The sequence below is a fragment of the Danio rerio genome, chromosome 1 (genome assembly GCF_049306965.1).
Source record: "Danio rerio strain Tuebingen ecotype United States chromosome 1, GRCz12tu, whole genome shotgun sequence".
Lineage (NCBI taxonomy): Eukaryota > Metazoa > Chordata > Actinopteri > Cypriniformes > Danionidae > Danio > Danio rerio.
The window spans coordinates 2566452-2710630 of record NC_133176.1 but is presented as its reverse complement, the minus strand read 5'-3'; the positions used below and the strand labels follow the sequence as shown (position 1 = coordinate 2710630).

At 35.9% G+C, this 144179-nt stretch overlaps 6 protein-coding genes across 24 annotated transcripts in view; 1 reads left to right on the top strand and 5 right to left on the bottom strand.

Moving 5' to 3' along the window:
* Positions 1–31834, bottom strand: part of ptgfrnb (prostaglandin F2 receptor inhibitor b) — a 61584-nt gene extending 29750 nt beyond the window's left edge. For both annotated transcript variants that reach the window (XR_012405340.1, XM_005168313.6), the window contains exons 1-4: positions 31613–31834; positions 23487–23852; positions 15262–15669; positions 10821–11189 (exon numbers count right to left, since the gene is read on the bottom strand). Coding sequence is in view for 1 of the 2 variants with exons in the window: in XM_005168313.6 (XP_005168370.1) it covers positions 10821–11189; positions 15262–15669; positions 23487–23852; positions 31613–31655 (1186 nt within the window). In the remaining variant the exon portion in view is untranslated. The remainder of the gene's footprint in view (positions 1–10820; positions 11190–15261; positions 15670–23486; positions 23853–31612) is intronic.
* A 13186-nt stretch (positions 31835–45020) lies between these two features.
* si:ch211-132g1.3 lies at positions 45021–115008 on the top strand. Of its 14 annotated transcripts, none has more exons than XM_073949298.1 (18): positions 45021–45141; positions 47696–47751; positions 76918–77009; positions 88714–89007; positions 90298–90570; positions 94667–94768; positions 96004–96036; positions 98105–98146; positions 98359–98391; positions 99176–99208; positions 102320–102355; positions 102567–102599; positions 102751–102786; positions 102974–103006; positions 106128–106163; positions 106376–106408; positions 114586–114612; positions 114959–115008. In XM_073949298.1, exons 3-18 carry the CDS (start codon positions 76943–76945, stop codon positions 115003–115005), a joined length of 1158 nt encoding a protein of 385 aa, XP_073805399.1. In that variant the 5' UTR covers positions 45021–45141; positions 47696–47751; positions 76918–76942; the 3' UTR covers positions 115006–115008. The 14 variants fall into 14 exon arrangements, 13 of the variants coding, with proteins under 13 accessions (XP_073805399.1, XP_073805397.1, XP_073805398.1 ...); XM_073949296.1 differs by having other exon boundaries at positions 76860–77009; XM_073949297.1 differs by lacking the exon at positions 76918–77009.
* Positions 45135–59041, bottom strand: cd2 (CD2 molecule). The gene is made up of 5 exons (XM_005168309.5): positions 57076–59041; positions 51083–51382; positions 50737–50982; positions 49789–49935; positions 45135–48424 (listed from the first exon to the last, which is right to left on the bottom strand). Exons 1-5 carry the CDS (start codon positions 57131–57133, stop codon positions 48129–48131), a joined length of 1047 nt encoding a protein of 348 aa, XP_005168366.1. The 5' UTR covers positions 57134–59041; the 3' UTR covers positions 45135–48128.
* si:ch211-132g1.4 lies at positions 61428–70933 on the bottom strand. 3 transcript variants are annotated; one of them, XM_005168310.6, is made up of 7 exons: positions 68603–70933; positions 66244–66543; positions 65905–66147; positions 65746–65763; positions 64371–64580; positions 63653–63792; positions 61428–61865 (listed from the first exon to the last, which is right to left on the bottom strand). In XM_005168310.6, the coding sequence occupies exons 1-6, from the start codon at positions 68658–68660 to the stop codon at positions 63653–63655; spliced, it is 969 nt and encodes a 322-aa protein (XP_005168367.1). In that variant the 5' UTR covers positions 68661–70933; the 3' UTR covers positions 61428–61865. The 3 variants fall into 3 exon arrangements, with proteins under 3 accessions (XP_005168367.1, XP_073805408.1, XP_073805407.1); XM_073949307.1 differs by lacking the exon at positions 65746–65763 and having other exon boundaries at positions 68603–68881; positions 69146–69189; XM_073949306.1 differs by lacking the exon at positions 65746–65763.
* LOC141384207 (T-cell surface antigen CD2-like) lies at positions 71610–76461 on the bottom strand. Of its 2 annotated transcripts, none has more exons than XM_073949309.1 (6): positions 76304–76437; positions 75056–75355; positions 74734–74924; positions 73573–73624; positions 73284–73428; positions 71610–72526 (listed from the first exon to the last, which is right to left on the bottom strand). In XM_073949309.1, the coding sequence occupies exons 1-6, from the start codon at positions 76359–76361 to the stop codon at positions 72520–72522; spliced, it is 753 nt and encodes a 250-aa protein (XP_073805410.1). In that variant the 5' UTR covers positions 76362–76437; the 3' UTR covers positions 71610–72519. The 2 variants fall into 2 exon arrangements, with proteins under 2 accessions (XP_073805410.1, XP_073805409.1); XM_073949308.1 differs by having other exon boundaries at positions 71617–72526; positions 73288–73428; positions 76304–76461.
* Positions 115009–123116: 8108 nt separating the features above from the next.
* Positions 123117–135319, bottom strand: atp1a1a.5 (ATPase Na+/K+ transporting subunit alpha 1a, tandem duplicate 5). 2 transcript variants are annotated; one of them, NM_178099.2, is given in 22 exon segments: positions 123117–123825; positions 125723–125814; positions 125909–126010; positions 126152–126282; positions 126389–126534; positions 126610–126733; positions 126821–126975; positions 127051–127219; positions 127311–127461; positions 127539–127675; positions 127757–127932; positions 128021–128213; positions 128324–128458; positions 129897–130205; positions 130287–130555; positions 132340–132457; positions 132544–132678; positions 132767–132880; positions 133098–133298; positions 134486–134545; positions 134867–134980; positions 135114–135193. In NM_178099.2, coding segments are annotated over 22 exon segments (3072 nt in total). In that variant the 5' UTR covers positions 135126–135193; the 3' UTR covers positions 123117–123796.
* Between the last annotated feature and the right edge of the window lie 8860 nt (positions 135320–144179).

The window sequence follows — 144179 nt, the reverse complement described above, 5'->3', positions numbered from 1 at the left end:
CAAACCATCATTACACAATAACTGTCTAAATAATAAATAATAATTGTCTAAATACCCTAACTTTAACCTACAGTAATTAACCTAGTTAAGCCTTTAAATGTCACTTTAAGCGTCTTGAAGAATATCTAGTCATATATTATTTACTGTCATCATGGCAAACATAAAATAAATCAATTAGAAATGTGTTATTAAAACTATTATGATTAGAAATGTGTTGAAAAAATAATTTAGATTTTTAAAATATTTTATTTTTATATAACCCAGATTAATAAAGGGACTAAGCTGAAAAGAAAATTAATGAATTTTTATTTCTTAAACCTGTTGTTTTTTATGTTTCTTTTATTCTTGTTTGTGTAATGTGAATTACCATTGTGTATGAAATGTGCTATAAATAAACTTGTCTTGTCTTTTTCTGAAAACAATCAAATAATTACGCAGGAATTACTATGTAAAAAATTTGCAAAAATCTATATACTTTTTTGTAAAACCAAAACAGACTAAAACTTTTAAAAGCTTTTTTTTTTGCCTAATTAACTAAATAAATATATATATTTGCAAAATGAAAACTTTAAAAATGACTAAAAATAAAAAAATAAGTATAAAATAACAGTATACAGTGGGGAAAATAAGCATTGATCACGTCACCATTTTTCTCAGAAAACATATTTTTAAACGTGCTGTTAACTTGAATTTTTTTCCAGATGTTGGTACCAACCAAAGAAACCCATATATGCAAAGAAGTCTAAACTAATTAGTTTACAAATGAAGTTATTTGTAATAAAATGAATAATGCAGGGAAAAAGTGTTAAACACATAAAGAAAGGGAGGTGTAGTTCGACAGGGAAAGCCCAGACAGCAGCTGAAATTTCTCAGTAGTTCTTCAGCAAAGATCAAAAACACAGCCAAGGAGACTCTCAGATGCTTTCAGAGAAAGGAAATCAAGATGTAGAATGGCCCAGCCAATCACCTGACTTGAATCCAATAGAAAATACAAAATGAAGCTCAAATTTGATAGACCAGACCCACAGAACTATCAAGATTTTGACACTGTTGATGTCTGTGAGAAGCTCACACCTGAGCAATGCATGTGACTTCATTCCCCATATGAGAGGCGCCTTTAAGCTACCAGCACAAAAAAACCTTTAATATAAAGTATTTAACACACTTCAGTAGTTCAGAGATTTCTCCTCGTGTCATTTCATTGTTATTATTACACACAATTTGTTCAGATTTTCTTGTTTTGTTTTATTTTTATGCTTGTGTTGTTTGGGTTTTTAGCAAAATCTGCTTCAATTCCATGTCAACAGCGAAATATTATTCCCAGGAAAAAACAAGACGTGTTCAACATTTATTACCCCCGCTGTACATAAACTAAAATCATGTAAATAAAACAGAAAAATAACACTAGTTCAAACAGATTTTAGATATCTTCAATGCTTTAGCAGCAGCAGCTCTATCTGCCACTGTCAGCTAATTACTTTCTAAAAGTTTTCAGAAGTACTTTATTATTCTGAGCACAGTTTGCTGATGTGACGGACTGACGGTTCAGCAAGCAGGAGAGAGCTCTAGTTAAACACAGATAAATAAAGACAAGGCCAGAGAAGCTCCACAATGTGTTTCTTTAACCGGACAAACAGAGCAGAGGAGATGAATGTCTCTGTAGAGCCGGTCACTATGGAGGAAAACGGAGTGTCCTGGGAATGAAACCAAGCCCTCAGGAGTGGCTGTCAATCTGCTTTAACAAGAGCCTCTTCAGCACAGACATTCACTCAACACTAGCAGACTTTAGCTCACGTTCTCTGGCCTGTAAACATCTAGCGCTACAGGTACGTTTGGTGTGCAAAGTCGGCTCATTCTGACTACGTACCTCTATATACATTTCTGAAGAGCGCTAAATACATCCCAGGAGCTATATTTTTTGCAGTTTTTGTTTTCGCGAATGCATCAGAGGCTGCTGTGTGCGCTTTTTCAGATCTCAAATTTCTCTCGCGAGTGCCGTTCGTGCTTGCTGTTCTCGTGTAAATGCACCAGAGGCCGCTGTTGACTGACTGACTGACTCAACATGTGCTCATTCTGAAAAAGTAGCCCTATGTTCACTCCTGGAGATCGCAAATCGTGCAGCCAGAAGTATGTACATCTTTAAAACGAACGTGCTTACTAGCTGACCGCTCACTAGCTGAGCATTCGTGCTTAATAGCTGACTGCTTACCTCTGTGTGGACAGCTTTTCCACTGTTACCAGTTTGGCCAGTGGCTTGGCATGTAGATCAGTGGACTTGAGATGAAGAGAGGACTTGACAAAGATGAGGGGGTTTGAGACAGTTCCAGAAAGCAGGTAAGACAAAAACAGTAGCCAAAAAATTAAATAAGCAAGTAAATAACAAGGTGAGAATGTGGTAAAATCTGAAAACGTGGTAAAATCAGGCGAGGGCTTTTCTTTTTCTGGCTTGCTTTTGTAAATTGTTCGTAGGGTTTAGGGAAGTGGGTGGCCGGGTCGATCTGTAAAATTGGTTGGGTTTAGGGAAAGAGGAGGGTGGGTCAGTCGATTGGCCGGTCGCACAGTCAATCATTCAGTCAGTCAGACAGACGGTCATTCGACAGCGGCCTCTGGTGGGTTTACGCGAGAAGCGGGCACAAACAGCACCCACGAGAGAAATTTGAGATGCGGAAAAGCGTCACGATAACCAGCGATCTTACTCCATTGATCGCTGGTCCTCACTCACAACAACCATGGACTACACTTCCGCCTTTGATGGACTACATATTCCTACATGAACTCCGCCCGGACACACATGCTAACTCATCTAGACTGATACATTCGCAACATCTGAGGATTGTTCAGAGACTGATTGCACTACTATTTAAGCCACGCAATCACCCTTTCACACTGCCGAGTCTTGTTTATCTGTAGATGACATTACAACGCGTTTTTCTTGTCTTGTTTTCCCGTGTTTTGACCTAGCCTTATTTATCCAGTTCTCCCTGTCTGCCGCCTGCCTTCTGATCTCTTGACTAGGATTCTGGATTTGCCTTTTATACATCTGTTTGCACCTGTGTTGACTATTGCTAGCCTGACTTCGATTAAACCTGCATTTGGATCCAAACCTCAGTTGCATGTGTCACTCCCCGCGGTAACACGCATACAGCAGCCACTCGAGGATTCCCGAAAACAAAAACTGCAAAAATATTTACCTCCCAGGATGTATTTCGCGGCCTCCAGAAACGTCCACGGGACTATGTTTTCAGGATGAGCCTGGGTTGCAAATTTAACTTTAGTGACAAGACAGCAAATGGCCCGATTGGACCAGTAACAATCCGGTCTACTGTTCTGAGCATCTCACATGCTGGCCCTGAGTCCTTATTGTTGATGCCTGGGCTCATTCTGAAGACGTAGCCCTATATACATTTCTGGATATTGTAAATTATGTAGCCAAAGCTATGTATGGCTGCATTTTGTCTTTAAAATGAATGCTATGGGGCGGTGTGACGCTGTTCCTTTTCACGCTAAACAGCTGACCGCTTATCTCTGCATGGATGGTTTTTCTGCTGTTATCAGTTTGTCCAGTGGCTCACCACGTATGTCTGCGGACTTGAGATGAAGAGAGGAGTAACAAGTAAATAATAGGGTGAAAATGTGGTAAAATCTGAAAACAGGGTAAAAATCAGGCTGCCGAGGGGGCTTTTCTTTTTCTGGATTGCTTTTGAAAACACTATAGGTTTTGTATAAATGGAAGGGGGAGATGGAGCGGGTCAGTCGGTTGGTCAGTCAGTCGACAGAGGCCTCTAGTGGATTTACACAAGAACAGCAGGAGCTAATGGCACTCGCAAGAGAAATTTGAGATCTGAAAAAGTGCATACAGCGGTGTCTGCTGGACTTGGGAAAACAAAAACTGCAACAAAAAAAACATAACTCCTGGGGCGTATTTGGGGCTCTCCAGAAATGTATACAGGGGTACGTAATCAGAATGAGCCTGAGTTGTAAAAGTCATTTCTATTTTATTTTCATTTCTAATTTTACGTCAAACAACCCCACCTATTTGCACAGAGTTTATATACTTAATGAACAAACTGCACAGAATTAACATGGCTCTTGGCTGCTGCGCTCACCAGGTCTTAAAATCATTAACGCTAATGAGTTGGAGCGGCACAAATCATCCATCAGTGCATGACAAGAAAAAATGAGAAGAGAAACCCGGACGGAGACTTCAGCTGTTTCCACAACAATTCACTACGAGTTCCTTTAGAAGAGCCCTGAACATATGGCATGGGTTTGAGGCGGTACAGTGTGTCAGCGTGGTGTTCGTGCACATCACTGCTTTAATCCAGCACACACACACACACACACACACACACACACACTGCATTAACTTCAACACTATACAGCATTTACTGCACTGATCACAAAACCACCATAACACACGCTTCAACTACAACATCACTGCACTTTGATCCTAAAACACAAACACCTGTATTTAATCTGCCTGTCTATCTATCTATCTATCTATCTGTCTGTCTGTCTGTCTGTCTGTCTGTCTGTCTGTCTGTCCGTCCGTCCGTCCGTCCGTCCATCCATCTACCCATTCTTCTATCTATCTATCTATCTATCTATCTATCTATCTATCTATCTATCTATCTATCTATCTATCTATCTATCTATCTATCTATCTATCTATCTATCTATCTATCTATCTATCTATCTATCTATCTATCTATCTATCTATCTATCTATCTATCTATCCATTTGTCCTTCTATCTATCTATCTATCTATCTATCTATCTATCTATCTATCTATCTATCTATCTATCTATCTATCTATCTATCTATCTATCTATCTATCTATCTATCTATCTATCTATCTATCTATCTATCTGTCTGTCTGTCTGTCTGTCTGTCTGTCTGTCTGTCTGTCTGTCTATCTATCTATCTATCTATCTGTCTGTCTGTCTGTCTGTCTATCTATCTGTCTGTCTATCTGTCTGTCATGTGACACAGAAGACTGGAGTAACGATGCTGAATTTGAAGCTTTATAATACAGAAATAATTAACATTAAACAGATATGTCAGAGTATTAGTGTTTCATCTTGAACAGTACTGTGTATATGAAGCAGCCTTTGAGTGAAAAGATCAGGATTGAGCTAACTTGTCAAAAGTGAAGGAAGTGAGAAAACAAAGCAGAGAAACACAATACTTCTGAGCGTCCCACACAAAAACACACGCTCAGGTTCAGACACCAGCAGCTCCACAGATCAGAAACAACAGACAAAACAGAAAAAAAGTGTTTTCTGCAGAAATGAGAGTGAGAGTCTGGAAATATAATGCGTCTTATAGGAGTGACGTGAGCAGGGAGGTGTTCATACACTGGAAAACCAGTAATAACAGTTCATTAACTGAGATTAACAAGTGGGTGTGGGTCAGCACAGATGAAATGTCTTTACATTTACAGTAAAACCAATGAATTTAGGCTCTACAAGTCATTATTTTTGTGTCAGGAGCAGTGTTGAGTCAGTTACTTCAAAGTAGAAATTAATAGTTACTATTTAAATATTGTATTTTAATTACTTTTCTAATTAATATGTCTGCAAAATAATTCAATTACTAAGAGATGACTACAAATACTACTTAAAATTCCTATACATTTCAACATATTTACAATAAAAATGTAAATATTTTACTTGTTAAAGGCTTTTAGGTTTATTTTTGTTTAAAGATTAACTATAATCAACAATTTGTTTTACAAATATAGACATGTATTACATAACCACTCATTGAGTCGTGAAAAATTGTATAATAATAGTAAATTCTAATGAATATATATAAATTATAACTAGTTCATTCTTTCATTTTCTTGTCGGCTTAGTCCCTTTATTAATCCGGGGTCGCCACAGCAGAATGAACTGCCAACTTATCCAGCAAGTTTTTACGCAGCGGATGCCCTTCCAGTCGCAACCCATCTCTGGGAAACATGCACACACACATTCACACACTACGGACAATTTAGCCTACCCGATTCACCTGTACCGCATGTCTTTGGACTGTGGGGGAAAGTGGAGCACCCAGGGGAAACCCACGCGAAGGCAGGGAGAACATGCCAACTCCACACAGAAACGCCAACTGAGCCGAGGTTTGAACCAGCGACCCAGCGACCTTCTTGCTGTGAGGCGAAAGCGTAACCTACTGCGCCACTGCCTCGCCTAGTTATAGTTTTATATTTATCTTATATAAGTAATATTAACTATAGGTATTACATAATACAATTTATTAATTGTAAAGTAATCAATTATAATCATTAGTTAATGTATTTACCTACAAGCATGAACAATATTGTACATCATTTTTTAATCACAGTTCAACGTTTACTATTGCATTATTAAAATCAAAGTTAAGCTTATTAACATTAATTATTGCACTGTGATAATTAAAAATAAACAACTGAATTAATGTCATTAACTAACATTAGCAAGTATGTGCAAATACAGTAATAACTGCATTGTCAGTAAATAAGATAACAAACTTTTTACAAACATTACAAACTAAAATGTCACTGAAAACTTTTAAGTGTTTTTTTTTTTTTGTCAATTTCAGAGCTTGACAGTTCTCAAAAACGTCCTGTGTGTTTCCATGAAATGAGTGTGTGTGCAGCAGCAGAGTTTTCCTTTTATGGTGAACTACTTCATCTCTTTGACTGTAGTTGAGAATAAACAGGTTGAAGCTCTTCTCTGTTAATCAATCTGACAACGAGATCCAAACGATTAGCGCTGACTTTAACATGAGCAACTGGCTTTAAGCCTGTAAATCAGACAGCAGTGCTTCATCAGGACGACCACCCACAATCCTCTGCTGCATTAGTGACTCAAACACACACAAACATCAACATACTGTACACACACATGTGCATAAACACACATGCATGCACACACGCATACCCATGAACAAACACAGATGCACAAATATGTATGCACACACACACACACACACACACACACACACACACACACACACACACACACACACACACACACACACACACACACACACACACACACACAGAAATGTACACAATCACCCACACACAAACATATGAGTACAAGAACATGCATGTACACACACATTTACAAATTGCTAAAACACACACACGCATGCACACATACTAACATGCACACGCACATACATGCAAGCACACACATGCACACACACATACATGCACTCATACTAACATGCTAGTATGTGTGCATGTATGTGTGTGTGCTTGCATGTTTGTATGTTAGTATGTGTGCATGTATGTGTGTGTGCTTGCATGTTTGTGCATGTGTGTGCAAGCACACACACATACATGCACACATACTAACATACAAACATGCAAGCACACACACATACATGCACACATACTAACATACACGTGCGTACACATGCACAAACATGCAAATACACACATGCACACACTCACACACACAAACACACACGTACAAACATGCCTTTAAACACATTCAGGAACATGTAAACACACACAATCATGCAAATACATACATATGCACACACATTCAAACACACACATACACACACTAATATACACATACATAAAGAAATACTAACATGCACATGCACATGCACACACATGCACTTACACACATATGCACACACCCTCAAAAAAACACACAGACATACAGTCACGAACATGTACACACATGCACAATCATGCACATACACACATATGCACACACCCTCAAAAAAAAAACACACACGCACATTCAAACACACACATACACACACTAACATACACATAAATGCACACGTACTAACATGCACAAGCATGCACTTACACACATTTGCACTCACTTACTCGCACACACACCATAAACACATGCACACTTTCACAAACGTGTACACACATGCACATACATATATGCACACACCCTCAAAAAAATACACATGCACATTTAAACACACATACAGACACTAAGATACACACACATGCACACAGTCACTGACACACACACATACACACTGTAAACACATGCACACAAACATAAACACATGGACAATCATGCACACACACACACAAACACACACACACACACATTCAAACACACACATACACACACTTACATACAGACACACAAAAACATGTACAACTGCCTATTTTTGCTGTAAATCTGGTAATGTTTTTAGATTTTACTGATACATATCTATACGAATAGTTCTGTTTAGCATGTTCATACACATAACATATGTATTTATAAATAATAATATTAGACTGAATGCAAAAATACTGCCATACGATCAAAAAAGCTGAGAATATTATCTATTTTATCTACATAATCCAGCAAATCCTCTTCTAATAATCATCTCTAGGCTTTCAAAGACGTCTTTCAATGCACTCATAAACAAGGCATATCATACTTTTAATGTCATTTAAATACCAAATAATCAAACTAATATTTTATGGATGACGGCAGAAGCTCTGGGTGAAGCAGAAAACACTGTAAAGCACTTCACATGGCATTTTCTTAAAATGTCACAAAATATGAGACACTGCTGGCTGTTGTTTATATCATGATATTATAAATTACACTCCAGAAAGAAGAAGATGTATTAGACTGGTACAGCGTAGGAGAAATTACTTCAAAGAAGGGGTATCACTTTACTTTAAGGTTGTAGTAGATAATATTAATGTATTTATTAACATAACGAACAAACCATTTATTACAGTGTTTATTTATATTTGTTAATGTTAGTTAATGAAAATAAAGTTCATTGTTAGTTGATGTTCATCTCACAGTGCATTAACTAATGTTAACTATCAATTTGGATGTAAACAATACATTGGTAAATATTAAACTAGGCAGCACGGTGGCTCAGTGGTTAGCTCGATCGCCTCACAGCAAGAAGATTGCTGTTTCGAGTCTTGGCTAGGTCAGTAGGCATTTCTCTGTGGAGTTTGCATGTTCTCCCCATGTTGGCATGGGTTTTCTCCGGGTGCTCCGGTTTCCCCCACAGTTCAAACACATGAGCTAGGGGAATTGTTGAACTAAATTGGCTGTAGTGTATGAGTGTGTGTCTGAATGAGTGTGTATGGGTGACTCCCAGTGGTTGGTTGCGGCTGGAAGGGCATCTGCTGCATAAAACATATGCTGGAATAGTTGGCGGTTCATTCCACTGTGGTGACACCTGATAAATGAGGGACTGAGCCGGATGAATGAATGAATGAATTAATGAATGAACGTTGAACTATCATTAATAAATGCTGTACACGCATTCTTCATTATTATTTCATGTTAGTAAATACATCAACTAATGCAACCCTATTAAAAGCTGTGACCCAATAAAAATAGTAAATAAATAAATAATTAAGTAAAAAAATGGTAATAAATCAGTAGTAAATGTAGGCTCAGTGGTTGCCTCAAAGCAATAAGGTTGCTAGTTCTAATCCCGGCTGGGTCAGTTGTCATTTCTTTGTGGAGTTTGCATGTTCTCCCCATGTTCGCATTGGTTTCTTCCGGATGCTCTGGTTTCTCCCACAGTCCAAACACATGCGCTCTAGGTGAAGTGGATGAACTAAATTGGCTGTAGTGTGTGAGTGAATGTCTGTGTATGGGTGTTTCCCAATGCTGGGTTCAGCTGGCATCCGCTGTGTAAAACATATGCTGGAATAGTTGGCGGTTCATTCCACTGTGGTGACCCCTGATAAATAAGGGACTAAGCCAAAGGAAAATGAATGAATAAACATTGAGCTGTGATTAATAAATGCTGTACAATCATTAATATTTCATGTTAGTAAATACATTAACTAATGCAACCTTATTGTAAAGTGTGACTCAATAAAAATAGTGAATTAATAAATAATTAAGTTAAAAAATGTTAATAAATCAGTAGTAAATGTAGGCAACACAGTGGCTCAGTGGTTAGCACTGTTGCCTCACAGCAATAAGGTTGCTAGTTTTAATCCCGGCTGGGTCAGTTGGCATTTCTGTGTGGAGTTTGCATGTTCTCCCTATGTTGGCATGGGTTTCTTCCGGATGCTCTGGTTTCTCCCACAGTCCAAACACATGCGCTATAGGTGAAGTGGATAAACTAAATTGGCTGTAAAGTGTGACTCAATAAAAATAGTGAATTAATAAATAATTAAGTAAATGTGTATAATAAATTAGTAGCAAATCGTTAAGTTAACTTTTAATTACCATGTCTGGAAATACATTCAGTCACTCAAGATATATAAGACTTTTATTCAAGATGTTTGTATTTGAAACAATACTACCTGTATATAAAATCCCTGCTAAAATGCTTGTAATATTATCAATAATAAAAGCTTTAGTTAACAAACTGAATTACTCATCAAAAAAACAAACATCAAATGCACCGAAACAAGAAACATTTAAAAGCAACAACACCATATTTCATGTATACCAAACTCTGCATTGCCACTCAGTAATTTCTGACTTAATTTATTGCTTCTTGAAGGGATAGTTCACCCAAAAATTAAAACTTTCTGTTAATTTACTCCACTGGACATCCAAGATGTAGGAGACTTGTTTTTTTTCTTCAGTAGAACATTAAAGAAGATTCTGAGCTCAATATGTGGTTCTTGGAGATTCCTTTAATGGCAGTGAATGGTGACAGGTTTTTAGTTAATTAACAGGACATTCACTTTTGTGGGTGAACTATCCCTTTAAGCATGTGCAACCGCCTGCATGTACTTTATCCCCTACTTATTCAATTATTCCCTACTTACACAACAGCAATCTCTTACTTGCCATTTTCAGTTGATTCAGTAAATCAATAAATCACTCATTGTAACTCATCAGACTGATATATAAAGTACTTACTGTGCTTAATAACATGGACTCGAACAGGGTCAGAAATCTTCTCTGCAGCCTTATACCATCGCCCAGTGTCACGCTGAATCCACACATTCACTTTGCATGTATACAATCCTCCATCAGACGTCTCCACATCCTGAATCTTCAACTGATAATCCCATTTTCCTAAACGCTTTACATCCACTGCTCTGCTGCTGCTGTCAGTCTGAACGCCGTCTCGACTCAGATGTCCCAGAACATGCGTGTCGTTCTGCAGCCACGTCACGTCCAGATCCACCGCAGACGCACCGGACACCATCACCGAACACAAGAGCACCAGCGAATCTCCAGTGGATAATGTGGAGTCGTTCTGAACATGAACCGCGAGTGAGTTCACTGGGGAATTTATAGGAAAGAGAAGCAGAACAGGTTTTAGAGATATTTAAAATGAATAACATGATGATAATAATAACAATTTTATGCAATATATATTTTTATTTTATTTTGCATGCCAAATTCTTTATGCTACAACTTAATATTATTTTATTATTATTATTATTATTATTGGTATTATTATTATTATGCAATATATTTTATATTAAATTTGTTAGGCTAAATATTTATGTCTTAACCTAATAATAAAAACAATAATAATAATAATAATAATAACATTTAAAACAATAATAGTTTGTTAATTTGTAATGTTTAGTCCTGTTTTTGTACATTACTGCTCAACTTTAATATAGTGCTTTTAATGATGAGATTTCAAACTTATTTTATTTAAGTTTTTGGAATTTGCAACTTTAAATGTCTAAAACATTTTAATCAAAATAAAAACGCAAATGAACATATTATTTAAAAAATACTTAAAAATATAAAATATTTATCTAATATTAATGACTATATAAACATTAAAATAAAAATAAATTGATAACAACATTGCTAAAATGATCACTAACAATTAAATGCAAATGGAATAAAATATGAAGAGAAGATTCTAAAATTAGAATAATATAATATAATTATAAAAATAAAAACTGCATAAAAAAAATAAAATAAAAATAAAAACTGCATAAAAACTTGCTGGATAAGTTATCTGTTCATTCCGCTGTGGCGACCCCGGATTAATAAAGGGACTAAGCCGACAAGAAATATATATATATATATATATATATATATATATATATATATATATATATATATATATATATATATATATATATATATATATATATTTATATATATAAAGCCAAATAGTGCCATAACTAAAAAACTAAATAAAAATCACATTATTATCATTGTTATTCTTATTATTATTTATATCGTTATTATTATTATTGTTTGTTAATAAAGTTAACAACAGTAAAAATTAAATATAATAAATAAATAATTAATCCTTACCAAAAACATCAACATTGTTAGTATGCCAAATCATTTTGACATAATGTTTTATTGTAATCTAAAACTATATATAAAAATACAATTATTAATTATAATGCATTTACATGATCTTATGTAGGAAAGAGGAACGGGAACATTATCCTAAATATAAATAAATACAGTTAAATGTTGATTTGGAATAAAAAATGTATAAAACATAAATAAATTACATTTTTAAATTTTAAATATGCCTTTGCAAATAAATGAAATAAAATAAGTTTTAAATATTACAATTAATACCACAAACAAATGTATATAAATAAATTAAAGGTAAAAAGTAATATTTCAAAACAAAAACATTAACTAAAAATGACAAAAGCACATTTCTAAAATATTATTATTATCATCATTAAAATTATTGTTCTTAATAAGGGTAATAACAGTAAATAAATAAGTTAATTGCATTTAAAAATAGCAATATTGTATATGTCAAATGTTATTTACACCAGTTCTCATTGACAACAAATATTATTAAAAATGTATTTTTTTTTCATAGCAAAATTAAATAAAAATAAAATAAAAAAGAGCATCATATCTAATAACTATGTTGCACAAGTTCTAACATGACGATTTTGATTTAGGTGATCAACAGACTAACTAAACTGAAATGAAGTAACCTCTGAATGACTTTTGCTCATGAATACCGTGATATTCAGCACATTTACAAGCATTTAATACTTTATAATCTCTGTGCATCTTTAAGCTACAGTGTCAGACAGCACAAAGACTCAGAGAGTTTGTGTAATAATGTGTGTTAGCTGGTGCTCTAGAGCTCCAGACGGCCTGATTTTAATTAAAAGCCTGCAGTAACATTGACAGTATATATGGTAACCAGGCAGGAATTTCAGCAGCAATGAAAAGTCAAACAGCCTGGTTTGTGAGAAAGGTCTGAAGACATTAAACAGGATGAAACCAGACAAAAGCTCATCTCTGCTCCTCTCAAGGGGGACTCTGAAACACTTACACAAGCATAATCACAACTACTTCAATCTCGTTCTTCCTCAAATGAGAGTTATCGCACTCTTTTGTTGGACGATCATCTAAGCAAATTATATAACGGTAACTGTATTAAATCAGATTATTTCACAGCATACGCATTAATCAAGATCTTTCCCACAATTTAACACAATTAAACATATGAAAAGTATTACGTTGAGCCAAAAAACACTTCCTCCTGCTTTAATTATGATTTTTTTTCCACTAAAATGTGTGATAATGTGGTGAGCTTTTGCTAAATGTTGATCAATCCGTCTTCACCTGTTTCCAAAACATTCATCAACTAAACACTGAGGCTGTGTCTGAAATCGCCTACTACTCAGTAGGTGCTGCATTTGAATTTAAATGTACTACTCCAGGGGTTCCCAAACTTTTCAGGCCGTGACCCCCAAAATGACAATGCCAGTGACTCGCGACCCCCAATATCCTCTGAGGTGGTCATAAATACAGAAACCTTGCATGCAATGGCGCACACACACCAATGGACCCAAGTCTATTCTTCTTTTAATTTTTTTAATGTATGAGAGCTGTAAATGGGCCACAAAGTTTAACCGGGTGTTATGAAATCTGCTGCATCTGACACTATTGCTGTGTCTTTAATATAATTTTAATAATAATAATAATTTTAATAATAATTTTTATATAATTTTAATAATTTTAATATAAATTTAATACCCCAGGGGTTCCAATCCAATAGAAGTAGTAACTATAAGCTACTATAGTAACTATATATGGTATAAACGACCATTTTTTTCTCCTCAGTAGGTTATGGATAAAACATGGTAATACTTATGGTTTAATAGATTTTTGGAAATCAACAGGCGACCCCCCTTCATTGTCCCGCGACCCCTCGGGGGGTCCCGAACCCCACTTTGAGAACCATTGTACTACTCGACCACTAGAAAAAGTGCGTTCTATATAGACCTTTTTCATGACTGCTGCATGGAGGGCGCCATAGCGACCAGCGTCTTCCGGTAGAATGCTAAAAACTTCCGTTCACAGCGTGTACAACTGGTAATTTGCGCTCCGAAAATGGGTTTCAATAACATTTTTAATGGATAACAGAGTGTTTTTGTGACACACAACTTAGAAATGTGTGTGTTAAAGCTGTTATAATCTGTCACATGTGGTTCAAGCGCGTCAGAAATACGAGAAAAACGTTCTCCTAGTTTACGTGTCTGCCGTCAGAAATACAGTGTGTGTGAGTTCCCGGCCTGTCAGCTGTTAGCTCAGCAGCTCTTTACCACACACACACGCACGCACACACACACAGAGAGAGAGAGAGAGAGAGAGCAAACCAGAGTACTGGCATGAAACTTAACAGGTATGAAAGTCGTGCAATTTCCAAAATGAGCAATAAAAGTCTGTTATTGATCCTCTGCTGGCTGATTTGCTGTTCATTCTAATCGTGAGCCGTTTGTGTTTTATTTCGTGTGTTGTTTTCACCACGGTTTGTGTTTTTCTGTCATTTCGAAATGACATTGGCCTATATTTTCACTTTGTCACAGTTATTAAATCAGTGTGTCAGTGGCACAGTACAGGCTACGTGTGTGTGTCAAACATTTTGGTGAACTACATTAGTTTGGGCTGGTTATACAATTGAAATAAAGAGAAAATGTTGACTTTAGCGATGACGAGGCTTCATTTAAACTGCAGAAGATGCCGTCTGACAACGAGGGGAAAACGCCTCACAGCAGCTGTTTTCCATCCTATTAGATCGCATTTCTCTAAATGATCAGTCCAGGAGATGCTGCTGATGGACAACAGGATTAGTTCATAGAGGATAAAAGCAGGTAAAATAGACTAAAACTATCGTTTCAAAGCTGTCCAAATGTGACTGTTTACACGCATCAGCTGCCGACCGGAAGTTCTTCGCATTCTCCTTGCGCATACACGCAAAGCATCATGGGTAATTTTGCGTTCCAAGAAAATAGAAAATAGAAAAAGGTCTATAGTATGAATGTGAGCAGTACGAATGAAACTCGGAAATCCCACATCTTGCTCTCTATGTACTGTAGGCTTAGTAACTGACCAGCAGGTGTGACCGTAACGTCCCCCATCTCCATGCTCTTCTCCTGAATGCGGCTCCAGATCCCCTGCTCTCTGGTCCACAGGCTGGCGGTGCACATATACAGGCCCTGATCAGCCGGCGTCACTCCAGAGAGAACCAGACTGTGCGAGACTCCGTTTCCCATCTCTAATCGCATCCCACCATCTGTGTAGCGCTGAGAGGATACGGTGTCCACAGTCACGCTCATATCCGGGCCGAACGTCAGCAGGTCCTCCAGGAGAGAAGAGCGGTTCTTCACTGACCAGGTTATGGAAAGAAAAATGCCCGGGATGAAGCTCCGCGAGACGCTGCACTGGAGCCTGATGGATCCGCCTTCGGGAACTACAGGCGTCGGAGGATCTGGAGCCACAATCAGAGTGTTGGGAACAACTAGAGAGGAAGAAGAGATATAGATCAGTCAGGGACACTACAGCTGGAGGCAGAAATATTATTATTCACTCTTAAAGAGCCCATATTATGGGTTTTTGAAAATTCCCCTCCATGTAGTGTGTAACACAGCTCTAATTGAAGTGAAGTATCCAGCTAAGGCTTAAATCTGTAAGAGTACAGTGTTTAAAACAGTTGATTCATCTATAAAAGAGTCGACTCATAGTGCTTCAAACGAGTCGCTTTGGTACCGAGTCATTAGGTGTTTCGCCATGACGTACGAACGAAACCAAGTTATTCACGTGCACGCGCAAACCCGGGAGATTTCAAACCTGAGGCCCCGCCCTCTGACGCAGTAACGCAGACACACACACACACACACCCACAAACACGAGGACACACACACATGCCGGTCGATTGAAGTCACTGCAGATGGATATATTGAGTCTCTACCCAAAGATGAAACCTCAGCATTATAGCCAAGCAGTTGGAAACTACTGGAAACTTCTGCAAACTACATGCTACAAAGAATACTTTTGTTTGTTAAAGGAAGGATCAGTAAAGAGTAACTTACTGATGGACGTCAGGATGGGTATCTTCCTCCTTTTCTCAAGTGTAAGTACGTGTGATTAAAGTTGTTGCCTCGTTGACTCTAGCTTGCAAATGTATTTAGTTGTGATTTGTTACTTGTAACCGCGTGTACTGTATCAGGTTAACTGGCTTTATTCTAATATCGCGTGCAAAGTCACGCGACGCGTGCTGCTTTGTTTATGGAGCTCCGTGGACGAGGGTAGTGTGTGTGTGTGCGTGCGCTGTCGTCCGGAGGTATGTGTGTGTGTTTGTGTGTGTGTGCGCGCGCGTTGTCACTCGGAGGTCTGTGTGTGTTTTTGTGTTTGTGTGCGCGGACGATGGCAATGTGTGTGTGTGTGTGGTTGTGTCTGTGAAAAGAGCAGAGTGAGACAAGCTTGGATATCTCCTCAACAGTTTTTGCTCAATGAAATAGTTAATCGTCTGAATTTTCAAGTCCATAGTCTGTATTTACATTCACCCACTGGCAGCTAAAATCCACGCCTACACTATCGAGCGTGTATGAACTGTGATTACTTTTATATTGCTGATTAGCTGTTGTGCATTTCACTCTCTGACTGAAGGCAGTCGACCAAATGCAACAGGCTGTCATTGGTCCAATCAGCGCAGATTAGCTTCGCGCTAAGGAGGGGTTTGGGAACAAATGAATCACTTGACGATTCATACGGGAGTCGCTGGGATAATTAAGTAAAAATAAATGCAGATTATGAGACCATGAAAGTGTTTTCTGACCTTGCATGCATATTAGACTGATGTTGGAGACCCTTACAACCAAGATATGACCCTATTTCATGTATAAAATGGGCTCTTTAACTAATCGCTTTTTACAGTGTACTTGCACCATTTTTGCTCATATTTATTTAAACAAAAATACAGCAAAAACAGTAGTGTTGTGAAATATGAATACACTTTTTTAATAGATGCAAATGTGAATCGCCAGCATCATTACGTCTTCAGTGTCACATCTTCAGAAATTCTTCTAATGCAATAATTTGCTGCTTAGTTATAAATTATTGATGGTAATAATATTTAATTACTTATTAGCATCATCATCATCATCATCATCAATGTTGCTGTTTTGTAATTTTGTTTTTCAGGATTTTTTGATAAATAAAAAGTGAGAGAGCCCTGAGCTGATGCGATCCTCGAGCCCGGGGCTTCCACCCGTTTGCAGGGCGAGAGGGTAGTTTGAGCTCAGGTAGGTCTCAAGAACTCCCCTGCTTGTTACTAGTGCATGCAAATTATGAATAACTATGTAGAAAAATATTGCTGATTAATCGCTCGTCTGTAGTGTTGATTTGGTTTGGTCAATTTACTCATGTTACATGTTTTTGGCCTGTGAGAGGAAACCGGAGAGCCAAGGGAAAACCAACAAAAACACAGGGAGAGTATGTAAACTCCACACAAAAATGTCAACTTGGCCAGGTAGGATCTGAACCAGTGACATGCTTGCTTTGAGGCAACAGTGTTAACCACTGGGCCTCCGTGCCACCCTGCCAAGTAAAGGAGGAAGGAGTAGGGGTGGAGGTGGGGGGTTGATTCTTCAAGACGAAGATGGCCAAGGTAAGATACTCTAGTTATTTATAGTGATTTAGGAATCATCTGATTGGTGGATGATGTTTTAGCTAATGCGGGACCAGCTGCAATCAATCATAAGCACGTGATCCTCTCGAAATTAGTTTATAAATAAACTTCACATAAATAAATGTTCAGCACATTACTCTCTTCAACTCACACAGGCTTCATGTTTTGACTTACAGTGTACAGAAATACAGTAAAAACAATATTTGTACAATTTAAAATTAAAGTTATATATATATATATATATATATATATATATATATATATATATATATATATATATATATATATATATATATATATATATATATATATTATCCTTGCCATTTAATGCAGACTTTTCAGTTTTCAGAGTATTATCAAAGTTGAAAACTGTTGTGCTGCTTTATATCTTTTATACCTATATCTAACACAATATCACGATTTACTGTTGATTCAAAGTATTTATTTTTAAATATTTTATTATCATTTTGATACTTTATTGTCCATAATTGAATTCAACCTCACTAAATAAAATAAACAGCTTCACGTTTTAACAGGTTCACACCCATTTTTTTTATCTTACAATTTAATATTTTTAATACACAAGTTTGTTTCTTCTTCTATTTAAAACACAACTCAAATTATACTGAAAAAAATTGATTCATTGTATTTACTGAATTTATTTGTATGTGAGTGGTTGCAAACACTTTATACAGGCTGAATTTAAACAAATAAATTACGTTGAACTGTACTACATTTTTTGTTTGTTTAAAGTCAGCCCATATAAAGTGTTTGCAACCACTTAACTTAAAATAAATTAGGTTAATCTAATGATGATTTTTTCAGTGTTTATTCATGATTTGTTTCTCTTGTTAATTAACATTTCTTTACAATGAATTTGAAAACATTAAAACATAAGATTTTTTCAAAAAATATTTACAAATCTTATTTTTAAAATAAACAAATCTGAACTCAGACTCCAATTATTGTCACCAAAAACCAATTATTGTGACTGCTGTAAACAAAATGGACATATACAAAATAAATACAGTGTTTGCTTTAACACACCTTACTGTCAATGAATACAGTAATCATACAGCAGGAAATACCACTGAACAATCATCACACAACCTTTAAACTCTAACTCTAATAGACATACATTAAAAATTAAACAAAACACAGAGCATTTGTGTAAAGATACAATAGTGAGTCTGACACAATAAAAGCCGACGTTATGTCTGAGGGTTCAAACCACACGCACATTATTCACCAGTGACAGAACCGGACCAACAAGTTCAACCATCAGATTAGAAATCATGTGGAAACAAATGTTCTGGATGAAAACTCTATGTGCAACTGTTATTAAAACTTAACTTTCTATATCACAATAAACTATGATGAACTGCACGCCCAAATCTCACATAGACAAGAAGACAATGACATGAAAACCTTTCACAATAATCAATATATGAACTTATGGCACAACACATGGACATGACCTCAATCATTTTTGGTGATGCAATATATATATCGCCCCATACATAAACACCAATCCCTAGCAACATTTACAGTAAGCTGATTGTGCAACATCTTTATTGTAGGTGTCAGTATGGTTAAAAACACTACGGTTTTTACTATTAATTACTATAGTAAATTTTCATGTGGGTGTCTGACATCTAAAAAATATATCTGGTAGCAGATATCGCAGCCTCATTTATTGATTTAGGATATGCTTTTTCATATGCTGATTCCAATGCCTCATTATTACATTGTTCAAATGGCTTTAATTAAATTAAATATGCTTAAGAATAGGGCGAAGCAGTGGCGCAGTAGGTAGTGCTGTTGCCTCACAGCAAGAAGGTCGCTGGGTTGCTCGTTCGAGCCTCGGCTCAGTTGGCGTTTCTGTGTGGAGTTTGCATGTTCTCCCTGCATTCATGTGGGTTTCCTCTGGGTGCTACGGTTTCCCCCACAGTCCAAAGACATGCGGTACAGGTGAATTGGGTAGGGTAAATTGTCCATAGTGTATGAGTGTGTGTGTGTGAGGGCATCTTCTGCGTAAAAATGTGCTGGATAAGTTGGCGGTTCATTCCGCTGTGGCGACCCCTGATTAATAAAGGGACTAAGCCGACAAGAAAATGAATTATTTAATGAATGCTTAAGAATAACATACAACCCAAGCTCATTCTGGAAATCGCCCTGCGGACGATTCTGGAGACCGTGATTTACGTGACCGGAGGTACGTAAAGGCCGCATTTGTTTTTTTTCGAGCGAACGCCGCGGGGCGGTGTGGCGCCGCTTCGCCCCTCCTCTTCGCGCTCACCGGCCGACGGCTCGCCTCCGAGTGGAGGGCGGAGCGGAGGCCCCGGAGGAGGAGGAGGAGCCGGAGCCAGCCGCGGTGGACGACGACCGGGATCGAGTCCGGGGAACAGCAGGTTCCGGAAATCAGGTAAGACGAAAAACGGAATCCGGAAAATAAGGGCGAGAATGTGGCGGGACCCGAAAACGCGGTCGAAATCGAAGACGAGGGCTTTTGCTTTTTTTTTTTTTTTGATCCGGCGGCTTTTCGCGCGAGAACGGCGCGAGCGTGAACGCTGCGCGCTCCCGAGAGGCGCCCACTCGAGACGGCACACAAAAAGCGGGCACAGCGGCCTCTCGCGGATCCGCAAAAACAAAAAAATGCTCGAATACGTACCTCCCAGGACGTAAATCGCGGTCCGCAGAAACGTCCGCAGGGCTACGTTTCCACAATGAGCCCGGGTTGATAAAATAAGATGTGTTCTTTGGAAGAGTGTACTTGCATCGTGATGATATTGTGATTCTGGCATTATATAATGAGATAAATATATAATAATATCGTTCATCGCGATATATTTTGGTACAATATATCATACAACAAAAAATAGATATCATGACAGGCCTAATGACAAAAAAAAAGGATAAAAAAAATTATATCATGTGAACTGTCTCTTTAAATGCTGAGGTTATGAATGAATGTGTGATATGAGCTGGACTAACGCTCTGCTGGTGCTGATGGAGTCTGCCAGATCCCTTCAGTCAGTTTAACAGCACAAACCGACGGACAGGAGGAAGCGCAGCACCTGACAGTCGGTAGTTAGCATGAGTGCTAGCGTTCATCATCTTGTGTGCAGCCCGGGAACGCTGCTAATCTACAGTTTATCCTGCTGAGAGCGGAAATGCGAAGACAAACCCTGCAGACCTCAGAAATGCCTTAACAGTCAGTGAATGCAAGAAGTTGACATCATTATTAGGCTTCAAGCTGATCAGCAAACAGTCTTCAATTATGTTCAATGCCGACTACTCTCATTGTAGACTTAATACAGCTGTAGGTTTTATGTATTGTGCTATTATCACAGCTTTTGCAATGGAAAAAATGAGTCTTCGATTTTTGATTTACTTGCAACAGTGTTCAATTCATGTTGCCTTTCATGCATCTAAAATGTATTTAGCAAATAAATAAATAAGCATTAGCTAATAAGCATAAGCATTATCTTAGTTTGAGTGTTTTCCCCTGTGTAAATTTGAGATCTTTAATTAGTTTAGATCAGGGGTCTGTTCTTCGTACCTCACTTAAATGATCTGAGATGATTTGGCAGATCCTGGATCTTTAAAAATACAGACTTAAAAGAATCCTACTTTAAATAAAACATTTTAAACATCCTCCTGATTATTTAACACGTCGACATGTAGTTTTAATGTTGCCTTTCGTGCATCTAAAAATAAATAAGCATTAGCTGTGCAGCAAGAATTTAAAAGTAATATTAATATCAGCTCCAACCTTTTGAACATGCATGGGAGCATTATGAAAAATATGGAAATATGCGTGCACTCAGAGACACCGATAAGATAACTGTGCTTTATTATTCTCAGCAAAAACTTCTATTTAAATTGAGTTTCATTGATGCATGGAGAAACAATTGGGATGTTTTACATGTCCTGTGGGTTCTTACACAAATCTGCAGTGATTACACTAATTCCAGCATGTTCAGTCGGTGCTCACGAACTAATGATAATGATAACATCATTAACCCAGTGGATTTTGCATAATGAAGGCTGCTGGCATTCAGAGTGTCTTACTAGTCCACAGACAAAAAAAAAAAAAAAACACTGCAAAAGAGCTCATGAACACATCAACATTATTATAATCAACTAATGCTTTGCATGCACACCTTTTTTATTATGCTTTTTACCAATATTTTACTATAGGGTTCAATTAGTCAACTTCGTTGGCTTTAAGTAAATGCTCTGATGGTTGTTGTGTGATTCTAAACTGAGCCTTATGATATTCTGGTTAGGTTTGTTTTAGTTTAGATTGATTTTTGTTAGATTAGTTTGAGTGTTTTCCCCTGTATAAATTTGAGGTTTTTAGTTTAATTAGTTTAGATCAGGGGTCTGTTCTTCGTACCTCGCTTAAATGATGTAAGATGATTTGGCAGATCCTGGATCTTTTAATCTTGATAACTGATCTCTCGCTAATTTCGTTCTTCAAACAAGTTCGCAAATCAGCTTAAAATGTCTGGATGAACTCAGGACAGATCTATCAATCCTCGAAATCACGATCAGAAATGCAACGATTGGCTGAAGGCACAGCAGCGTAATGATGACATCATCTGATTAATATTCAATTCTCTATGCGAGCAAAATTACATTAAATTAGAAGTAAACAGTTTGTTAAATATGACACGCAATAACCTTCCACATGTGTTGTGAGCTGCAGGCTTTACACTTTCATGTGTCAAGAGTATTCATCATGTATTTCAATGCAAATCAATGTATTTAGTTCTACATTTAGAAAAGATTTTCTTTATTATAGTAGCTGCTTTTTTTATTGGTGTAAAGAATAACTAGGTGTTTACAAAAGCATTTTGATATTGGTAAAGGCGTCTCCAACTTTCGTAAAGCATCAAATCACTGTCATATTAGCTCTCAATACATGTTTATGACTGCATATGTATTATTTCTTTACAAAAAAAAGACACATATTGTGCATGTCTATTATCATACACAAATTGTACTAAAGCGATCTAAAAAGTTCATGAAATACATATTTATTTTTTATTTTTTATTTTTTTACCTTATAAGAAGCTGAGCCCCCCTAAAATGTAAATACTAAAATCGTCCCTGTTTTGGCTTAATCTAAGAACTTGAGATATTTTGACTAAAAACGAGACAAAGCAAAGTAAAAAAAGCATTTTTTGCATTGTGAATATTTAATTTCTGTACCTGAATACTGTTTAACTACCAGCAAAACAAATAGAGCTATTCAAACCATCTTGTGAAACTGTAATTATACTGCATTACTTATTGAAGAAAAAAATATTGCAATATCCAATATCGTGCAGCCCTAGACAAAACAAAACATCGCAATGTCAGATTTTTCGAGAGGGTGCTTGCTGCAGAGCCATTTGAGCAGAGCTGAGCTCCAGCGAGGGGGAGCATGAGCTCTCGCTCTGCCTCCTGTCAGCTGTTTTAATGCGTACACCAACCCCACCCCTAACCCTACCCCCAGTGACATCACTCGTAGAAGAAGTCCAAAAAAGGTGGAGCTCAAGCTCAAGCTCCCCCTCGCTGGAGCTCAGCTCGCCCAAATGGCTCTGCAGCGAGCACCACTTGGATTTTTCCAGTATCATACAGCCTTATCTTCAACTAACCTTGCAGCTGAACAGATGCTTCATAGTTTCCGCTTATCACCGAGTCTGTGCTTGGAGTACTGCATCGATAGGTGGCGCTGTCGCTAATTTGAGCCTCTTGAATCCTCAGTTCCACTACATTGTCCGCAAGTCGTGCTATGCTAATGTCGCCGGTCTTTATGCGGTCCTGTAGAGAGCGGTCTGAGAATGCAGGATCGAATGTGGAGATCACGTTGATGGTTTTTGTTTCTCGTGTTACAGTCCATTCAAAGTCCTGCTCTCTGGGGCCCTCATAGTCGGACACATCACAGCGGATGGACAGTGGCTGGCCCTCCACCCGGAGCAAAGGGCCCCCAGACACCGAAACTGACCGGCAGCTGCATAAACCTGGAAAACACCAACAACACAACAGGGAGTTATTGATCAGCCCTTATATCAAATACACTTTCAATTATGTCAACATGAAACTGTGTTAGCAAACCATTTAATGAGCATAATTCCAAATGATACAGTGCAATCGATACAAGGTGAGGCTTTTATTGTGATTTATTATTATGAAAACCTGCAATTTTCATAATTTAAATCATTTAAAAACTGTATAAACAATTAAAAAACAATAGTAATGACTCTTTTATAAACACAACCAATTAATTTGCAAGGTCTTTTAACAGTTCAGCATATAATATGGAAATGTTGTTATGATTTATTATGATTTTATGCACTATGACAATGTAAATATGGTAACTAGCCATTTTTTTTTCAGATTTAATTCATTAAAAATGGTATAAATAAATATACAGAATATAATTACTGCTGGGCAAAACTTGCAATGCATCCAAAATAAAAGTTTGTGTTGACATAATATAAGTGTGTGTATTTTTATTATGTATGTATAAATACACACATGCATGCATATGTTTGAAAAATTGTTTATTTATATTTAGATATAAAATATATTTGCATGATACAAAATATATGTACATTAAAATATCTATGTAACAAAATAGTTTTGTTTAGTTTTGTATCTATGTATGTGCATGTATCACATATATATATAATAAATATACATACGCAATGCACACAACAAAACATATTTTTATTTTGGATGTGATTAAATATGATTTACATGATTAACCAGAATTAAATCTACAACACTAAATATAATATAATATAATATAATATAATATAATATAATATAATATAATATAATATAATATAATATAATATAATATAATATAATATAATATAATATAATATAACAAACATTAGTAATTATTCTTTAACTAATACAACCAATTAATTTGGAAAGTATTTTAACAGAACACCATATAGAAATGTTTTGTAATAAAAATAATTGATCTTACTGTTTTTACTGTATTTTGCTTTGTTTCCTAGTTTATTTCAAACACATTAAAAAGGTCCTAGTTATACCAAACATTTTGACTTGAGAAACATAAGTAAATGCCATGGACTTTTATAGTAAAAATCTAAAAAATAAAATTTACTTTTGAATTATTATGATTTTATCCACCATGACAAAGTGAATATGTTAACTTGCAATTTTCATTTGATTTAACTAATTACAAATGGTAATATAATATAATATAATATAATATAATATAATATAATATAATATAATATAATATAATATAATATAATATAATATAATATAATATAATATAATATAATTAGTGATGATCTTTTTATGAATACAACTCATTAATTTGGAAAGTCTTTTAAAAGATCAGCATTAGCTATGAATATGTTTTTTTAATAAAAAGTAATGTTTTTACTGTATTTTTTCTTATTTCTTTCAAACACATTAAAAAGGGACTTAAAGGGATTTTTACAGTAAAAATCAACAAAAGGTGGAACTGTAAGTAAAATAAAAACCTGGAAAACCCAAACAAACAAAAACAACAGTTATTGATTGGACCTTATACCACATACATGTTCAATTATGTCAACATGAAATTGTGTTGACAAAACATTTAATGAGCATATTTCCAAACAATACAGTGCAATCGATCCAAAGTGAGGCTTTTATTTTGATTTATTATTATTCTATTCACAATGACAGGGTAACTTGCCATTCTTATATGATATGATAACTCATTACAAAAGGTATAATATAATATAATATAATATAATATAATATAATATAATATAATATAATATAATATAATATAATATAATATAATATAATTTAATATAATATAATATAATATAATATAATATAATATAATATAATATTGTTTAATATTATTTGACATAATAAACATAATATAATATAATATAATATAATATAATATAATATAATATAATATAATATAATATAATATAATATAATATAATATAATATAATATAATATAATATAATTAGTTAAACCAATATTTTCACTTAAGAAACAAACTAATAGAGGTAGAAAATTTATTTGTGAATTATTAATGATTTTTTCTACACTGTAAGTGTAAAAGTCTCTAATATATGTATCTGATATAGATCATAGGTCTCAAACTTAATTCCTGGAGGGCCGCAGCTCTGCATACTTTTTCTCCAACCCTAATCAAACACAGCTGATGGATCTAATCAAGGTGTTCAAGGCTCGAGACGATTAAGCAGGTGTGAGTTGCAGCTAAACTATGCAAAGCTGCAGCCCTCCAGGAATTGAGTTTGAGACCATCGGTATAGATCAGTGTTTCTCAACCACATTCCTGGAGGACCACCAACCAACACTTCATGTTTTGGATATCTTCTTTTGTCTGTCACACCCATCACAGGTCTTTCAGTTTTGAATCAGGTGTGTTTGGTTAAGAAGACATGGTAAATGCGCAGAGCTGGTGGTTCTCCAAGAATGTGGTTGAGAAACACAGGTATAGATGATAAAACAATATTAAAATATTTGTAATTGTCAAATTAAACCACGTAATGACAGAACAGATTTTCTCTGATCAGCATACAGCATATTTTGCCCTTATTATAGTTTTTACAGTATTTTTGCTCTCTGTTTTGTTTTCTAGTTTCTTAAAAAAAACATTACATTTGGAATGAATTAATAAACATAAATGATAATTTATAAACCAATTAGTTTCGCAATAGGAATTAATACAAGGTGGGATTTTTTTTGTGAATCATGGTGTTATTTACACTGCAAATAGTGGTAATATGAAACCTTATTTTTACCTGACAGAAATTACATTTGATAACTATTTAGTTGATTTGGTGATAATAAACAATTCGTTTAGACTTGATTTAAATCATTAAATTTAGATGTTTACAATTTAAGTTTCTAGTTTAAGCTAGTGTTAGTTAAAGTTATTTATTTATTCATTTTCCTTCGGCTTAGTCTCAATTTCAGAGGTTACCACAGTGGAATGAACCACCAACTTTTCCAGCATATATTTTACACAGCGGATGACCTCTAAGCTGCAACCCAGTACTGGGAGACACCCATACACACTCATTCACTATGGCCAATTTAGTTTATTCAGTTCATCTATAGCACATGTGTTTGGACTGTGGTGGAAAACCGGAGCACCCAGGGGAAACCCACGCCAACACGGAGAGAACATGCAAACTCCACACAGAAACGCCCTGACAGGACTTGAACCAGCGACCTTCTTGCTGTGAGGTGACAATGCTAACAACTGAGCCACCATGCCACCTTTGCTTTAAGCTAACTTGTGCAGTTAACGCTGAATTGTTTGCATGAATAAAAGTGAGAGCGCAGCACTAATTATCTAGCATTCAATCTAACGTCACATCACACCACATCTGAGTGTTTAACCTGATTTCTGAGTTTCATAAGCACATGTCTATGGTTTGGCATATGGCACTTTACAATGGGATTACGAGGATTATCTTCAAAGCACGTGGCACTTTCATAAAAGACCACAAATGCAAATGAAGCACCATGCTAATGATAACTCTGTCACTCTCACCCCACTAGACTTGCAAATGACACTAAATGAAAAAAGACTATCCTAAAATATTCCATTCTAACAGAAAGCTCCTGAAAGCCTGACACGCTTTCAGCTGAAGGAACTACTGAGAAACTTCAAAACTGGGGAAGACACAGGAGAAATGCGCTGTTATTTCCACCATATACTCTTTGTCTTTCTCTCTGCGTTTTATAAAGCAAATCAAAGTCCATGGGAAAACCACAAATTCTTAATTTCCTGCTTTGAAGTCGGTGTTTTGGAGAGAAGTCTACATGATAAACTAATAGGAAGAAAAGGGGGAGGAGATGAAATACATTCCCTGTCTGCAGTAAAATATGGTTATAATCTTTGTTTACAGTGCACAGGTTCACATCAAAACACATGCATATGCAAATGCATGCTTGCACAAATCCAAATCCAAACCTCGTATTGTACAAAACACATCATCTTTAACATCTCTAGTTTAAACATGTATATTTATGTATTTTCATTAACATTTAATATTTAAATAAAACAGAACATCTGGCCACTTTTTTAGGTACACCTGTCCAACTGCTTATTAACGCAAATTTCTAATCAGCCCATCACATGGCAGCAACTCAATGCATTTAGGCATGTAGACATGGTCAAGACGATCTGCTGCAGTTCAAAGCGAGCATCAGAATGGGGAAGAAAGGGGATTTAAGTGACTTTGAATGTGACATGGTTGTTGTTGCCAGACGTGCTGGTCTGAGTATTTCAGAAACTGCTGATCTACTGGGATTTTCACGCACAACCCTCTCTAGGGTTTACAGAGAATGGTCTGAAACAGGGAAAATATTCAGTGAGCGGCAGTTCTGTGGCGCAAATTCCTTGTTGATGCCAGAGGTCAGAGGACATGGCCAGACTGGTTCCAGCTGATAGAAAGGCAACAGTAACTCAAATAAGCACTCGGTACAACCGAGCTCTGCAGAAGAGCATCTCTGAGCGAACAACACGTCCAACCTTGAGGCGGATGGGCTACAGCAGCAGAAGACCACAGCACATTTCTGCTGCCACATTCGGATGGTCGGGTCACATTTTTTGTTTGTCAACAACATGAAAGCATGGATCCACCCTGCCTTGTATCAGTGGTTCAGGCTGGTGGTGGTGTAATGGTGTGGGGGAGATTTTCTTGGCACACTTTGGGTCCATTAGTACCAATTGAGCATCATGTCAACACCACAGCCTACCTGAGTAGGTTCCCTTTATGACCACAGTGTACCCTTTTTCTGATGGCTACTTCCAGCAGGATAACACACAATGTCAAAGCGTGAATCATCTTAGACTGGTTTCTTGAACATGACAATGAGTTCACTGTACTCAAATGGCCTCCACAGTCACCAGTTCTCAATCCAATAGAGCACCTTTGTGCAGCCAACAAATATGCAGCAACTAAGTGATGCTCTCATGTCAATATGGAGCAAAATCTCTGAGGAATATTTCCAGTATCTTGTTGAATCTATACCACGAAGGATTAAAGCAGTTTTGAAGGCAAAAGGGGGTCCTGGTACTAGTAAGGTGTACCTAATAAAGTGGCCGGTGAGTGTATATTATCATATTTTTCTAGGTCTCATTTAATTTGCAAAGCAGATGTAAATGTTTTTTTTTTTTGTTTTTGTTTTACTGTCAATCTAAAAATAACTGTCCTTCAATAGCTCTTTGCAGTATTTTAGGTTCAGTACACTCAGTTTTGTCTGTGGAGCTTGGGTGATTCATTATTTAAGTTCTCAGTGTTTCTTTACAGGTTCCTCAGATCAGTGTTTTGGTTTCAGGCTTGTTTAAAACTCCAGTACATTGATGACCTTGTACAGATTTAGTGATTAAAGGGATCTTTAAGAGTCTAACAATGGTTTCCCTTTTACATGAGACCTTTTTAATTCAACTCAGACCTTGTTTTAGAAGTCTAAGGTTACATGCCATTCATGTCAAAGGCTACATGATACCTTTTTGTCATGTTAATTGTCATTGTCAATCTAAAAAGACTACCAGTCCGACCACTGTAAGAAATCATTGCACTTCTGATGCATCTGTATGCAAATGATTATGATTAATGCATTTATATAGTGTATAAATATAATGTATGCTGCCCTATTTCTGTACTTTATAAAACACTTAAATTCACTTTTACCTAATTTTTAAAAAGAAAAGCAAGCCGAAATAGTTGTATAATGATTCCGATATAATCCTCAAATACCTTATTTCATATGTTATTATGACTATAGGCAAACACAAAGTCTGTGCCCACAGATATCCGGAGATTTCCACAGATTTTTGAGCTCATCATTCAATATATTTTCTTGTTTAAATGTGTATAAATTTATATTTATTGATTATTTTCAGTTTATTATTATACAATATGCAAATGGTTAAATACATCACATACAACACCATTTTAAAGCAATATTTTCTGTCTTTTATTGTATGTATTACTTGATAGATGTAACTTTGTTTACCGAACAAGTGGATCTACATGGATTTTGATTGCAAACCTTCAATAAAACTTATTATTATTATTTTATTTTTTATGTATTCTTTAATTTTTATATATATTTATTGTTATTTTATCAAATATCCACAGATTTTTTTACAAAATCTACACAGAAACATCAGAAGAGTCTGCAGAATCTGTCTGGCTTTAGCTCTGACTAAGCTTCTATTAATTTTTGACCATGCAAATTAGAAGGGGCAGACCAATTACATAAAGATTTACAGCGGCATGGTTCACCTTTAACATGACTAAACTTCAATATGCATGCAAGTATGTACAGTACTTGCTTTAAGCTATTTACATTAAGCTTTGACCATTTAAATCTAATTACAGTACAAAACCAATGCAGAACAATCCTATTATATTACAAAAGTTTAATTAGAACGCATTTAATAAACATAATTTATAGAATGTGTTTATTTTTCTTCTGGAGAAAGTCTTATATTTATTTATAAATATACTTATTGTGAGATATTTACAGTATGACATCAAGGCAGCCTCTTATGTAAATCTATAGTCTGCTATATGCATTTAATACTTGCTTTGAAGTTTTTTTACTTCACATTATTAGACCAAACTCTAATAATAGCAAGATGTCAAGGCAGAACAACTCTTTAATGATCGAGAGGTTTAATTAGACACAACCTGACCCATAAAATCACATTAAATACTGCAACCTAATGTAATTAAGCTTATACAGTTGATTTAAATCGTCTTTTGACACAAACGAAAGCAGCTAATTGAGATTTCACCGAATGAAACACGTTGTTTTAATAATAGTTCATCTTAATGTTTTTTTTTTTTGAACAGGTTTATTTAAAGTTATCAGGATAAATGCACAACAATGTGCTTTAAGAGGTGTAATCAGAGGCACGTTTTACAAAGAATGTGCCATGGGTTATACAGTAGTCTAAATGTACTGTAGTACAATAGCAAATCATAAACAATAGATTTACCAAAAAAATAAATACAAAAAAAGTAAACAAAATAATAATAAACCATAATAATCCTTAAAAATGAATAAGTAAATATATAGTTGAAGCCAAAATTACTACCCCTCCAGTTATTTTTCCCCCTTTATTTCCCAAATGATGTTCAACAGAGCAAGGAATTTTTTACAGTATTCCCTATAATATTTTTTCCTCTAGAGAAAGTCTTATTTGTTTTATTTTAGTTTGAATAAAAGCAGTTTTACTAAAAAAAAAAAAAAAAAAAAAAAAAAAAAAAAAAACATTTTAAGGTCATTATTATTATCTTTAAATATAGTCAAATGTTATGTACTGACATCATGGCATGGCAAAAATAAAAGAAATCAGTTATTAAGACTATTATGTCAATATAAATATTAATATAAATAAATATGGGGGCTAATAGCCTAATTCGGGAGAGCTATAGATAGATAGATAGATAGATAGATAGATAGATAGATAGATAGATAGATAGATAGATAGATAGATAGATAGATAGATAGATAGATAGATAGATAGATAGATAGATAGATAGATAGGTAAAAAGAGACATGACACCATCTTTAAGTACTAACATTACTGACTAGTCAAATGAAACACGTTTTAGGTCACCTGACAAAACACCTGAACATTTCCTGACTGACAGAAATGCTGTTGTCCGTCAATAAAACAAAACGTCGGTTGTTTGACGGTTGACGTTCAGTTGTTCCGGCGGGAAACTCACTCACCGACAGCGGCGTACAGCAGGATCAGGACTCGTGTCATTCCCATGTCGCGCCGTATTCCCGGTAACGAGCCGCGGACAGACCGACCGGTTCGGGATACACCTGTGAGCCCCTCGCGGATGTGATGAGGTCAGGATTTGCCTGGTTCGCGCGCGAACGTGTGATGACTGGCCGCCTCGTCCGTCCCGTGATTGATGCGCGCTCGCGGAGGTTTAACAACCGAATGACGGAAGTGGAGCGGGATTCCCTACGAGAGACTGGAGGAGCGTCACTCACTCACTCACACACTCTCTCTCATGCTCACACACACACTCTCTCTCATACTCACACACACACTCTCTCTCATACTCACACACTCACTCTCTCTCGCTCTCTCTCTCTAGATAGATAGATAGATAGATAGATAGATAGATAGATAGATAGATAGATAGATAGATAGATAGATAGATAGATAGATAGATAGATAGATAGATAGATAGACGGACGGACGGACGGACGGACGGACGGACGGACGGACGGATGGATGGACGGACAGACAGATAGATAGACAGAGAGACAGTTAGATAGATAGATAGATAGATAGATAGATAGATAGATAGATAGATAGATAGATAGATAGATAGATAGATAGATAGATAGATGTTATAATATGTTTTAAAGTTAAAAAGAACTCTTAATAAATAGTGTTATCATCCTGACATCACAGCAATTAATGCTCTTATGCCATCTAGTGTTGAGAAACACCATTAAAAAGGCTTGAATACATTGTGTGTTAATAAAAATATAACAATTTATTACAATTAAACATTTAATATCCATTGATCTATTTTGTTCCACATAAGGTTCCTTCAATTTTTTTAAACAATCTTCACACATGCAAATTATTCTTTTATGAAACTGAACTTTCCTTTACCAAAACTGAAAAGATCTGTTCAATACCCGAAATGGTTTTTCTGTGGTGTTGCTGCAAACATTCATTCATTCATTTTCTTTCCGGCTTAGTCCCTTTATTAATCCAGCATCGCCACAGCGGAATGAACCGCCAACTTATCCAGCATGCGTTTTACGCAGCGGATGCCCTTCCAGCTGGGAAACAGCCACAAACACTCATTCACAATCATACACTACAGACTATTTAGCCTAGCCAATTCAGCTGCACTGCATGTCTTTGGACTGTGGGGGAAACCGAAGCACCCAGAGGAAACCTACTCGAATGCAGGGAGAACATGCAAACTCCACACAGAAATGACAACTGACCCTGCCGAGGCTCGAACCAGCAACCTTCTTGCTTTGAGGCGACAGCACTACCTACTGCGCCACTGCGTCACCATTGCTGCAAACAATCAACAATCAATCAATCAAAAAAAAACATCCTTGCGACCTTTTTTTAAAGAGTGTAGTCATTTAGCTAACACTTCTCACCTGAATTGACTTTCAGTACCCCTTAGGTAACCCTAAACCAGAGGAACTTATGGTGACACTGATTTTACTCGTTTCTTCTTATTGACTTTTCACCAGAAGCATTCTGGCTTTCATTTCTCAGCTCTAAACACATCAGCTAATAGAAAGTTCAGTGTATAAGTCTTGATTATTGCACCGCTGCCTTGATTCTACAGTAGTTCTGTTTTTGTGCATGATCATCGGCTACTTTTAGGTCACTACGGTTTAAATTTAAAGCAGAGAAATGAGAATACAATGCTAAATCTACAGTACTTCTGCTTATGAAGTCAGTGTCAATGAACTGCTGCATTTGGTCAAGCAGTGCAGTAGTGTTTAAAGTAAGGGAAGAGAGAAGTATTTTATTTAAAGATCCTAAAAAGTTCTTTAATGGCGAGGCAGCGGCGCAGTAGGTAGTGCTGTCGCCTCACAGCATGAAGGTCGCTGGTTCGAACTTCGGCTCAGTTGGCGTTTCTGTGTGGAGTTTGCATGCTCTCCCTGCCTTTGCGTGGGTTTCCTCCGGGTGGTCTGGTTTCCCCCACAGTCCAAAGACATGCAGTACAGGTGATTTGGGTTGGCTAAATTGTCCGTAGTGTATGAGTGTGTGTGTGTGTGTGGATGTTTCCCAGAGATGGGTTGCAGCTGGAAGGGCATCCGCTGCGTAAAAACTTGCTGGATAAGTTGGCGGTTCATTCCGCTGTGGTGACCCCGGATTAATAAAGGAACTAAGCCGACAAGAAAATGAATGAATGAAAAAATTCTTTAATTAAAGACCCTTAAACAGGATTCTTGTTTAATAACTAATAGTTGCTACATGCATAGTGAAGAATAATGCAACATTTGTTCCTTAAAGGGGCAGTTCACCCAAAAATGAATATTTATTTATGCTACTGCAATATGCTGTGAGTATTATATATTGCAGGTCATTGGTCACTTGGTTTTGAGACAAAAAAATAAGGCTTTATGCGTATGTATATGCAAGAAAGAAACAATTTAATTGTGCTTATATTCAGTGTCAATAAACTCCTGCATTTTGGTCAAGCAGTACAGTAGCAAGGGAAAGGAAAAGTATTTTGTTTTTCAAAGTTTAACAATTAAAGTCATTTTAACCCTACATTGTCAAAAAATACTTAAACAGGATTCTTGTAATTATAAATAATAGTCGCCATATACACACTGAAGAGTAATGCAACACATATTTATTCCTTAAAGGGACAGTTCACTTAAAATGAATATTTAGTTGTTTTACTAAAACATTTTAGCTGAATTTGTGGTTATTATGATGCAAGTCATTGGTCACTTGGTTTAGAGATAATAACATAAGGCTGTATGCATATGTGTATGCAAGAAACTGAACATTATTTACAATATTATTGCCTTTAATCCACAGCCTGCACTGTAAAAGAAATGCAGGGTTACACACAATTGTCCCAACACAAACTGATAAAGTTAACTATTAATGATTAGTGGACTGAGCATAAAACAAGTAAGTTGTTCTTGTCAAAGCGTAAAATACTTACGTTTCCTCGTGAGATCAGGCTGGTTGTTCCAAAAAAATCTCAAGAATTGTGTTACTTCAGCTCGTTTCCCAACCCAAGGCTGGGAAACACCCATACTCTCTTGCATTCACATTCAAACACTACTACCCACTGCGCCACCGGGATGCCCTATATATATATATATATATATATATATATATATATATATATATATATATATATATATATATATATATATATATATATATATATATATATATATATATATATATATATATATATAAATACAACAGTTCTGTCTGGTTCTTGAATCTGATTGGCTAATAGCCGTTATATATTAAGTAATATCACCACCCGTAAAACCTCTTTACCCTTTGTGTATTACTCCGCCCACATACAACCAGCAAAAAGCAGACACTACAGATCTAAAGTTTAAAAGATGCACGCTCAGTTGTTTAACTGTCAGCACTCTAAAAAGGAATGTGTTGAAAACAACAAAACATGTGTTATTTTCAACACATGTCCTGAGTGTGCTCATGGACAACACAAGTTGAGTTAAGTTTAACACACAAAATGTGTCATAAAATGTAACTCATTAATGTGCAGCATAAGTTGACACACAGATGTGTTATTTTTGTATGTGTTTAACACAACTGTGTGTTACTATTCATTTTTTGTCATTTTAAATGTAAAAAATATTATAAATGTAAAATCAATATACAAAATCTCACAGGAAACATTAAACACTGTTCACATACTGTTTAATTTTCCCAAATGCATTCAAATGTTTTACAGCAATTCATTGTACATAATATAAAAACTCACTTTATAAAAGTATTCATTAAATTGAACTCGTATCTGTTACGCATGCCAATAAAATGTCAAATATGTATGAAACATATCCATTTTCAAAATTATTCTCTAGTGAAATAAATAAATAACCATAGCACACTGTTTATACATTCACCCACATGTAAGGTGCTTGTCTTAAATCATTGTCAAATCTAGTCAAAACACTTCAAACATTTAGGTAACCCTTTATAGTAATGACACAATATAAATAATTTATTAAGCATTAGCAAGTACAGTAGTTAATTCACTATTTGTTAAGCATTAAATCTACATCATAAGACATTAGTAAGTGGTTTCTAAATACTGCTACAAAGGCTGTTTTCTTGACTTATAAGCACATTTATAATGTGCCTAACAATTGTACTTTTATAATTCATTTTTCTTCTACACCGCGTTCTTGCAACTGTCTTCATAGACAGAAAGGAAATATGGAGAAACCATTCACAGATGGCAATGTTGGAGATCTGATAGCCTTAGTCAAACTGGAACGGTCTCAACAACGATCTTTTGATTGAATATTGAAATTTGACAGATTTTCAAGTTCATTGACACTGATGTAAATGCAGGAGTAAAGGAGCTTGGCAAATTTCAAATATATTATATTGCAAGCTATACCCCGGACTCATTAGAAAGAAGTGTGCACTCATTACAGGTAAAACATTACTATATTTCTCCCTTTATATTACTATAGATAAACGTAAACATTTAAATAAATAAAATGTTTTGGCATTTCTTAGTGTCCTTTAACAGATTCAACTCAGACTGGCAACACAACTAGTTTGCTGATGCTGCTTGAAGAAAAGCCTCTTCAATCCTGATAGAACATGAAGACTGTCAAAAAGTTGCTGTCAGTGTCCTTGTAGAGAAACATGGATTGTGAGTATGTGCATAGCTATATATCTATATATATATGGCTATATATCGTACTGGTGAGGGCACTAAGGAACTCGGCCTACGGCCTTATGCCAACGCACGCTTCCCACCAGTGCCGATATATACAGCCATATCGCACTGCTACTCGTGTGATATTGCTCATATATATATATCTATATATATATATATATACACATTTTTTTTTTTTTTTGAGTGTGGATAAAACGTTCTTGGGCTGCAGATTAAAGCTAATTATGTTATAAACAATGGTCAGTTATCACAGTTTATTTATTTTTTGCAGAGACTGATTGTTTTTTACTTCATAAGACCTCATTGCACTATCATTTTCTGTATGTGTTTATTTTTAATATCGAGAATGCATGACCACCGACTTGCATTATATCAAGAAAAACCTTGTTCAATGTTCTACTGGAGCAAAATAAGTCACCTACATCTTCAATGACCTATGAAGTACATTACATTTACAGTTAATGTAAATGTTTTGTGTCAATAATACTTTCAACCTTGACACATTTGACCAGCTATTTATATTTCTTCTGTGGTTGCCCCCATTAACTTTATATCTTGCTTCTGATGTACATAGAAAAGTGATGTACCATCATTTTAGCCACTTCCTGTGTTGGACAAACCCAAAAGAGGAAACAGCTACACAGAAAGTAATGTAAGTGATCGGAAACTTTTGGTCAAACTCTCAGTGTGAATCAAAACTCTCACACAAATAAACTATTTACTTTTAATTGTATTAATCAAGCTACTATTTTATACTATACTATATTTGTTTATGGAAGAAATAAATGTCACAGGTGCCGTGATCTCATTAGAGGCGCTCTAATCTCTAATGCTTAGAAGTGATAATAATTTCCATGATGACATATTCTGACCAAAATCAAGATTAGCAGACACGTCTCAGTTTAGTATAACTGTGGAAAATGATCTACTGGTGATGATTTACTGGAAAATATGTGCAACACCACACATTCTGCCTTTAGCATGAAGACTATAAAGCAGGGCTGAGTACATGTTTATTAATTAACAATACATTTTTTATTATTATCTAACATTTTTATTCTTCAAACACACTTAGCCACACTTATTTAGGTCTGTCATGATAAGGTATTTTTGTTGTGTGATATATTGACGCAGAAATTGTTGCATTAACAATATTATCGTCATTTTAAGATCATTTTGATTATATAATGATTATATAACAGCATAATAGAATTAAACACTTTAAAAAAATTAGCATTCATAAGGTTATTTAGATTCTATAATTTGATTTTAAAAAGGTAAATGCCCTATTATATACACTATTAAATGTGCTCTTAGGTAAATGTCCAATTATAAACTTCGACACCAAAGACGAAGAATTTTAATGTCATTGTAAAATGTCTTTAATGTTATTTTTCAATTTGTAAATATATAATACAAGCGCAAAAATTCTTTAGGTCATCTCCAAGTGTTGCTTGATAAGTCAATATATTGATTATTGTGAATAATGTTCACAAATGGCTGTTTGTATATACTTATTCTTTAAGATATCACTGCTGCTTTTGATACCATTAATTATTCAATATTACTGGATCGACTGGCCTCAATTGGAATCGCTGATAAAGCCCTCTGCTGGTTTACATCTTACTTTTTTTTGATATGAGAACATTTTATTTTACTTACACATGCTTATTCCTTTTTTATTTTTTATTAGAATATACAAAATGCACACAATTTGCGATGATACAAATACAAAGAAAATGAAACAGTAACACAAATACCAAAAACAACAACAATACAGTCAAATACTGACTGGTGCGTGTGTGTGTGTGTGTGTGTGTGTGTGTGTGTGTGTGTGGGTGTATGTGTGTGGGTGTATGTGTATGTGCATGTAAAGGTAACTTGGTAAACAGGTCAGAGTACTTACAAAAGGAAAAATAACAGTCACTAAATGAAGCAAGTAACATTCATTTATTCATTCATTTTCTTGTCGGCTTAGTCCCTTTATTAATCCGGGGTCGCCACAGTGGAATGAACCACCAACTTATCCAGCAAGCTTTTACACAGCGGATGCCCTTCCAGCCGCAACCCATCTCTGGGAAACATCACACACTCATACACTACGGACAATTTAGCCTACCCAATTCACCTGTACCGCATGTCTTTGGACTGTAGGGGAAACCAGAGCACCCGGAGGAAACCCACACGAAGGCAGGGAGAACATGCAAACTCCACACAGAAACGCTAACTGAGCCGATGTTCGAACCAGCGACCTTCTTGCTGCAGCACTACCTACTGCGCCACTGCCTCGCCCGCAAGTAATAAATAAATATATATATATATATATATATATATATATATATATATATATATATATATATATATATATATATATATATATATAGATATAGATATATGAGCAATATCACACGAGTAGCAGTGCGATATGGCTGTATATCAGCACTAGTGGGAGGCGTGCATTGCCTTAGCGTCCCACCTTTCTGTTCAGGATTCAAACCTTTCTGTTCAGGATTGCTTTAAATGACTTTCTGGATTAATTTTATGTTTACTCTTCTTTCTTGTTTGTCTGCGACATACTGTAAGATGTCTTTGAGTGCCCTGAAAGGCAAAATGCAGCCTGCAGGTTAATGATCATATAAGTCACCTTTCATATGAGTCACCTTTCAATGTACAGCTCTTGTGGTCCAGCGGTTAGCCATTAGGTTATGATGCTGCTGACCTGGGTGTGATCCTCCTCTGTGTAATTGATTTTTTTTTAACTTTTATTGTTAAGACATATAATACTGTTAGGGTTGTTGAACATTTGAAATTCTAAAGCAGCTGTTTTCTCAAAAAAAGACGTGATAGTGTAATTAGAAACTGATTTGGAAATGACCTTATTTTAATAGTCAGTCATGAACTGAGGTGGGCCGGTCTGAGGCTTGAAACTCCAGGGATGGAAAGGAGTCCCACTCCGGCCCTGTAGAAGATATTTAGAAAAATGTTGGAAACCTGTAACCATTGACATCCATAGTATTTGCTTTTCCTACTGAGGAAGTCAATGGTTACAGGTTTTCAGCTCCCGTCAAAATATCTTCTTTAAGACAATCTACAACACAGTTTGGGATAGTTTTTTCTTCTGATGAACAAAAAAAAATCATATTTAGAAGAATGTAGAAAACTTGAAGCAACTGACTAGGACATAAATGTTTTAGGAGGAACAGAAGGAAGAAATAGAAGATTTTACAGCTGAGCAAAGGCCTACAGTATATTGCTCATTTTTAAACAGGTAATAAAGTAATACCTTTTTTCACCACATTCTAATGCAGAGCAGTGGTCCTTAACTGGTTTGGTAATGTGACCTACATTTTACCAAAGCCATTAATCCTGTCAAACCTTTATGTTTCTTTCTTCTGTTACAATTTTGTAAACCAGTAAACTTTCTAACTTTATATCTTTGTTTGTTTTTAACCGGAGAAAGAAATTTATAAAGGTTTGGAAAACTTGAGGGAGAGTAAATAATGCTGCCAACACAATCCCTTATCTTATTCCTTTGTGTTTTACTCATTGATAGGTTTTTAAAGTATTTTACATTAATAGACTGAAATTAAAAACTGTTACAGAAGAATACTGGTCAATATCAAGGTTTGTTTTCATGCACAATGTATTATATGTGTCTATAAACCATGTTTTGTCAGTTTAACTAAACATTTAAATGTTAAAACATCTAAAGTCACTTTTTAATAGTCGGATCAGGTAGAAAATAGGTAACAAATGCACTTTTTACAATTGTAAAATGCACATACGTCAGACATTGATTTTCCTTCTGCTTAGTCTGTAATTATCAGAAGCTGCCACAGCGGAATGAACCGCCAACTATAACAGCATTTTTTTTTTTTTATGCAGCGGGTGCCCTTTTATGCTGCAACTCAGTAACACCTGTACACACTTATTCACACACACACACTCATACACTACGGCCAATTTAGTTAATCAACTCCCCCTATAGCACATATGTTTGGACTGTGGGGGAAACCGGAGCATCCGGAGCAAACCCACTGCAACACGGGGAGAACATGCAAACTCCACACAGAAATGCTAACTGGCCCAGCTGGGCCTCAAACCAGAGACCTTCTCGCAGTGATATTATTAATAATGTTTTAAATGCATTTTGTTGCATGACTGAAACAAACTTTTTTCTAACGTGTAAATGTAAACTCATCTGCATTTTATTCACATGTGAATCTTGACATCACACACTAAACAGTGTTTTTGATACTTAGCCCTACATTTAAAGCATAAAGCAAATTACCCCAGATGCATGCAACATTTATGCACACATGATTAATTTTATTAAGTGCTAAAAGATGCAATTGCTTTCATAAGTACATAATTAAACTATTATTCTAGCCTTAATAGTGCTTGCCAATTTAGAGTAAGGTATGAAGCAATGCTTATTGCTTGAACGGGATTAAATTAATGTATATCTAAAAGTATTTAGAGCATTCATTCATTCATTTTCCTTTAGATTAGTCCATTTATTCATCAGGGGTCTCCACAATGCAAATCCAGCAAATGTTTTACACAGCGGATGCCCTTCCAGCTGCAATCCAGTACTGGGAAACACCCATACACACTCATTCACACACACTCTCATAAACTACGGCCAAATTAGCTTATTTAATTTCCCTATAGCGCTTGTGTATGGACTTGTGGGGGAAACCGGAGCACTTGGAGAACATGCAAACATAGAAATGACAACTGAACTAGCTGTGACTTCAACCAGCGACCTTCTTCCTGTGAGGCCACGGTGCTAACCACTGGGCCACCGTGTAACCCCCTTAACTTATTTTTTTTAAGTGCTTTTAAATAATTAATGTGAATGATAACAGCTTAAACTTGGCTTATTCTGAAGTATTTTTGGTAACACTTTATTCTGATGGTCCATTTGAGTATTAGTAGACTGTCTGCTATAAGTCGGTCCTGCTCCTTCAACAGACATTTAACTGACTATAAGACACATTGCATGTACATGTTAACTTACGGTAACATTAACCCTAACCCCAACCTAACAGTTTACTTATAGTGTAATGGGAACTAGATGCAATGCGACTTAAATTTAATAAATGGACCATTAAAATAAAGTATGAGCTTAATGAGCAATATCGCACGAGTAGCAGTGCGATATTGCTGTATATCGGCACTGGTGGGAGGCGTGCGTTAGCACGAGGCCGCAGGCTGAGTTCCTCAGTGCCCCCACCAGTGCTAATATACAGCCATATCGCACTGCTATGAGTGTGATATTGCGTTTATACAACAGTTTGACGGCATAATTATGTATATAAAAACAAAATCAAACATGGAGAGTCTCAAAAACCCTTTTGTATGAGGAACTATTTTCTTCCGCATTGGATTCAAATCATAAGCTGACAGTTAAACAGCTGAGCAAGCATCTTTTAAACTTTAGATCTGTAGTGTCTGCTTTTTGCTGCATGGTTGTATGTGGGCGGAGTGATACACAAAGAGTAAAGAGGCTGTACGGATGCTGATATTACTTAAATATATCACGGCTATCAGCCAATCAGATTCGAGATCCAGAAAGAACTGTTGAATAATTTTTTTTAAATAACAGTTTTTAGCATAACAAAACAATTAAAGCTGTAGGTTTAGTTGTGCTGAGCACAAGGACAATGACAGGGTTTGAACATTTGTAAAGTGTTTCAAATAAAGAACAAAAATCTGAGAGCCAAATGAATGACATGTTCCTTTAAAGAACAACTCACAGAAATAAACCATCAGTCCATTTACAAAAATTTGGGATGAAATACTTTTTATTCACTGTATTTACGTTTTTATTACAGGGACAGATTTCTGGTAAATTGTCCCATGCACAGTTATTTGGAGAGGGGTCTGGCTGCAGACTCGGTGCAGATGCAATCTGCATGCAATGCTTTTAAATGGGCCCACCTAACCCCACCCCTAACCCTACCTGTCACAGTGACATCACTAGCTCCATTGAGTGCTTTGTGTCTGACACTGCATCTCTGAGATATGCAGTCTCAGATTGCATCATAAAGGCTGCATCCAGATACTATTGGCTATTTGCAGCATTTTCAATATGACTGAAGTGTGAATTATTTAATCGTGATAATATGATATGAATAGATGCCACATCTTGTGCATGTTAACTTTTGAATGGGGGATATGCACACACACTTTTAATTTCAGCCCCAGGGCTTCCAGTTAATTGTCATCCCATACAAAATCACCACGTTTAACATCTGATTTCTGAAAAAACCAGCAATTTTCACTACCTGGCTGAAATATGATGTAAAGTAGGTATCAGATCAAACAAGAAGCACAGCATTTAAACATGGAAATTAATTCTACCCCAGTATTTGAAAGGAGTTTCTGGCCTGTGGCTACTGATGGCGCATGCATTTAAATGGTCTTTCATTTCTTTTTACGCATTAACAAACAAATGAATGCTCAAGTCTGGTTAACTGGATGTATTGTAATGAGATCACAACATAAATGCTTTAAAATGAAACTTTTAAAATTGAAAATAATCGCATAAAGCTTTCACAGGAAGTTCATCATTGGCTGAAAAACACTAGCTGTGCATATAGCCCGTTGAATATACACAAAGGGCATGGAATTAGCATGGACGGAGGACACATGTCCCCACCAAAATGATCCACCAATTACTGAAACGTCCCTACCAATAATTAAATCGACTTCAAAATAAAGTAATACTCCTTCAACTCTTAATCAACACATGCACTAAGTCAAGTTTGCTACTAGTTCACCGTAATACTATTAACTGCTGTGCATTTAATCAAAATTTAGTTTTGATTTTGGCCTCCATGACTATGAAAACAGGATAATACAGTTAAATTCCATCACACACGTCTCTCTAAATTTCTGTACGTTCATACCTCTTCAAAGCCAGACTGCAGTGAAATCATGTGAAGTGACTTTTACAGCATGGGACGTGACTGTTATTTGAATTATTATTATTTTTTTTTAAATTATGAAGTACTTTATTTATGTTTTTAAAGCGTGAAACAGAATTTATGCTGTTCAATGCATGTCAAGAGTAAATCTACGCCCTTGGAATACACTGGAATCATGACAGAGTATGCTGTGATGTCCACTTCATGGCACTTACACTTGAATTAAACACACCTCTCAAGCATAAAAACATATGAAATATGCAGACAATGATTGAGATCAGCTGATTTAGAGAGAACTGTGTTTTGTCTTCAACTCCTACTTTTTTTCATAATGCTTTCTTCTGCAGGTTTATCTTAAGAGGCCACATCTCCCACGCACAGGAAAACAGACAATACAAAAAAGCTGACACGTAGGTGATGCAGTTAACCACATCCCTGAGGCCTGATATGTAGTCTTAAGGTGTGAAAAGTCACCACAGATCACAAAAACTACAGAGAAGCACGCTTTTGCATTTGCACTCCTGCACTCTGATTAACACCATTAAAACCCATTTCTATTGTCTCCGTACGAGAACTAAACCTTCAGAAATAATGCAAAAATAATGATCTGAACACAGTTTAAATGATAAGAATAGCCAGATATGCAACATTAAATATATATTTGTCTTTATTTCTGCCTTTGGTGATCTCTCAAACATAGAGATAAAATGAATATACACACTTAAGGAAACAGGCTCAAATACAAAGTACACATTAGTTTGTTATTTAAAGATGCACTTTAAAATTGCTCCCCTAAAGAAAATACAACCTCACTTATATTTACAGCAATTTGCATAAGACACACGAGAGAAAAGCTGGTTATTTGGTGCACATTTAAAAGGACTTATTTTAAAAACCATTGAAATTATATATATATTACTCTAAAACAGATGCCCAAATTATAATGCCTTGTGGGTGTGTATTCAGCATTGAACTCCCTTCTATTATAAATGGGATTGTTTTTGTTTTTAAAAATAATAAGTGCATAATAATAATAATAATAATAATAATAATAATTATATATATATATATATATATATATATATATATATATATATATATATATATATATATATATATATATATATATATATATATATATATATATATATATATATATATATATATATATATACTGCATTAATTCATATAAAACAATGTTTTATATTTTTATACTATTAAATTAATTAGGAAATTACCCATGGTCACTTTAATATAATACAGTTTGTCATATTTAACTTTCACCCACCACCCTCAATCAAGTTTGGTTCTTGCCCTTTATAAAAAAAAATAAAAAATAGTTTGAAAACCCTTTGTCCATAGCTCAGAAATAGTACATGCTTCAGTATCAGATGAAAGACAGCAGTATTTGTGCCATAAAGGCAAAGAAAACAATCCTCAAGTGGATAAAACTGTGATAAAATATCACAGTTGCATCAAAACATTATTTTTAGGGATTCACAGAATATTTGGCGAAACTATAATATATAATTCTATAGCCTAGTTATTGGCCGAATAAGAAAAACAGTTGAAACAACACAAAAAAAAATCTGCACAATTTTTGAAAATTGAATTACATTTTAAAAGTTTTGCAAAAAAGTATTTTTTTTAGTTTTAAATAAAGCAATAAATAATTAGCATAGCTACAGGTTGTTGCGTTTGGCCCTCTAGTGGTTGAAATCTACAAGTAACTCGCGGAGGAACATTGTTTTGTCGCCATGACATGAGCTGTGGTTCGGCCCCGCTGTTTGCCGCGGATGAATCTGATGCGGTCGTGATCTCCTCAGTGTTTAAATGTCACTAAAACAACTTTTAAAGTATCCCAATATCAAAAGATGGATATACGAAAAATACATCCAATAAACAGGTAAGCAGCTGATACTATGTTGTTGTTTAAAATGGATTTTTGACGTTAATAATTTACGTTACAAAAGTTAGGAAAGCTGACACTGGACTGGTTAACTGTTAACGTTAATTGCATAATATAGGCCTAACTTGACTAAGATATAAATAGACTAGTAAACTTTACCTGTGTCGCAATTCAGAGGCTATTTAATCTTAGTGAGAGGCTGACTGATATTTAAAGTGACAGGGTATTGTCTGAAATCCAATCAAAGTTTACAACCTGCCTTTAATATGGTCACCTTGCCCCATTTATGTATGAACATGTTAAAAAGTTTTTAATTTAGCAGAAAACTGGATTATTTTGGCAAACTAAATTCAATAGGTGGTAAAATATACAGTGTTAATTAAGATATTGGTGGCCATGATTTTGCCAAGTACAATGTTATCCTGGATTAACATCTGACATTATGTTGATCCTGGAACATAATTTTTCTTGGAAAATGCATTCCAGACCTATTCCCTACCCTTGAACTCAACCATAAATAAAAGGGGGAGTAAAAGGTGGAGAACAATCAAGTGCATAACCCTAACCATAGGTCTAAACTTAACATAAACGGTAAACATATCCATTAACCCTACTGAAGAAACAGCTTAAACCAGCCGGCTGGTCTTAGCTGGTCGACCAGGCTGGATTTAGAGGGGTTTTTGCCACTTCCAGGCTGGTTTCCAGCCATTTCCAGCCTGGTCTTAGCTGGTCAGGCTGGGAGATGACCAGCTAAAACCAGCTTAAAACAAGCTAGTTTTAGCTGGATTTAGCTGGTCATTTTCAAGCCTGACCAGCTAAGAACAGGCTGGAAATTGCTAGAAACCAGCCTGGAAATGACCAAAACCTCTCTAAAACCAGCCTGGTCGACAAGCTAAAACCAGCCAACCAGCTTAGGCTGGATATTTCAGCAGAGAATTCTGATTGGAATGTTGTTCCAGGATCATCATAGATGTTACACTAGCAAAAAGTCCTATTTGGTGAAATCACACTAACCAAACTAACTAATTAATAAGACTAATATTTCACTTATTTAACAGAAAATTTTAAGACAATAATATTTGTTCTTTACAGCTCATAACCTAGCAAAATATGTGAATCTCATTTGGTTCAGTGCCATTGTTTACATATTGTGCCTACAATATAGCTGACTGATATAATATAGCTTGGCATAGTCCAGGACTTGAAGAATCCTTGTGTTATATCCTCTAATTTTGAGACATTATTTTGACAAAACTTTCCTAGGTACATCCTACGGACATCCTTCAAAGGATGCATGCAGCCTCTGAACTGGGACTGAGTGATTGTTTTCATAGCGAGTTTCCAGAAAATGTGATGCTATTAGAAACAATAGTTAGCAATAGTTGTGATGCTATTAGAAACAATAGAAACAATAGTTATGACTATAGTTATGATAATGAATGCTGTCACTTTTGCTTGCAAACTGTTTTCCATTCATCGTGTTTTAAAGGTAATTGTTTTTACAAATATGTTAAATACATTAGATATGATGTTTCTTTTAGATTAAGGTGGCAAAAAAAAAAAAAAGCATTGCATAGCATTGTGTTGCAGGCGTGCCAAACTCCTGGAGGGCCACATCCCTGCACAGTTTAGTTCCGACCCTGCTTCAACACACTCACTTGTAGGTTTCAAACAAACCTGTTGGTCTCAGTTAGTTTGATCAGGTGTGTTCAATTAGGGTTTGAACTAAACCGTGCAGAGCTGCGGCCCTCCAGGAACTGAGTTTAACACCTGTGATTTAGAGTAAAGTCACGGTCACACTGGACTTTGCACCCTATAGACTTCCATTTATATGCACGTGAATGCGTCAGACCGGAAACACAAGCTCATGCTACAAGTTTGCTGCATTGCAAAGTTCAAGCTTGGTTAACCCTGCAAAGTCGCATCATGTGACTGCGTGAGACCAATCAAAGACCAAAACATCACCTCTCTGGACAGAAATTTAAAATATGGACCAATCGCTCACTTTTTTTTGGTCTAATCGTTTTGTTTATTCCCGCCCCTTTTCACAGCTCTATATGACAGAATCACGCATGTTCAAACTCTAGTGTGACCACGGCATAAAGCAAAAACACAGTTTGGGAAATGGTTTTATGTGTACTTTATGGAAATTGTTTTGATTTTAGTGAATAAAAGAGTTTGGTCTTTGCTAAATTTGCATTGTAAATTATGACAAATATAGCGCACAAGTTGCAGGTGCTCATAATTATGGAGTTTTTAAGTAGGGCCACAATACTTGGAAAAAATGTGATATGCAATATTAAATACTGCAGTAACAAAATTCAAGAAATGTTTTTTTATTTGCTATTTTTTTAAGTAATTTATTTATGTAATGATCATACTAAAATAAACTGATATTTTTCTGATATTATCAAATCAAACTCAAGCAAGGTGCAAACATTTAGTCTTTAAAACACTGAATTATTAAAACTTTGGCAGATATTCAGATTCTTATTTGCTGTTGTAAATTTCCTCTCTCATTTCGACTATTTTTTATTTATTTAATTTTCAGCTCTAGGTTCATCGATGAGCCACTTCAGCCAATAGCAGAACGGCACTACTGTGGAGGTAAGTCTAACGATAATAAGGCCCTATCTGATTGGTCAAATGTAAATAAAACAGTCTATGCATGCAGCATGGAATAAATGTAATTTATAGCACCTCTCTGCGATGCAGATATTGCAAATACTATTATAGCGATTAAAAAAATTTGATAAATTGTGCAGTCATAGCTTTCAATATAAATCGCCATCTACTTTTCTATGTGAACAGTTTTGGCATTGTAAGTTCTTAAACTTTGTTGGGTAAAATAAAAAAAAAAAGATTTTTATTGTAAGCTAACTATGTATTAAACGGAGCTCTTACCATATAGTAACGCTGTTAGTTTACAAAAGTAATTGCAGGAAATTCTCATATTGCTATTGTTCAGTAAACACGCAGGCATCTCATTCCATTGGACGGTAGGGCTCCTGGTGTTTCTTCCGGTGTTGTTTATTCCTCGGGCGAGGTAAGGGCGGTGGGTCTTCCTCATCCTCGTCCTGAGGCGGTGGTGGAGGTCGAGCGCGGATCTGAGCTTTGGGTTGAGGTTGTGTCTGTGGCGTTGATTGTGGAGACGGGTTACAGTGCATGGACTCTTCTTGTGGGATAGGGGGCGCCGGTTGACCTCTTGCAGTTTGTTTGGATCTGTTTGTACCATTGCTATATGGAGGTTGAAGCTCTGTCAATCTGAACTCTTCCACATCTAAAAGGTAGCAAAGACAAGATGTTTCAGATGTTACAAGTAATACAAGTACTCTAGGGCTGGTCGATATGACAGAAATCTTGTATCACGATATAAGTAATCTAATATGAAAATGATATATATCACTATATAGGTAATTTCTTATGATAGCGATAAATATCACAATATAAGTAATCTCATATGATAACGATATATATCACAATACAAGAAATCTCTTATGATAACCATATATATCATAAGTAATCTTATATGATAACAATATATATCACAGTGAAAGTAATCTCAAACGAAATAAGTAATCTAATATGATAATAATATATATCACGTTATAAGTACCATCGTATGACAACAGTATGTCACAATTTAAGTAATCTCATGATAACGATATGTATCACGATACAAGTAATCTCATATGGGAATGATATTAATGTCATGATGTCAAGTAATCTTATATAATTACGATATATATCACAATTAAAGTAGTCCATTATATGATAACAATATATTTAACGATATAAGTGATCTCATATAATAAATATATCACTATAAGTAATCTCAATATAGTAAAGTATAAATATATAATAATATATATAAAATACATATAATATAAAATGTAAAATGCTTTTTAAAAACTATTGATTACAGGTGCAACATAAAAATGCTAATTTTGCTAAATAAAAATGTTAATATGCAAACATTGCACTTTCAAGATTGCAACTTTCTCACAATGCCGTTATTCATGCTTCTGTTGTCAGATTTGATTATTTTTAATAGTCGCGGCTGTTAGTTCTTAGAAATTCCGTTTTTAATGCTGACAGTTCTGCTTAATGTCTCAGAAAGCCACATAAAGACATTTGCATACAGGATACTGGTTAGATCTGTCTTCAAGATCTGGTGCCGTCTAAACAAAGAGATTTGGCAAATGCATTCTTATAGAAAACCTAAACAAATTCATCACATGCAAATGTTAATCATTACATATTTTAGAGTTTAGGTTTATTTTCAGAACCTGACTCCGTCAACATATTGTATCTAATACATATCAAACTGCAGTAAAGACTTTGTGTTCCTGTATTAAAAATAGATCATTAAAACTATTACCCAGTTTTTGAGAGAGAAAACAAACTTTTATAGGTACATTTAAAATGCATTGTTGTATTTATACAAGTATATTTGAGATTTGGCAGTCAAGAATTCAATTCAATTCAAGTTTATTTGTATAGCTCTTTTCACAATAATTTTTACAATAAAAGGTGCACATTAGTACATTGAAGGAATATTCTGTAAATTTTTCATGTTTGACGACAACAACTGCTAAAACTCCACATTCTTATCTCATTATTTTAAAGATGATGAAAACATACCTAGTCGGTGCTTCTTGCGTCTACAGCTTCGACATGCACAGCAGATGAGAACTGTAAGCAGCAGAAGCAAAAGAGCTCCTCCACCTGCTAAAATCCCAATCATGATCCAAAAATCAAATCCAAAAAGTGTAGGAGGAAAGGAACTACCTGTAAGATAGGACAGTTGTCATGAAGTCAGTAAGAAATAGTGCATCAGTGAAAACTATAATACATATATACATATATCAGCCCCAGATATTTACTGGCCAATATTGTATTAATTTAAAACAATCAGCATATATCTACAATAATATACAAAATGCAGATGGTTTACTAATTAGATGGAGGAAAAGCTGCACATAATTTGAATAATCCAAGTTTTTTCTCATAGAAAAGATGGGGAAATAAGTATTAAACTTTTTATCATTTCCCCAAAAAGCATATTTCTAAAGATTCTCTTGACTTGAAATTTTGGGACGTTGGTAACAACCAAAGAAATCCATATATGCTAAAAAACTAAACTAATTAGTTGCTTTTTGACTCATAATGAAAGTTTCTACAGGTTGTACACAGTTTTTGGAGAGTCAGCTTGAACTTAAAAAATACTCTTGCTTTACTGTCAGTGTTTTGTGATTGTACGTCAGCTATAGCTGCGAAAATAGGAAAAGGCCAGACCAAAAACCAGTGCAATAAAACAAAAGTGAAATCATGAACAGATCTGCTCAGTCGATTGGTAAACCATCAATTCTACCAGAGAACGTGTGCAGTTAAAGGGATAGTTCACCCAAAATTGACTTAAACAGGTTTAAGGGTGAGTATGAAACTGAGTAACTAAAAGCAGGGCTGTTAATAAGCCTAAAAATAGGTGTTTTCTGTGGTCAACAAGAGCATTTATTAAGAAGTTATATTTGTAATAAAGATTATAAATTGATTTATCAGGAATAAGAATGTGCAATAAATATGACTTACATGAGGCTGAAACTTTGTCACTTAGTGCACTGCTTACAGGATTGGTCAGATTGCATGCGTACTCTTTATTCTTCACGTCAGACAATTTTAAGGTCAGATCAGATTTTTTTTCATCTAGCTTCTTCGTGCCGTCTTCATACCAGAATATCGTCAGATCTTTATTGTTTCCAAGGTGTTTACAGTGGAGTATTACATTTCCTTGAGATGCAGTACAGTTGATCTCCACAGTAGGTTTAGGAGCCTTCACTGTAATAGAAACATGATGGTTATTTGCAGCTTAAGGAACTCCTACAGAAACATGCAGTGTCTTATTTTGTTATGTTTTGGAAGGATGTGAATATTTTACCATAAACTTTAAGTTCCACTGTTTCATCACCAATCTGTGTGCCACCTTTATTAAAAGCACTGTATCTATATGTGCCGGTGTTACTCAGATGAACACTTTTAAATCGTAAAGATCCGTCTTCTTCTATTGTTAATCCTGCTGGAGGTTTTTTCTTGGATCCTTTTTTCCATTCAGTTGTGTTTCCATCACTGTAGGTAAAGGCCCATCTGATATCAGCAGGTTTTTCATTGTTTGTTGTTTTCCCATTAATGCTGTAGGGTTTTCCTTCTAGTAAATGTTCTGTACGTGTCTGTGCTGAGTCTGTAATCAGTAAAATGATATTAGCATTTGATAGAACTCAACAGGCTTTAAAGGCTCATACACTGTAAAACATGTATGGGTTTCACACAAATCATTCAAGTTGCTCCAAAACAAAAAGGTTAAGTTAACACTGTGTCCTTACTACATCCGACACGGCACCACAATGTGCGATAAAAGGTATCTTTTCCATTTAACGGCAGAACAACAGTATAATATACACTGTAGAAAATGCTGGGTTCCACAATTCCATCATGTTGTCCCAACACAAATCAATTACCAATTTAACTTAATTGTTTTTACAGATTAATATGCATTGATGATAAAACAATTAAGTTATCCCTGAAAAAAACCTTAAGAATTGTTTTGTTTTAATGTATTTTAAACAAGCAGCTAAAGTTGTTTTTGAGGGTATTACTAAAATAATGATCACCTCAGGTACTGATTATGTGCTTAATTCAGTATTAAATGCTCCCAATGTGAGTTTTAATACAATTGTATGTGAATTTTATTGCCATACTACTGAAAACAGTTTCAGATAGCTCCCCTTAGGTCTTGAAAATGAAGTAACTAGCAAAGGGTTTGAGAATGAAAGGCAGAACTGTGCTAACCAACGACATCAGTCATTTAGAAGTCTATTAATAATGTTAAAGAGGTTTAATATGTATTAATTACATTAAAAGCCTTTACCATTTCATTGGGAGTGCGGTGGCTTGTATTAAATGAAAGGCTGGTATTATAAATGTTTCTGTTGCATCATATTGGGTTCAGACAGACAAATTGCATGTCTCTAGAATCTTGGCACGTTGCATTTTGTTAGGACATGGGCTAACAAATTTAAGTAGATTAAACCTAAAATCTCAAGAATTGTGTTGTTTAAGCTTATTTTACACAAATAGTTTAAAAAAGCAAAACATTTATGTGTTTTTGAGTGCATGTGATCTACTACTGCTCACTATGGTGGTTTAGTTTCTTCTGTTGCCCTCAAGTTTGTAAATCTAACCAAATAAAAGCACATGCCAAATCATTAAAGGGGATAGTTCACTCAAAAATGAAAACTCTGTCGCCATTTACTGAATCTCAGGTTGGTCCAATCCTGTTAAGACCTTTTTGTAAAGTATTTAGAAGAATGTCAATAACCAAAAAAGATACTGAGGCTCATTTGCTTATTATGCTAACTATTGGAGTAAATGAATAGCTCAAGGGCAGAGAATTAGCATGGACGGAGTGGACGTGTCTTTTTTTTTAAAAATGTCCCCTCCAATAATTGACTGTAATTACCTCCAAAAAAAATGAATGCTCTGTCAAACTTTATCATTCTCTCCTCAAGTTTTACCAACACATATGGACATACTATTGATGCTTGTGTTATTCAACTATTTTTGTGATGATGCAAAGACTGGATGAGCTTTTGTTGCTTGACTGATTTGTTGTGTTTGTTTCAAATTGATTCCTACTTGAAATGTTATATGAGTGTGTATTTGTTTGATGTTCGCAATGGAGTTTTCTTAGTTGTTTGATTCCTGATTTAATTTCCAAACACGATTGAGGGTGGGAAATGATGGTATTTTGGAGAGTTTATTCCCAATGATCATAACTTTGTAAGGTTTCCTGCTTATTATATTGTTATTTTTTTGTTTGACTTATTTGACAGTAAGATTCTGTCTGGCATCCCAGCATTTATAAAGAGAGCAGAAGGAAACGTTACAAAGGGAGCGGCTGCTATAGTATGTTTGGATGTTCACGTCGCCAAAACTACAGTACAAGGAAATGTTGTTAGGTTAGATCTGCACATTTGGAGTTTGAAGTCACTTGAAGTCAAGTTTGCTACGAGTCCACCATAACAGCTAGTATGGCTGTGTAATTAATTAAAATTTAGTTTTGACTTACACAAAAATTTAGTCGCCTATAAAAAGTCATTTATCCTAATTGCAGTTGTTGTTTTAAATCGGATCACTGCTTGAAGCGAATGAGGTGGTTGTCAAGAATGATGTGCAGTAATATGTATGGGGCTAATTTGTTTTTTAAATTTTAAACATATGTTGTTGTCTTGATGAGTGTTGTTATGGTGGGATTGTTGTATTTATGCAATTGTTGTCTTAAATCCAATGTAAAGACAAATTTATTTTCTGTGCCAAGCAGAACGGACAATCAAGTTTAAACTAAAACTAAACTAAACAAAATGTTGGCCTCAACAATGATTACGAATAAACAACAATTGAGATAAAATTGTTATTGCGCCACATGCCTGCACCTTTCCAGAAGTCATTCATCTGCGAAGTAAAAACATGTAAATTTACTTTTGCAGCATGAGATGCATTTGATTTATCAATATTATTTGTTATATCAATATTAGTAATTGTATTTTATTTATTAATGTTTTAAGAATGCAAATAGATCTTGTGCTGTTCAGTTTTCATGCTCTGAGACGAAACAGATCAGTGACATGTAAAGTCATCTTTTAGCTTAAGGTGCATGCACAAATAGCTGTATTCCTGCAAAAATGTGTTCAGATGCTAAGCAATTATGCACATGAACTCTTTGTTAAATTTATAAACATTAACCCAGTTAAAGGGTTAAATTAGGTCCTCACAAATCTACACTATTGGGTTTGCGAGATCTGTTTGGTTTGACATTCTTCCAGTTTTTTTTCCTTTGAGTTCACGAGTGAAAGAAACGATAGGGTGAACTACCCCTTTAAATTTAAAAAGCAAATAGCGTTGTCTATTTTATTGGAAACCAACAGTATCTGTTCATTTCTTTTGGATAAAAGAAGCACAAAATTAAAGCTGACCAACACTTCTCCATCCACATGCTTTTCGGATTTGAAGTGCTTCTACAGTATTATCCACATTTCTAAAAGTGTCTGCTAAATAATATGAGGAATTAGCATGAAGTGGATTTTTCGGGTTGGCTTTTTTAAAATACTTTGAATTAATTTTTTAGTTCAATTACATTTTTAAATTCTATTCCTTTCATTACTGGTTATAAACAATATTAAGAGGACTTACTTAACATGTACAGGGTGTGCAGTTAAACAGAAGCTATACATTTTCACAATGGGGAATTTCTAAAAAAACACCCCAATTTAAACAGCGAAATTATGTTCAATGTTAGGAAACGACAAAAAATAACACACACACACACACACACACACACACACACACACACACACACACACACACACACACACACACACACACACACAGACACACATACACACACACACACACTGTATGTTTACCTTTAAACCTATTTGAACCAACATGCTATAAATAAACATATTGTCAGTGTTCTACACAATTAAGACGATACTGGAGTAAATGAATTAAATTATTATTAAATTTTAATATATAAGCTTTTGTTAAAAAAAGACTTTTGTCTCAAACTTATTCTAAAATTCAGATTTTTCTTTCAGACCGTGTTAACAAAAGCGTTTTCACAGTAATGCTAGTAGATCAGTTATCAGTTCTTAATAGAAAAAAACTTGTGACTGTGAGAAACATAATAATCTTAAGATCCTTGTTTCTTTTAAAAGTACTTTTTTGTGTAATGTAATTGTTTTAGGATGTTTTGGTGGTTATTCAGTACATATGTTATATATTTTAATAGTTTAATATTGTTTTATTGATGCTCATTAGAATCACAAGACATCACTAGTACCAATCAGGAGAAAACTAAATTAGTTCTCATTTTCTTCCTCTGAATCAAGTAGAACAGTTATATATTATTGCATCAAGAACAATGTTTAGGCCAAAATACAAGTAAAAATATATAATAATAAAATAAATAAAGTAACACAATAAATAAAATGCATATTGGGCCATACAGCAATACAGAAAAATATATAAATACACAGATGCAATGGGTACAGCAGTGGAAAAAAATAAAAATATACAAAATAAAAATACAAAAGGAACAAGGAAAGAAGAAAAACAACATATATAATCATGTATATTTTCTCTGTGCTCTCCATTTATAGTTATTTTTGTCTAAATCTGAATGTATCTTGACAAACTATACATCATGTGCATTCCATTTTAAAGTGTGAACTCAAAAATGTGGTTAAAGCGTCTTTATGAAAGCATCAGAGCAGTGTATATCTAATGAGCTCATTTGCAAAAATTGGGAACTCAGATTTTAAATAGGAAAGGAGAAGGTTGTGTCATATGGCCAAGAATATTGTGACTCTTACGTGCAATTTGTGCTCTGCATTAAACTCATCCACACACAAGCAAAGTGGTAAACACACAAGCACACATCGTGAACACACACCCAATAGAGCCGGTGCCGGTATTCAAACCTACGACCAACTATCAAACCATTTAAACTCAAGCACACTATAAAAATGCTGGATTCCACACAATTCGCAACATGAGGGAATTAAGTTAACTTAGTTTTTACCAATTTAAGTGGATTGAAAACAATAACAGAATTCAATTGTTCACCAAAAAAGTCAAGAATTGTGTTGTTTCAGCTCATTTAAAATAAGCAGTTTCAGCAAATAGCAAGCGTCATTTTTTTTTGAGTGCACACATACTTTTATAAATCATGTTTCATCTGTTTTTGCAAATAGACTATAAATTATTGTTATTTTTTTATAATAGGTAGACACAAGCCGACTTTTAGTCCATCAGTTTGCATGTAAGCGACACTACAAATTCTTCTTAAAAACTAAGTAAAAGTGGCTATAGTAAAAAATTACATGGTTGTCTTAAATTTAAGTTGACTTAAATAACGTTACTCAATCAGTTTCACTTGAATTACATTAAACAGACTCAAAACAGCATGTATAAACTAAAATATTAAGTTGTAATACTATTAACGCAGTGTAATAATTTATAATAATTACCTAAAAGCAAATGTTTCCATGACTAAATAAAATTTTTACAGTGTGCAAACATTTTTTAAATATTTATTTCTCATTAGTCTTTGATTGAATCTTTGGTGATCATAAAAAAGTAGCAAAATTTTTAATTAGCGAAATGGTTAAAACTATGTCAGTTAATATATTTATTAGGACGAACAAACAATTAGTAATACATTTATTACGGTATTTGTTCATATTTGTTCATGTTAGTTAAGGATATTTAATTTTAATAATGTTAGTTCATGTTTAGGTTTCACACAATTCCTTCATGTTGTTTCAACACAAACCGATTACGCTAACTTAATTGTTTTTACAAATTTAAGTTGATTTGAACGTAAATAACTTGTCCCTAATCTCCGAAAAATAATTAGGTTGTTTCAACTCATTTTAAATAGTTTAACAAGCAACAAAAGTCTTTTGTTTGAGTGTAACTCACTTGAACAATCATTAAAATAATTAACATTAACAAGCACAACTGTGTATTTTAATAATGCATTAGTAAATGTTGAACTATGATTAATAATTAATACAACAATATTTATACTTAATAATCATGTTAATAAATACATTAAGTAATCGACCATTAATCTAAAGTGTTACAGCAAAATTGTTAATTACACACAGGAGCTTACTATTACAATAAAACACTGCAATATTTACAGCATCCACACATTAATATGAACCACAATACTAAATACATTCAAATCACATTGTAACTTTTGATCTCAACATCAGATTTTCTCACTAAAATCACTGAATTAAACGCGAAAGCGATTTTTATCTTTAGTCTGTTCACACATCTATATTAAATAAAATCAGAACTTACCAGTGAGCGCAGCGAAGCCACAGAGGAATAAAAACAAGAGATTGTTTTGGCAGCTCATTGCTCTTCTGAACGCAACAATTGTTCCAGAAAGTTTTCTCAATCGGCAGAAGGAAACACAGAGAGTTTCCTGTTAGAGCGGGGCGGTGGTGTAGAAAGAACTGAAGATGTCAGTTATAGCATTACTTTAACACAGGTGTGCACGTGTGCCATCTAACACAGGTGTTTCTGTGTGCAAAATATAGACGATATCTGATTATTTTGTGATGCTGTTTTTATCTTGAGCTTGTGGTTGTAATGCACTGATTTTAAAAATATTAGGGCGTTATCATAGCATCTCATTTGTTAATATTAGCCATCAGGAACAGAAACAGAAACAGAGAGTGATAAGCTATTAACGTTCATGATGCATTGGAAATATGTGTGCTGTTTAGGAAAATGTCTTGCTCTCTGGTGTTGATTATATGTATATGGAGCTATGAATGTTTTATTTAACTCTCATGTTAAGTGTTTTTAGAAATATTATACATATGATCACATAAAAATAGCCATTAGTGGATTATTGTGGTATTTAGAATCAACTTAATCATATCATCTCATTGGAATAATGGTAATTTTAGATTCTTTAAAGTAACTCGACCCTAAAAATGTGCAGCTAAAAATGTTCAATGGTTTATACGGCAGTTATTGATTTGTAGGTGTGCATGTGTTTATTTACATTTTCGATGTGTGTTTGTTATGAAGAATAGTTGTAAAAACAGGTTTATTTTGATGGTCTTAAAGCATTTGCAAAAATTGGATATTTCAATAAAACCTAAGCATTTTTAGAGATGTGTTAGCTTCTCCTTTTTGGTCAGATTATACAAAATAGTAAATGTTGAAATGAAGATGAATGCATGCTGTGTGAGTATTTAGTTCATGTCAGCCAGTGTTACTTTGTATAATTGGTGGATATAAAGTTTGAAATGCTTGTGCTTTATGTAATTTTAATATCTCACACCTGATAGTTTAGGATGGTGTTTCAAAACCCAAAATGGGTTTGACGTCTAGACCAGTGACCTGGTGGCTTAAATACAAAATTAGAGACAAATACATTTTATTCAGTGTAATGCTGCCATCTTGTGGGTCAGATCAGAAATGCTTTGTTTTTGTTGCAAGTGCATTAAAGAGAGTTAGTCTGTTGTAAAGAAAGTTTTCTGCAGTTTTTGAGTAAAATATTGTTTGATTCGGGCAGTACTGTGGCTCAGTGGTTAGCACTATGGCCTCACAGTGAGAAGGTCTCTGGTTTGAGGCCCAGCTGGGTCAGTTGGCATTTTTGTGTGGAGTTTGCATGTTCTCCCCGTGTTGGCGTGGGTTTCCTCCGGATGCTCCGGTTTCCCTCACAGTCCAAACACATGCACTATAGGGGAATTGATGAACTAAATTGGCCGTAGTGTATGTGTGTGAATGAGTGTGTAAGGGTGTTTCCTACTGAGTTGCAGCTAGAAGGGCTCCCACTGCATAAAAAAACATATGCTATAAAGGTTGGCGGTTCATTCCGCTGTGGCAGCTTCTGATAATTAGAGACTAAGCAGAAGGAAAATGAATGCCTGACTTGTGTGTATTTTTTACAAGTGAAAAAAGTGCATTTGTTACTTATTTTCTACCTGATCCGACTATAAAATAGTTACTTTAGATGTTCTCACATTAGGCAAATGTTTAGTTTACCTGACCAAACATCGATCAACTACAGACACACATAATGCAGTGTGCTTAATATCAAACATTGATATGGACTAGTATTCTTCTTAACAGTAACAGTTTTTTTTATTTCAGTCTATTAATGCAAAATACAATCAAAACCTACCAATGAGAAAAGCAAGGCCACAGAGGAATACAAGTAAGAGATTGTGTTGGCAGCACTATTTATTCTACCTCAGGTTTTTCCAAACCTTTATGCATTTTCTTCTTTGGTTGAAAACAAATGAAGATAGATTGAAGAAAGAAAATTGTAACAGAAGAAAGAAACGTATAAAGGTTTGACAGGATTAATGACTTTGGTAAAATGTGGGTCACATTGCCAAACTAGTTGAGAACCACTGCTCTGCATTAGAATGTGGTAAAAAAACATGCATTACTTTATTACTAGTTTTTTTACCATGTTTAAAAATGAGCAATCTAGGCCTTTGCTCAGCTGTAAGATTTTCTATTTCTTCCTTCTGTTCCTCCTAAAACATTTATGTCCTAGTCAGTTGCTTTCAGTTTCCTACATTCTTCTAAATATGATTTTTCTGTTCATCAGAAGAAAAAAACTATCCCAAACTGTGTTGTACATTGTCTTAAAGAAGATATTTTGAAGAGAGCTGGAAACCTGTAACTATTGACTTCCTAAGGAAGAAAAAGCAAATACTATGAAAGTCAATGGTTACAGGTTTCCAACATTTTTCTAAATATCTGCTATTATGTTCAACATAATCAACTCTTAAAGGTTTGAAACAAGTAAAGGGTGAGTAAAGGATGACAGAACTTACATTTTTGGGTGAACTGTTCCTTTAAAGATACACTAAATGGTTATTGAAAGATGCCATTGACCACAGTGTGTCATCAAATACTGCCCCTATAGTCTACACATGCACATAATCTGATCGGGTCTGGATGAATCAAATGATGTGCACCAGGGTGTAATTAATTACAGTACGATAAAAAAATCTGGATCTGTGACAGCTCAGTGCATTTTTGTTACTTGACATCAACACAAAACATTCTAAACATTATCCATACAGTGCTTCTTTGGTTACTTACAAAACTTGATTATCTATCATAAACTCATATGGAGTTAAAGTTATATTCAATCTGCATAACAACTCTTATATTTTAATTGCAATTTATATTAATTATATTGTAATCACAACAGTCTGTTCACACATCTATAAATGCAATCAAAAGCACTAGTGAGTGCAGCGAGGCTATAGGAATAAAAGAGATTGTGCTGACAGCTCATTGCTCTACTGAATACAGCAAATACTCAAGAAACCTTTGACAATTGTCTGAGAAAAAGAAAACGTGCCTGTCTGTGATCAAAAAGTTGGTGATGGTTTCATTTTCTTTCTATGAGCAGACTGAAGCTCTAGTTGACGTCACTGATGTGAAATGAATCTGGTCATACGTTGCATACTGAGCATGCCTGCATAAGCACACAATATGTTATGTTGCATATACTGTATAGGCTGTGTGAAGTTATCCGTGCTGAAAAAAGGAACCATCATCAAGTTTGAATTGCTAAAAACCTTTAAAAGCATTGCAAAATGTCAAATTCTAACCTTAAAAACCATGATTTATAGCCATTTTTATTTTCTCACACCTGATCATCTAGGATGGTGGTTCCAAACCCAAAATTGGTTTGATGTCTAGACCAGAGACCTGGTGGCTTAAATATACAAATAGAGGCAAATACATTTTATTCTATATGATGCTGTCGTCTTGTGTGCTAGAATAAAATTAGCATTTTTATTTTTATTTCTCACAAGGTACCTAATTACTTTATTTCTATTTCTAATTACCAGTTCATTTCATCTGTAAAATCTTTCTTCTTTTTTTTCTGTTTCTCCTAGTTTGTATTGGAAAAAAATCTGTCCTAGTCAATTGCTACCAGTTTCCAACCTTCTTCTAAATATCTATTTTTTTCTGTTCATCAGAAGAAACAAACTATCCGACCTGTATAGTGTCTTAAATAGATAGTTCACCCCCAAAAAAGAAAATGTACTCATTATTTACTCTCCTTCAAATATTATGTTGAACACAAAAGATGATATTATAAAGAAAGCTATAAACCTGTAACCAATACCTTCCATAGTAGGAAAAACAAATACTGTTGAAGTCAATGGTTACAGGTTTCCAATGTTACTCTATAATCTTATTTTGTGTTCAAGAGAAAAAAAAACCTCTCTTTAAGGTTTAAAACAAGTAAAGAGTGAGTAAATGATGACAGAATTAGCATTTTTGAGTGAACAATCCCTTTAAAGACACACTAAAAGATTTCTGAAGACTATTGACCTCAGTGTGGCAGCCAATCAGCAGTAAGGGCTGTGTTGTCTACAACAACAACAAAGTGGAGATGTAAAAAGGGGCATGGTTTTATTGGGTTATAAGGTGTGTTTGTTTTGGTGCTTTCAGATTTGGTAAAAATCTCTTAGTGCACCTTTGAGAGAATCTCAAGTCGAAGTTACCTTCAGTGGACTCTTGTGTATAAATTTAACCTCAGCATGTCTACTATTAACAGATTTGGACTCGGACAGTTTGAACACTTGGGCTTGGGAAGTAAGATCTCTAGTGTGCCACTGTTTTCTGCAGCAATAACTAGATGAGACTCAAGACAATACTTGTAAAAATGCTTTAATCAGAGCCAGGAGAAGGAACTCTCTCCAGCAGAGCACAGAAAAACAGAGTTTGTGTACAATATAGTGCTTTACAGGACATGACAAACATCAGTCTTATTCTTTAAACAGTGAGATCAATATGTTACAAGTGAAAAAAAAAATAATTAAAATATATCAACCCAGGTCATGATGTTTATATTTAGACAAGAGCTGATTTCTCTTGGGTTTTCACACACACGAGTTGAATCAATTGTTACAGAGAATATATTTTCTGAAGCGTAAGAGACATTGCAGGTTATTGTTTTACACACACACACACACACACACACACACACACACACACACACACACATAATTTTTTATTTTATTATTATTATTTTTTGCTTTATGGATAAGCTTCATAATATCTTCATCATTAGACAAAATTAGTCCCCAAACCTGTGATAAAACAGAGAAGACTGAAGTTAACCCTAATACTGTGGATTTAACATGCAATACACTGAAAACAAAATCATTTTCTGAATTGACTTTTATTTATGGTTGTGAATTGCATTATGGGATGTTGATCTTCTCTGTTGACTTTTGTTTTTGATAATTCAACTCTACAGTTTAACAAAGTGACTTTTACTGACATTTTAGTAGTTTGAGATAACAATATATAGAGAAATAAGTCCGAAAATAACAGAAAATGTACTGGCAGCATTAACCCTTCGCTAAGCCATGCCCGAAAACTGCCACCCACCAATTGTGGCTTAGCAACTGTAGCTACGTGCAGGGGCTATGTCAAGCTTTCGAGCGAGTGCATATGGATTGTGCAAATCTGATACCCGGTCTCCTTAAAAGTTTGGACGGGATGGTGGATTTTTTTTCCATTTTTAAGACCTAAAACCCAAGAGGAGACATGCCAGCGTGGATCAAGCGGTGTGAGGGGCGCTAAAGGAGTGGAGCTAAGTTGGTTTTGTTTTGATATTCCTGATACATTCAGTGATAGACCGATAACAATAACTGACACACCTCTCACCCTAAACAGATGTAAACTGTGTTTCCTACAAAAACACAAAGCTGATTCTGTTTCACAGCGGTCTTATTCCTTTTTTTCACTTGATATTATGAGTAATGCTCCGTTTAAGCCTTCACCATAACGTTAGTAACGAAGTTATAGCAAATAGATCATAATGACATGAGTTATTGATCTGGAAAATGTGAATCTGCGAATCTGTTGCTAACTTTACTGAACTTCATATTTCCATCTGTTTCAGGCTACGAATATTTGAAATTACAAATGTACAGAACAAAACCGAGATGAGATCACAAACTGTGCACTTGCGATCAATATACTTCACCAGCAGCTGTTTTTCAGTCATTTATAAAGAGCACACAAACACACTGAAAGTAATAGGTAACTTACTGTACATTGTTATGGTTCAATGATGCTAATATTCAGCACAAATCCATCAGTTTCCCCTTTCTGGCTGTTCTATCTATGAATGAACTATGTAAAAGCACTGTCATGCGTGTTTCCTCGTTGGTTAGTAACGCTATATTTCATTGCACGGTTAATAGAGAAATCACGGTTTCATTTATTATATTTAGATTATTTTTAAATGTCACCTCTCCTGCTGAGCACGAGCTAAGCTGTTGAATGGTTAGCATATGAGGAGGCTAGGCTAAGCTAGCTTCAATTTTGATTTATTTATTCTCTAATCGGTTGCCTATTATGTGGGGTATATTCTGTAATGCAGACTGCAGTCCTTTTTTGTTTGGCTTTCTCGGATATCTCATCTGTTCGCCAAAAATGACATTATATTCCTGGCAATGTCTGACACCGGCACATACACATTAAAAAAGCCGTGCCAGGCACGAAAGCTTGACAGGCGTAGCAACAGTAACTAAGGAGGGCAGGGCTTAGCAAAGGGTTCATTACAAGGTTTTTGTACTGTAATATACAACACAATCACAGACAATATAGCACTGCAAACTATTAAAAACGTAAATAAAAGTCACTTTTCCCAACTTTTTTAAGGTTAAACGGTGTTGGAAGAAAGATCAGGAACTCATCATGCAATTCAAAAGCAGAAATAAATGAGGGAAAATAAAAACATGAATCACAAAATATGTAAAACTGCTAATGTACACATATATTGAGATATTGAGTGAGATTACGAAATGCAGTTTGGTTGACAAATAGCATTTCTCAGCATGTTAGAGTTATCTTTATGTCTTACCTACAGTAGTCGATTCTTCTTGCGACAGCTTTGACACGCACACCAGATGAAAACACAAATAAGCAGAAACAGAAGAACTCCTCCGCCTGCTAAAACGCCCAGCACGGCATAGTAATTTAGGCAGAGATTTGGACTGCTACCTGCAGGACAAGAACAGACGTCATGCAATCAGAAACAAACAAGTGGACTTCTTTAAACAAATCGCTTTAATGCAGTGGGCTACTATAATGCTTTCAGCCAACACTAAATGTCCTGTTGAAGGTTTCAATTTCGTAAGGTTTCTTATACAGAATCGATGTTGTAATGTAATTAAAATACAATCGGTTAAATAGACTTCAGCATTTGTGTAGTTGTTCAAGTGTAAAACAAGATGAAAGACTACAAAAGCGCCATCAAGAACTGCAGGCTAGCACAGAAAGTCCATTGAAAATACTTGGGTATAATAAATTTCCATATTTTAAAGACATAGTGTGGAGAAATCATTTAATGCAGTGGTTTTTGTCCGGTCTGAGACCCACGATGTATTGTATATCAATCAGGCAAGATCAGTGATTTTTAAAGAAATCAAATCTTAAATTTGCGCGACATTATAAGACATGTACACGCGACATTTAAGCAAGCGAAATAGTGAGCGTACATATAATTCATTGAGAAATCTAAACACAAAGTCAGTGCATTTCAGGAGTGAGAATCATGACGTGCAATAAAAATGACTCACATGAGAGTTTACTGCTGGTTTGTTCACTGCATGAGTACCGTTTACCCTCCACTTTAGACGATGTTAAGGTCAGATTCGTTTTCGTTTCATCCTTCATGTGGTCTTCATAACAGGATATAGTCTGATCTTTAGCATTTCCAGCGTCACAGATGAGTTTAACCGTCCCTTTAGCTGTACTGTTGAGCCTCACAGTTGATTTGGTTGCCTTCGCTGTAACAGAAACATGTGTAACACTTAAGGTTGCAGAAGATAATATTAGGTAATGCATTTAACTAACAATGAACAAAACATTTATTACAGTATTGCTCATGTTAGTTAACGTCAGTAACTGTTAAAATGCAGTTATTCGTTGTTAATTCATGTTAACTAACGGGGCATTAACTAATGTTATCAAGCGTGAATTGAGTGTTAATAATACATTAGTAAATGTTGAACTATGATTAATAAATGTACTTTATTGTTCAATATTTGTACAAATATTGTTTGTTATTAGTTCATGTTAGTGAATACACATAAGGAAACCTTTTGTAAAGTGTGACCAAAACAGTAAAAGCGGTTGTCAGTGGGCCATATCACCAAAATGTATTGAAATATTTAGGCACAGTTAGGGCTGGGCGATATGGCAAAAGATATGCAATCTCAAATAATATTATTCCATATTAAACAATAACGTTTAGATGGTCGGTTAAATAGCTTAACCTATTTTCAGTGGCCGTAAATTTGGTGTATCTCTAATATCAACACACTTCCAGATTCCCGTTGGTGCACATTTCTGCTGTGTGATTTGCTCTTAGATCAATGTAGAGTAAAATGTCCAGAGCATATATGCACATAAATTGTATTGCGATTCGATATGATTTTGTTTATATTGCCTAATCCTAGGGACAGTTAACCTGAGAATGACCCAAAAAATATCTTTAGACGTCAACAGTAAAGAGCGGGAGCAACGATTTATCTTCAATGTTGATTCTGAGTTGATATAATATTCACATTTACATTTACATTTAGTCATTTAGCAGACGCTTTTATCCAAAGCGACTTACAAATGAGGACAAGGAAGCAATTTACACAACTAAGAGCAACAATGAATAAGTACTAAAGGCAAGTTTCAGGTCTGTAAAGTCTAAGAAGGGAAGTGTTAGTAGTTTTTTTTTTTTTTTTTTTTTTGTACAATTAGTGTGATATTCAAAGAGGCAATTGCAGCTTAGGAAGTGAAGTGGAGACTAAATAGTTGAGTTCATTAATATTCATTAATATTAATACTGTAAAACCATCACGCTTTATAGCTACAGTTTACATATATTAGTTTTTTCTCTTAGCCTCACTAACCTAATAATATTAATACTACTACTACTAATAATAATAATAAGTTTACCTTGATCTGGGCCACTACCTGTAAGGAAATGATATAATAAAATCAACAATAAACAACTGGATCATATAAAAGCATATGTAGGTATTTAAAATCTGAACAAATGAATTGTGCATAATAATAACACAAACTCACAACATTCAGGAATGAGAAGAGACTTACATGGCACTGTAATTCTGTCACTTTGTTCACTGCTGGCAGGATTGCTTACACTGCATGCGTACTGTGTGTTCTCGTTTATTTTAGTCGATTTTAGGGTCAGATGAGTAGTTTTTTCATCCTGCATGATCTTGTCGTCTTCATACCAGGATATTTTCAGATCTTTATAGTTTCCAGTGTCACAGAGGAGTGTAACAGTCCCATCAGGTTTGCATTCAATCTTCACATTAGGTTTATTAACCTTCGCTGTAACAGAAACATGATGGTTATTAGCAGATATCCACCTGAAATATGAGATCTTAGTTTGTTTTATTGGAAGGATGTAAATATTTGTGTTCTTACCATAAACTTTCAGTTCCACAGTTTCAGTCCCAATCTGTTGGCCATTGGCATTAAAAGCAGTGTATTTATATGTGCCGGTGTTATTCTGACGAACACTTTCTAATCGTAAAGATCCGTCTTCTTCTATTGTTAATCCTGCTGGAGGTTTTCTCCTGGATCCTTTTTTCCATTCAGCTGTGGTTCCATCACTGGAGGTAAAGGCCCATCTGATTTCAGCAGCTTTTTCATTGTTTGTTGTTTCCCCATTAATGCTGCAGGATGTTCCCTCTAGCACTTGTTCTCCACATGTCTGTGCTGAGACTGTAATCAATAAAAGGATTTTAACGAAAACTTTAATTACAATACTTTAAATTCTTTGATTATATTTAACTAATTTTCGTTTAATTGTATTTAACAAACTGGATCAGACAACATTTCACAAATAGGGATCTGCATTACATAGTCTGACCTTTAAAAAATTATTTGTTTATCATTAAACGGGTAAATTATTAAAAGGGCAAAAAGGTAACAAAACCATTATGGACAGTAGAATTTGTTAATTTAACATTCTGACACTAAATCTTAAACATTACAGTGTCCAAGAAGCAATCACAGGAAAAAATAATCACAATCCTGGGAAAAAAAGTCATAATTCTGAAATAAAAAGTTCCCAACTACAAGCTATGAAATCAGAATTGCGACTTTCTATCTTGCAGTTCTGAGAAATCAAGTCACAATTGCAAAATGCAGTTCTAAGGAAAAAAAGTTGCGAGACTTGCAAGATATAAAAAAGTATAACAAGTATAGTTTCCTTGTTACTGTGATTGACCTAAACTGAACTGATAAAGACGTGTCAACACACAGATTGCGATAGCCTATAATATAATAATAATAATAATAAAATATTGTATTATTTTCAGAGCAGTTTGACTAGTTGTGAAATCGTATTATTATTTTTAAAGCAATCACACAACATAAAGTGTCATTTCTGATCTGTCTGTGTGAAGCTTCACATTTCAATTTCAGACCAAATGGTGCAGAAATACACTTAAAAATATTTGTAATGTAGCAGTTTTTCATAGTATTTGGAACAATTTTTGATTGTTATTTTAATTTATAGTCCCTGTTTATATATTCTTTTAAATTGCATTAGAGGATCTTGATCTTTCTTCCAACAACTTTTAACCATGAAAAGTTAGAAAAAATGACTTTTATGAACATTTTTAATAGTTTGCAGTGCTATAGTGTCTGCGTTGTAACTACAAAAACCTTGTAATAAACTGCAGCATATTTTCTGTTATTTTACAGTCTAATTTCTCTCTCTATTATTGCATATATGTTATATTATTATATTGTCAATAAGTCACTTTGTTGAATTGCCGAGTCGATTTTTCACCATTCAATGTTGACAAAGCCAAGATCAACATCCCATAATGCAATTCACTATTTTAAATTAAGAGATTTCTTTTTAACGGTGTATATTTACTATTTACTAATAAGTAATAGTCTACGTAGCCCACTGTAAGGCAGATGAGTCCAGAATACACTCTCGGGAATAAAGGTACAATATCTAAGGTACATTTTTTTGGTTCCTAACAAATGTTTAAAGGTACATATTAATACCTAAAAAGCACAAAAGTGGACCTCATGGTGTCTTAAAGGTACAGAAGTGAACCATAAAAGTACTAATGTCCACCTGTACAAAAATGAAAAAGGTACCAGCCCAGTGACAGATTTTATACCTTTATGAGTGTGTATCTGTAATCTGATTATGTCTGGATAAATTAAATTATGACAAAATCATATCAAACAAGGCCATGTGATTGGTTTCTTGTGTGCATTAGAGTGCCGTAAATTATGATATGATTTTAAAAATCCTCTATTGGAAGTAGATTTTTCTAGATATGTTACTTGACATGCTACAAAACATTATCTATACAGTGCTTCTTTTGTTACATATGAAACTTAATTAACTACAATGAACTATCATAGTGAGTTGACTTAAAATCAATCAACAACTATTTACATAATTACAATTTATGGTCCCACTTTGCAATGAACTAATAATGAACATGAACTAATAATAAACATTTATTAATAATAGTTCAACATTTACTAATGCATTGTTATCATTTAAACTCCTGCTTGTTAACAGTAGTTTATGCACCGCGAGGTAGCATGAACTAACAATGAACAACTGTATGTTCTTTAACTTTAACATGTTTAAGTACTGTAATAAATGTATTGTTCATTGTTTGTTCATGTTAGTAAATGCATTAACATTAGCTACTACAACCTTATTGTAAAGTGTTATCAATTCATACTAATTTTATTTAGAACAGTCTGTTCACGCATGTATATGAAAGAAATCAGAACCTACCAGTGAGCGCAGCGACGCAACAGAGGAATAAAATCAAGAGATTGTGCTGACAGCTCATTGCTCTTCAGAATACAGCAAAAACTCTAGAAACCTATGACAATCGTATCAAGAAAAGATAGTTTCCTGTTTGTGATCAAAGGTTGGTGATGGTTTCCTTTTTTTCCATGCACAGACTGCAAGCACTAGCAGAACATCACTGACATGAATGCATGAAAGATTTGTCACACTGTGCATGCACGCACAAAACCACCGTATGTCATGAAGACCATAATGTATATGCTGTGTAAAGAAAACAGAAACCATATCTGAAGTTCTAATGGTTAAAATCTATTAAAAGCATAAACAAATTGTCAAATTCTAACCATTAAACTGTACATTTAAATGGTCACTTTCTAGTCTGTTATGGGACATATTCCTATAAAGGGATTTAACATCCTCACATGCTCATATTAATCTTAAATGCCAATAGATTATTACTGCATCCATCTTTCATCTAAAAAATCTTTACATTTTAAGACAAAGGTACAACTTTCCAATACTCGCCGAAAGAAAGTGAGTGCCATGGGTGAACCATTAGTCAACAGTGTGCAACTTTACTGAATACATCCTGTCATATCTGAAAATAAAACAGGGGAACAACTTAGTAATCAAAATAACCCTTTGACATAATTAGAGCATTGCGATCAGTCTTACCCATGTCATTTATTATAATATTTTGCACATGAATGCTTTAAATTAGCTTGAAATGCACACTCACAGACCTAGAGATGCATGCAAATGATAATTTTCATTTTATTATGATTAAACTTTGCAGTAACTCCACATTTGACTGTAATTAGGACATATTACACATATCCTGTGATGTGACTACTGCAGATGCATTTGTAACATTGCAATGTTGATGCTGCGTGATATATTCTGCAGATCTAGTTGTAAATAACTCATGAAGAGGTGTCTGATCAAGTAATTTAGCACCTATAAAAAACGTTCTGCTTTTCTTTTAATAACCAAGAGCAGGGGAGAAAAACAAAAACAAATTAGTCACCACCCGGAAATAAGATCTTTGCAGAATTAATACTCTGTGTTATGTTCTAATAGTGTTTTAAAACTCATGCTTAGGTATGAGATTCCTCTTTAACTGTGTAAACAGCTCAGAGTTCATAGCATTAGACTACCCCTTTAAGATTACTTCATTTTAAAGGGATAGTTCACCCAGAATTAAAAATTACCTCTTCATTTACACCACCACAGGTTATCCAAGATGTAGGAGATTTTTGTTTTCCTTCAGCAGAACATTAAAGAAGATTCTAGGCTGAATGTGTGGTCCTTGTAGATTCATATAATGGCAGGGAATGGTGACAGGTTTTGTAAACTAACAATAAAACGAGTCCAAATCAATATCCGGGGCTCCTGATGACACACTGAGCAACATTATTTACAATAATAATCGACAATGAATATTAATTTAATCGACAGCAAACAGTCTGTTTGATCAGGACATCAATTAAAGCTAATAATGTTGTAGTATTAGATATTTTTTAATGACTCTATTCCAAACATTGCAGCTGAAAACTGCTTAATGATTCATGCTGTAGTTGTTGATTAATATGTGTGTATGTTTTTTTTTTTTTTTACATTATTAATTTGTGTTTGTTATAAAGAATATGTTTGTTTTGATGCTCTTGAAGCATTTGCAAAGTTTGGATCCGTTACTAAAATTGAAGCATTTTCAGACATTTTTAAGCATGTATGGGTATTTGGTTTATGTTAATGAGTGTTAGCGATAGTTGATTTTGTGTACTTGTTATATAAAGTTTGAAATGCCTGTGCTTAATGTAATTTTTTTTGTCTCACACCTGATCATTTAGGACAGTGGTTGCAAACCCAAAATGGGTCATCTGTAGACCAGTGACCTAGTGGAATTACAGGCAAATACATTTTATTCAGTGTAATGCTGCCATCTTGTGGGATAGATCAGAAATGCATTCTTTTTTTGCATGTGTATTAGAGCAGTGGTCCTCAAACTTTTTTAATCAAGTACCACCTCAGAAAAAAACTGTCCCTCCAAGTACCACCATAATGAGCAGTATTGAAATACAGCAGCGTAGTAGGCCCAGTAAAGCAACTACAGCTCTGCACAGTTAAAAAACGTGGCAGATTAACTGCTATTATTAGAAGTATTTATTTTTATCAGCCACTTTAAATACTATAAATAGTTTAAACATTAACACTGTACCGTGCTTATATGTGAAAAAACAAACATACAAACAAAATAAAGTGTCAACCTTTAAATTAAAATGAGCTTGTAAAAGTAAAAAATGGTAGTTTACTGTTCTTAAAAAAAAAAAAAAAAAAAAAAAAACAGCTGTACTTATGTTAAGTGTTCATCAGTAGTACCCTAGTCATAAAAACCTGGAAATCTTGCTTGGCCCCTATAAATATAGGCTATATTTCATCATATTAATTTATAAACCATTTTTGATAAGTTTTGAAACATATGTTGCATGTACATGTGACATATTGGATTATTTTGCGTACCACTAGAAGTCAGCCTGCGTATCACTAGTGGTACAGGTACCACAGTTTGAGAACCACTGTATTAGAGAATCTGTTTTATAGAAAGTTTTCTGCAGAAAGCTCCTAATAAAAAACTCTGTAGTAAAACTAAGTAAAGGGTGAGTAAATAGTAAAATAATTCACATTGTTAGGTAGACTATCCCCTTAAAGACATGATTTTGGAATGATGCTATTGACCACAGTGTGGCAGCTGTAAGGGGTAAAAAAGGGGCATGGATTTATAGGGTTAAGATGTGTTTGTTTTGGTGCTTTTAGATTTGGTAGGAATCTCTTAGTGGAACTTTTTAGGGATTCTCAAGTCAAAATACCCCTCATGCTTGTGAATAAATTTAACCTCAGTGTGTCTCTGCCCTTTTGAAATAAGGCTTGGGAAATAAGATCTCCAGTATTCCACTATTCTGCAGCAATAACTAGATGAGACTCAAGACAATACTTTTGAAAATGCTTTAATCAGAGCCAGGAGGAGGAACTCCCTCCAGTCGAGCACAGAAAAACAAGAGTTTGTGTACAATATAGTGCATTACATGCATGACAAACAACAGTCTTATCCTTTAAACAATGAGATCAATATGTTACAAGCGAAATAATAAAAATATAAATGGATATTTTAGAATATTTCAACCCAAGTCATGGCATTTATATTCAGACAAGAGTTGTTTTCTATTTGGTTTTCACACTTGCGATTTGAAGAAATCATTACAGAGAATATATTTTCTGAAGCATATAAATATACAGGTAAGGAATGTTGGTTATGATGTATTAATTTGCCATGTAAGAACATGCCTAAGAGACATTGCAGGTTATTGTTTATTATGGTAGGTGGTTAGCACTGTCGCCTCACAGTAAGAAGGTTGCTGGTTTGAGCCCTGACTGGGTCAGTTGGCATTTCTGTGTGGAGTTTGCATGTTCTCCTGTTGGCGTTTCCACTGCACCAACATAGTAATGTTTTGCATTAAATTGATTAAAATATTTTTACACAAAGCTCGATTACTACAAATTGACTTGATTATTTTATTCGATTTTAAGTTTCAGCCCTAATTCCTATAGTGCTGGATTATAGCTGGAAGGGCATCTGCTGTACAAAACATATGTCAGAGTAATTGGTGGATCATTGCACTGTGGCACCCACTGATTAATCAGGGACTAAGCCAAAGGAAAGTGAGTGAATTTTCTGATGTACATAAAAGATACAAGAAAAAGGATGGTTATGATGAATAAAAATGTAATTTATTATGTAAAATCATGTCTATGAGATGTTGCAGGCTGTTGCTTTCTTATGTTTCGTAACATTAACGGTTTCATAGTCTGTTTCTTCATCATTTCTGTAGACAAAGTGGGTCTCAAAACCTGTGATAAAATAGAGAACACAAAATTAATCCTAATGTTATTGGTTTAACATCCAAAATCTGAATTTATCCCAGAGAAGCAATCAAACAGTTGATTTTATTTGTTTTAAAGGTGCAACTTTTTTCTTCTTTAGTTTCAAAACCCGGAAAAACTATTACACATTACACAACTTAACATTTTTAATCTAATGCAAAATACTGATAATTGCTCAGTGTGTCAGAATTATTAGCCCTCCTGTATATTTTTCCCCCATTTTTGTTTAAGGAAGAGCAGATTATTTCAACAGCTTTATAAACATAATAGTTTCTAATAACTAGTTATAAACATAATAGTTTCTCATCTCTAATAACTGATTTATTTCCTCTTTGCCATGATGACAGTAAATAATATTAGACTAGATATTCTTCAAGAGACTATTATTCAGCTTAAAGTGACATTTTAATGCTTAACTAGGTTATTAGTTAGGGTAATAAAGCAAGTCATTGTATAATGATGGTTTGTTCTGTAGACTATCGAAAAAATATAGCTTAAAGGGGCTGATAATATTGACCTTAAAATGGTGTTTAAAAAATTAAAAACTGCTTTTATTCTAGCCGAAATAAAACAAATAAGACTTTCTCCAGAAGAAAAAATATTATTAGACATACTGTAAAAATTTCCTTGCTCTGTTTAACATCATTTGGGAAACATTTGAAAAAGAATAAAAATTAAAATGAGAGCTAATCATTTTTCTTTACTGTATATCTTAAAAATGTACTTGCTTGGTTGGTTCTTCTTGTGTTGACCATAACTTCGACATGCACAGCAGATGAGAACAGATAATAGGAGAAGCAGAAGAGCTCCTCCACCTGCTAAAATGCTCAGCATAACCCAGAAATCTAAGCAAAGGCCTGGACTGCTACCTGTAGGATAAGAACAGATGTAATCATGCAATCAATAACAAACAAGTACATTTGAATTAAATATATTTAATACATTTAAAATTTACAAAACACCTAGTCAGTACATTTCAGGAGTGAGAAGCATATGCAGTAAACTTTACTTACTTGAGACTGTAATTCTGTTGCTATGTTCTCTGCTGACTGGAGAGGACTGCACCTATATATAATACATAATATACACATATAATATATTACAGATAAATTTTATTTTGAATTATATTTAATCCTAACCAAGCTAAAATAAATTAACATACAAATAAATAAGTAAATAAATCAATACGGTAATAAGTAAATAGAAAAACAGAAATCAATATAACAATAAATGCTTAAATAAATAGAAAAACAAATAAAAATTACAGTTTAAATAATAAAATATGGATTAAAAACATAATAATTACAAATAATTAATTTATTGACCTAGATATTTCAATTATTTTATTGAGTTTAATCCTGTTGTATTAAATCATGTATTACTTGTATTTATTTTTCTATTGTTACATCAGTTTTTCCTTCAGTTACCTATCTATCTATCCATCCATCAATCTATCCACCCATCCACCCGTCCATCCATCCATCCATCCATCCATCCATCCATCCATCCATCCATCCATCCATCCATCCATCCATCCATCCATCCATCCATCCATCCATCCATCCATTAATCCGTCGGTCCGTCTATCTATCTATCTATCTATCTATCTATCTATCTATCTATCTATCTATCTATCTATCTATCTATCTATCTATCTATCTATCTATCTGTCTATCTGTCTATCTGTCTGTCCGTCTGTCCGTCCGTCCGTCCGTCCGTCCGTCGGTCCGTCGGTCCGTCGGTCCGTCCGTCCGTCCGTCCGTCCGTCCGTCCGTCCGTCCGTCCGTCCGTCCGTCCGTCCGTCCGTCCGTCCGTCCGTCCATCAATCATCCATCCATCCATCCATCCATCCATCCATCCATCCATCCATCTATCTATCTATCTATCTATCTATCTATCTATCTATCTATCTATCTATCTATCTATCTATCTATCTATCTATCTATCTATCTATCTATCTATCTATCTATCTATCTATCTATCTATCTATCTATCTGTTTACCTACCTACCTACAGCACCCATCCACCCATCCACCCATCCATCCATCCATCCATCCATCCATCCATCCATCCATCCATCCATCCATCCATCCTGTCTATAATGTGTGCATTTATTAATTAATTAATTTAATTTTTGCAGGTTTTGTCTCTTTATAGCTGGCAGGATTACTTACACTGCATGAGTACCCTTTGTTCTTCTTCATTTTAGACCGCATTAACGTAAGATAAGGTTTTGTTTCATCCTTCAGGATCTTGTCATCTTCATACCAGAATATATTCAGATCTTTATAGTTTGCAGTGTCACAGATGAGTATTACGCTATTAGTTGTGCATTCACGCTTCACAGTAGGTTTAGGAGTCTTCGCTGTAACAGAAACATGATGTTATTTGCAGATTCACAAACTCCTACAGAAATGTACAGTGTTATATAGTAAAAATATTGCAGAGAAGATTGTAGTTATTATGTTGGAAGGCTTTAAAAATTTGTCTTCTCACCATAAACTTTCAGTTCCACAGTTTCATCCCCAATCTGTTGGCCATTGGCATTAAAAGCTTTGTATTTATATGTGCCGGTGTTACTCTGATCAACACTTATAAATCGTAAAGATCCGTCTTCTTCTATTGTTAATCCTGCTGGAGGTTTTCTCCTGGATCCTTTTTTCCATTCAGCTGAGTTTCCATTACTGGAGGTAAAGGCCCATCTGATATCTGCAGCTTTTTCATTGTTTCTTGTTTTTCCATAAATGCTGCAGGATGTTCCTTCTAGCACTTGTTCTCCACATGTCTGTGCTGAGACTGTAATCAAATGATTTTAGGTTTATATTGTATATACAGCTGAAGCAAAAAGATTAGCCTTCCTGTGAAATTTAAATGATTTTAAACCTATTTCTCAAGTGTTTAATGAAGAGAAGTTTCTTTTCAACACAACTGGATCATTCAAAAACAAATGTTTGTAGGTATTTAAAATCTAACCAAGTCAATTGTGAATAATAATAACACAAACTCACAACATTCAGGAATAAATATGGTTGAAGCAAAATGATTAGCCTAGATTTGTTAAATAGATATATTTATTAAAATAATATTTTAATCACCAAACATATTTAGAAATTGAAAGATAATACAATTCAGGTGAAATATAAGTGAAATATTGCAGAAATAAATTACAACCTACAAAATTTCAACTATTTTTTTTTTGCTTCTCTTGATTTTTCCTGCTGATTACATTTTATATTTTTAATATTATATAATATTTAAAAATAAATAATAATTTTAATATTTTTCTAAAACATAAATTTGGCTGTTCTAGTTTTTGGACTGTTATCATAAGTTATTTAGTAGATAAGCTCCAGATTTGGCTTCAGTACTAACTAAACTAATGTATGTATACAAATATAATGTTGTAGAGCTTCCTATTATAATTATGAATTTTCAAGACAGATTTGTGAGAGGTGTACGCATATATGTTGAGCACTGTATAACCAGCTGGAAAGCAAATGAGCCTGGATTATGAACACAACGTGCTGAATTAGAACCTTTTAGTCTGGGCATGCCAATATGCCCAGACCAAAATTAATAATTAATAAACGTTCTTATATTTTAATTTCAATTTATTCTTAATTAATAAACGTTCTTATATTTTAATTATTTATTATAATTTATTAATAATAATAATTTATTCTAATTAAAATTTAACCCCAACAGTCTGTTCACACGTCTATATTAAGAGAAATCAGAACCTACCAGTGAGCGCGGCGAAGTCACAGAGGAATAAAAGCAAGAGATTGTGTTGGCAGCTCATTGCTCTACTGAATACAGCAAATACTCAAACCTTTTGATAATCGACTAAAGAAAAGAAAGAGTTTCCTGTTTGTGATCATAAAGTTGGTGATGGTTTCCTTTTCTTTCCATGCCCAGACTGCAGGTAAACCTCTAGCTGACGTCACTGATGTAAAATGAAAGTGGGTACGTTTTAATGGTTACTTTCTAGTGTTTTATAGGACATATTCCTATAAAGGGATGTAACATGCTCACTGTATACAATCTCATATTAGTCTTGAGTGATATTAGAGTACTATCGCATCCATCATTTCCCCAAAAATGTATTTTAATATGTTTGAGATGAAGTTGCTTTCCGATTCTCTCCGGAACAATACATGCGGCTGGAGGCGTGCAGTGCAGAGTCACCAGTGTGCAAGAGTGGCAGCTGTAATGAATACATCCTGTCATATCACTGTAAATAAAACAGGGGAAAAACGTGGTAATCGTAACACATTGACGTCATCGCTGATCATTCTAGATTACTCCCAGGAGCGTAGGAGGCATTGCATTGCAGTGACAGACATCTCATTGCATAGGAGGGCCATTCTACACCTGTTGAAGATGTTTTCAACGTCCTCTGAGATTCAGCAAATGGAAGGATGTTTTGTGACAAACCTTACTTTGACAGGTATTTTGGGAAAATGATTTGGAAGTTGGGGTGGCACGGTGGCTTAGTGGTTAGGACTGTTGCCTTACAGCAAGAAGATCATTGGCTGCGTCCGAAACTGCATACTTCCATACTATATAGTATGCTAAAATCAGTATGCGAGCCGAGTAGTATGTCCGACTTCATAAAATTCGAAAATCAGTATGCGAGAAGTACCTGGATGACTGCTTCCGGTGGATTTTGAAATGCGCATTGCATGCACGCTGCGCTATCCCATGATGGCCTGCGAGAGAATTCATGAATGGGACTGAAGCGACTCACCTGACGCAGGTGGGTCACCTGACCATGACAAAATGGTGGATGTAGTACGTCTGAACTCCATTCATACTTTTCACATTCATATTGTATAGAACTCACTTTTCTATTGGTCGAGTAGTACGTTTAAATTCGAATGCAGTACCTAGTAAGTAGTAAGCGGTATCGGACGCAGCCAGTGTTTCAATTCCCTGCTAGCCAGTTGTTATTTCTTTGTGGAGTTTGCATGTTCTAACTTAAACAAGAATAGCAAAAACAAGAAAGTAAAATTAATTAAAATAATTTAAAAATATTAAAATATAAATATGTGGCGAGGCAGTGGTGCAGTAGGTAGTGCTGTCGCCTCACTGCAAGAAGGTCGCTGGTTCAAACCTCGGCTCAGTTGGCGTTTCTGTGTGGAGTTTGCATGTTCTCCCTGCGTTCGTGTGGGTTTCCTCTGGGTGCTCCGGTTTCCCCCACAGTCCAAAGACATGCGGTACAGGTGAATTGGGTAGGCTAAATTGTCCGTAGTGTATGATTGTGTGTGTCTGAATGTGTGTGTGGATGTTTCCCAAAGATGGGTTGCGGCTGGAAGGGCATCCGCTGCGTAAAAACTTGCTGAATAAGTTGGTGGTTCATTCCGCTGTGGCGACCCCAGATTAATAAAGGGACTAAGACAACAAGAAAATGAATGAATGAAAAATGAGTTGAAACAGGTGTTACGTGTTTAAGTTATTAAGTTATTAAATTAGATGAGACGTAACATTCAGTGAGTCTTTAATGATGTTGGATGAAAATGAGAACACACAACCGATGATAAGGGAAACAAAAATTAAGTATTTATTAGGGATGCACCGATATGGATTTTTCGGCCGATACCGATAACCGATAATTCTTCAGACTTGAAGGCCGAAAGCCGATATATATTGGCTGATAATTATAAATATTTCAAAATGTTATTTTTGTATACAGCAACCCTCATAAAATATTGAACTGCTCTTATGAACTGAATAGTCTATACTTAAATATAGTCTATAGTCTATACTATACAAAAAAGTACACCTGTAATCAAAGCTGCACATCCCCCACGTACTACAGTGATGCCGAGTCAAAACAGTACAATTGTTGGGTCATCTTTCGCTGGCCTTTTTGGATTAAATGAACCTAATATTTAAGTAAAAATGACCAATTATTGGGTAGAAAACCAATATAGGGTAAAAATAATAACCCAATTAGGTTATTTTAACCCCTGATGTGTTCTGTACCATATTTACCCAGCAGTAGGGTTAAAAACAAACCAATTTGGGTAGTTTTTAACCCTGTGTTTTTAGGCAGCTGATAATAACAGGTGGATTTTAGTAAAATTCGTCACTTGTCAATCATTCTCCAGTCCTCCATTGGCCAGACATACGTCCTCTTTTTCTATAAATTCTTTGCACAACATTAAAAAGCACAAGACTTGCAAATGCTGTGCCCACAGTTTCTTCTTAAGTTAATTTTGGACAAGTGTTTATCTACTTCTGCATAAAAGCTTCATTAGTATGCACAGCATATCACACTCATACAGAATTTCAGTAATTTATAACCTTTAATTAAAGCAGTACAAATAATTCTTTAATGAAAAGAAAAAGAGACAAAAATAATAAACAATATATTCCTTTTTCCCAACGTTTATTTTGAGTTTTTTTTCTCTCGTTTTTCTTTTGTGTCACATTAACACAGCTTTACTACCACAAGAGGCAGTAAACAACACAGTCAGTGATCTCCTGATCCTACAGACTCAGGCAAACAAAAAGCGCTCTGTTATACGCGCTCAAAAGACTCACAGATGCAGGAATACATTACATATTTACAGAAAACACAGGAGATCGATCCAGAGGAGGACAAACAGTGTGAAGATGTTCTTCAGGGGGACCAATATTCTCTGGATGTTGATATTCTGGCGATCTGCTTCAGGTAAATGTTCAGTTTTGTGTTTAGATGCGTATACAAAGTGCTGTAATGGGGATGAAAGCTGGAACTGAATGATTATTTGACAAAAAATGGCTAAACAGGCTTTGCTTTGAAGGTAATGGTAAAACAAATACAAATAAATAGGATTATATTTAATAAAACATGCAATTTTGCTGAAGGATAAGTCATCCATAAGATTTAATTAAAGTAAAACACTAAAATAAAATGTGTTTCTATTAAAATCTAATTAAATTGAATGGTTTTATGTTTAATAAAGTGCTTAAACAGAATAAAAGTGTTTTAAAATGACAGTAAACAGACTTAAATGTATATTTTGATCACTCTGTTTAATTAAATATCATATAAATGAAGAATAGACTGCATTGTGACAGCTTTGGTTTGGTTTAAATAATGATAAATAGAGATTGAGCTCAGATATAGTTCTCTAATGAGTATCATTTCTAATACAGTGTAATTTCTCATCACCGTGATTGTCTGATTTACAGGTGATGATGTGACGAATGCTGTGACAACTGATGTTACTTTCACTCCGATTGTTCCGCCTCCTAGCACCAGCAGCATTATATGGAAGCACAGAAACAATGCTGGAGTTGTTGTGAAAGTCATTGAATGGGACCAGGATGATGGCAGAACTGAAATTCCCAACCACAACTTCAGAGCCCACGCTAGTCTGAACAAACACACTGGAGAGCTCACTCTGACAAATTTACAGCTCAAACACACTGGCGTTTACACTATTGACATCAACAGTAAAGAGCAGAGAAAGCACTTCCGCCTGACTGTTATGGGTGAGAGAAACTGCAGCAAATGTTATCTATATTTGGAATAAAATATATAATTTTCTTTATGCTTATTTTTATGTATTTATTCATTTAATAAATATTTAAATGCTTATTGCAAAATGTTTATTTTATTCAGAGTCCAAGGAAGTGTGTTTAATTTCTATTAAGTTTAACATGAACTAAAATGACCAAAAATACACAACAAAAATAAAATCAGTATGAAAATATTAGAAGCATATATAAAAATGTACAAATACAAAGCCTGGACAGACAAAATTTGGAAACTAATGTGTTGTATTTAAGTCAAGTGTATGTAACAAAAGTTATTTTAATATTATAATAATAATTCAGAATCCAAAGCCAATGCATTTGAGCTGGGACAAATACTGATAATAAAAATAATGTAAAAAAAAACAACAACAACTCGTTATCTAGTTGTTAGTTATCTTTTTGATATATATATATATATATATATATATATATATATATATATATATATATATATATATATATATATATATATATATATATATATATATATATCTGGAAAGTATTGATACAGTATTTATTTGTCACAGCCTTATTCTTAAATGGATTCAATTAATTTATTTCTTCAACATTCTACACACAGTACCCCACAATGACAATGCGACAATGACAAAGAGTTTTGAAATTGTTGCAAATTTATTAAAAACATAAAAAGCTGAAAAATCAGATGTACATCAGTACTCCTTTGCTTAATACTTTTTTGTTGCACCTTTGGCAGCGATTACAGCCTCAAGTCTTGTTGAATATGATGCCACAAGCTCTATCAGGGTGGATGGAAAGCGACGATGTACAGATCACTTCAGAAATGTTTAATAGGATTTAGGTCTGGGCTCTGGCTGGGCCACTCAGGGATGTTCACCGAGTTGTTGTGAAGCCACTTCATTGATATTTTGGCGGTGTGCTTTGGATCATTGTCCTGCTGGAAGATGAACTGTCGCTCCTGTCAAGAGCACTCTGAAGCAGGTCTTCATTCAGGATGTCTCTGTACATCGCTGCATTCATCTTTCCCTCTATCCTGACTAGTCTTCCAGTTCCTGCTGCTGAAAAACATCCCAACAACATGATGCTGCCACCACCATGCTTCACTGTAGGAATGCTATTAGCCTGGTAATGAGGGGCGCCTGGGTTTTCTCCAAACTTAATAACTGGCATTCACTTTAATAAGGTCAATTTGAGTCTCATCAGAGCAGAGAGTTTAGTTTCTTATGGTCTGAGAGTCCTTCAGATGCCTTTTGGCAAATTCCAGGCAGGGAGTGTCTTCAGTCTGGCCGCTCTAATATACAGGCCTGATTGGTGGATTGCTGCACAGATGGTTGTCCTTCTGTAAAGTTCTCCTCTCTCTGTAGAAGAACGCTGGAGCTCAGACAAAGTGACCATCGGGTTATTGATCACCTCGCTAACTAAGCCCCTTCTCCCCTGATCACTCAGCTTAGATGGCTGGCCAGTTCTAGGAAGAGTCCTGATGGTTTCAAACATCTTCCACTTACAGATGATGGAGGCCGCTGTGCTCATTGGAACTTTCAGACCAGCAGAATGTTTTCTTTGTGCCTCGAGACAATCCTGTCTCTGAGGTCTACAGACAATTCCTTTGTCTTCATGCTTGGTTTGTGCTTTGACATGCACTGTCAACCCTGGGCCCTTATAGACAGGTGTATGCATGTCTAATCAACTGAATTGAGCACAGGTGAACTCTAATTAGCTGCTGAAACATCTCAAGAATGATCAGTGGAGACAGAATGTACCTGAGCTCAATTTACAGCTTCATGCCAAAGGCTGTGAATACTGATGTACATCTGATTTTACAGCTTCTTTATTTTTAATAAATTTGCAACAATTTCAAACACTTTTTTCCCACAATTTCAAACACTTTTTTCCCACAATTTCAAACACTTTTTTCCCACATTGTCTTTATGGGGGATTGTGTGTGGAATGTTGAGGAAATGAATTAATTGAATAAAGAATTAAAATTTAATACAATTTAAAATCATAAAAAATTATAAAACATAAAAAAATGTGGAAAAAAGTAAAGCGCTATGAATACTTTGCGGATGCACTGAATGTATGTGTATATATATATATGTATAGTATTAGAAATGACAGAAATTAGAACACCAATAGATAAAAATCAATAGTCAAATTAATAATTTAAAACCAATTTATTGACCGTATTGGTCAAATTGTTTAGCACATTGGTTAACAAATACTTTTAATGTTGCTAATAAAAGTAAAATTGGCTTTATGAAATGAATAATAATAAATTACACAACTTTTATCAATATTTTTGCGGTCAATATTGCTTTCACTCTCAGAAATAAAGGTGCAAAATGTGTCACTGGGATGCCACCTTTTCAATAGGTACACTTTTGTACTATATAGGTGGACAGTAGTACATTTAGTTAAACTATTACGTTAAATTAGTTAAATTAAACTAAATTAACTATTAAGTTAAATTAGTTAAATTATTAAACTATAAAAACATTTAAAGTACTCTGAGGTACACATTCGTACTTTTTAGGTAAATAATATGGAATTAATATGATATTAATATACCATTTAAGGACCTGTTAGAAACAAAAAAGGCCCAAACCAGTGACAGATTTTGTCTAGTATTTTTGAGAGTGTTGTAAAGAACATTTGGACCAGAATCTAAGTATGTTGCTCTCTATTTTTTTTTTCTATTATAATTTACAGATCGTGTCAGCAAACCTGATATAAAAACAAACTGTGATCTGGAAAACATTCCTGTCTGTTCTCTGAATTGTGAGGGCGAAGCTTCCTCTAAGAGTACAGTAATCTGGCAGAACTCAGCCGGACAGACGCTAAACAGCAGAGATCCTAATATGAGGACCATCAAAGTGACCAACAGCAGTAACCCTGAGGAGTTTTACACCTGTACACTGAAAAACGCAGTCAGCATGGAGACCAGTGATCCAGTCTATGAGAAGAAGCTGTTTTATGGTAAGCTGTATGTTTTAAGGCAGAAAAATAATTAAGAAACATGCTAAGTAAACATACTTGTTTATCTGAGAAACAAATACTGACATCAGTTATTTAAGGTGTGTTCAGTGTCAAAATGTCTGTCTTTGTTTTGATATCTGTAACTCCGCCCACTGCCAGTTTAACCAATTATATTTCAGCACCATAGGTTGGCTTGGCATTTCAGTCATGAAGGCTGTCTCAGTGTATTTGATAGCAGCCAGAAAAAGACCTCTGCAGGACAGCAGCAGACTCTGAAATGAGACGCAGATTTAGAATTATAAAAATACACTCGAAGTGCGTTCAAATTAGCAAAAAGTATTAATATTACAAACAATATTATAAAAAACAGAGCAGCTTACATTGTAAGGCTCTCCAGGCACTCGCTCCTGCTTTTGTTGTCAATCCAGCAACAAAGAATGCTAGTAGGACTTTTAATTTGCCAGTAACCTGGGTTAAGCGCTTCCGGCGAATGGAATGCCAATGCAAAAACCGGTGCGTTTAAGGTCTGTTTTCTTTAAAAATCAGCGATCTCCACTAGCTGAGTGATGTCCGATTTAAAGTGGGCCTCAGATTGTACAAGAAGAACTGCATTAAATTACATTTTCCGCCACCATATCTTTATAATATGAGCTTTTATTTTACCCCAGTATATTCAATGGAGCTTCTGCTCTAGCCTGCGGATTCTGACGGGCGCGTGCGAGTAAACGGCTTTTTGTCTCGTTTCACGATTGAGCAATTAAATAAATGCCAAAGTTTATTTAACTGAATGTATTTTAATAACATTACAACATTGATGCTGTAAAAGGAACCATATAAAATGGAAAAAAGTTCACAATAACAGGTCACCGGAAGTTTATCAGCATGGGAACAGCACTAGCTCGGCATATACCCCATTGTGTGGAATGCATTTATTACAGTGTAGACACAGATTAGCTGATTTCTGTACAGCCTCATGGGTAATGTAGTTTTTCCGATGTTAAAGATGTGAATAGATCACTGCGTTTTTATACAATAAATACAATTATTTATATTGTAGCTCACAATAGGTCGGTAAAAGTAAGTATTAGTTATTAATTTGCCCATGGATAATATTAAGGAGCTTTTTTTTTATATATATAATCAGACTGTTTAATGCTTATTTTAATACATGAAAACACATTTTGTGAACAGTTGTACGGTATGCCTCTCACACCAAAAATGTATCACCCAAATACATCATAGGATGTTTACAGTACATTTACATTTGTGTACTTGTGGCCACATCTGTTGTTTACTGAGGTTGCAATTTAATAACTAAATTTATAATCCAATGTACTCTTTTATAACTCAATTTACCCATTAACTTTTAACCTTAATAATCTAATAAAATTTGCCATGAAACACAGATAGCGAAAATTACTTTTCTGATTGTTATGAACATCTCGTAAAGCAAATGATCAAAAAATAAAACTGTATTGTTTGTTTGTTTTTTCTTTAGGTACAAACGGACCATTAATTGCCATTCTTTCGACTGTTATAGTTGTCATCTGTCTGATTTGTGGTAAGATTATATTGTGTTTAATTTTTGTTTCATTTTGTTAAACATTTGGACCTTTGACTCATACAGAAATTATCCTTTTCGTGTGAGATGTACATTTATATTTACTTGCAATTTGTTAGAACATGTAAACATGTAACATGTAAAATATGTTAATAACTAAAAAAAACTATATCTAATAGACTGTATGACCTTCAAAACCTTCCAAATACAATCTTTGACGCCTCTTAAACTTCAGACTTCAAGGAGAATATAGCATTTCAGAATGATTTTTTGTCCAATTTGCGATTGTGCGAGGTATTTTAAGCAAAAATTTCACTCAGGAATTCACTGAGTTGTGAAAAATGGCATTTAACTTTAAATTCTAGAAAGACTTTTATGTGATATATGAGCAATATCACATGTGAAACAGTGCGATATGGCTGTATATCGGCACTGGTGGGGAGCGTGCGATGTGCCTTGGTGCCCCCACCAGTGCCAATATACAACCATATTGCACTGCTATGAGTGTAATATTGCGTTTATACAACAGTTTGACGGCATACTTGTGTATATAAAAACAAAAATAAACATGGAGAGTCTCAAAAAACCCTTTTGTATGAGGAACTACTTCTTCCGCCTTGGATTGAAATCATAAGCTGACAGTTACACAGCTGAGCGTGCATCTTTTACACTTTAGATCTGTAGTGTCTGCTTTTTGCTGGCTGAATGTTTTGCGGAGTAATACATAAAGGGTAAAGAGGCTGTACGGGTGCTGATATTACTTGAATATATCACGGCTATCAGCCAATCAGATTCGAGAACTAGACAGAACTGTTGTATATATGTATATATATATATTTATATATATATATATATATAAAATGCAGTAGTACTTGGAGTGTGTTTGAATAGCGTGTGCTCGATTTATAATTTTAAAGCATTGATCATTTTTCTGTTTTTGTTCTTGAAGGTGTCTGTGCTGCTTTCTGTAGGAGGAGGGCATGAATGAATGAAGCTGCGGATGTTCATTACAGATGCAAACTCTTTTCCACTTATTTCCCTGTGCCTTAGATCTCAGCTTGACTAAATCAACTGGAGCTTTCAAATATCTTTCAACTACCTTTACTTCTGACTGTTGTCATTTGGTATTTTTGTTGTGGAACATGTTGGTGTTTTTCTCTGAATCTGCTGTAATGTATGCAAATAAAGACGAGGAATAATATTATGTCTCCTATAGAATCTCTTATTGCCATCAAGCAGAGAGTTTTGGGGTAATTGTGCATCAATAAGTAGCCGTAATTTCAACGCTTATGGGTCACACTTTACAATTAAGTAAATATTCACTAAAGTGAATTAATAATGAACAATACTGGAACAGCATTTATTAGTCATAGGTCAACATTTTCCATTTCTAATGCATAGAATTATTCAAATAAAATTAATGCTTGTTATCATTAGTCATGATTAGGGTTGGAGCTAAACTCTCCAGGACACCAGCCCTCCAGGACCGAGTGTGGACACCCCTGGTCTAAAGCATACAATCATTAATGATTCACAATAAAATGGTGTAATAATGAAGTAAATATAATTTGATGTTGACTGTAAGGCCCGCAGAACCACACACGTTTTAGGCAAACACAATCTAGGACACACGATTTAGGCAAACCATATATGGTGACTAACTCTTTAGCATTATCGCCACCTATTGAATTTTATTGAATTTTCAGTTTCTGAACTGAAATTATGTAAATAAAAATAATTGGTTAAAGACACTTATGACTTTCCTCAACTTTGTTCATATACACAATGAAAACATTATAGACCGTCTAATTGCTGGATTAAGTGTAATAAACTAATTCAAGATCTTAATATTATCATACTTGGTTAAAATCACTTTGTTGTAAAATATAAAAAGCAAACAATAATATGTCACTTTAAAATAAATAAGCCTACTAGTTAATAATTTAAACAATATACAAAGCTATAAACTGATTATCTTAACTGATAATCTGATTATAATTAAAAGTTTATATATAAACTATCTTTTACTAAACTGTCACAGCTGTTAGTTTTTTTTTTATTTTTATGAATAGTTAATTTGTTCCTATTGCTAAATTTTGGTTTATAAAGAATTTATTGCCTACTATAAATTACTACAGTATTAAATGTGGGAAATCATTAATTAAAAGATTATTAGAAAATTAAGCTAATAAACACTATCAAATCGCTTGAGTAAAATATTAATATTATACTATATATATGTTATATAATGTTATACATTTGTTACATGTAAAACGATTTTTATTACATATAATGTATTATTGCCTTTATTAACTTGCTATTATTTCCTTCATCAAAAATTAATCTATTATATAAATCAAACCTGTCCAAATTAGATCGTTCAGCAAGGCCAGCAAACGAGTATCTGCCGTATTATTGTCAGATAATAATGACTGATCAGCTATAATGACTGATTAAAAACTGTTTAGTATATTATATTGAATGGCGATCGGAAACAACGCTCCCCATTCACCCGTCTCGATCGCAATATTTGTGAAATAAAGTAAAGTAAACACTATTGTTTATTGTGTACAATATTTATTAACCATATATATCAAAATATATCGATGACGATGTTCAAAAAGACGTTAATAACATTAACATCAGTCGTAACCATATGGTTAGCCTAAATCGTGTGTCCTAGATTGTGTGCGCCTAGAACGTGTGTGGTTCTGCGGGCCTGCAGCTGGATATTATTGACTGTGGTGGAGGAGTCAAAAAACTTCAATATCACAGACAAATAAACTCGTGAGCAACTTGACCAGCGAAGGCCAGGCTGGAAATGGCCAAAATCCGTCTAAAGCAGCCTGGTCGACCAGCTAAAACCAGCCAACCAGCCCCTATATGGGGCCTTCAGCAGGCGCTATACCAAATCTCGCCACAAGATGGCCGCAATAACCCCTGAAGCTTTCCACTAAACAGCGCCCCTCGCCCATTGGTTTCGGTTTCGTTTCATTGCTTCCTATGTCCGCCGACATTCGTCGTAGGGTGTGTTTCCCCTGCGCGGCTATTTTTGGCTAATAGTATAGAGAAATAGCTTCATAAAGTACAAATTGTATGAAAATGTTCCTTCTAAGATACTCGGCTGCCGCCCTATGCTTCGTGTTCGCCTTAGGAGCAGTTTCAGGTAACTTATTATTGTGTTCCTTAACATCTCATCTGAGCATAGCACCATGCTAACGGTAATTAAATTCTACCGCAAATATATGTAGTTATTATACATATATAGTTATTATAACGTTATTATAACGTTGTAACGCGGGTTATCTTTGTCAAGTGATTGGATTATGTTTGCGGTTGTGTTCACGATAGTCTTTGTGGTGATCTACATTAGTGCTAGATTAGCTATCGCTAGATTAGCTATAAGCTAGCATCTAGGTTATTGGGCCTACTGTACACAAAATATGTAAACTCGGTAGAACATGATAATATAATGTTTATCGGGGTTCCTAGTGCGGGTCTTGATATGTCTGCAATGTCTTGACTATTTAAAAGGTCAATTAAAGCTATTGAAACTCGTGGAGTTCAATATAGTTTTTGTTCAAGTCGTGGAATATCGGGGACTTTTTGTTTGTCACATTACGTTTTAGTTTTCATTTAATGAACCCTGGATGTTAGACTGTGTGCTGTAATTTAGTTTATTTTTCAAAATCTGACTTAAATTATTATATATTTGTTTTGCATAATATTTTTATCCAATAATGGCCGTTAGATTCATGAAAATGTATATTCAAGTTCAAATAATTTTAATATTAAAACAATCAAGTTAATTCTAATTTAGAAATTCTGTGTTTTATTCAGTACAAGTCAGAGATTTTGGCTAGAAGTGGGAGCTCTGGATTATGACCACTGTACATTAATATTACCCATTTTACAATCAGTGACTTGAATAATCATCTATTTTAATGTGTTTTTGACAATTCAACACCATAGATACTGAGGAATGTAGCTTGGAGCTTATATTAACGTAACATTGTTATGTCCTTGTACAATTGTAATTTTCTATAGAAGTAAGCAGTACAGAGATTTGATTGTTGACTAAAATACTCTCTCATGTTTTATTCATTAGGCAAAGAGGTGAAAGCAGTGGGTGATGAAGTTTCTTTTACTCCAGCCAGTCCTATCACTAAAGGAGCCAGCATTATATGGAAACACATAAGCACTAGTGGAGCTGTTACCAAGGCGATTGAATATGATGAAGATGGTGTAAATATCTGGAATAATAACTTCCTCGGCATCACAAGTCTTGATGAGAAGACTGGAAAAATCACTATAAAAAACTTAACTTTTTTCCACACTGGAGTTTACACCATTGACATCAACAGCAAAGAGCAGACACAAAGATTCAGCCTGACTGTTAAAGGTGAGTCTATATTGATTGTATTCAGATTATTATAATTACACTATTAAAATCATCATGTTTTTATTTATTTGTTTTAAACACTGAGCTTCACAGTTTAACACTGTGCCTGTTTCATAGCAAACTACTTTTACAATTAAATTGAGTTTAGCAGTAATTGTTGTTACGCTTACGAACATTGATGTTTTTTTATGTGTTTTGGACTTTGCAGTACTATGTATGTCTTAGAAATGTCCTGGTACATGTTTCTCTTTATCATCTCCTATAGTAGTGTTTTCAGTGCTTGTGTCATGTTGTAATTGACCTACAATGGTACTGTCATATTTACTAATAGTGAAAATCATTCACCATAGAGTTTAGAGTTTACAGCGAACAACTGAAATAAAAAATAAACATTTTAATTAAGCATGGGATGATAACTGTTTTCAAGGTATACCACCGTTCTCACTGTATATGTAAAACTTTTTTTTTATGTTTGTTTTAAGTTTTTTATTACAACGGTATTTCCAGCTAAAATTATCTCCAAATATATCATTTTAAATTGTATTGAAATCTATGTTTTAGATACTAATGAAGACAGCCGAAGTCAATGATTTATTCGAATTCATTTTGAATTATTCAGCCTGTTTACTGCTCCAAAATATTTTAAAAGTTTCTCAAAATAAAATATATTGTGTTTAAAAGGGTAAAAAGTTTTAGTTTTTTACACAGACATGTAAAAAGAATCTCAGAACATCAGAATTTCAGAGCAGTAACCACAATACTGGCGAAGCAGTGGCGCAGTAGGTAGTGCTGTCGCCTCACAGCAAGAAGGTCGCTGGTTTGATCCTCGGCTCAGTTGGTGTTTCTGTGTGGAGTTTGCATGTTCTCCCTGCATTCACGTGCGTTTCCTCCGGGTGCTCCGGTTTCCCCCACAGTTCAAAAACATGCGGTACAGATGAATTGGGTAGGCTAAATTGTCCGTAGTGTATGAGTGTGTGTGTGAATATTTGCCAGAGATGGGTTGTGGCGACCCCGGATTAATAAAGGGACTAAGCCGACAAGAAAATGAATGAATGAACAAATAACTACAATACTGCAAAACTGTAATATTTTTATCCAAGGTTATCATACCATCGGAATCTTATACCAGCCCATGCTTAATTTTAATACTATGGTAGTACTTTTTTTGTTATGGTTTACACATAAGTACTATGGTATTAGCCTTTGCCTTTATCATTTCAAATGTTTACCCTGTGGACTAGATGTTTTTTAATTATTTAAAATTTAAATTAATTTGTTTATGTTTACCAGAGCGGGTGCCCAAACCTACGATAACAATAGAGAAATCTGCCGACTCAAAAGCTGCATATTTGACATGCAAGTATGATGAAAGCGTCACCATGGAGTTATCAATCATTTGGAAGAATTCTACTGGAGAAATTAAGACCTTGACGAGTAATGAGCGAAGTCAGTCCATCACAGTCCACAGCACTGGAAATCCAAAGAACTACTACACATGCACACTAGATAACATCGCAAGTCGTGCAACCAGTGATCCAGTCACTGAGGAACAGCTGTTTGAAGGTGAGACAGCAATTCACTACAAAAGCTAGATTCATTTTCACATTGGACTGATGCTGAGATGCTCCTTTCAATTCAGAAGTTGCACATAAAAAAGAGCTGTAATAAAATGCTTATCCTGTTTCATACTACAGACAGCTAAAATAGTCTTACAGCGTGTCTGCGGAGTCTTAAAATGTCTTTAAAAAGTCTTAAAGGGCCATGAAACCCCCTCGTTTCAGCAGGGTGTTTTCACACCTCTTCTTTGGAAAAAGTCAGAAAAGTGGGCGTGTCCAGCTCTGTTTAGGGGGGAGTGTCGGAGGAACTAAAGTGGGAGGTTGTGGGAGTGTCGATTTGGGCACGCGCGAGTTTCAGAGTCAAAATACACACACACACACACATACATACAGGAGAATGTGATGGTGTTTAACCTACATGGACATCTGTAGTCGAATTATTTGCCAAATGATTAAATGGTGGACTTTAACTGCAGTTTGGCTCTTTCATTCAGGGAATTCATTCATGCCCCTCGCGACACACGAGATATTTGATTTGAGGATCTGCTCTAAGCGTGTATTTTTCATGCAATGTTTGATACCGCACGGCGAATGAGAGAAAAAAACCCTCTGCATTTCCCAGAAACTTAGATGCACACGACAGGTAGTGTCAGAAAGCCGCGCGTGTTATTCCGGTCACTAAATGCGGTAAAAACCCTACACGAGGGTAAAGTTTGGTTGTGGTGCTAACGTGTTTACACTCTGTGCAATAGTTTGTTAGATACAAACAAACTGAATAAACAAAGAGCACTGGTCGCTCACTTACCAAATCTGTAGAGACAATCACCAGCAACTAGAGCCGCGTCTTTATTAAGAGAATACTACAAGCGAATCCAGATCTCAGCGTTTGCAGATGAGAACAGCTCTCAGGTAAACAATAATCCTCCTTAGACACGCAAGTTATTGTTGTGGAGCGTCGCGTACACTGTTAATCCACACGTGAGTCTGAGCTCTCACAGAGAGAAAATGAAAACGAAACTTCACTGCAGCAAACTATAAAAGCAACACTTCACGCTTGTTTTGCCAACACAACGTGGCGTCTCTGTCCTGAAAACACGGTGATAGTAATGAATATTAATGAAGTTGCACAATAGAGTGCGCTGATTGGTTTGACCCAAGCCTTACTCATGCATTAATGCAACACATTGTAAGACGTAATAAGACACACTCTGGCACAGACGCCCAGTCTGCACGCTGGAATACACACTATTATGTCATGAGCAGCTTCAAAAATTCATTTCAAACAGGAAGTACGAATTTGCTTAAAATAACGCAAAAACAACCAATTTACACTTTTTAGTGAAATATAGGTGTCCTAATAGTGTTTTTAGCAGTGTGGGACACATATACCACTGTCAACAGCTCAAAAAATGTGTTTTGGTGTTTCGTGACCCTTTAAAATGTTAGTAGAAGTAGGTATTAAATCATTTTTAACAGGTCTTAATTTTCCTTTGTCCATGTAAATCTACCCAGTTGGCCTGTCCAATCTCCAATAATTCATCTCGGTCCATCTCAGATCCAATTCACAACAGCTGTTAATACTCCAAATTAAATTGCCTAATCAGGGAGAGAAAACTACAAACAATTACACAATTCCTCATGATAATAACATAGCAATATATTCATTTACATATTTTTTTATTTACACAAAAATATATAAGTAAGGGGGAGCAAACACAATATTTATAATTAATTGTAAATTATAGTAATAACAGTAAATAATATTAGACTAGATATTCTTCAAGACACTTCTATACAGCTTAAAGTGACATTTAAAGGCTTCACTAGGTTAATAAGGTGAACTAGGCAGGTTAGGGTAATTAGGCAAGTCATTGTATAATGATGGTTTGTTCTGTAGATTATCAAAAAAATATTAGCTTAAAGGGGCTGATAATTTTGTCCCATAAATGGTTTTAAAAAAAATTAATAACTGCTTTTATTCTAGCCGAAATAAAACAAATAAGACTTTCTCCAGAAGAAAAAACACAGACAAACTGTGAAAATGTCCTTGCTCTGTTAAACATGCTCTGTTAAACAGAAATATTTGAAAAAGAAAATAAGAATCAAAAGGGGGCTAATAATTCTGACTTCAACTATATATATATATATATATATATATATATATATATATATATATATATATATATATATATACACATTATGTTGAATAGGAGTTATATATAGTGCATTCGAAAAGTATTAATAGCGCTTCACTTTTTCCACATATCTTTGTCACAGCCTTATTCCAAAATGAATTAAATTCTTTTATTTCATCAACATTCTACACACAATACCCCATAATGACAATGTGAACCAAGAGTTTTTGAAATTGTTGAAAATTTATTAAAAAAAAAAAAAAAAAACTCAAATCACATGTACATCAGTATTCACAGCCTTTGGCGCGAAGCTCTAAATTGGCTTTGGTACAGTGGAATCCACCAGTCAGGCCAGTATGGTAGAGTGGCCAGACTGAAGCCACTCTCCACCTGGAATTTGCCAGAAGGCATCTGAAGGACTCTCAGACCATAAGAAACTAAACTCTTTGCTCTGATGAGACTAAAATTGAACTCTTTAGAGTGAACGCCAGGCGTTACATTTAGAGAAAAGCAGGCAGAGCTCATCACCAGGCTAACAGCATCCCTACAGTGAAGCATGGTGGTGTTGGCATCATGCTGTGGGGATGCTTTTCAGCAGCAGGAACTGGAAGACTAGTCAGGATAGAGGGAAAGATGAATGCAGCAATGTACAGAGACATCCTGAATGTAGACCTGCTTCAGAGTGATTTTGACCTCAGACTGGGGAGACGGTTCATCTTCCAGCAGGACAATGACCCAAAGCACACTGTCAAAATATCAATGGAGTGGCTTCACAACAACCATCTCTGGAGAGATCTGAAAATGGCTGTACACTGTTACTTCCCATCCAGCATCCTGACAGAGCTTGAGAGGTACTGCAAAGAGGAATGGGCAAAAATTCCCAAAGACAGGTGTGCCAAGCTTGTGGCATCATATTCAGAAAGACTTGAGGCTGTAATCGCTGCCAAAGGTGCATCAACAAAGTTGACAAAAAGATTTTTCAGCTTTTTTATTTTTAATAAATTTTCAACAAATAACTGATGGTAGACAAATGGAGAACAGACAAAAAACAACAGACATTTACCTAATTGTAACACACTGAAAACGGATTTGCAATTTCACTGACACACAACACAACACAGAAATTCAAGTGTCCCATCCCAGGGCGTTGCATGTAGCATCTTGTCACCACTTTTATGCCATGGTAGCAGCGGCTGGATTGGAGACTGTGTGGTAACCTCAGGGGGGAACACGGCAAACAGCTGGGCAGTGGTAGCCAATCGTAGCTACTGTATGGGTGGAAGCGGGAGAAGAGCGAGCGAGTGAGAGAGAGAGAGAAAAAAGAGGGAGAGACTAGCGGAAAAAAAACTAATAGTAATCACGCAACACAGCAATGTACAGAAATGTAACAACTTACTATTTATTTAAAATTAATAATTCTTGTACCTCTCTGGTGTTATGTTGCTTGATGTTTTTGTTTATATTGCATGTGACAAATTGTTAATTAATTATTTACAGCTACATTTATGTAATATTAATTACATCTTAATTAATATTATTTGTTTTTAAAAAAACATTTGATTTCAACTCTATTAATTAACTAGTCAACTGAAAACTAATATCACCTTAGCTCTGTTTAATAAAACCATCTGGTTAAAGGAAGTTATCTTCCAGGTGTTGCACAAATGAAGTAGTGGTGCGCAACATGGTGTAAACCTAAAACTGAAATTGACTTATGGGTCCTTGCAAGATATATAAAACACAAAGGCAAATATTGTCTAAAAAATTTTTTAGATGTTCAAAATTAATGTTAAATAAAAAAAAATAAATGGTGGGAATATACATTTTCTGTTTGTGTTGAAGTTGCATCAGTAATTGAATCAAAACTCATTACAAGCTTGAAAGAACAACAAAGACAAGAGTTTAGAGATTTTAACAAGGTAATCTGTTATGTTTCATACAGTAAAAACGGTAATGTTCTTTTTTCAGAGGAATCAAGCAGCGGACCTTGGTGGATCATTTTTCCTTTCCTCATCCTTGGTGGTATTGGGGCCTGCTTTGGTCTATATTGCAAAAACGGGAGTGTCAAGAGTAAGTCTATTAAATGTCTTTTATCATTTAATTTAAGTGTTAAGTACATTCTCTTTGACTCTTTCAACCACTCACATAGAGACTGCACAAAGGCTGCATTAATTTATAAACTGTAATATTATCATTGAAAATATTATTTCAGTTTACATGAACTGTTTTTAATGTTGTTTTAATACGAGTGTATTTTCAAGTGTAATGTGAATCAAAGCTGAATTTTCTGCATCATTACTGTACTGCAGTATTCAGTGTCACATGATCCTTCTTAACTAATGTAATAATTTGCTTAACTTGAAGCATTTGTTGAAAGCGGTAGTGCTGCTTTATATACAGTTAAAGTCAGAATTAATAGCCTCCGTTTAGAGTAGGGGTGGGAATCACCACTATACAATATTATCATGATACAATATTATTGATTTAAATGTTGTGCAGTGCAAAGTAGTCTCATCAAGCAGACAAACTGAACAAAACTTTATTGAAAACCTGTCATAAATGCTTTATGCAATTTTCTGCGATAACACTATTTAGTAGACTGCAAATATATATATTTAAATTTTCAACCAAATATTAAAAAAAAAAAACATTCGGGATATATCAATGTGGGCGCCTAAGTGTCGATATAGTATTGCTGTGGAAATATAAAAAATAATTACTTTAATATATAGACTAAATACAGTAGGTCTACAAAATAATTATATATGTTGTTTGCAGGCAATTTATTTTAGCCCTACAATTACAGCATTAAACACATAATTTAAACCTAGTCCTATTACAGTTCACAATGTTAATAGTTAAAAAAAACCCTGGAACATATATTCTGAGCTAAGGGGAAACAGAGAGAGAGAATAACAAGTTGTTTTTCCTCATCATTATTGTGAGATATAACCTCAGATTTGCAATAATAAAGTCTAAATTTTTAATATAACATTTTAAATCTTTTAAATATAAAATCGCATTCATCTTTTTAATAAATTCTTTTATTCTATTCTACTTGTAAAAGGCTAACTTTTCTGTGTGCACATCGTGAATGTTTACAAACCGGTAATTTCACTATAGGGCTATGTCTGTCACACGGACCTCTGCTAATCTGCACAAACTGTGCAGAGTAATGGAGTTGGGATCTACTGCTCCATTTAATGCTAAGAATTATTACAACATGTACAATCAACAACAATTATTTTTTTAGTCCAATCATTTGACCAGTTTTAATTCCTTGTTTGTTTGTTTTTTTCCATCAGAGTTTGTTGATGAACATGTTCCATGTAAAAAAGGTATGTTTGTGTTTATTGGATTGATGTTTCCTGCAAAAATTAATGTAATGTCAGTAACACTGTACAATATTTATTATATACTGTCAGGGGCATAGATTTAGGGTGGACGCGTCCCCACCAATATCCACCAACCATTGAAATGTCCCTACTAATAATTTAATCCACTTAAAAAATAATCGCGCTGTCAACGTTAACTTAGACATGCAGAAAGGGTTAAATGACATTCTCTTCTTGAGTCCTCCCGCCCCCAAAACATATATGGACATTTTAATTAGCTGTGCCTTTCCCTGCTTGCATGTGAGGGAGTGTGGCTGCGTTTAGATACAAGTTGCGCCAAATGGATTGTTTTTTCCACGTGCAAGAATAAGGTGTGTTGGGTGACACACAAGCGAGGATGGTGGCAGCAAAAAAAAAAAGAAAAGAAAAGATAGTCATTAGGTTTTTTCAACAACAAGTGTAAGGCCGTACTCACACTAGGTATGTCCCCCCTCCCGTCTCCCCCTACGGCCCGCGCTCACACCACAATCGAGCCTCGGCACGCTTACGTCATCGCTGCTGTGCTGTTCAGTGAGAAGCGCTCTCTCACTCAGCAGCACAGTGGAGATTTCTCTAGTTATATCGCTTCAGTCGGTTTGATATGCAGTGACACGCAGTCAGATATTTCGCCAAACAGATCTGCCACTTTTGCCGCTCATAAACAATCATAAACAATCATAAACAATCATAAAGTGCTGCAGGAATGAGGAGGTCTGCTGAAGGTGCAGCTGTGGTGCAGTGAGGGGTTTGCATCTTTAATAAACTACGGCAGTTTGCGTTCACTGAACAGTAGATTAATTAATAAATCCATATGAAACAGTCCCTTAAAAGTCACTTTCAGTTTCGGGCTTTGCCGCGTTTTGCACTCACACACAAGCGTACCGTGCTAAAGCCCAAGTGATCCGCGCTCTGGCACACCTCTTCCAACCGGGCCAGGGCCGGCCAAGTGAACCGTACTTGAGCCCGATTCAGAGCACTCACACTTCTCAAACAATCCGGGAAACGGGCCTGGGCACGGTATGGATGGCATAGTGTGAGTACGCCCTAAGTCACATAAACGCAAGTTCGCTACTAAATGATTCCATCATGATAAGGCCGGTAATGCTTGTGTTTTTTCCCCGCTTTAACGCAGTCTATCGTTATACAGGATAATATAGTCTGTGAATAATATGCCCTGAAAACTAACTGCAGTATAAACAGCTAAATGTAAAAGTATATGATCCCGGCCAGTTCTTTAATCTCTCAGAGTAGCATGTCCAATTTCGGTTGAAACAGTTTGTCAGAAAAAATACAGCCTGTGTATAGGCATATATGAGACATGTTTCGTTTGCACTGTGGCTAAAATAAATGAAAGTCTTTATTAGTTAAGACCATGTTGAATTGGAAAGGCAATCGCATATTGCCAGGCAATTTTATGCTGTAAAAACCCCAAATAAAATGTATGATCTTGTTAAAAATAAATGTAATGTTTCTGTGATGTGCTGTTATTAATCTCTTAATGTTAATAAGTGTTTTCATAATAGAAATCTGTTTTTCATTCTTACCTGTGCAATATTTCTTTACAAGGCTTAAAAATACAGATTTTATTCAAGTTCAGTGTGTTAAACTGTCAATTTATTTCTTATAATTGTAAATTGTACAAGCTATTATATTTTAGAATTAATGTGATTTATTAGAAGTATAAGTAAGTGACACTGAACCATTCCACATGAAATGGATACATTTTTTTAAAGGAGGTGAAGATTTTGATAAAGAAAATGTAAAGCAACACGATAGAAAGATGAAAATTTCCTATATATTTCTCAAATGTTCTGCAAATATCTAGGATGTTTTACTAGTCATGTTAACCGTAATTCTCACTGCTTCTCCTGAAACCCATTTAGAAACTCATTTTTCATTAGAAGCTCTTAAACAGAGTATTACAACAGACTTTCTTTTGACTTCCTCAAAAGCTAATTATGTAAAGGTGGTTTATATGAACTTTATCCACAAGAAATGGCTAATCATGTATTTTGTTTATTTCTTTTAAAAGATCAAGGTAAAAAAGATGGTGAATCAGCGGGAAATGACCCTGGTAGGAAGATGCAATTTCTTGTATATCTCACAAATATTTTACAAATATCTAGGATGTTTTACTAGTGACGTTAACCATATTTTTCACTGCTTCTCCTGAAAGCCAGTTATTATTTCATAAACCATTAGTAGCTCTTAAACAACATTTCACAACAGACTATTTTTTTTTGGCACCGTGTCATGAACTTGTTCATCTCAAATTTCTCTCTTTAGCGAGCTCAACTCCCCTGAAAAACCAAACTCAAGGTATGGTTTGTTTGTTTTGTTTGTTTGTTTGTTTGTTTGTCTGAATTCAGTCTAAGCAGGGTGAATCTGCCTTCAGCCACTATGCCCCTCGCTGCTGGAATCAGCTTCCAGAAATGATCAGATGTGCTCCAACATTAGGCACATTCAAATCAAGACTGAAAACACATCTGTTTAGCTGTGCCTTTACTGAATGAGCACTGTGCTGCGTCCGACAGATCGCACTATTATGTTTTTCGTTTTCTTTTTCATTCTTTTATAACCTATTTTAACTCATTTTAATTTGTTTTTATCTGTTTTTAATATTTTTTATTGTCTGCATTTTATTTTCCTAAACTTGTCTTTTTTATTCCTGTTTATGTAAAGCACTTTGAATTGCCACTGTGTATGAAATGTGCTATATAAATAAACTTGCCTTGCCTTGCCTTGAATTGTTTTAAAAATCCCTCATAAACTAATTATGTAAAGGTGGTTTATATGAACTTTATCCACAAGAAATTGACAAAGTCATGTATTTTGTTTATTTCTTTTAAAAGATGAAGGTAAAAAAGATGTTGAAGCAGCGGGAAATGACCCTTGTAGGAAGATGCTATTTCTTGTATATCTCACAAGTATTTTACAAATATCTAGGATGTTTTACAAGTAAAGTCAACCATATTTTTCACTGCTTCTCCTGAAAGCCAGTTATTATTTCATAAACCATTAGTAGCACTTAAACAACATTTTGCAGCAGACTTTGTTTTTAAGCAGTGTAGTAAACCCCTTTATCTCAAATTTCTCTCTTTAGCAAACTCAACTCTCCAGGGAAACCAAACTCAAGGTATGTTTTTTTTTTATTGTTTGTTTGTCTGAATTATCATTTGCATAAAAGTCAATATTGTAAAATAATATTTTTCAACATGTTCTTAAACGATGAAGCACAATTTTGTGTAATTTCAGACTCTTCTCTGTAAATACTAGTTAGTTGTTGCATGTTGAAGTTCATTTATAACAGCCTTGCAGCAGATATTTGATATAATGACAGTTGTTAGTAGGGCTGTAACGATACACCAAACCCACAATTCGGTTCGTATCACAATTTTCTTTCGTGGGGGGTGAAAAAAAAGATTTTTAAAACTATAATTTTTAATTAAATAACATTTTTTAAAATCTTTATAAACTGAACACCAAAGAACAATATTAACTATGCAAATGATTAACAATATAAATGGCCATATATAAAATAAATAAATAGCCAAAGCTATAACACTTCTGTTGTAACAAAACACTGTTGAAAAACAAACAGAACTAAACTCCATTGTGGAGATGATTCGAGCATGTTGAAAACTCTTCTTCAATCAAGTTCTCTTACATTTAAAGTGTAAATTAAATGGCTACTGTTTCACACTGAGGTAACTGAGGCTTAATGCCTGTGCTGCAAACCACAAATCAAGTGAGCATTAAACAAATAAACAACCTATTTCTTTTAAGAAAACCAAACTCGTTTGATTTAAGGAAGTTGAAAATTCTACCTCAGAAACACCATCATGCCAACATTGCGGTGAAAAAACGTGACAACTTTCCTTACTCTGCCGAGGAGTCGGGACATCTGGTGAATGCCCATCCCTCTCTGCGCAGCCAGATTAACAGAGTAAGCAAAGCATCGTATATGCAGTGAAAATCTTTCCACTTTGACAGCATTGGCAATGTTTCTGCCGTTGTCTGTTGTCAAGCGTGGATAAGTTGGTTTTGTTTTCAATTCCTGACACATTCAGACGGTCCGCTCAGCGCGAGCCCTCCCGGCTAAACGCATAATGCTCGTAATGTCAAGTAAAAAAAAAAGGAAACACACTTTAGATTTTTTTAGGGTAAGAGATTTTTCTATAACTGAATGTGTCAGGAATCTCGAAAACAAGACCAACTTAACCGCGCTCTGTTGTCACGGGAACGGGGACGTTTGATATGAGCTAAATTGATTTCTGGATGGTGCTGTAGGATATGCATCTGCATGTTGGTTGTGTTGCCTGTCACTTGGTGAAGCGTCTTAAAGGACTTATGGCAAATTGCCATACTTTATGTCCACCGGGTAGCTGAAATGTTGACATACTGCTGACTTAAATGAGGAGGGAGGGTCCACAAACTCTGGGTTGGTTGCCATGTTTCCTCACAATCTTCACATTCCATCAAAAGCCCTCCTAATTTTTTAAAACTACTTTCAGGATTTACAAGACAAATATTAGCAAAAATGCTGATTTTATTGCATGAGCGGTTTTAGTCCCAGACACAGAATTTATGGGAGGAAATTATTTAATTAATCATGCAGATTGAATCAATTGTCAGCATACTGGTATTTGTTCAATCCAAGAAAAAAAAACAAATAACACAATTTTTCTGACATTTTGTGATTGTTGTAGTAGGAGTTAAAAAAAGATCATTTTTTGTGATCTTGTTAAATTAAATGTAAGGTCTCTGTGATGTACTGTTAATAATCTCGTAATGTTAATAGGTGTTTCTCATGATAGAAATCAAATCAAATCACGTTAATTGTCACATCATCAGCAGCACGTGTGCTATAATGAGTGAAAAGCTTAGGTGCTGGCTCCAGACAGTACAAAATACACACATCGCAAATACAACGACAGTGCAAATACAACGACAGTGCAAAGTACAACAGCATACTCCCAAAAAAACAGGACAATGTTAAGTTGATAGCGATATATACAATGAATAGGTGTCCACAATAGTTGTAGGCAGTATTGTTTCCAATTTATTTTTCATTCTTTCTTACCTTTGCAATATTTCTTTACAATGCTAAAAAATACAGATTTTATTCAAGTTCAGTGTGTTAACCTGTGTCAATTTATTTCTTAAAATGGTAAATTGTGCAAGCTATTATATTTTAGAATTAATGTAATTTATTAAGTCTGGCTTATACTTCTGCGTCAATAGATCGCTGTGACCCACGGCGCATGCAACGCGCGTAGCTGTGCATTTACACTTCTGCGCGCTGTCTCTGTTGGTCTGCAATAACACTTCCGAAACGCTAGTTGGCAGTGAGGTGTAAATGTTCCTCTGTGTCGAGTTTTTTTGCTAGTGTTTTGTTTTTTCTGAACGCTTCCTTAATGTACAAGTGGCTCAAAGTCGCTCATTTTGAGGAAGGAGCCGGCAGACGTGCAACAAGCTTAAACATGTAAAACACAAAACCAAGTAAACTTAAAATTTAGTAAACACAAAACAAAACTTTCCATCCGGAGCTCCTTCACGGGACTCCACACTTGTAAACAGTCGCTCCATCAGGCTCGCGCGGCTCTCGGTCCCACCCACACTCGTCAGAGCTACCAAGCCCACCAATTACAGAGCTTGGACTACGCGCCGTTGCGATGTGTAGTTGCATTTTTTGAGAGGTGCGCATCAGCTTGCGCATGCGCTTGACGCAGAAGTATAAATCAGCCTTTAAAGCAGGGGTCACCAATCTCGGTCCTGGAGGGCCGGTGTCCCTGCAGGGTTTAGCTCCATCTTGCCTCGACACATCTGCCTGGATGTTTCAAGTATACCCAGTAAGACCTTGATTAGCTTGTTCAGGTGTGTTTGATTAGGGCTAGAGCTAAAATCTGCAGGACACCGGCCCTCCAGGAACAAGTTTGGTGACCCCTGCTTTGTCAACAGGATAATTTCTCTAAAGGAACAGGATAGAAAGATGCAATTTCCTATATATTTCTCAAATGTTCTGCAAATATCTAGGACGTTTTACTAGTCAAGTTAACCACAATTCTTACTGCTTTTGAAACCCATTTAGAAACTAATTTTTCATTAGAAGCTCTTAAACAGCATTTTACAACAGACTTTTTTTTTAACTCCCTCAAAAGATAATCATGTAAAGGTGGTTTATATTATCTTTATCCACAAGAAATGGATATTCATGTATTTTGTTTATTTCTTTTAAAAAATAAAGGTGAAAACAACGCTGGCGGAGCTGAAGATGGATATGGTAGGAAGATGCAATTTCTTATATATCTGACAAATATTTTACAAATATCTAGGATGTTTTACTAGTGACGTTAACCATATTTTTCACTGCTTCTCCTGAAAGCCAGTTATTATTTCATAAACCATTAGTAGCTCTTAAACAACATTTCACAACAGACAATTTTTTTTGGCACTGTGTAATGAACTTGTTCATCTCAAATTTCTCTCTTCAGTTAATATATCTGAACTGAAAAACCACACTCAAGGTATGGTTTGTTTGTTTGTTTTTTTGTTAGTTTGTCTGAATTGTTTTAAAAATCCCTCATAAACTAATCATGTAAACGTGGTTTATATTAACTTTATCCAAAAGAAATTGACAAAGTCATGTATTTTGTTTATTTCTTTTAAAAAATGAAGGTGAAAACAACGCTGGCGGAGGTGAAAATGACCATGGTAGGAAGATGCTATTTCTTATATATCTCACAAATATTTTACAAATATCTAGGATGTTTTACTAGTGACGTTAACCATAATTCTCACTGCTTTCATAAACCATTAGTAGCTCTTAAACAACATTTTACAGCAGACTTTGTTTTTAAGCAGTGTAGTAAACCCCTTTATCTCAAATTTCTCTCTTTAGCAAACTCAACTCTCCAGGGAAACCAAACTCAAGGTATGTTTTTTTTTATTGTTTGTTTGTCTGAATTATCATTTGCATTAAAGTCATTATTATAAAATAATATTTTTCAACATTTTCTTAAACAATGAAGCACAATTTTGTGTAATTTCAGACTCTTCTCTGTAAATACTAGTTAGTTGTTTCATGTTGAAGTTCATTTATAACAGCCTTGCAGCAGATATTTGATATAATGACAGTTGTTAGTAGGGCTGTAACGATACACCAAACCCACAATTCGGTTCGTATCACAATTGTCTTTTGTGGGGGGTGAAAAAAAAGATTTTTAAAACAATTTTTTTATTTAAATAACATTTTTTAAGATCTTTATAAACTGAACACCAAAGAACAATATTAACTATGCAAATGATTCACAATATAAATCGCCATATATAAAATAAATAAATAGCCAAAGCTATAACACTTCTGTTGTAACTAAACTCCATTGTGGAGATGATTCGAGCATGTTGAAAATTCTTCTTCAATCAAGTTCTCTTACATTTAAAGTGTAAATTAAATGGCTACTGTTTCACACTGAGGTAACTGAGGCTTAATGCCTGTGCTGCAAACCACAAATCAAGTGAGCATTAAACAAATAAACAACCTATTTCTTTTAAGAAAACCAAACTCGTTTGATTTAAGGAAGTTGAAAGTTCTACCTCAAAAACACCATCATGCCAACATTGCGGTGAAAAAACGTGACAACTTTCCTTACTCTGCCAAGAGTCGGGACATCTGGTGAATGCCCATCCCTCTCTGCGCAGCCAGATTAACAGAGTAAGCAAAGCATCGTATATGCAGTGGAAATCCTTCCGCTTTGACAGCATTGGCAATGTTTCTGCCGTTGTCTGTTGTCAAGCGTGGATAAGTTGGTTTTGTTTTCAATTCCTGACACATTCAGACGGTCCGCTCAGCGCGAGCCCTCCCGGCTAAACGCATAATGTGAGGGCTTAAACAGGGCAGTGCTCGTAATGTCGAGCGAAAAAAAAGAAAAAGACAGCTGTGAAACATAACCAGCTTTGTTTTCTTGTAGGAAACACACTTTAGATTTTGTTATGTAAGAGATTTTTCTATAACTGAATGTGTCAGGAATCTCGAAAACAAGACCAACTTAACCGCGCTCTGTTGTCACGGGAACGGGGACGTTTGATATGAGCTAAATTGATTTCTGGATGGTGCTGTAGGATATGCATCTGCATGTTGGTTGTGTTGCCTGTCACTTGGTGAAGCGTCTTAAAGGACTTATGGCAAATTGCCATACTTTATGTCCACCGGGTAGCTGAAATGTTGACATACTGCTGACTTAAATGAGGAGGGAGGGTCCACAAACTCTGGGTTGGTTGCCATGTTTCCTCACAATCTTCACATTCCATCAAAAGCCCTCCTAATTTTTTAAAACTACTTTCAGGATTTACAAGACAAATATTAGCAAAAATGCTGATTTTATTGCATGAGCGGTTTTAGTCCCAGACACAGAATTTATGGGAGGAAATTATTTAATTAATCATGCAGATTGAATCAATTGTCAGCATACTGGTATTTGTTCAATCCAAGAAAAAAAAACAAATAACACAATTTTTCTGACATTTTATGATTGTTGCAGTAGGAGTTAAAAAAAGATCATTTTTTGTGATCTTGTTAAATTAAATGTAAGGTCTCTGTGATGTACTGTTAATAATCTCGTAATGTTAATAGGTGTTTCTCATGGATCACGTTTATTGTCACATCATCAGCAGCACGTGTGCTATGATGAGTGAAAAGCTTAGGTGCTGGCTCCAGACGGTACAAAATACATACAGTGCATATACAACGATCGTGCAATATACAGACAGTGCAAATACAACAGCATACTCCCAAAAAAACAGGACAATGTTAAATTGATAGCGATATATACAATGAATAGGTGTCCACAATAGTTGTAGGCAGTATTGTTTCCAATTTATTTTTCATTCTTACCTTTGCAATATTTCTTTACAAGGCTTAAAAATACAGATTTTATTCAAGTTCAGTGTGTTAACCTGTGTCAATTTATTTCTTAAAATTGTAAATTGTGCAAGCTATTATATTTTAGAATTAATGTAATTTATTAAGTCTGGCTTATACTTCTGCGTCAATAGATCGCTGTGACACACGGCGCATGCAACGCGCGTAGCTGTGCATTTACACTTCTGCGCGCTGTCTCTGTTGGTCTGCAATAACACTTCCGAAACGCTAGTTGGCAGTGAGGTGTAAATGTTCCTCTGTGTCGAGTTTTTTTGCTAGTGTTTTGTTTTTTCTGAACGCTTCCTTAATGTACAAGTGGCTCAAAGTCGCTCATTTTGAGGAAGGAGCCGGCAGACGTGCAACAAGCTTAAACATGTAAAACACAAAACCAAGTAAACTTAAAATTTAGTAAACACAAAACAAAACTTTCCATCCGGAGCTCCTTCACGGGACTCCACACTTGTAAACAGTCGCTCCATCAGGCTCGCGCGGCTCTCGGTCCCACCCACACTCGTCAGAGCTACCAAGCCCACCAATTACAGAGCTTGGACTACGCGCCGTTGCGACGTGTAGTTGCATTTTTTGAGAGGTGCGCATCAGCTTGCGCATGCGCTTGACGCAGAAGTATAAATCAGCCTTTAAAGCAGGGGTCACCAATCTCGGTCCTGGAGGGCCGGTGTCCCTGCAGGGTTTAGCTCCATCTTGCCTCGACACATCTGCCTGGATGTTTCAAGTATACCCAGTAAGACCTTGATTAGCTTGTTCAGGTGTGTTTGATTAGGGTTGAAGCTAAAATCTGCAGGACACCGGCCCTCCAGGAACAAGTTTGGTGACCCCTGCTTTGTCAACAGGATAATTTCTCTAAAGGAACAGGATAGAAAGATGCAATTTCCTATATATTTCTCAAATGTTCTGCAAATATCTAGGACGTTTTACTAGTCAAGTTAACCACAATTCTTACTGCTTTTGAAACCTGTTTAGAAACTCATTTTTCATTAGAAGCTCTTAAACAGCATTTTACAACAGACTTTTTTTAACTCCCTCAAAAAATAATCATGTAAAGGTGGTTTATATGAACTTTATCCACAAGAAATGGCTAATCATGTATTTTGTTTATTTCTTTTAAAAAATGAAGGTAAAAACAACTTTGGCGGAGCTGAAGATGGATATGGTAAGAAGATGCAATTTCTTGTATATCTCACAAATATTTTACAAATATCTAGGATGTTTTACTAGTGACAATAACCATAATTCTCACTGCTTCTCCTGAAAGCCAGTTATTATTTCATAAACCATTAGTAGCTCTTAAACAACATTTCACAACAGACAATTTTTTTTTGGCACCGTGTAATGAACTTGTTCATCTCAAATTTCTCTCTTCAGATACCACAATTGTCCTGGAAAACCAAAGTCAAGGTATGTTTTTTGTTAGTTTGTTTGTTAGTTTGTCTGAATTATCATTTGCATTAAAGTCATTATTATAAAATAATATTTTTCAACATTTTCTTAAACAATGAAGCACAATTTTGTGTAATTTCAGACTCTTCTCTGTAAATACTAGTTAGTTGTTGCATGTTGAAGTTCATTTATAACAGCCTTGCAGCAGATATTTGATATAATGACAGTTGTTAGTAGGGCTGTAACGATACACCAAATCCACAATTCGGTTCGTATCACAATTTTCTTTCGTGGGGGGTGAAAAAAAAGATTTTTTAAACTATATTTTTTATTTAAATAACATTTTTTAAAATCTTTATAAACTGAACACCAAAGAACAATATTAACTATGCAAATGATTAACAATATAAATGGCCATATATAAAATAAATAAATAGCCAAAGCTATAACACTTCTGTTGTAACAAAACACTGTTGAAAAACAAACAGAACTAAACTCCATTGTGGAGATGATTCGAGCATGTTGAAAACTCTTCTTCAATCAAGTTCTCTTACATTTAAAGTGTAAATTAAATGGCTACTGTTTCACACTGAGGTAACTGAGGCTTAATGCCTGTGCTGCAAACCACAAATCAAGTGAGCATTAAACAAATAAACAACCTATTTCTTTTAAGAAAACCAAACTCGTTTGATTTAAGGAAGTTGAAAATTCTACCTCAAAAACACCATCATGCCAACATTGCGGTGAAAAAACGTGACAACTTTCCTTACTCTGCCAAGAGTCGGGACATCTGGTGAATGCCCATCCCTCTCTGCGCAGCCAGATTAACAGAGTAAGCAAAGCATCGTATATGCAGTGGAAATCCTTGCATCTGCATGTTAGTTGTGTTGCCTGTCACTTAGTGAAGCGTCTTAAAGGACTTATGGCAAATTGTGTGGGTCTTGTCGACTACTCGATTGCCATACTTTGTCCACCGGGTAGCTGAAATGTTGACCTACTGCTGACTTAAATGAGGAGGGAGGGTCCACAAACTCTGGGTTGGTTGCCATGTTTCTGTCACAAAGTTCAAAGAAGACGTGGAGACCCAAATGCAAGCGACAATTTATTAAACTTAGGAGGGACACAGAACAAAGAGAAGCTGGCTGGCTGGAAGTCAGGTGTTCACAAGAGGAAGATGAAGGAACAAATAGTTCTCCGTCTGCAGGGCGGACAAAGTTCATCGGGGAGATCTTCAATCTCCGTCAACAGAGCGAATCAACAGTTCATCGGGGAGAACTTCAATCTCCGTCAACAGAGCGAATCTAAAGTTCATCGGAGAAAACTTCAACCAGCGAACAACCAGCGAACTCAACGAGGAGAGCCTGACAAAGACACAGAGACAAGTGAGGACAACGAACTGACAAGGTGAGACAGGAACGCTGAACATTTATAGCCACAGTAATGCGCTCCCCCACCTGGAGGAGGGTCTGTCTGGCCCTGTTCCAGGTGCGGCGGCACCTCTGGACAAAGGCGTGAACGGAGGGGACCGCGACTTCGGATTCCAGACTGGGAAAAACTGGTGGCTGGTAACCTAGACTACACTGAAACGGAGAGAGGCCCGTAGCCGACACTGGTAACGAATTATGTGCGTACTCCACCCACGAAAGTTGCTGACTCCAAGAGGATGGATTCTGCGAGACCAAACATCGCAATGTGCGCTCAAGATCCTGATTGGCTCTCTCGGTCTGACCGTTACTCTGGGGATGAAACCCAGAAGAAAGACTAACAGTAGCCCCCAATAAACGACAGAATTCTCTCCAGAATTTAGAGACAAACTGAGGCCCCCTGTCAGAAACCACGTCTGTCGGGAGGCCATGAATGCGAAAGACGTGATCAATGACCGCAACTGCTGTCTCTCTGGCTGAAGGTAATTTGGGCAAAGGGGCAAAATGAGCAGCCTTCGAGAACCTGTCCACCACGGTTAAAACCACCGTGTTGCCGTTAGAGAATGGAAGACCCGTAACAAAATCTAGCGAGATGTGTGACCAGGGTCTCGAAGGCACTGACAGCGGTTGAAGGAGTCCAGCAGGCGGGCGATTGGAAGACTTAGAAGCTGCACAGACAGAGCAAGCCAAAACAAAATCGCGCACATCACGAGCCATTACTGGCCACCAGAATCTTTGTTTGATAACAAATAATGTGCGACTCACCCCCGGATGACAGGCTACTTTGGAGGAATGACCCCACCGGATAACGTCGGACCGTAGATCCTCTGGCACAAATAATCGACTCGGCGGGCATCCGATCGGAGGTGTTACCCCATCCAGGGCTGTGCGAACCCGCGACTCGATTTCCCAAGAAATATTCGCCACAAAAACCCTCTGCGGAAGCACCGGATCTGGAGATGACGTAGGATCCGAGCGATCAAAAAGACGAGATAACGCATCAGGTTTGATGTTCTTAGAACCTGGTCTGTACGATATTGAAAAATTAAATCATCCGAAAAATAATGCCCACCGAGCCTGCCTAGAGTTTAGTCTTTTGGCAGATTTGATGTACTCAAGATTTTTATGATCGGTCCAAACGATAAAAGGCACCCCAGAATAGGGCTGCACGATATATCGTTTCAGCATCGAAATCGCGATGTGGGCATCCGCGATAGTCACATCGCAGGAGGGTGCGATGCAAAAAAAAAATAAAAAATTATATATATATTATGGGTGGAGCCGAACCGGAATACGGTATTCGGAAAAGCAGGAATAGCCTGTTTTTATGAATACTTATTTCAAACAATACTTGATAAATTATTTGTATTTGGGAACAAGAAAAACATTTATTATATCAAAAAGCTGCGTTTCCTCATGAGACCGCACTGCATGCCCGCGTGAGTGAGTGAGTTAGTGAGTGAGACGTTCAGGAGTCGGTGGGCGGGGTGGGGCCGGGGTAAGGAGACTGAGCAGGCTGCTTCTCTATACAGCAACAGAGAAGGCTTGGCAGAGCGAAAAATAATTTTCTGCATTACTATTTTTGTTTATTTTATCATACTAAAATAACACGTGACAGAAGTTCACTCAAAAGTGAAAGTTCTTTCTGTTATTTACTAACACTCCCGTCATTCCTACTACTTTCAGAACATAAATTTAGATATTTTACCATATGAAAATGCAATGCAGTTATGAAAATTGAGAAATTAAAGCAATACAGAGATCTGGTCCCCGCGTCAGGTCAGGGTGCACCTAACCTTAAAAACACAGACGCGGTGGAGGCGCACTAAACTCACACGGGAAAGAACTGGGCATTCAATTCATGTTTTTGTTAAATGATTCTTTAAATACAGCTCTTTTGATCTCTAAAGGGGAAAAAAGCAAAAGAAATTTATCGTTAAATTAATTTTAGCAAAGACGCAACTGCCTGTCATTTTCACATTTTTTTTTCAGTTAGGGATTTGGTCTATTAGAGTAACCTAATAAAATTGTTTTGTTGAACATTGTCGTCTACACAATAATCGATATTATAATTTATTATATACATTAGCTATTATTAAAACTAAACTATACAATTGATAAAACAAAACCCTTTTTAATGTTTGCTTTCATTTTGACACTGCTAACAGTTGTAATAAGAAACATCACATTATGCAGAAGCATGCAGTCTCAAGTTAAAAACACCTTTTGAGTTTAAAGATGATCAGCCTGCCAAGTCAAGTTTACAGTGTCATAAATGAAATGGGTAGCATGAGTAAAGGGGATTTGCCCAGCACACAACCTCATGCGCTGCAGGTAAGCTGAATGATAATCTTTAAAAATATATAGGCTATGCAATACAAAACTTTAAACATTTATTTATTTTTTAATGAAAAGAAAAGAAATCAGGAGAGTAAAATATAATTTAAACCACTGGTCTGGCGCTGATACTTTATTGTTTGTATCCAGAAGAAGGGGAAAAAAGCAGATGAAAACCTGGCTGGGGAGACGGTGATAACATATCAGTTCATCAGCAAAGATCACGACATCATTGTGATGCGCTTATCATACAACGCAGTTCATGTTTATAATCATTAATATTAACTAGTATTAATTCTCTCTCTAGACTTAGTTTTAGGGCTTGTTCTTGTCGGCGCAATATAGCCTCCGCTTATTGCACGTACGAATCCGATTGTGAAGAATGATTAAGCGCTTGCATTTTTTATTGCATCCTTTTCGCAAGTTATTCATTTGTTTTGTTTTTTAAGTGGTGCGAACATTATTTACTGGCAAAAATGTTCCTCGATCTCGTAGGCCTACATCAACAAATAATGTAGCCTACTTAAGTTAATTTACCTTTTATGTAAAAATTAAGGAATAACCGAATTTAATGTTAATAAATAAAACATCCGTATAAACGTACATGTTTATTTTTGAACTTTCGTTAATAAAATAACACAAAACTGTTTATAAATATTGTAGTTAAATATTACATTACTTTAACTGTTTGAAACTGTATAATAATAACAATTAAACGTTACATTTTTAAGAACTTAACAAAAATTCTAAATGGCACTTTACTAATCAGTGTAATAATAATATAAATATTAATAATTATACGTAAAAAGAAAATGTTAACCTAGTAACAATATAAGTCAGATGTTTAAAAAAACAGCGTAGTTTCTCTCCACCTTTTGTAGTCATATTTTAAATTATTTGCCAGAAAAACTAACATGTTGACTTTGTCCGGTTTAAGTGAAGAATGGGGTTATAATGTTTCCAGCAATACACTGTTAGACGGTGTGCTTGTAGCGAAAAATGCACAGACAGGCTACTTTTTCACAACCATGCGATAGAGGGCTTCTGCTTCTGTTCCGCTGCCCGCATTTCTCGCAACGCAGGTTTCTCTACTCTGCGGAGCGGCGCGTTCTTAAGTAGTTACCAAATAGCCTATGCTCAATTTCTCGTCAATGTCTTCCATTTATCACTTTCTCTTTTGTATCTGGCCATTTTTGCAAATGCCTCTGCCATGCCTGGCTGAGCTGGGCTTCTGCGTTTAGAAGACAGGAGTTGATTAAGCCTACATGGCTTTTTTTCCCTCGCCGTCAATCGCCACTAGCTTGCATGGTTCGGGACCCGTGGATCTGCGTATCGATGGATTTGCTCCTCAGTGTTTGGACTCTCAGCACTCAGCAGTGAATATTAAAACACACTTTACTTAAAACCCCCATACAAAAAGCTTAATCCAAACTGATTCGTTCACCTTTCTAGTTCGGCACGAATCCAAAATGTTCCCAGATGTAAGAGTTCGTTTTCTAACAAGATTCATGGTTGAACTTGCTGAATCGCGCCTAATGTTATATTCTAACAGATATGTAATACTTGGCAACATAACAGTAATTTGTGTTTTAAAGTGCGTGACGTCACGTACTACGGCCGGTGGCAATGGACAACCGAGGTGGCAATGACCACCGCGGTGACGCAGTTGTCATGGTGACGTCACAGCCCTAGTTTTAAGTAAATATATATATATATATATATATATAAAATATCGCAATATATATCGCAGAGGAAAAAAATATCGCAATGTCAATTTTTTCCAATATCGTGCAGCCCTACCCCAGAACCTTCTAACCAATGTCGCCACTCCTCCAACACAAGCTTGACGGCCAGCAACTCTCGATTACCAATGTCGTAATTTCTTTCAGCAGCAGATAAATGATGTGAGAAATACGCGCAGGGATGAATCTTGCCGTCCAAGGCAGAGCGCTGGGACAGGATGGCTCCGACCCCGACCTCGGACGCATCGACCTCCACCACAAACTGCCGAGAAGGATCAGGGGCTATGAGAATCGGGGCTGAAACAAAGCAACCCTTCAGTTTGGAAAATGCAGCTTCGGCTGCGTTAGACCACCTGAACGGAGTTTTGGAGCAGGTCAAATTAGTCAAAGGTGCGGCGAGCTGGCTGAAATTGTGAATAAAACGCCGGTAAAAATTGGCAAAGCCCAGGAACCTCTGCAGGGCCTTACGGGAATCTGGGGTTGGCCAATTTACCACAGCCTGAATCTTCTCTGGATCCATGCGCATCCCCTCGACCGACACGATATGCCCCAAAAACTGAACCGACTGTGCATGAAAAACGCATTTCTCCGCCTTGACATAAAGCCCATTCTCTAACAGCCTCTGCAACACTCGCCTGACGTGCTGAACGTTTTCCTGGAGAGAGTGAGAAAAAATCAGAATGTCATCCAGGTAGACATAGATAAACTGATCTATCATATCTCTCAACACATCATTGACGAGTGCCTGGAAAACCGCCGGAGCGTTAGAAAGGCCGAAGGGCAGAACGCAGTACTCAAAATGCCCTCTAGGGGTGTTAAATGCGGTCTTCCACTCATCCCCGGGTCTTATGCGAACCAAATGATAAGCATTGCAGAGATCTAATTTTGTGTAAAAGTTCGCCCCCTGCAGGCGCTCGAAGGCTGAAGACATCAACGGCAAAGGATACGTATTCTTAACCGTGATACTGTTCAGCCCTCGATAGTCAATGCATGGACGAAGAGAACCATCCTTCTTTTTCACAAAAAAAAATCACGCCCCCGCCGGTGAAGAAGACGGGCAGATGATCTTGGCTGCTAGAGAATCAGAAATATATTTCTCCATAGCCTCCCTCTCTGGAACAGACAGCGAATATAACTTGCCTTTAGGCGGAGACGTACCTGGCAATAAGTCTATAGCACAGTCATAGGGACGGTGAGGAGGTAGAGAAGCAGCCCGAGACTTACTGAACACTCTCTTCAGGTCATGGTACTCACGGGGCACGTTTGATAAATCCACCTGCTCCTCCTGAAACACAGAACAAGGAACATTAGAACAAACAGACAATAAACAAGATTCATGACAGCTCTCACTCCAAGAAAAAACTGCATTATGCCCCCAATTAATGTGAGGTTTATGTAACACTATTCATGGATGTCCCAGAATGACAGAAGTATCAATGGTGTCTGTGAGAAAAAATGTAATGAGTTCTGTGTGATTCCCCGAAGTAATGAGTTTTATGGGAGCAGTAATGTGTGTGATGGTAGGAAGGGACAGTCCACTAAGAGCATGCACCGCTATAGGTGAAGAAAGAGGAGAAACAGGGATGTTCAGACTGTTAGCTAATTTAGCATCAATAAAGTTCCCCTCGGCTCCGGAATCGATGAGGGCGTGGCATGTGTGAGAAATGGAATTAAAACACAGTTTGATGGATAAGGAAGTCATATTAGGAGAGTTTCTTTTAGGCATAATTTCACCCACCAATAAACTCTTACCCATAGATGGCTTATTACTTTTGGCCGGACATAAAGCCACAAAATGACCCCCAACTCCACAGTACATACACAACCCCCCAGCACGTCGACGACGTCTCTCCTCCGAAGACAGACGAAATCTTCCCATCTGCATGGGTCTGGGCTCCGGCTCAGTGGCGAAATCAACAGTTCAGTACACCTGGATCGCAATAATCAGCTGAGCGGTGCTAGGCGACCGATGACCATGATCATGTGACCGCCCAGCTGATGACATGAAAACAACAACAACACTGACAGCCACGCAACTCTCACACAAACACAGAGACAAGCGCACACACACACCGCAAACACAAAACAAATCACACCACGCAGACACATCATAGAAGAGCAGATAGATCCACAACCGTGACAGTTTCCTCACATTCTTCTTCAACTAGCTCAACTTTTGCAGGCAGGCGTCACGTTATTGGAAAGGTAGTCACGGGGTGTCGTGATTCTCCCTTATCACACCGCGGCACAGGAATCGTGGATCTGAGTGTCGCGATTTCGGTTGCATGTCACGTATCATTACAGCCCTAGTTGTTAGTTAAGACCATGTTGAATGTTAAAGGCAAATTAAATGTGAGGTTTCTGTTATTTATTAATTTATTATTGTTATTAGTTGCAACACTGTGAAATTGATATGACAATAAGTCATGACAAAAAATATTTTTATGGTGTTTTAACTTTATTTGTAAATCCATAGTTGTGTTAACATGTATGCTCATTGTTTTTTCAGATTTGTTTTTTTATCCTCACCTGTTCAATATTTTTTAATAATATGAGTCTTAGTGTGTGCATCACACTCTCTTAGTTGTAATAGCCAATTTCAAGCTATTATGTTTTATAATTAATATGAGTTAATAGTAGCATTCTCCATGAAATGGATAAACACCTGGATTTCCTTTCTTTTTATTAATAGATGGAGATAAAGATGATGATCCACAAGGTATATTCTACATTATATATGTACATTTTTTATCTTGGCCGTTTTACTAGTAAAAGATAACTATAATTTTTTACTGCTTGTCTTAAACGTTATTGTAATTACAACTATTAACCTTTTTTCATAAACATTTTATAGTTACTCTTGTATAACAATTAGTCAATTTATGTCTGTATTTCATTATATGACTAATTGTTTCTGTGAAGACGGTCATTTATTATTTTATTTATTTATTAATATTCATTTATTTATTAGTCATTTACAAAGATACGTTTAATTTTTAAATAAGCTTGTTCACATTGGTAATTACAAAGTAAAACACCCTGTTGTTTATAATTCTTTTCTACAGGGATTAAAGATCTGTACGATAAATTGGAGTCACTGAAGGATGACTGATAGGTAAGACAAATGCTCATTAACATTTTATATTATCGGACCAGTGCATGTGAAGGCTAACAATGTGCTCCGCTGAACCATTAGCCTTAAGCCGCAAAGCCAAAATCAAGCTGTTTTCTGTAGCCCAGTATCAACAAGGGCACAGGGAAAAGACAGATAGATTATCTAAATGCACATTTAACACTACAGTACACTTTAATAAAATCCCTGATTTTTTGGTTTATTTCTGCTGGGGTGCTGGAAAAAGACTGTAAAATAACGTCTGTTAAATTACAGAAATTTACCCTAAAATAAGAGCCATTAAATTACAGAAATTTACCAGAAATTTAAATTTAAGAAAGTTTCTGTAATTTAATATCCATTATTTTACGTTTTATTACTGTAATTTAACAGCCGTTATTTAACAATTTTTAAAATTATGGATTTTTTTTACAGCATATGATGAAATTCATATTCATAATATTTGCTTATTCTGATTTCTGATGCTATTTTCTTAAGCATTTAATACCTAATAAAATAAAATTACACACACACACACACACACACACACACACACACACACACACACACACATATATATATATATATATATATATATATATATATATATATATATATATATATATATATATATATATATATATGTTTAAATATGCACAGTACACATATACAGAATAGCATGTAAATACAAACTTTTATTTCTGATATAATTAATGTTAATTAATTGTTGAACTAGTATTTATGATGCTGGTGATTATCATAACAAGCATTTAGCAGTGAATATGCAATACATTTCTACTTCGAATGGTGATCAAAATAATAAAGGTATTTTGAGTAGACAACATTTCAAATGTTTGCTGGTTGTCAGACATGAAAGTATAGAGAATAAGTAGTGCCTCAAATGCTTTACAAATTTGTTCATGGTCACTTTTTGCCTAGACAGGTGCAAAACAACTAAAGGTGCTTTCACACCTGTGAATCGATTCAGTTTTTTCGAAAGAGAGATTAAAATTGTTACATTGTTGCTCTTGGTGCGGTTCGCTTTCACACTGCAAAGTTTATAATCGGACCAAAAGATCTAAAACAAGTCACGTGTGAGTAAACTCTCCTCACATTGGTCAGAGTGTCAGGGTTTATTTTGCAGCGCCCTGCTCAGCTGTCAGGAGAGGTGGTGGTTTGGTGGAGTTTGACAAGGTGCGCGCGACGTGTCTGAAGATTGAGGAGAGATGTGGTGGAGAGGAGTGAGAAGGGTGGGCGACGTATTTGAGGACCGGTAGGGAGACGCAAGATTACAGAGAGATTATCACTCGTTTGCGGGCATCCGGGAGACTCGCAAAACTTCTTGCCCTACTCATAATTCTCTCTTCATATAGCCGTAAGCCTATTACATATCCATAAAACACTGTGATATAACCGCGATTGGATCCTATCGCTTTCTCACTGCAATCGATCCGCTCCACAGTTCTTTTTAATCGAGCCGAGACCACCTCATTCAGGTGATCTCGGAGTGATTGATTTGGCGCGGATCATAGCGCGATTGCTGGTTTCACACATGAAAAACGAACCACGCTAACTGGGCAAACGAGACAGGTTCCCAAACAAAAGCCTAGGTGTGAAAGCACCCTGACAAACAAACATGCATTGAATGATTTTCAAGCCACCTTTACTTTCAATTTCATGAGGTTCCTTTAACAGCATCGACTTTGTAATACTTGGCTTATAATCAGAAAATAGTCAGTAAAACAAGATGAAAACATGTTTAAATGTAAGTGCTGTGAGGAAAGAAACTACTGTTTATATTTGAATAGTTTATGAACAGAAGACTTCTTCTTAAAAGTCTTCTTGAAAGTCGTACAGCAGGAAAGTGTTTCAAATCCTCTAAAACTGCAAAAATTCAATCACAAAGGCCTCTAATCTGCTGTTAGTGAACATGTCACAATTAAAAACTACAGATTTTACATTTGGTTTATAGGAATATTTTTGGATTTTTTAAAATTTATCCCAGATGGCCAATCTGTGGCCTAAACCGCACAGTGTGAGCTCTGTTTTAGACAAAATCAAACTTCATTCAAGACCGTGTTGAAATCTCCTTGTTTTTCCCTTTGTTATTCAGTAGCTGGTTCCTGTTCTGCATCTCTAAATCTGAATTCCTCTTATTCCTCCTAGAAACAAAAAATACCACTCTGCATCTGTGAAAATCTCTTTCTGGCTTTGGAGGAGTTGGAGTAACCGCGGAGTAAGGTTTTACATCTTTCAAGTGGACAATTGTTGTGTTTCAGAAACAAGGAGCAGGTTTTAAAACTTTTAAATATTGTCCTTTGCTTTGCTGACCCTGCAGATGTTTTAGTTTTTTCCCAAGTCTTTGAATACAATCATTAGCAATCTGCTTTGTCTATGTTTGTCTACACCAATTTTTTTCACAGAGAAGTCAGCAAAATCAGGCAGAAAGGTGGTAATGTGTGTGTGTGTGTGTGTATATATATATATACAGTCACTGACAAAAGTCTTGTCCCTTATCTAATTTGTAGAAACACCTGCTACTAACCTGACTTTTAATTAATCCATTGGTGTTAGGAAGAGTTCATATGAAAAGCTAAAACCCTCCCAAATTATGTTTAATGCACTGAAATAAATTAGTTTCACTAAAACAAGATTTATCATTTAATCAAAACAGAAAGGTCAAATTTTGGCAAGACAAAAGTTCTGTCGCCTATATGAAAATTTAATAAATTTACTGCAAATACAATAATATGTCAGCAAATTGAGTAGTGGTGCTGTGAGATCCACATTTAATATCTTGTATGACTTCCATGAGCTTGAAGAACTGCATCCATGCGGTTAGGCAAGGATTTATACAATTTATTGATGAAGTCATCAGGAATAGCAAAGAAAGCAGTCTTGCATGCCCCCCAGAGTTTATCAATATTCTTTGGTTTCGTTTTCCATGCCTCCTCTTTCATCCTACCCCACATGTGCTCAATGGTGTTCATGTCTGGTGACTGGGCTGGTCAATCCTGGAGCATCTTGATCTCCTTCGCCTTGTGGAACTTTGATGTGGAGATGGAAGTATGCGATGGAGCACCATCCTGCTGCAGAATTTGACCTTTTTTATGGTTGGGAATATAAGAGGTAGCTAAGATTTCTTGGTATTTTAGACTATTGATGTTGCCTTACACCCTGCAGATCTCATGCACACCCCCATACTTGATGTAACCCCAGACCATGATTTTTCCACCATCAAACTTCACTGTTTTCTGGGTGAATCTTGGATCCATGTGGGCTCCAGTAGGTCTCCTGCAATATTTGCGGCGACTGTGGTGTAATTCAACAGAAGATTCATCTGAAAAATCCACCTTCTGCCACTTTTCCAGTGTCCATCCATTTAGCAGGCAGTGGGCCTTGGCAAATGCCACATGGCTTTTCAATTGTCTTTTGTTTAGTGCTGGCTTCTGGGCACTGATTCGGCCATGGAGGCCATTTCGAGACAGAATACAACAAACTGTTCTGGTTGACACCGGGACTTCAGGTGACCAGGTCTCGTGGAGCTCTGCAGCAGTGAAAAATGGGCTGGCCTTAGATTTTCAAGCCAACAAACGGTCCTCTCGAGCAGTTATCTTGCGGGGTCTGCCTGACCTGGGCTTGTCAAAAACATCTCCAGTCTCTTCAAGTCTTTTTTTTATCCTCTGTACTTGACTCTGAGACACTTCGAAGGTTTCTGCCATATCAGCAGTGGATCTGGTTTTTTAGCCTCTAGATAATCAAGACTAGTCTCAGGGTGAAACTTTTTTGCATTTTTGCAGAGGTCTAGTTGCATTTGATGTGAAGGACTAGTGTACTGGGGTTCTTTTTATACACACCTGAGACCTAATTGATCCATTATTAGTCACAAGTGAAGCTCATATGACAAGGCGACAACACTTATGTCTTCGCAAAAATGAACTCAATGGGCTTTACAAAGCTGGGAATATTAGAATACTTTCTGACAGTTTCGTTTTGCACTGAAACGTTATTACAAAAGCTGTTGGGATTAAAATCTGCCATTTCTTGTAAAGAAATCTTAATTAGAAATATATTTCAGTGACACTTCAAGTCAATTTGTACACAAGCGACAGGACTTTTGTCAGGGACTGTATATATATACAAAAATATGAAAGAAAGTAAGGATATATACATAATCTTTGAGCCTGATATAAGAGAAACTCTTCCTAGTAGTCCCATGGGAGAGAAATTGAATGATAGTACACAGACTTTTGACACAGATGTTTGACATCTAATGTATTGCTTTTGTCACACCATTCAACATACTGCATAACTAAGCAGATCTGAATGGTGTGGGTGCAAACTAGTGTGTCCCAGATCATCATATGGTTTTATCAGAATAGTAACCCCCACCTCATGTAAATATACCAGTATTTATGTAGTTTGGTTGTTTGATTGTTTTAAGGATGTTTAATATTAAATGATGCTGTGGTTACACCAACACAGTGTCTACACTACAGAATGCACAACCATTGACTCAATCTTAACAGATCAGTGGTTAAGAATTGTTATCTGTGAGTTCTGATCAGAAAGATGCGAATACATGTAGTTTTTTTAAATGTTTTTCTTCTTGGACGGCACAGTGGCTCAGTGGTTAGCACTGTGGACTCACAGCAAGAAGGTCGCTGGTTCGAGTCCCGACTGGGCCAGTTGGCATTTCCGGTGGAGTTTGCATGTTCTCCCCGTGTTGGCATGGGTTTCCTCCAAGTGTGCCGCAAGCCTACGTTTGAGTGAAGGTTTCGGCCATTGGATCGCCCCCTGGGGGCTGGCTGCAGTACAAGTCATAAAGCCCGCCTCCTCCGTGTTAATGAAGGAGACTTGAGCCCAAATAAAAAAAAATATTACACTTGCAATAAAATGTCCCGAAAGATAGTTCTGGTGGATTAAGGCACTGGTTATTGTGCTGAAATAGGTGCAGATCTTCATTTTTGTAAACAGTTTGTTTTTAGCAGTAATTTAATGCTGGGCGTGTCATCGTGATTGACAGCTGTGATTGACAGTTTCTCAAAGAAAACCGTCTGAGCTTCGGCAGGAGACTGAAGTAGACTGAAATGTTATTATTCGATTTCTGTGTTATTTTACCATGACAAAATGAGTTCAGCAGTAAACTATAGTTTCTGACATACATGATCCTGGTGGAACACTGTTTATTCGCTAAGTTCAGGGCTTTTTTCGGGCTTTATTAGTTTGCTGATACACGCCTAGCCACCCAGATAGCAAAACACAGTTCCGGCTAGATTCTCGCCTGCCGGAGACTTATCTCTTAGAGCTCAGACTGACTAATGTTAGCTCTGCTGGACCTACTCCGGATGCCTGGACTCACTACCCAATTCCAGCCCGAGTCAATCGAGCCAGATGCGGCGGCCGAGCGAGCAGGCGCTGCCGCATGCGAGCCGGAATCAGCCCGCGACGCCGCGAGTAAGTTATGCGCTGCGGCCTGGAGCTGGCGCGATTGAATATATAAAACCCTCATATTTGTTAACGTTATTACATCCATTTGTGTTGATATGACAGCAAACGCATGCTGAGAAGTTCGGGGGGCGTGGTTGATTTTACATAAAGCGTTTGGTTGGAAGCTCGACTCCGCTCATTTTCGCGGCTCCTCCTCTGGCTCCATCAGACAATCCTTCTGCGCATGTCTGGCTCCAATTTCAGCAGTCTTTTGCGACAGTTTGTGCCCGTCAAGCAGGCGTTTTGCCCTCAAGGCGTTCAATGGGAAAAAGGGCTGTTGCGTCGTCCATATTTTTTACAGTCATTGGTTTCCTCCAGTCTAAACACATTCCCTATAGAGGAATTGAATAAACTAAATTGGCTTTAGTGTATGTGTGTGAATGTAAGGTGTTTCCCAGTACTGGGTTATGGCTGGAAGAGCATCCGCCGGGTAAAACATATGCTGGAATAGTTGCCGGGTCATTCCTCTGTGGCAACCCCTGATAAATAAGGAACTAAGCCGAAGGAAAATGAATGAATATTATTCTTGTTAGGAAATGCATATCTAGTGTAGACAATGTGAATATGTGCATGATAAAGGGTCAACTCTATTGACTCTTGAATGTATATTGGTGTACATATAGTTTGTACTAAGCAACACATAGCACTTGATACAAACTGCAACACTTGAACTGTAAATGATAGCGATTTGCTGTTTGTATTAAATGCAGGTTAAGCACTGGTGAGGTACATTAGTAGATAGACGGTGCCAGAAAGTTTTAGTTAGATGTTTAAAGTTGACGGCGGCACTGATTCCTGAATACTGAGAAATCAATCAAAACAATCAATAGTCAAATTGATTTTTAAATTCTGCAATAATCAACAGAATTGTGGTTTATTGCCAATATATTTTTTATTCGTCATGATGACGAGTTTCTGTTTCTGTTTATTTATAAAATGTTTAATTTTCTTTGAAAAAATAGCAAAAACCTGGAAATTATACAGTGGCCCACTGTTTCAAGAACATTTTGCTAACATTTGTGAAAAATATGAACAATTAATGATAAGGAATTGATGAAAAAAAAAAGCATTTATGAATTATAATGTTATGATAGCTCATGCTTTTGATGTAAAACTTTGAGAAAATTTAAGATCTTTTTTTTTTAAATGCCTGTATTTCAAGAAAATAAATGATTTTTTTATTGGCATGTAATTTGTCAATTACAAAAGGATGCAATGCAGAACAAATTTACATGTCATACACAATAAAAACTGTATTATGTTTGTGCAAAACTTTGTGGGAACCCCGCCAGAACATTAGCTAATGCTTTGAGAATGTAGCAGCTTTCTAACACACAAATTCCTAAAGCAGTTCTGCTGGAATGTATTGGCATAAAGTGCAAGTCTTGCTGATTTCTTATCATCTTGAACACATTCTCACTCATACTTTCAGACTGCCATCTGCAAAATCTCTTTTATATTAGTCCTAAACTAACTCACCCAAATAATATTACCACCAATCCAAATGTAATGAACAGGTAAATGTCATTGTAGGTCAATGTGGCTTGTGCAGAGACAGTGTGAGCCCCTTCTATAAATTGTTTTAAATATTTTGTCTATGTAATTTTAATGTTCTGGAAAGTTAAGGACACTGAAAACCTCTCTAGAAACATGATCTCATTTCAGGGCGTCAACTTCTTGGCTTTCTCCCTCTTGTTTGACTTCTGCCTTAATTTTTACTCGTAACTCACTCAGTGTATAACAGGTCATGTAATTTCATTTTCTTTTTCTGCATATATATATTGTATATCATCACTTTGTATTAAAAAGATTTTCTCAATATTTTGTTATATGTTTTTTTTTTTATCTTAGCATGTAATATATATGTTTTAGGCATTCGGTTATGATTGAATGTTGGTTTGGTTTAGTACCTACAGTAAATCTCTTTCTGTGAGGGTCTATATTACCACACCAAAAAAAGAAATAAACAAACAAACAAAAAAGGAAATGGTGTGAACTTCCTTCTTATGTTATGCTAAATGCAAACATTTGTGCTTTTTTTAATCTGAGATGCACTAAGTATAGCAATTGCATAAAATGGATCCCTCAATGGTGTTCAATTTGCTGTGAATTTCTTGAAGACAGTCAGCAGTGAGGAAACACTAATCTAGCAACTGCTTAAGGGGGTTTCAAATAAATGAAGGAAGTTCAGGGTCACTGTTGTTCAGCCTTAACAGACTTGAGCTTCTTGAAAAACTCTCGGTGTCTTATGAATACTAAAATGCATTTCAGTGCTGTGTTCTGCAATATTGTGCCTTTGATTGTTTTCTATATATTTAGCTAAATTATTGTATGACTTCATGTTCATTGTGTTTAGAGTTAAAAGCTTTTGCCATTATTTTTTAATGATTTGCAAGTGTGTGAATTTCTGTTCAGGCCTGAACTGAATATTTAATCACTGAAGGCGGTTTATTTCCTTTTCTTTCTTTTTTATTTTGTATGATAGCATGTCTGACAGCCTGTCAATTGCAGTGTCCAAGTATTAATAAAGACTGAACTGGTGGCAAAAGCAATTTTCTTTTTCTGGTAGCATGGTTTGTTTTTAACATCGTGTCTTTAAAAATGGACTCAAACACGTGTGCTTTTATTGTGTTTTTGTTTTATTGTGTCTTTATTGTTCATCAATACAGTGTACTCTGTTCTGTACATAACCTCACGTTAATCCAACATGTGGATTTTATTGCATGAAAAACAAAAGAGTAATGTTTGATTATAGTGAAATACACTGCTAAATACAGTGCTAAAGGTTAAAACTAAAACTTGTTAGCAGCTTGGTTGAAACCTATATTTTTTTTAAATGCCATGAATGTGGATTTTCATAAATACACTCAATGTAAATGAATCTATTATAATAAGCTGAGCAACTACGCATGCATGTGTGCAAATGACTTGGATGCTTCTTGTTTATAAATGGATCGTTCTCCTTAAAATGTTAATTTACTCACCCTCACTTTAATCTAAACCTTTACGTTTCTTAATCCTGTTGAACACAGTAGATATTACAAAGTAAGCTGAAAACATAACCATTGACTCCCATAGTATAAATAAAAGAAGTCAATGGTTTCAGCTTACAAAACATCTTCTTTTGTGTTAAATAGAATAAAGAAATGTGAAAGGGTTAGTAAATGATGGCAGAATGTTCATTTTTGGGTGAATATCCCTGTAATCTGACGTATTTAATAACCTAAACGGGTGTTCATTTTGATGTTTTCCAAAGGATGCAATCTCTCCTTGCTCATGTTCAACAGAAAGTCTTCTGGCTTTAGTAGTATGTTTCTTGTTCCACCCAGCCTGAAACAAAATATGACAGATGTTAATTCATTCTTGGTCTCTGAAGTAGATCCACCCTTTTCCATTTGCAGTATGCTTACATCATCTGCTTGGGAATGTGAGCTATATCTGGCCTGTAGCCAGCAGGGGGGTTCGGGTGCTTTGAATTTCAAATGGCCAAATTCTGACTGAGGAAAGTTGAATGTGCTGGCCAGTTTGTTATCTGCCCAATAAATGACAATAGGCTACAGGTTTTTTTTCTCCCATTTAAAACGTTAACTTTATCTCCTTTTTTCTAATGATATATGATGCAATTAATACAATTTGTATTTAAAAAATAAGTTTATTCTATATATAAGTGTGGTTGATGACCATCTGACAAGCTAATCCAGCTAAAATAGTGCTTAAAATATTACTTAAATGCAATATTTAAACCTCATAATTCAATAGAAAACAAGACGAATAACTACAAAAAGGAAAAAATAACCACCCCTTTCACCTGGCTGGCTACGGGCCTGTATATTGTGTTTAATTTTAAATATGTAAGGATTTATTGATGATAGACTGCTTAATTAATACAAAAGTAATGCACACCTGAGGTGGTGATGCTTCCACAAAGACCTCAGTTGTGTATTATTCTCTAATAATTGAATGAATCAGAGTCATTTATGCAGTTTATACTCTGGTTCACACAATTGCAGTCACTGTTCAGCAGTGTTCTGATTTCACCAAGTAGGACATGTTCCTGGATTAACATTCCAATCAGCCAATCAGAATTAAGGGATACGTTTTAATGTAAGTTTTTATTTATAAGTTAGGAAGTAATATGGATTACATTTCCGAACCAAAATGATGTTCCAGGATCAACATACAGGGTGTCTGCAGGGTCTTAAAAAACTTAAAATGTCTTACATTTTTAACACAACATTTTAGGCCTTAAAAAGTCCTAAATCCACTGAAATATTGTGTTGAATGTTACATAAATAAATAATTTTAAACAGGACTTCCTCTGTCGAAGTAAAAGTACCTAATCAGGCTAAGATCCACACACACACACACACACACACACACACACACACACACACACACACAAACACACACACACACATATATATATATATATATATATATATATATATATATATATATATATATATATATATATACATATACATATATATATATATATATATATATATATATATATATATACATATACATATATATATATATATATATATATATATATATATATATATATATATATATATAGTTACATAATTACTTATATTACTCATTTACTCATGAAATTAACAGCAACATATTCCTTTAGATGATTTTCGTTTTACTTTAAAACTAAATTTTTTTATATAATATGTAAAAATTTAGAGCACTAAGTGGAGTGTTAATAAATAGACATGAAACTTAGGGTTTTATAACAGAAACACATTAACTTGAATCTATTTGGAACAAAAATCAACAAATCCTGTGTATATTTTTAATTAATCAAGTAATTTTCTTCGTAATTTACTTAACAATGTTAAACTTGTTATTAAAAAACCATACATAGAAACATTTTTCCTCAAAAAAAAGTGTATCAGATCGCTGTATGCAAATACACCAGCTCAGCCTCTGACAGTAGCCGATTGCTGACTAATTTCATTGGTTGACGCTGCTATGACGATTGCGCCAGCCCCAACTTCAGACACGCCCTCTGTCAACGTTGACGCTGAATCCCCGATTGAATGCACCGTTACACATGATGGGATTTTTGACTATTATAGCTGTGAAATGGAGCTGTAATGCATTCAAAACCTGCCGCAACTACTTTAATTGTGCACTTCTTTTAAAAATAATTTGGATGTTCAACAGCCAATCTGAATCAATGTGATGATGTGTGACATGAATGCATATTTACCTCCTGGGTTTTGCCTAATGAAATGTTTTCTAACTTCATCATAGATGAAAATGAGGATCATATATGGGAAGGCACAGAACCACCACATAGGTCTAAATGAAAGAAGAAAACATTGTTAATTCATCCATATGTATGCTTAACTTGAAATTCAGGTAGATATATTAGGTATATAATGATTGCACCCACTTCAATGGATACATTCTGACTGCAATGTCCATGCCTGGGCAGTAAGACAGGAACGCTGCAATTGCAGTTTCCTCAAACAGACTAAAAGTGAGGACTCGGTTTCTACAAAAGAAGCAAATATGTACAAATTTTAATATTGCAATAGGCCAAACAGGTCTTTTAGAAGCCAAAGCTGAACATATAATTAAATCTGATGGATATCAGGGCTGTATTTGCCAATAATGAGAGTTATTGGGAACATACTTCATTCCCTGCTTTGCAAGGGAAAGCCTTCTGGACTTGCAAACAAGCAAAGTAGTCCACTGCATGATCACAATGCTGGTAAAGTAGGCGGTGTGGCATGTGTACTCCAGAACCTTCCTCTGCTCGTAGGTCTACATCAGACATAAAAACACAGGAGCGTTATTTAAAAGAGACTGGCATTTTTTAAAGAAATATTGGTTTGACATTTGTCAGATTTGGTAGATATGTGGCACCTACCCATTGCTGGCCATAGCTGTCTTCCACTTCACTGAAATATCTGTCATTCCAGCCAATCCGTAATCCCACCAGATCCCAAGGCAAGAAGCCATTCTCAGCAAGAATCACAAAGTAGGTAAAGAACCCGCCAAATGCATTCATCACACCTAATAATTCAGTTTGAAGACATGTTAGAAACTCACAAGCACACAGTGCACTACACAGGACAATCATGCACTTACCAATTTGACCATAGCTCACACTGACCAGCCTCTCGTTCACCAGCCTATCAGTTGCAGCATTTCTGGGTTGTCTCTTCATGATGTCACTTTCTGCATTTTCATAGGCAAAGGAGATAGCAGGAACCTGTGGTTGCAGGTGGATAAAATTGAGAACATGCCCATTTTAAGTTCTCTATATTTATATAACTACAGTAGATTAACTTTGTCTCACCATGTCAGTGCCCAGGTCAATGCAGAGAATGGTGACGGTGCCCAGAGGTAGAGGAATACCAGCGAGGACAAACATGAGGAAGGGTGACATCTCCGGGATCTTGGTGCTCAGTGTGTAGCAAATGGACTTCTTCAAGTTGTCAAAGATCAGACGGCCTGAAGTGGAAGATATGTTTGAGATGTGAGTCTTCAGAATTATTCAGTCAAGGAAGTTCCCAAAATATGACATACCTTCTTCTACTCCAGTGACAATTGAGGCAAAGTTGTCGTCCAGAAGGATCATGTCAGCAGCCTGTTTGGATACGTCAGATCCAGCAATACCCATAGCCACACCAATGTCAGCCTTCTTCAGAGCTGGAGAATCATTGACTCCATCACCGGTTACGGCTACAATGGCACCCTGATAAGAGTAAGCAATGAATTATTGTACATTGGTACCTGCCGCATGAAAGTCTCCACTATTAACAGCTACTGAATATATCTGATGGTACCTGTCGCTGACATCCTTCCACAATGATCAGCTTTTGTTGTGGAGACGTTCTGGCGAACACAATTTCTGTATGATGTTGAAGGACGTCATCCAGCTGTTCATCTGTCATATTTTTCAGTTCTCCTCCATGGATCACGCAGGCCTTAGCATCTCTAGAGTCACATTTAGTGTTGGTAGACATACAGAAAGCTGAATTTTATATTTGTGCTGGCTGAGTTGATAGGTTTACCTTGGATTCACCTCATCAATATGGATTTTCAGCCGAGCAGCGATGTCATCCACTGTCTCATTGCCTTCTGAGATGATGCCGACACCTTTTGCAATAGCCTTTGCTGTGATCGGATGGTCACCAGTAACCATGATTACCTATAACAGAAGTTTCAGATGTATAATCGGTTCATTTAATGTAATTCATTCAAGCAGTGGATGTTGTAATAAAGAAAACACCTTGATTCCAGCACTCCGGCATTTGGCCACAGCATCTGGTACAGCGGCACGAGGAGGATCAATCATGGACATGAGGCCAACAAAGCACAGGTTCTCAGTGGGGAAGTTCATTTCTTCAGTATCAAATGCAAAACCCTCAGGAAACTGATCATCAGGAAGGCCAAAGTGGCAGAAACCTGTGAGGGAGAATGCAGAGTTATATATAATACTGTGGTTTAAAGATCTGCAGTCATAACTTGAGTGTTTTTACTGGTGACTTTTTACCCAGGACTCTTTCTCCAAGACCTCCAAGTTGAACATAAGCATTCTGAAAGTCCTCTTTCATTTCATCATCTAAAGGATGCTCTTTTCCTTCAATTAAAATGGTCGAACACCGATCCAAGATTCTCTCAGGTGCTCCCTTCATCACCAGGAGGTGTTTTGGCTCTGAGGAATTGGGATTCTCATGGATTGAGAGCTACATCAAGGGAAATAAAGGCGTATTAGGGTGACCACTCAATCTAAAAACTCCAGGCAAATCAGTCAAATCTTTAAGAAAATCTCTAAAGTACACCTTAGCAAATATACCTGATACTTGCTAATGGAGTTGAACGGGATCTCAGCAACCTTTGGGTAGTTTTCTCTCATTTCAGTGACTGAACCGCAGCACAGCTCAATACACTTCAGCAGTGCAGACTCTGAGGCATCACCAGCTGTCTCTCTCTGCAAAACAAAAAGAGAAGTGACTTTGGCATGTTGCCACTGGGCAGTACAGTTTAAGACATCTCAATATGATCTGCATTTATTTCCATTCCCACTGTTAGAAGAACCAAAAGAGCCACCCGTACTTTGGCGCTTTTTTAGGCACAAGAGTAAGCACAACAGTATGGCACCACAAGTGTAGATTTGGACTCACTGTTGAAAGCTATTGGTTTACAGAGAACCGTCACTTCTGCATGCAACAAGCCAGAGGAACAACAACACAGGAAGCTCCATTTTTAAAAACACCATAATAATACAATGACGGCATGCCGCAATGAACCATGCTCAAACAATGCCTGACTCTATATGTGACAAGCAGCACATGCCAAACAAGCAAGAATAGGATCTGCTGCATGTTCTCCATTGATGTTTACATGTCGAGACACAATAAATGGCCTGAACATCTTTCTTTGAGTGAGAATGACGTCAATCCCAACTATCTGGCATATTGTACACCACGCCTACTGTACCAAGTAAGGCTACTATTGATATTGGAAATGCTAGCCTGATCAGGGTGACCTGTACTAAACCATACTGTAGTGCTCAATTATGGTTACCCATACTGCCCTACAAAAGCTGAGTGCAGTAACTGGAAGCACTAAAAAACTGATTTAAAACACCTTTAAAGTTTTTACATCAGGCAGTCAGACATGACGGTCACAACACCAACACCTTTGTCACAATGGGATCTCGCAGATAATGCAATTTTGTCCAACAGTGCGGTTACTGCAGGGACGACAAGGTGGCGTTGTGGGTACCGCTGTTCCCTCACAGCAAGAAGGTCACTGGTTCGAGTACCAGCTGGGTCAGTTGGCATTTCTATGTAGAGATTGCATGTACTCCCTGTGTTGGCCTGGGTTTTGTCTTGGTCAGGGGTGTCCAATCCTGAGATCTACCTTCATGCAGAGTTCAGCTGCAACCTTGATTAAATACACCTGTCTTTATTTGCCAAGTGCTCCGTCATATCCTACTTAGTTTAGTTGTTTTTGATCAGGGTTGGAGCTAAACTCTGCAGGAAGGTAGATCTCCAGGAACAGGATTGGGCACCCCTGGTCTAGGTGCTTCGGTTCCCCCACAGTCCAAAGATGTCTTGTAGTTGAATTGGGTAAGCTGTGTTTAAGCTGATGTGTGTATGTCCTGGTCCTCAATGGTTTGGGGATAAGCATTGGGCTAACAACCCACCTCAAAAGAAAACTAGATGTTTCGAAAGATGGTGTGGCTAAATATCGAACCAATTGCCCTGGGAGTAAGTAAGCAAGCAGGTAGGTGTAGTTACTGCACTTTGCTTATGAATTGCAGCATACTCAAAACTGGTCCTCTGCATACCATAAGCTCGTACAATTCAAAGTGTTAAATACATTTTCATTACTTCTAAACTGTAGGAATTAAGATGTCATACCCTAAGCACTGGAAGATGACTCTGATTTGACTGGAAGACAGCACGATTGCAAAGGCCAGCAACACGTGCGAGAGCAGACCAAGTAGCTGAGCTCCTGTCAAATGAGGCTCCAGTCTGGTTCTCTGTGGTATCGGCTATATGAATCTGGTTGTCGAACCACATGTGAGCGACAGTCATCCGGTTCTGGGTCAAAGTTCCAGTTTTGTCCGAGCAAATGGTGGAGGTTGAACCAAGAGTCTCCACAGCTTCAAGATTCTTCACCAGGCAGTTTTTCTTTGCCATATGTTTGGCAGTGAGAGTCAGAGCCACCTATAAGAGAAAGCACACATTAACTAATACATTTAGAAATGTGCTTCAATTATAAGTGAGTGTAACACCTCTCCAACTCACAGTTACAGTGCAAGGGAGACCTTCAGGTACATTAGCGACAATGAGCCCAATAAGAAAAATGATGCCCTCTAGCCAAGTAAAGCCAAGCATCACGGAGATAATTAAGAAGGTCGTGCCCAAGAAAACAGCTACACCGGTGATGATGTGGATGAAGTGCTCGATTTCTCGGCCAAGTGGTGTTTGTCCACCTTCCAGGTTGGAGGCAAGTGATGCAATGCGACCCATGACAGTGCGGTCACCGGTGTTGACAACAATCCCTCTGGCAGCACCTATTGAATATTGTCATGTTTTAACATAATTTCATGTAAAGAATTCAAAGGAATTGTTCATCCCACATCACCCCATAATTTACTCACCCTTAAGCCAACCCCCTAAGTGTATACGACTTTCATCTGTCAGGCCAACACATTCAGAGTAGAAATTTTATCATGGCTCTTTCATGCTGTATAATTTTGTTGGGTATTTGCCCTTTTTCAAAGCTTCGAACGAGAGCATAAATCCATCAAACCTTACTCCTTCTAGACAACTGCTCAACTGATCTCTGACTGGACATGATGCATGACGATGGTGATAATGATTATGTAATTTAGTTCAAACCAGGGCTTAATTTGTGTCGGAACACATCGGATCCAGCACCTCTGAACTCTGATCCAGCACCTCATTTTACCGATCTCCCTGCTCAATCGCCCTCCTCCCTTGTTCGCTGTTCACTTTCCCTTTCTTCCACGACTCCCCAACCCTCTTCACTTTCACCCGTGACACCACACCCATCACTCCCCCTATACACTTTCGTGCAGGACACCTCTCCATCCTCGGGTACATGCCAGATCTGTTACCCTGCTCTGTTCCGGGACCTCGCAATTCACAAATTAAGCACTGGTTCAAACAAAAAAGTATGGTTGTGCAAAAAAAAAGCTCTTCTTCTCTAATGTTGGGTTCACAGCAAACTTGGAAGTAAGTATTGGCGCATGTAAGGGTGCTTTCACACTTGGTTCATTTGCCTGGACCGTACCCAAGTTCAGTTGTCTCCCCCTGCCACCTCCTCGGAACCCCGGTGTGCTTGCGTCATCGAGCTGCTGTTTTGTTTACGGCCTTTGCTAGTTGACAGTCACAAAAGCAAGCGCTGAAATGGAAAGACTTTCGCACATCGCCGTCATTCTGCTTAAACTGAAGCCTTTGATTTTGGACATACAGAAAAGGACTCGCGTCCATCTGCCGCAAACATATTATCAACATTCAGAACATCACACAGCGTCTGCAGAAGCTGTTTTGGAGGAGACAAGCTGACATCCCTGTGTATCACCGTGTTTGCCCTGGCTCAGTGCCACGCATGTCATCAAGGTATAAAACGTGACACACACACAAACACAAACGAACGTTATGAAAACGAAAGTTTGTTGTACAGTTTGCGCTTCACTTTGGTGATTTGGTACGATTGCATTCACATCAGAAGTGAACCATACCAGAGTTCGCATGAACCGTACCCCAGACCACCTCTTTCAGGCGGACTCGGGTACGGTTCACGGGTGCGCACCCGAGTTCAGAAGACACGTTCACACTAGCTAAACGTACCGTACTATGACGTCAAACTAACCCGGGTGCGGACCAAAAGTGCTAGTGTGAAAGCACCCTGAATTGCACACATAATCAAAGCAACATCATGAATATAGGCTAATTATTAACATGCTTTCCTCGAACATGCAAAGTTCACCTCAATTATTTAAAAAAAATCTATTGTGCAAGTTTCAATAATTGAACTCAGTTGCATGATGGGACATGCTTCTTAAGTCATGCATCATACTAGTCAGAGATCAGCCTATTTTGTATTGATCTGCTTCATTAGACTTGAGTTAACCCCCTGATGGTGTATGGGTTAGTTTATGATGGATTTATGCCTTAAAAAAGGCCCAGTACTCAACTCTATTACACAGCATGGAAGAGCCAGGATAAAATGTAAAACTAGTCCGACGTAAGGGTAAGTATATTATGGGCTAATTGAATTTTTTGGGTGAACTATTACTTTAATCATTTATCTATCAACATCAATTTTTACCATCAATACAGTTGGTAGAAAAAAATGCGATGTTTCTTGTCTCCAGTGGGTTTTCACTAGACATGTCTGCAGTGCGAATCTGGGGCTCAGATTCTCCAGTCAGGGAAGAGTTGTCCACCTGCAGGGGAAAGCATGGAGGGATGTTTTAATAAAAACTACAATAAGCGAACTATTTTTGGCATGCGATTTTTTTTTAGTTTTTACCTTGCATCCATGTGAAGATACGATGCGAATATCAGCTGGGATTTTGTCTCCACCTTTGACCTCAACAAGATCACCCACAACTACCTCTTCAGCATCAATGATCTTTTTCTCTCCATCACGCACAACCAGGGCTTTCTGCAGTGCATGATGATAAATTACGAGAATAAATACACATTTAACTTTGTGTGAAAGCTATTTTTAAAAATATTTGAGCTTCTTATACCTGAGGAACGAGGTTCTTGAAGGAATCCATGATTCTACAGCTCTTTGCCTCTTGAGAGTATGAGAAGCATCCATTGACTGTGACCACAAAGGTAAGCACAATTCCTAGATACAGCTGTAACAATGCATGTGGATTGTTATTGATCACATTACAAAGATTACAGCACACTTGTTTATGGAAGAACTTATTTGCTCAAAATTACAGTGGTGTAGCACAGACCTTCAAAACTTCTCCCAAAACAGATTTATTATAATAGAGTATGGCACTACTTTTACTGACATATAGTTGACACTATGCCAATTTAGACATAAAGACAAAATGCTGTACATACATTGTCATTTACTGGCTCTTCCGTTGCAGCCTGGATCGAAAATGCAAAGTAGCAGAGAAATGCACCGATCCACAGCAGAGTCTGAAATCCACCAAAGAGTTGCCGGCAGAACCTCACCCATTCTGGAGTTATAACCGGTGGAGTCAGGGCGTTTGGTCCATCACGCATTAAGACTTCCATCGCTCGAGAAACAGGCAAGCCCTGCAGCAGGTTATAAAGATAGAGGATAAACAGAGGCATACTGTACACTACAAAAGGTTGAATGCTCTTAACTAGGAGCATTAAATGAACAAAAGGTAAGCATGAAACTTGATAAACAAAAAGCTAAGTAATTCTCCTCACAATGAAAGATTTGTTTCACAAAACAATACAGGCACACTGAAGAAATATTCGTTCACTGTAAACTGTAAACAGTCAACTTTATCAAACTTTATCAAATGAAATGAGTGTAGTTGACTCAAAATTTACTCAAAAGTTAAATCCATTCATTTAAAAAGAGTTTTGAGAAGAGTGTTGAAGGTAATGAGTTAATTAAATACCTCATTACTTTAATTTAAATGGAGTAAGTTCACAGTATTTTTTTTTACTCAAATGATTTGTAACAATCGGTTTCCTCAAACGGTTTGAGATGCCTTAACTTACTGGGTTTTACACCCAATGAGGCATTTATTGGGTTTTACTGTGCTCAAATTGCTTCGTTAACTCAAATAGGTTAAGTTCACAGTACTCATTAGGATTAGTTTTTGAACTTAAATGGTTTGTTGCAATCTGTTTCCTTAAATGGTTTGAGCTACCTTAACTTTTTGGGTTTTACCAACGCAATCTCATGGCAATTCATAACTCTTTGATTTAGTGGCTAATTCGTATGAATTTGTACGATCTAATTTGTACAATTTTGTACGATTTGCTCATCACCCAATGATGGTGGGGTTTAGGGGTGAGGTTGGGGGGACACGCCTCCTTTTTAAAATCGTACATTTTCATAAGACTGAACTTGTACGAATTCGTACGAATAAGCCACTAAACTGACTAAACGTAAAATACTTACGTTTCCTCGTGAGATCTTTAAAACTTTTAAGCGGTTGTAAACAATTTATATGGGCTGAATTAAAACTAAGTCAATTTATTAGTCACTTAATTTGTTTGTTTAAATTCAGCTTAAATAAATTGTTTGCAACAATTAGCAATGATCCATTTTTAACAGTGGTACACTGTAAAAACAAACGGTTACTTTAAAAAGTGAGTAAACCCATCGCCTTATGGCAAATGGATTTTATCTAAAGTATTTCTGTTGTAACTTTTAACTATTAACTTTTTATAATTATGCACCACAGTTCACTTTCGTTCATTCATAGAATAGTGCATTATTATTACTTCATTAGACCTACCTTTGTCAGATCAGTGCCATATTTTCTGCTCAGCTCCTCCATTGTTAGTTTGTGATCATCCTAATCAATGAAAAACCTTCATAAAACACTTTTCTTAGTTTAAATAAATATATTTTTTTAATCCCTCAACATTTAAGATCTGAAAACATGAAATAGTTTATATTCACTCGTAGTCATTTTCAGCAGATTTATGCTCCCATTAACACTATTCTTCTTTGACATTTTTAGGACAAATTGAAAATGTAATTATTAATAAATTATTTTTATTATGAAAAAAACACCTATTAATGGCATTTTTAAAGATGCATATAATACTTTAGCAAAAAACTTGTTTGCTTAATTTATTGTGTATATATAGATTATTCACGAATACTTTCATACCATTTCCACTTCTTTCTTCAGTTCGTCCATGTCCTTTTTGTTCTTTTTCCCTTTTTTAGGCGTTTTGACTCCATCTTCTGAAGTCGCCGCCACTTTATAGTCATCTTTCCCTGTCTGCCGGACATAAAACAACATATAAAACAGATCCTATAACAAATCTGCTTAAATAAATGCAATATATGCAGAGTTTGATTAATAATAAATCAAACACATTAAATGATGAATCCAGCAGCATCATTCTTCCTACCAGAAGCCCCATTTCCCATCCAAAATGCAGCGATTTGAGGAGTCAGGATAGTCCTCCTGTGCTGGAGCTGATTGGAGACAAGTGCCAGTGTGTCCAAAGCAGCCTTCCAGATTTATACCCTCCCATCTCACCTATGTTCTGGGAAACGAGGGAGGAGTTGGTCAGGTATCATTTACTCTGAACATTTCTTGAACGTTTTCTTTTATACAGGTAAGTCATTTCTGTGACTCCCAGATAAAGGTCTATTAACTATTGTCTTATCAATAGATCTGAGGCTTGTTAATAATAACTCACATCAAAAGACGACCTTTCATGTGTATTCCTACCCTCATTTGTTTGGTTTTCAGTTTTCTTAAATATTTTAGCTGCCTGTTTTTGTTCGTGTTGACCATTTCTTTTTCATGTACATGGTAAGTATGATGACTAAATTATGTTAGTATGTGATAAATCCAACTGCTTCTGTTTATTTACTGTAAAAAAACACAGGTTTGGACAAAAATAAATAAAAAATGTGAACAAAATATGGACAAACCCAATGTATGGGTTAAATGTTTGAATTAAATTGGATGGGTTTGTCCATATTTCAGCCAAATTTTGCTTGAAACAGCCCACATCATTACACAGACTGAATACAGAGCCCTGTTATGCTGAAAAAGTTTTTCTTTCTGTTGTCAGTCAATAGACTCTCACAGCCTCCATGTCTTTCACAGCGCTGTAAAGTTTACTCCACATCACACGTCAGAGCATCACTTTGCATTTCAACACTGTAAGAAAAATGTCATTCAAGTTCAAATCCATCATTTAAAAATCCCCAGGCTTGTTTAAAACACCAAAAAATCCATGTTGAGAAATACAATCCCCAAAACAAAAGGTTTTTGACCAAAGTGAGAGGTTGGATGAGAGGTTACAATTCAATTCATCTGTATGTTATAGCTTTTAGATGTAGCTCTATGCTGATTGTCAAAGCAGCCTACTGAAGGAAAAGAGTACAAGCCAAGGTCACACATGACAAATGCTGTAGTCATTTATAAATACTATAGTTGTTTAAATACTACAAGTGTTTGAACCATACCATAGTAAAGTATTTGAATCAATCTATTGCAGTCAGAATTGCTATGGTAGCACAAACACTGTAGTTTACTTGTACCACTGTAAGGTTATACAACAATTGACTACATTGTTCTGGTACAAATGAATTATACTACAGTATTTATTACAGTTTACTACTGTTGGCATTCATTGATTGATATATATATATATATATATATATATATATATATATATATATATATATATATATATATATATATATATATATATATATATATATATATAGTTGAAGTCAGAACTATTAGCCCTCCTTAGATTTTTGATTTTTCTTCTTTTTTAAATATTTCCCAAATGATGTTTAACAGAGCAAGGACATTTTCACAGTATGTCTGATAATATTTTTTCTTCTGGAAAAAGTCTTATTTGTTTTTATTCGGCTAGAATAAAAGCAGTTTTTAATGTTTTAAAAACCATTTTGGGGACAAAATAATTAGCCACTTTAAGCTATATTTTGTTTCCGAAAGTCTACAGAACAAACCAGTGTTATACAATAACTTGCCTAATTACCCTCACCTAACCTAACCTTAACCTAATTAACCTAGTTAAGCCTTTAAATGTCACATTAAGCTGTATAGTAGTGTCCTGAAAAGTATCTAGTCAAATATTATTTACTGTCATCATGGCAAAGATAAAATAAATCAGTTATTAGAGATGAGTTATTAAAACTATCATGATTAGAAATGTGTTGAAAAAAATCTGCTCTCCGCTAAACAGAAATTGGGGGAAAAATAAACAGGGGGGCTAATAATACTGACCTCTTTATAAATATTATATTCTGTATAAATATTAAAATTAAAAATGCACCAAAATACATTACTTAAATTCACTGAGAAATAAATTAAAATATTCATTTTTAAAATGGGCTGAGTTTGGGCAATTTTGCTGAGTATTGAGTACAGCCCATTTAAAAAATTAATATTTTAATTTATTTCTCAGTGAATATAGGCAATGTATTTTGATGCATTGAAACAACAGATTTATATATAATATTTTAGACACCAAACATATTTAGAAATTGAAAGATAATATCATTAAAGTCAAGCAAAATATTGCTACAAAATTTAAATTACAACCTACAAAATTAACTACAATGAAAACTAAATTTGAATCAAAATTAAACTTTTTTTAAACTTTCTTTTTTTTTCTCAACCTAATTTTTCCTCTTTTTTTAAATTTGTGTTTATTATTTTTCTATAACATAAATTCAGGAGTACTATAGTTTTTGGACCATTATCATAAATTATTTGATTTGATGAGCTCCAGATTTGGCTTCAGTACTGACTAATCTAATCTACTGTTTCCTCTTTAAAATGAGTTTAAAAGAGAGATTTGTGAAGGGTTACTTATATATGCTGAGCACTGTATATACCGTTTAATGCACTTTACTATAGTATGGTTCAAAAACACTATAGTATATTTACTATAAATTACTATAGTATTTTGTTATGTGGGTGTCCTGGCCAAATTCCCATACCCATCATCTCCTACTGATCACCTGCATCCAGTTGCATCGTGATTTTGGTATATAACATATGTAACTAAAAGCATGGCCAAATTGGTTTGGGTTTGAATTGAAAAAGCACTCCAGATTTATCATGAAAAGAGTGAGATTTTATCCTTTTTACACTAAATATGTGTATTTAGTAAATACTGCTTTGAACCAGAACTCATCACTGATTTACAGCACAACTTTCTTCTCTGAAACGAGGCATATGTATTAGCTTTTAATGGAAACACTCTTTGTTGAGGCTAATAACAAAGTGTGTTCACACGGTTGCATCTTCTATTGCTGAGCATCTTCTTTTAAACATGTTTTTCTCATGGTTTTGTTGAGGCAGGGTTTGAGGCAAGAGATTTAACCTATAAAGATAAAGATAAAAAAAAATACACACCTTCAAGTAAGATCTCCAATACATTAGTTTAACCCCTGTACTGAAGCACTCAGAGTGAAACACGTACAGTAACATCATGTACAGAACACTGGAGCGCTAATAGAGCCTCACAGCCCACATGCCCTTCAAACTACCTTAAACATCCATATGTGTTTTTATAAAGCAGATTCACTCATCCGGGGCACCGGAAAGAGGGCCGGTTTCATCAAAAATGTCCTTCGCCTATGTCACGAAACAGAATAAAAGGTAAATCAGGGCTGGAGCGGAGCCGTCACTTTCCCTGTAATATAATGACCTGTATAGGGACAGGGTGAAAGGTAAATAAAACTTTCCCAGTGGAAAAAATATCAAGGTTAATTCTTAGACAATTTAACCAAAAGTGAGTGCAGACCAGCTTCAGGGGGTTGATCAGGGGAAAATGTTCAAAAAGATAAAGAAATATGAAAAGCTGATAAACTGAAATCAAAGGCACCAACCCCCTGAAGAAACTCCGCACTGTTTACATGTGCTAGCAAATATGCACTGCACGACATGTGTACTAACATCAAGCAGAACAACACTAGAGATCACAGCGGTGATAAGAGATTAAACACAATGCTATATTTAAGTCAACAGTACTCAGTATTTCACGAGACGGCAAGTTTGTATGAATTGTGGATTATTTATTTATTATTAATATTTAGAAAATGTAAGCATGAAGACCGGTCAAATCCTCCGATGTAGTTGCGAAAGCATGCAAAAGAAACTGTACAAATTCATAAAAATAAACCATTCATTTACTAAGTGAAGTTTCCCAAACTAATTTCGAGAGGAGCACGTGATAGAATTGACTACAGCTGATCCGTATCACTAATCACTAACTAGCCAATCGGGTCACTCTAAATTTAATATAAATATCCAACCTAAACTCCATTCCTCATCTTCGTTTTTGGAAAACCCCCCCATCCTTCCCTTCTCCCTCCTCCTCAGTTCGGGCGTCACGGCGGCTCAGTGGCTAGCACTGTTGCCTCACAGCAAGGAGGTCATTGGTTCAACACTAGCTGAGCCAACCGATACTCTCTGTGCGGAGTTTGCATGTTCTCCCCGTGTTCGCGTGGGTTTTCTCCGGGTACTCCGGTTTCCTCCCACACCCAAAAAACCATGCAAAGTTAAAGTCACAAGCACATACTACAAATTAGCGCAATAGCGATTTATTTTGGGAGCTATCGAGAACTACCTGATCTCATATCCCTCCTAATGCTTATTGACCAGGCGGGAGCCTTGGGCTCATCTATCACCGAGCTCAGGGTTCTCTCCCGGGACAGCATGCCAAACTAGCTTAAATAGTCAAGCACTATCTAAGTGTGAACTCTTGAAATGTAGTTTAAATATATGGTGTTGATTTTAAAGGGTCATGAAACACCAAAACCTCAAGAGCATTTGACAGTCGTATATGTGTCCCACACTGTTAAAAACACTATTAAGACACATATATTTCACTAAAAAGGGAAAATTGGTTGTTTTTGCGTTATTTTGAGCAAATTCGTATTTCCGGTTTGAAACTAAAACCTGCATCATGGCCATGAGATCTAAGCGTGTCTTCCAGCATGTAGACTGGACGTCTGGGAGTACCGTATTACGTCTCCGAGTGTGATGCATTAATGCATGAGTAAGGCTTGGTTCAAACCAATCAGCGCGCTCTATTGTGCATCTTCATTAATATTCATTACTGTTACAGTGTTTAGACGGCAGAGAGACGCCACGTTGTGTTGGCAAAACAAGCATGCAGTGAAGGTTTTGTTGTCATTTTCTCTCTATGAGAGCTCTGCTGGACTCACGTGTGGATTAACAGTGCACGCGACGCTCGACAACAATACGTGTCTAAGGATCATTGTTTACCCGAGAGCTTTTCTCATCTGGAAATGGTGAGATCCGGATTTGCTGCTCGTCTCCTCTTAATAAAGACGCGGCTCTAGTTGCTGGGGATTGTCCTGTCTCTACAGATTTGGTAAGTGAGCGACCAGTGCTCTTTGTTTATTCAGATGGCAAATTTAGTATCGAACTAACTATTACACCGAGTGTAAACGTGTAAGCACCACAACCAAACTCTTACCGTTGTGTAGGATTTTCTCACCGCTTTCTGTGAAAGGAATGACACACGCGGCTTTCTGATGCTACCTGCTGTGTGCATCTAAGTTTACGGCAAATGCTGAGTTTTTTTTATGTGTCATTCGCCATGCGGTATCAAACATTGCATGAAAAATACACGCTTAGAGCAGTTCCTTAAATCAAATATCTCGTTTGTCGCAAGGGGCATGAATGAACTCCCCGAATGAAAGAGCCAAACTGCAGTTAAAGTCCAACATTTAATCATTTGGCTAATAATTCGACTACAGATGTCCATGTAAACACAGTCCCTTTCTCCCCTGTGTGTGTGTGTGTGTGTGTGTGTGTGTGTGTGTGTGTGTGTGTGTGTGTGTGTGTGTGTGGTGTGTGTGTGTGTGTGTTTTGACTCTGAAAATCAGCACGTGCCTCAAATCGACACTCCCATATCATCCCTCTTTTGCTCCTCCGACACTCCCCCCTAAACAGAGCTGGACACGCCCACTTTTCTGACTTTTTCCAAAGTAGAGGTGTGAAAACACCCTGCTGAAACAAGGGGGTTTCCTGGCCCTTTAAAGAAAAAGCATGAATTATTCTTGCACTAAAAGCAGCTGCATGGAGCGAGCAGGATGTTCACAAGTGTAAAAATGAGATTCAAGAGTTCGCCCTTAGCTGATGATTGATTAAAAAGCGTGTTTGACATGCTGTCCTGGGAGAGAGACCTGAGCTCGTGAGATCCTCGAGTCTGGGGCTCCCCCCTGTTGCAGGGTGAGAGGGGAGTATGAGGTCAGGTAGGTCTCGAGAACTCCCCTGCTTGATAGTAGTAGATGTGGATTATGAATAGAGTGTGAATACTGGATTCATTGCTTGTCTATGATGTCAATTTAGTTTTGTCAGTTTACTTGTGTTACATGTTTTTGGTCTCTGGGAGGAAACCGGAGAGCCCGGGGAAAACCCGGGCTCACACAGTGAGAACATGCAAACTCCACACAGAAATGCCGACTTGGCTGGGGAAGATCTGAGCCAGTGACATTCTTGGTGTGTGAGGCAACAGTGTTAACCATTGAGCCGCCGTGCTGCCCTGATGAGAAAATGGGAGGAGTAGGGGTGGAAGGGGGGATCCTTTAAGATGAAGATGGCTAAGGTAAGATACTCTGCTTATTTATAGTGATTTAGGAATCGTCTGATTGGTGAATCATGCGCTAGCTAATAAGGATCAGCTGCTATCAATCATAAGCACGCGCTCCTCTCGAAATAAAGCTGCGGTCACACTAGAGTTTGAGCTTGCGAAATTCTGTCGTACGGCACTTTTTAAATGTCTACTCATCTTGTTTAATCCCGCCCATTTTCGCAGGTCCGCACGACAGAATTTTGCACGCACAAACTCAAAAAGACCTCCCAGACCTCCCTTTACAGTCCATGTTCGCATTTGTCGGATTGAAAGACAATTCATATAGAATGAAGTGCATACTCTGCCTCCCGAAAGATTGCGAAATAATGGTCTTCAAAAATTCACAGTCGAGTTTGAAGAAACATATCAAGTTATGATAAAAATAATATAATACACAAAGCACAGCAGTTTGAGCTATCTGTAAGTGCTTGATAAGTTAACTAAGGTTAACTAAAGTTAACTAGCTACTCGCGTTTCATAACATGCTGCAATGTTCACCTAATGTTTACTAGCTGGGTAGCCTAAAGGCTGTGTCACGCTGAATGTTTTATATATATATATATATATATATATATATATATATATATATATATATATATATATATATATATATATATATATATATATATATATATATGTGTGTGTGTGTGTGTGTGTGTGTGTGTGTGTGTATGTATATATATATATATATATATATATATATATATATATATATATATATATATATATATATGTGTGCGTGTGTGTATGTATATATATATATATATATATATATATATATATATACATACACACACACACACACTCACACACACACACACATATATATATATATATATATATATATATATATATATATATGTGTGTGTGTGTATATATGTGTGAGTGTGTATGTATATATATATATATATATATATATATATATATATATATATATATATATTAATTCTAAACCATGTTTCTTTTTCGGTTTGTCTACTCACGTTTACTACACATTACATAACACAATACTTGTACTTTTACTTTCAGTAACTGAGTAGTAAATGTTTGAATAAACTACTTGCAATGCATAAGTACAAAAAATGTTCAATACTTTCGTACTGCAGCTTAAGTATGGTGCTTAAAGAGCCCTTAAACTTCTACTCAGGTCACTTTTTTAATAGAGCACTTATACTTTTACTTAAGTCTGGGTCTCTAGTACTTCCTCCGTAAATAAATTGTATGTTTCCCAGCACTGCGTTGCAGCTGGAAGGGCATCAGCTGTGAAAAATCAGACTGATCTCACGAGGAAACGCAAGTAAACGAATTGTACGATTTTAAAAGGAGGCGTGGCACCCAACCCCACCCCTAACTTCAATCATCATTGGGTGATAAGCAAATCAAACTAAATTGTACGAATGAGATCATACAAATTAATACAAATTAGCCACTAAATTAAAAAGTTATGAATTGCCTTAAGATTGTGTTGGTAAAGCATATGCTGGATAATTTCAGCATATTCATTCAGGTGTGGTAACCTTTGATGAATAAAGGGACCAAGCCGAAGGAAAATAAATAAATACATTGCTACACAAGTTCTACAATCCCCTCTCTTTTTCTCCCTTAAATATTTTCTAAATTGTATTGAATTTAATGAAGGTTAATCCTATTTGGAATCAAATCAAACCTAGTTTGGCCTGCAAAACAAACCCTAAAACGTGAACGTACAGCATGATGAGATTTAGGACACACTGCCTTGTTTCTTTTTTCTCATGATCAATGAACAGTCCTTCTGTCAAAACAAGCACAAGACTTTCTTACAGAATGACAAGCGGTCTTTCTACAACAGGTTTTTCAACTCTTTATGAATTCTCTTGATCAAGAAAGTGACACTGCAGGCAAACCAACATGCATTGTTCTGGTTTACTCGGACTGCATGAGACCACACACTGTAGTCAAAGCATGCTTTCTTTTAGGACAGACACTCACTTATTCTCTTTACGTCCAGTGAAGCATCGCTCTGTGAATAAAACTTAAAACTCACTTTTTAAAACTTTCCTCAAGGCAAAGACTACTTATGTAGGAGGAGTAGATGTACAGAGATTGGTGGAAAGCTCTTTCAAGTTCTAGAGTAAATAGATGATAGGGTTTGTTTGCAGGTTTATGCTGGTTGAAGGCAGCTATGGCAAGTTTCAGCAGGAGCATTATATGTCTGCTTTTATATGCATGTGAATAACGTTAGTTCATATAGTTCTTGGTCACATATGCAGTGTCATTTTGCTTTAATGTGGCATTACATTAATCACAGATGCCTTTAATATAGAAATCTGATCTATTAAAATAAATGCAAATGACATACACATTCATATTTGGATTTCACATATGTAAAAGTATGTTTCAAAATATTGCAAAAACACTGTTTACTTTATTTTCAACCACTGGAATTATACATATATATATATATATATATATATATATATATATATATATATATATACATACACTCACCGGCCACTTTATTAGGTACACCTGTCCAACTGCTTGTTAACGCACATTTCTAATCAGCCCATCACATGGCAGCAACTCAATGCATTTAGGCATTTAGGCATGAAGACATGGTCAAGACGATCTGCTGCAGTTCAAAGTGAGCATCAGAATGCAGAAGAAAGGGGATTTAAGTGACTTTGAACGTGGAAAAGTTGTTGGTGCCAGACGGGCTGGTCTGAGTATTTCAGAAACTGCTGATCTACTGGGATTTTCACGCACAACCATCTGTAGGTTTTAAAGAGAATGGTCTGAAAAAGAGGAAATATCCAGTGAGCGGCAGTTCTG

What these genes read in the sequence shown, in the direction of transcription:
- si:ch211-132g1.3 (XM_073949296.1), top strand. Translation starts at nt 45,110, where the DNA reads ATGGATATACGAAAAATACATCCAATAAACAG. An exon ending in CCAGGGAAACCAAACTCAAG is followed by an intron (nt 103,007 to 106,127) that starts GTATGTTTTTTT and finishes TAAAAAATGAAG; the next exon opens with GTAAAAACAACTTTGGCGGA. An exon ending in CGGAGCTGAAGATGGATATG is followed by an intron (nt 106,164 to 106,375) that starts GTAAGAAGATGC and finishes TTCTCTCTTCAG; the next exon opens with ATACCACAATTGTCCTGGAA.
- cd2 (XM_005168309.5), bottom strand. Translation starts at nt 57,133, where the DNA reads ATGAGCTGCCAAAACAATCTCTTGTTTTTATTCCTCTGTGGCTTCGCT. An exon ending in AGTGGAACTTAAAGTTTATG is followed by an intron (nt 50,983 to 51,082) that starts GTAAAATATTCA and finishes TTTCTATTACAG; the next exon opens with TGAAGGCTCCTAAACCTACT. An exon ending in ACGCAAGAAGCACCGACTAG is followed by an intron (nt 48,425 to 49,788) that starts GTATGTTTTCAT and finishes GCTACCTTTTAG; the next exon opens with ATGTGGAAGAGTTCAGATTG.
- si:ch211-132g1.4 (XM_005168310.6), bottom strand. Translation starts at nt 68,660, where the DNA reads ATGAGCTGTCAGCACAATCTCTTGATTTTATTCCTCTGTTGCGTCGCT. An exon ending in TTGCGTCGCTGCGCTCACTG is followed by an intron (nt 66,544 to 68,602) that starts GTAGGTTCTGAT and finishes TATTGATTACAG; the next exon opens with TCTCAGCACAGACATGTGGA. An exon ending in AACCAGCAGTAAACTCTCAT is followed by an intron (nt 63,793 to 64,370) that starts GTGAGTCATTTT and finishes CTTGTCCTGCAG; the next exon opens with GTAGCAGTCCAAATCTCTGC.
- LOC141384207 (XM_073949308.1), bottom strand. Translation starts at nt 76,361, where the DNA reads ATGAGCTGCCAACACAATCTCTTGCTTTTATTCCTCTGTGACTTCGCC. An exon ending in TGACTTCGCCGCGCTCACTG is followed by an intron (nt 75,356 to 76,303) that starts GTAGGTTCTGAT and finishes ATTTGATTACAG; the next exon opens with TCTCAGCACAGACATGTGGA. An exon ending in ACAAAGGGTACTCATGCAGT is followed by an intron (nt 73,625 to 74,733) that starts GTAAGTAATCCT and finishes TATTATATATAG; the next exon opens with GTGCAGTCCTCTCCAGTCAG.